This window comes from Macaca nemestrina, chromosome 14 (assembly GCF_043159975.1).
Source record: "Macaca nemestrina isolate mMacNem1 chromosome 14, mMacNem.hap1, whole genome shotgun sequence".
Classification (NCBI taxonomy): Eukaryota; Metazoa; Chordata; class Mammalia; order Primates; family Cercopithecidae; genus Macaca; species Macaca nemestrina.
In genome coordinates, this window is record NC_092138.1 from 5,350,748 (window position 1) to 5,493,997 (window position 143,250).

At 50.4% G+C, this 143,250-nt stretch overlaps 1 protein-coding gene across 4 annotated transcripts; it reads right to left on the reverse strand.

Moving 5' to 3' along the window:
* Positions 1-15,377: 15,377 nt before the first annotated feature.
* LOC105498861 (FYVE, RhoGEF and PH domain containing 3) lies at positions 15,378-104,173 on the reverse strand. 4 transcript variants are annotated; one of them, XM_071077550.1, is made up of 18 exons: positions 104,085-104,173; positions 74,306-74,469; positions 73,014-73,515; positions 49,606-49,695; positions 48,446-48,582; positions 46,707-46,863; positions 42,394-42,532; positions 41,586-41,644; positions 39,186-39,332; positions 37,047-37,139; positions 34,721-34,800; positions 32,759-32,789; positions 32,196-32,303; positions 30,253-30,315; positions 21,576-21,698; positions 18,644-18,784; positions 16,926-17,066; positions 15,378-16,272 (listed from the first exon to the last, which is right to left on the reverse strand). In XM_071077550.1, the coding sequence occupies exons 3-18, from the start codon at positions 73,464-73,466 to the stop codon at positions 16,021-16,023; spliced, it is 2,214 nt and encodes a 737-aa protein (XP_070933651.1). In that variant the 5' UTR covers positions 73,467-73,515; positions 74,306-74,469; positions 104,085-104,173; the 3' UTR covers positions 15,378-16,020. The 4 variants fall into 4 exon arrangements, with proteins under 4 accessions (XP_070933651.1, XP_011769525.1, XP_011769526.1 ...); XM_011771223.3 differs by lacking the exon at positions 104,085-104,173 and adding an exon at positions 103,590-103,740; XM_011771224.3 differs by lacking the exon at positions 104,085-104,173 and adding an exon at positions 85,606-85,962 and having other exon boundaries at positions 16,926-17,063.
* Between the last annotated feature and the right edge of the window lie 39,077 nt (positions 104,174-143,250).

Sequence of the window (143,250 nt, forward strand, 5' to 3'; positions counted from 1 at the left end):
AGCTCCAGAAGCCGCTCCTCATTAGAACGCCAAGATCAGGCTCAGACCCGAAATGTACACATGATCCCATGACTTTTATTTTCTTTTTTTGCCTTTTGTTATTATTTTTTTTGAGACAGAGTCCCGCTTTGTTGCCCAGGCTGGAGTGCAGTGGTGCCATCTTGGCTCACTGCAAGCTCCGCCTCCCGGGTTCACGCCATTCTCCTGCCTCAGCCTCCCGAGTAGCTGGGACTGCAGGCGCCCACCACCATGCCCAGCTAACTTTTTGTGTTTTTAGTAGAGACGGAGTTTCATCATGTTAGCCAGGATGGTCTTGATCTCCTGACCTTGTGATCTGCCTGCCTGGGCCTCCCAAAGTGCTGGGATTACAGGTGTGAGCCACAGCGCCTGGCCCCCATTATTTTTTGATAAAACACAGACACACACATATACAGACAGATCCAAACACATGGATGGCTGGAGGGTGCTAGGTGTGTGGTGTTATTACTGGGTGGAGATACAGGTGGGGTGCTTGTTCTTAGTGCCTATCCATATTTGCTAAACTCTTTAGAGGAATGTTCGTTTCATTGGTCTGTACTTCTGAGCTATAAGGACGCTGTCTGTGGGGGCAGGCAGGTGCACCCCATTACCAGAGACAAGACCATATTTCGTAGCCAGTCATGAGCGCATATAAATCCGATGATGGCAGTTTGTTTTTTCCCTGAGGCCTGGCTTAGCCCAGGTGGGTCCAAGCTCACAGCGCCATCCAGGGTCTCCCTGCACTCTTTTCTTTTTTATTTTTTTGAGACAGAATCTTACTCTGTTGCCCAGGCTGGAGTGCAGTGGCATGATCTCAGTTCACTGCAACCTCTGCCTCCCAGGTTCAAGCGATTCTCCTGGCTCAGCCTCCCCGGTAGCTGGGATTACAGGCAAGAACCACCACACCCAGCTAATTTTTGTATTTTAGTAGAGACGGGCTTTCATCATGTCGGCCAGGCTGGTATCAAATTCCTGATCTCAAGTGATCCGCCTGCCTCAGCTTCCCAAAGTGCTGGGAGTACAGGAGTGAGCCACCACTCCCAGCCCCCTGTGCTCTTTTCTTTCTTGTCTCCTTCAACCCCTATGATCCTGAGCCCTCCCGGAAACCACCTCATTCTCAGCTCCTCAGAGAGCATTGCAGAGGGCAAGGAGAGGGCCAAAGCTAGCCCATTTGGTGACTTTGTACACATTTGGAGAAGGCCACATCCCTGAGGGTGGTACATGGGCTGCATCTCAATGTATGTACACATTCCTCAGTGCCTCTGTGTAGCGGATGACCTGCTCAACGGAACATGGCGATCCTTGGTGGGGATCGTGTCACTGCAGCCTTCAGGGGGTAAGAGCGTACTGGTCCTGCGCTACAGACCACCTGTAGTGCAAACGGCCACTGCCTCTGGAAGTCAGACTTCAAGAAATGGTTCTGTGAACAGGCCCCTGCCCGGCTCTTCCGTGGAGTCAAAAGTCCTTCCCCTTGCTTCCCGATTTTTTTTTTTTTTTTTTTTTTTTTGAGACGGAGTCTTGCTCTGTCGCCAGGCTGGAGTACAGTGGCATGATCTCGGCTCACTGCAACCACTGCCTCTTGGGTTCAAGCAATTCTCCTGCCTCAGCCTCCCGAGTAGCTGGGACTACAGGTGTGTGCCACCATGCCCAGCTAATTTTCGTATTTTTAGTAGAGACCATGCTGGCGAGGATGGTCTGGATCTCTTGACCTTATGATCCGCCCACCTCAGCCTCCCAAAGTGCTGGGATTACAGGCATGAGCCACCGCACCTGGCTGCTTCCCAATTTTATTCCATACACTCATTAACACTGACGGGCTCTGCCTGTCTCTGTGCTCCATGCTGCTGGCCCTGGAGGTCTCCCAAATCCACAGGGCCCAGGAGCAAAGTCCTCACTCCCCAGTGAAGCAGGAGACCCCCTCCCCCAGCCTGTCCCTGCAGTGTTCCAGCTGCAGTGAACTTCCTGCCCCAGCCCTGTCCCCACAGTGTTCCAGCTGCAGTGACTTTCCTGCCCGCTCTGCTCAGCTCTGTGGCCCTGCTAGTGCTTCAGCGCTCAGCTCGGGCACCACGTTCTCCAGCAAGGATTCCCTAGCCATCCAGGCTGGGTGGGGCTGGACCACAGGTTTGCTCCCTTCTCAAATCCCCTGCAGACAAATCATACCTCAAGGGCAGGAACCATGCCTGACTCATCTCTGTGGCCCCAGAGCCCAGCGTGGGGCCGGGCACAGAGCAGGCACTGGTGAGGGTCTGAGGAACATGCAAATGAGACAGTCCGAATAGGTAATGCGGGCGATGACACTGGAAAACACCTGTTGTTCTTTTCTCTCCGCTCACCAAATTGAGCTCTAGTTCATAATATGGAATTTGGCTTCAGGCCATCCTGAGCTCAAACCCTGGTCCCGAGCCAGCTGACTTTGGGGTGGTCACCTGTAGCAGATGCCGTCTGTGCCTGCCATGTCGCCTCAGCCATGCCCACTCGGGGGGCCCTCAGCCCAACTTCCAGCTGCTGGAGACTCCCTCTGGGGGCCTGTATTAATCATACTTTTTATTTTCTGTATTCTGATGCTTTGACATCTTGGGGACTTGCTGACCCTGGAGTGACGGCCCCTCCCAGGGATAGCCCGTCCCTAGAGAGAGTAAAGGACTTGGCTGTGATCACGCCTTTCAAATGCAAACCAACCCAGAGCCCACATGCTACACCGCCTATCTGGGGCTCCCACACTCCGGGCCACCATCCCCCTGCACTCCTCACCCCGAGGCAGGTGCCAGACAATCAGCAAGAGCCTCCGTGCCCCAGAGCCCACGGAAATGATTCGCACCTGCCAGTACTCAGCTGGCTTACCCTGCCTTGCCCACACCTTCCTGCAAAACCACAGTAAAGGCTCCGGCCCACCGTCCCTCCATTCCCTCTGCCTGCTGACCAACCCTGGGGCTTCCCTGTGTGGCCCTGCGAGGCTGGAGGCCTCTTCCACTTTGGATCTGTGATAGCAAGCTATCTTCTCAATGGTAGTTGTCTACTGGTCTGCTGGCCTCACCATACCTGAATAATAACAAAACCAGAATCATCTTCAAACAGGTCCAAAGTCCCTCTGCTCAGGCAGGGCAGGCCGGAAACATGGGAGAATGATGAATGGTCCCTAGAGAAGCCCTCAACCAGTGTCTCCAAGTGTCTCCGAGGTATTGGAGGGTAAATGCCCAGCTGGATGGTACCGGGGTGACTGTCTACCCTGTGAGAAGCCAGAACTGAATTGGCATTCACCGCTCCTGTTGAACATAAACAGTCTCCCAGGGCATCAGTATCAGACAAGATCACTTCAACATCTTGTCTTGGCACAGAAAAAACAAAGTCAAAGTCACAGGCCAAGTGTGGTGGCTCACGCCTGTAATCCCACCACTTTGGGAGGCTGATGCAGGTGGATAACCTTGAGCCCAGGAGTTCAGCCAAGACCAGCCTGGCTAACATGGCAAAACCCTGTCTCTACTAAAAAATACAAAAATTAGCTGGGCATGGTGGTAGGTACCTGTAATCCCAGCTACTTGAAAGGCTGAGGCAGCAGAATTGTTTGAACCCGGGAGGCAGAGGTTGCAGTGAGCTGAGATTGTGCCATTGCACTCCACCTGGGTGACAGAGCGAGACTTCGTCTCAAAAAAAAAAAAAAAAAAAAAAAGGAAAAGTCACTGGAAAGACAATACCAACATCCTGGGTGATACAAGTGGCTGCTGTTTCATACCAATTGCAGTTTGAGCCTCATTTCATTCCTCTGCTTTCTGATGGAATGTATTAAGATACCCAAGGATAGCATTGCTCCTAATAGCATCCAATGCAGACTGGCTTCTGAACCCCCCTCAAAACCACCTAACACAGCCCAAATCCTACTCCACATCCTCCCTAACAGCATCCCACTGCAATGCCCTAAGCTTTCCCAACGCATGTGCTCCCGCTCATTGCCGCAAGTCTGCAAACCGAACTTTGTTCATCAGCAGATGTGTTCTGGGGCTATTAACTGGAGGGATGGAGTAGTAGCTACCAGACTCCCCTGCAGACTAAGTTCCAGTTGCCTCCAGACCTAGTTGCTTAGCTACCCACCCTGTGTGTTAGTGTTCCAGGGTCCCTGCAACAAAGTACCACAAATCGGGGTCTCAAAACAAAGGCATTCTTGGTACTCCTTGGCTTGTAGCTGCACCACTTCAATCCCTACCTCCACCACCACATCTCTGCGTCTTCTCTTCTTATCGGGACACTAATTATCGGATTTATGGCCCATCCTAATTCAGTATGACTTCTATATCTAACTATACCTGCAAAGATCTTATTTCCAAATAAAATCACATTCTGATGTTCCAGGCAGACATAAATTTGTGGGTACACTATTCAACTCACTACAGTGGGAACCCCTAAAGGTCGCTGTGGTCCCTTGTTCAAAATGCATTCACCTCATCCCAATATCCTCCAAAATCTGAGCACATTCCAAAAGGGAGAAAAGGAGCCGGGCGCGGTGGTTCACACCTGTAATCCCAGCACTTTGGGAGGCCGAGGCGGGTGGATCACGAGGTCAGGAGATCGAGACCATCCTGGCTAACACAGTGAAACTCCATCTCTACTAAAAATACAAAAAATTAGCCGGGCGTGGTGGCGGCGCCTGTAGTCCCAGCTACTCGGGAGGCTGAGGCAGGAGAATGGCAGGAACCCGGGAGGTGGAGTTTGCAGTGAGCCAAGATTGCGCCACTGCACTCCAGCCTGGGCGACAGAGCAAGACTCCATCTCAAAAAACAAACAAACAACAACAACAACAACAACAACAAATAAATAAAAAGGGAGAAAGGGAAGAAACAAAAGGGTCTCTTGGTCCTGAGTAAGTCTGAGACCCAGCAGGCAAGTTCCATTAGGTTTCACGATCTGAAAATAATCCTCAGTGGCTCAGCGTTCTGTCCTCTGGGACTGTGTTGTTGGCCCTGCACTCTGGGGCCTTGGCAGCAGCAGCAGCCACCCTCCTGCCACCTGCCCCCCGCAGGCCCACCCCTAGCCTGTCTCTGCATCCATGCCTGCTGTCCTCCAAGGCATTCTTCCTTCATTTCATCCCATCTCCATGCCTTTCTTTTTTCTTTTCTTTTCTTTTTTTTTTTTTTTTTTTTTTGAGACGGAATCTGGCTCTGTCGCCCAGGCTGGAGTGCAGTGGCGCGATCTCAGCTCACTGCAAGCTCCGCCTCCCGGGTTCACGCCATTCTCCTGCCTCAGCCTCCCGAGTAGCTGGGACTACAGGCGCCCACCAACTCACCCGGCTAGCTTTTTGTATTTTTTAGTAGAGACGGGGTTTCACCGTGTTAGCCAGGATGGTCTCAATCTCCTGACCTCGTGATCCACCCGTCTCGGCCTCCCAAAGTGCTGGGATTACAGACGTGAGCCACCGTGCCCGGCCTCTTTTTTTTTTTTTTTTAAAGACGGAGTCCCACTCTGTCGCCCAGGCTGGAGTGCACTGGTATGATCTCGGCTCACTGCAAGCTCCGCCTCCTGGGTTCACGCCATTCTCCTGCCTCAGCCTCCCGAGTAGCTGGGACTATAGGCACCCACCATCAGGCCTGGCTAAATTTTTGTATTTTTTTTTAGTAGAGACGGGGTTTTCACCATGTTAGCCAGGATGGTCTTGATCTCCTGACCTCATGATCTGCCTGCCTCAGCCTCCCAAAGTGCTGAGATTACAGGCATGAGCCACCGCACCTGGCCCCCCGCCTTTCAATTCAGGCTGGCAGTGTTTCTGCTGGTGCAACATTCTCAGAAATCTTGTTGATCTCCTGTGTAGTTTACAGGGACCCATGCCATCAGACAAGAGGCTCTATCCACAGATCATTCCTGGATAACCTCATCTCTATTCCTCAGTTCCACTGAGATGGCTGATTGGATCCACGAGTCACATTCATAATGTCTTTAACAAAATGTCCAGCAACACCCTTGGTGTTATCTTCACACTTTCTTTCCACACTTTCTCAATAGTGAATCTGCTAATTTTAGCAATCTGGACAGGCTAAGGGCTTCCCAGATTACCAAGTACAGTTCCTTTTTGCTTAACAGTTCCTTCCTCGATTTATCTCTTTTCTCTTAAAAGAGATAAATTGCTACAAGCAGCAAAAACAAACCAGGCCACACCTTCCACACCGTTTGGAAATCTCCTACTTTCTACCCAACACTAGAATGTAGTTCAGCCAACTTCTCTACCACTCTATAACACAGATCACTTTTCCTCCTCTTTCCAATAGCATGTTCCTTACTCTCTTCTAAGGCCTCACCAGAAGCACCTGTGATGTTCATATTTCTACGAACATTCTGTTCTTTTTTTTTTTTTTTTTTGAGATGAAGTTCGCTCTGTTGCCCAGGCTAGAGTGCAGTGGTGCGATCTCAGCTCACTGCAACCTCTGCCTCCTGGGTTTAAGTGATTCTCCTGCCTCAGCCTCCCCAGTAACTGGGACTACAGGCGCATGCCACCACACCCAACTAATTTTCATATTTTTAGTAGAGACGGGGTTTCACCATATTGGTCAGGCTAGTCTTGAACTCCTGACCTCTTGATCTGCCTGCCTCGGTCCCCCAAAGTGCTGAGATTACAGGTGTGAGCCACTGCACCTGGCCTGTTCTTCATGACATATATATTATTTAAGATGATAGATTTTGATCAGGTGTGATGACTCATGCCTGTAATCCCATCACTTTGGGAGGCCAAGCCAGGTGGATCACCTGAGGTCAGTAGTTCGAGACCAGCCTGGCCAACATGGTGAAACTCTGTCTCTACTGAAAACACAAAGAATTAGCCAGGCGTGGTGGTGGGCGCCTGTAATCCCAGCTACTTGGGAGGCTGACGCAGGAGAATCGCTTGAACCTGGGAGGCAGAGGCTGCAGTGAGCCGAGATCATACCATTTGCACTCCAGCCTGGGCAACAAGAGTGTGACTCTTTTCTCAAAAAAAAAAAAAGACGATAGATTTCTCTATATTTTTTCTTTGATTTCTAATCCTCATGAGGAGTACCTTAAATAAATGTCCACTTTTCTACCAACAAGCACTTGAAGGCCATCTGGGCTTTTTCTATCAAGCACCTCAAAACTCTTCCAGCTTCTACCCATTACTCAACTCCAAAGCTACTTTTGCATTTTCAAAAATTTGTCACAACAGCACCTCACTTCCTGGTGCAAAATCTGTATTAGTTTTCTAGGGCTACCATACAAATTAATTCTCTCACAGTTCTGGAGGCCAGGAGTCTAAAATCTAGGTGTTGGCAGGGCCAAGACCCCTTTGAAAGCTCTAGGGGAGGAGGATCCTTCCTTGCCTCTTCCTAGTTTCTGGTGACTCCCAGAAATCCTTGATATTCTTTGGCTTGTAGAGGCATCACTCCAATCTCTGCCTCTGCTCTCCCATGGCCTTCTTCCCTGTGTGTATCTCTCCTCTTTTTTTTCGAGACGGAGTCTTCCTCTGTCGCCCAGGCTAGAGTGTAGTGGCGTGATCTTGGCTCACTGCAACCTCCACTTCCTGGATTCAAGTGATTCTCCTGCCTCAGCCTCCCCAGTAGCTGGGACTACAGCCGTGCGCCACCACATCGGATACTTCTTGTATTTTTAGTAGAGACGGGGTTTCACCATGTTGGGCAGGCTGGTCTCGATCTCCTGACCTCATGATCCACCCACCTTGGCCTTCCAACGTGCTGGGATTACAGGTGTGAGCCACCGCACCTGGCCCTTTTCTTTTCTTACAGGGGCAAAAATCATTGGATTTAGGTGCTATCCTAATCTAATGTGGCTGTTACAACTCTCATTCATATTAATGCTGCCTCAACATCCATCTTGTCCTGTCGCTGGCTTGTCACACCTGAGCTATATATTTGGACACAGTCTCCACGCAGTTCCTGTTTTTGCATTTTGGATATAAGGTCTCATACTCTGAACAGCAGGATCACCTTACTTCTGCTTTAAGTCTGGTGAACTTGACAATGTAGCCAAGTTCCGGTGCTTACCCTCCTGCTTCCTTTAAATCAACCAATGAGCCCCTGACTTGGGAAACCCACGTAGATAACACCCTGGACCCCAGTAAAGGCTTTGGCCCCCAGATCCCCCTCTCTTTCTCCTTACCTGCTGCTGAGCACGTGTCCCAGACGTCCCCTCCCTTTCCCATGGGCCTTGTGAAGCATGCTGCCCTCTGCTTCCTGGGCTTTGTGAATTAGAAACTCAATCCTTTTGCCATTTTGGTCTGAGGTCCCCCACTGACTAAACCAAACCTGACCTAAATGCCTCACTTAAGTCACAAACAGTGACCTCATCTTAACTTAACAAATTACATCCCAGTTCCAAATCAGGCCACGTGCTGAGGTTCTGGATGGACATGGAATTTGGAGGTGACATTATTCAACACACTGTACCTTGTATTGACTTTCAGCCTTTCTCTGCCTCAATCTCCACTCCCCTACTCGGTTTCCTAGATCACCTCCCAAATAAACTCCTTACATTGAAATCTACATAGCAGGGCCTGCTATGGAAGAACACGCCTCAGGCATGGCCTCCCCATGCTGAGCCGCAGAGTACTTCTCTCCGTGCAGGTGAGGGCAGTAGCCCTTTCCTCTGAGGTTTTGTTGAGGGCAGAGGAGAGAATACTCTTGTCTCACAGAGCAAAATATTCACTTCATGACTGCGGGAAGAGGAGTGCTTTGAGACTATACCCCAATATAATTTTTATTTTCCTTTTCTTTTTTTTTTTTTTGAGATGGAGTCTCGCTTTGTCACCAGGCTGCAGTGCAGTGGCGCGATCTCGGCTCACTGCAACCTCTGCCTCCCAGGTTCAAGCGATTCTCCTGCCTCAGCCTCCCGAGTAGGTGGGACTATAGGCACGCACCACCATGCCCAGTTGATTTTCATATTTTTAGTAGAGATAAGGTTTCACGGCCGGGCGCGGTGGCTCAAGCCTGTAATCCCAGCACTTTGGGAGGCCGAGACGGGCGGATCACGAGGTCAGGAGTTCGAGACCATCCTGGCTAACACGGTGAAACCCCGTCTCTACTAAAAACTACAAAAAACTAGCCGGGCGAGGTGGCGGGCGCCTGTAGTCCCAGCTACTCGGGAGGCTGAGGCAGGAGAATGGCGTGAACCCGGGAGGCGGATCTTGCAGTGAGCTGAGATCCGGCCACTGCACTCCAGCCCGGGCGACAGAGCGAGACTCCGTCTCAAAAAAAAAAAAAAAAAAAAAAGAGATAAGGTTTCACCATGTTGGCCAGGATGGTCTCGATCTCTTGACCTCGTGATCCGCCTGCCTCGGCCTCCCAAAATGCTTTACTGGCATGAGCCATCGCGCCAGCCATGATTTTTCTTAAATGTGAATGGGCTGTTCAGGTGTCTGCAGTTTTTCAATGTCTCTTCGGAACAGATGTTGTTGGAAGGGGTGGATCTTTTTTTTTTGAGATGGAGTCTTGCTTTATTGCCCAGACTGGAGTTCAGTGGTGCAATCACGGCTCACTGCAACCTCCGCCTCAAGCAATTCTCCTGCCTCAGTCTCCTGAGTAGCTGGGATTACAGGCATCCACCACCATGCCTGGATGATGTTTTTGTATTTTTAGTAGAGATGGGATTTCACCACGTTGGCCAAGCTGGTCTCAAACTCCTGACCTCAGGTGATCCGCCTGCCTTGGCCTCCCAAAGTGCTGGGATTACAGTGTGAGCCACCGCGCCTAGCCAGGGGTGGATAATTTACGTGAGTTTTGATAAGGTGAAGGGAAAGCCAAGCTTCCTTTCTGAAACAGAGATTCATGAGGAAGTTGTGTGTAGAATTTACAGTGGGCAGCACTGGGGCACTGAAGACTAACTAAGCTTTCCGAGGGGGCCAGGCCTGGCCCGGGCAGAAAAGAGGAAGAGATGCTATGAGCCTGGATGCTGGGTGGGGGAAATATGGCCCAGGCAGGACATTTTGGAGAGCAGAGGCTGATCCATGCAAAACAGTGGCTGCTGGGTGGAGAAGGACAGCAGTTAGCAGAAAATCTGACTCCACGTGACATTTATTGACTCATGACTAACTACTCCAGATGAAACCAGAGATCTGACTTCCTCCCACCTCTGTTTGGGTCTCACTGGGAGGCTCTTCCGGTTCCAAGATGGCCGTCCAAGCTCAGCAGCCAGGCTCCCTCCTGCCATGGGGGGTGGGGGGGTGGGGAGGCCATATTGGGCCATGTGACCTTGCAAACCAATCACTGTGGCCAAGGGAATGGGGATGCTGATTGGCTCGGGTCGAGTCACAGGCCCCCGAAGTGGAGTCTTCCTGAAACACCTTCACTTTCCAGAAATTCGGGGCTCAGCTGACACACACCCAGTCTCCAGCTCTTTCTCTCTTAGGTGATGATACCCATTGCTGTCCCCAAGCCTCCAGGGCACAGCCTTGTGTTTGCCCCGCCCTGGCTAGACAGGAAGGGCTGAGTCCAGCCTGGGGCCAGTGCTGGGCATCCCTCAACAGGGTGGGAGGAAGCCCAAGGGAGCAAGGACAGAAGCGTGGAAGTGGGCAGGCTGCTGCCGTCAGGGACCCCGGGAACACTCATGTCCAAGGCAACACTAAGGCCTGCACCTCCTGTGGCCCAGCTGGAAGGGGCCTTAGCGCACGAGGGATTCAGGGGCCATGGAGCCTGACAGCTGGGAGATGGCATGTGGCTGCTGTCCGACCACACCGTTGTCATCCTGGCTAAGCTGCAGCCTTCCGGAGGCTTGCAGGAGCCTCTGTCAGAGCTTCCCACCTAGGCGCAGGGCACTGAGCCCATAAATCCACCAAGGCAGTGTGAGGACAGTGGGGTAGGCCCTGAGGCCGGGCGGCCCAGGCGGCTGCTTTCCAGGATAGAATGTGCAGAATGTGGGGTGCCTGCCTGGTTGCTCCCCGATGGCCTGCCCTGCCTCCCTTATTGGCCCACCCAGACCTTCAGCTTTATGTAACACCCCTGGAACTGCAGGAGGAGCCCTGGAGGTAGACGGAGCCTGTGGCTCCAGCGGGTGCCTTTCCTCAACCTCAGTTTTCTCCCCAGTATATGGAGAGGAATCCTCCATCCAGAGTAACGATGTGAATGATGTTGTGGGCAGGGAGCAGCCTGGCCTCTTGTTGCAGCCAGCTGCTGCAGAGACCAACAGGTGCCCCTCAGGAACCATAACTGCTTCAACCTGGGGCGAGAGGGAGGTCCTGAGGGGAAGGTGGAGGGGCCTGGACCATACCTGCCCAGTGCCAGGCGCTGCCTGCATGGACATAGTATTTCAGCTTCAGAGCCAACCACCACTGGCCCTGCCTACTGGGGCCCAGAAAGTAGGGTGTCTTGGGATGGGTGCCTGAAGGAATGGGCTGTGGGGTCATGATGCAGCCGCCCCCAGGAACCACTGGGCCCAAAGCTCCCCCTGGATGGCCCTGGAGGGATCATCCAGAGGGAGTTTGTGGGCAGAAACACAGCATGCAGCCCCAAGGGAAGGTGAGCCCACCGTTCTTCCTGCATGCTCAGTGCCAGAACTGGCTGCTCAGAGGGGCTTGGATTCTGGAAAGTGGGAGATGTTCCTGGGGCAGCTGGTGGTAAGACAGAGTTCTGGAGGCCTCCATGGCTGCAGGGAGGGCAGGGCTGGGACTACCCAAAGGCCTGGGCTCTGGCCTCTGGGGTAAGCCGCCCTCTTAGGCTGGGGCTTGTGGGGGCCAGTGGCTTTTCAGAGGTGCTGTCCTGCTGCGGATCCTGCTGCCTCCGTGGGATGGTGGGAGGCAGGCACAGCGGGAATTGGACTGACCTGCATCCCAGTCTCCCTCTGCCCATGTCCTGGGGACATGGACGCTTGTTTGGGTCTTAGTGTGCCCGTGTTTACAACAGGACCAACCATCTGAGAAGGAGCTGACTCTGATGTCCCCGAGACCCAGGACGGTGAGTGAGGCAGACGAGCACTGGGCTTTATGACCTCAGACAGGCTCTACTTTCCCATCTATAAAATGAGGATCCCAGACCCAAAGTGCTCAGGGCCCCTATGGCAAGGCAGGAGTTACTGAGCCTTTCCAAGGCTATGGACAGGTATTCACTGAGCACCTGCTGTGGGCCAGGCACTGCTAGAGGGGCTGCTTTCTGCCCTCTCAGAGCTTCTAATCTACGTGGGAAAAGAGAGGTTAAACCAGAGAGCAAATGGCTAAACAAACAAGTGGAGAGGCTGGAGGGCTGTCTGCGGAGGCGGCGTCTGAGCACAGTGAGTGTTGAGGAGGAGCCCCCAGGCCCAGGGAACAGCATGTGTGCCAAGGCCCCAGGAGGAAAGGAGGCTGGTAGTTCTGAAGGCCAGGTAGCTGCAGCCTGGTGATGGGGCTGAAAGTGTAACTGTGCCTGGGGCTACAGGTGGTGTTTGGTCCCCTATCCCAGAAGTCCAAATGATGCTCAGTGCACTTCCCTATGGGACAGGGCACTCAGGAGGCCCGCCTCCTCTGTGTGGTGGCCCAGGCTGAGCCCCCAAAGAGTCTGCTAGCAGTACCTGGTGCATGAGCAAATGGAAGAAAAGTAAATTAGGGGCCGGATGCAGTGGCTCATGCCTGTAATCCCAGCAATTTGGGAGGCCGAGGCGGGTAGATCCCCTGAGGTCAGGAATTCCAGACCAGCCTGGCCAACATGGTGAAACCCCATCCCTACTAAGAATACAAAAATTAGCTAAGTGTGGTGGTGTGCACCTGTAATCCCAATTACTGGGGAGGCTGAGGCGGAGGGTGCAGTGAGCTGAGATCGCACCACTGCACTCCAAGCCTGGGCGACAGAGCGAGACTCCATCTGAAAAAAAAAAAAAGAATGAGGGAATCCTAGATAGCCCCTAACTCACTGCGTGACCTTGGGAACGTGCACTTCCCTCTCTGGGTCTCAGTTTCACTGCTGCGAAAACGCCTTCTCAGTCATCATTCTCCTCTCAGGCAGCTGGGGAGCACTGGGCTTGCAGCAGGCCCTCCTGGAAGCTCATTCATCTTCCCCAGGACTGCCAGGCTGCAGCCAGCACCCTGCTCTGGGCCTAGTAAGGTGGGGTGTGCCGGGTGGGGAACCTGCCCATGGCAGAAGCACACTCCTTCCCCTGTCCTGGTTTCCTCTCACCGCCCACCACCGCTTGCACCTGTGAAAGCCTTTCAGCTCTGGTGTCCACTGTGCTCCAACCTTAGCCCTTGGGCTGGTACCAGGAGCCCCCATCCTGCAGGCTAGCGTGCAGGGGAGCCTCAGAAGGGCCCCCAGCCCAGTCCCTCCCTGACTCCTGTGGTGATGGACTCTCCAGACTCTGTGCTGCCCCGTTCCACGTTCTTCAGGCCCGAGACACCAGGAGCTACCTCCCACTCAGCCACAGGCATCCCTTCCCCCAACCCAGGGAGTGGTCTCCTATGCCTCTGGAGGCGGTGGCCTTGGGGAGAAAGGGCAGAGAAGATGGTAAAGAGGCCAAAAGCCAGCGTGCGTCCAGCGTGCATCCAGGCTCCGCCACTCCATTAATGGGCAGTGGAGTGTGCCCAAGCCCTGGACTGTGGGGTGGGAGGGCCGGAACGGGGGGTGGGGCAGTGTGTGGCGAGAGGCCAGGCCCAGGCAGCACCGACGCCCCGGTGTGGAGGCCCCCGTGGCAGCCAGCTCCCCAGCAGCATCTTTGGTGGGGTGTCCCACAGGAGGGGTCTCTGAGGACAGACCCTAGGAAGGCCGGATCTGTAAGGGCGCAGCACGTAGGCTCTGCATACCGGAGGCCTCTCACTGCCCCTGTCTGAGCCTCAGCTTCCTCTTTTGGAAAAAGTGGGAACAACAGCCTACAGCCACCAGTATGACAGCAAACAAGCTCCCATCAGGACTGGCCTCGCAGCAGGTGGCAGAGTCCAGGGGCACGCCCTGCCCCAGACCTGCGGTGACGCACCTTGTCCCTGCCTCCCAGTGGACTAGCCAGGCTGGTGGGTGCAAGACAGAGGGCTCGAGGCTAGGGGACTCACCATGGCGACCCCCACAGCACAGTCTTCGGCCCCAGCAGACTCCTGCCCTGCTGGAATCACCATGCCCGGCAGGCCAATTCCAGGTGCCTGCTCAGTGCCAGAGCTGTGGGGCTCTGGGGGTGTCCCCTGTCTGACTCAGTTTCCTCAGCTGTCAAGTGGGGATTTCCTGGGGCTGTGGTGAGATGGCAGAAATGGAACTACTGGAGCAGGCAGAGGACGGAGTCCTGACCCTTCAAAGAAGGGCCTCATGAGGGCTGCCGCGGATGCTCAGTAGATGTGTGTGAGGGAGTGGCTCCGCCACTGCTCCGTAGGGGATGAATGTGGGTCAGAGCTCAGATCTGCAGGGCAGAAGGCAGGGCCAGCAGCTGGGGTCCCCTTGAGGCCTCCTCCACCCCTGTCCCTAGCGGGGTGAGGGGCTTTACTGCTTCCTTGAGCAGCAGCTGGAGCCGGTCGGGGCACCTCTGTGCCGCTAGGAGGGTCTGATCCCATCTCCCCCAGCGGGCACTGTCCAGTGTGGAAGCATGCACGTTGTTTAGCATGCCTGAGCCTCAGTTTCCTCTGTGTGAAGTGGGACGAGAACATCCAGCACAGTGTGGGAAGCAGTGGCAGAGGCCCGGGTAGCCAGCAGGGGCTCCGTGTGCAGTGGCTGCAGCATCCAAGCACGGCCCAGCTAGAGCTCGTGGGAGCTCACCCTCGCCCTCACCTGTGCCCCCATCTCAGCCGTCCCCCACTCACCTGTGCCCCCATCTCAGCCGTCCCCCACTCACCTGTGCCCCCATCTCAGCCGTCCCCCACTCACCTGTGCCCCCATCTCAGCTGTCCCCCACTCACCTGTGCCCCCATCTCAGCTGTCCCCCACTCACCTGTGCCCCCATCTCAGCTGTCCCCCACTCACCTGTGCCCCCATCTCAGCTGTCCCCCCAACCCGTGTTTCCCAGCTCACCTGCCCCCCACCTGGGATCAGTCTCCCATTTCTGGCTCCTCCCCCTGCCCTCTCAGCCCCCGTAGGTGCCCTGCATGTCTTCCTAGGTGTCTCCCCATGGTGCTATATGGATATTAGAGGAGTGGGGGTCCTGACCAGTGAGCATCCCCCATCACTGGTCCCTAAATTCCCCCACGCTCTCCCAGAGGCCTTTGGGGCTCTGGTGCAAAGAGCACCCGCACCCCAGTGGCCTCTGCAAGGTCCCCACTGGCACCATCTTGAGTGCCCTGCACCCCACCCTCCCCATCTCTGAGCCTGGCCATCTTCACCTGCCATCTGCCCACCCCGGGCAGGACAACAGATGCAGAACTGCTCTCCAGGCGGTGTGCGGTTCCATCACCCTTATCCCTCAACCTTTTATCAGTCAGCCCACCTTGTGGGGGGACCCCGCTGAGGGGCTCAGGAGAGAGCACTGAGGCTGCGCCACTGCCGGTGGCCAGTGTTTATTTATGCAGATAAGCACTGTGTGCCACCAGCATCAGGAACAGCCACAAATCGCATGCGTCTGCCACTCAGTGGCTGGGGTAAGTCCCAGCAGAGCTTCCGAGTGCAGTTATTTAGGAACCGTGAGTCCAGCTAGGGCGCGGCAGGTCCACCTCCTGGGGGCTGGAGGCAGGACTTCAGGAGAGGACAGAGAAGGGAGGTGGGAAGCGAGTCATGATTCAGCTCACACGGTGTAGACAGGCTGGGCAGAGGCGGGGGTGGACCACACTGCAGACCGGCCGGATGTGGCTGTCCCTGGCAGTGCCCATGCTGCCTCCTTCTGCATTCTGGGCCAGCATCACCACACGACCCGTATGGATGATGGTTACTGTGGCAGTCGGCCCCTGCTCTGGGCCACACTGCTGGGGCTGGAGGCCAGGCTCTTAGCCAAGACTTGCTGGGTGACCCTTGGCCAGTGGCTGCCCCTCTCTGGGCCTCAGTTTCCTTCCCTCCAAAGCCAAGTATCCTGAGCTCTGGGCTGTTGGCCCACCCTCAGCAGTCCAGGGCGCTCTTCATCTGGCCTCTGACGCCACCTCCCAGGAGACCACAGGCCCGATGTGGTGGAGTGCAGGGCAGTGGGAGACTCAGCTCACGGAGCAGCTGTGCCCATAGGGACCTGAGGCTGCAGGGTCCCCGGGCTGTCCTGGGCCGTGTCCCCACGGGCAGCAGTGTTCAGGGTCTCCAGCCATCGCTGCTGCAGCTCTGCGGAGGGGGCGCTCAGGTACCAGGATTGCTTGGCCCACTGCAGCTTCCACACATGCCCGGAGTCCAGCCTCTCCTCAGGGTCCGGCACACTCAGTTTGCAGCCGGGGAGAGGGATGGTGCGGGGCAGCCGGCCGTCCTGCAGCAGAGGAGCAGATGGTCAGCGGTGCCTCAGCTTCCCGGCCTCGGGCTCACCTCAGTGACAGGGGCCTCTCCCAGGAAGCCACTCCCAGACCCTTGTAATACAAGGCAGGTGCTGAGCCCGAGGGGCCTGGTGGCTGTGCCTGCACTGCCTTTGTCAACAGGAGGACAGTTGGGGGGACCCACTGGTTCTCCCCGAGGGAGGATATAGGGGAGGGGATGCCTTGCCCCTCTCACCAGACCCCCAGACTCCATGGCCTCCTTTGGGCTCTCTGGCCCCTGGGGAGGCGAGGCAGGACAGGCCAGTCCCTGTGACAGAGCAGCAACTGGGGCTCCAAGGGGCCAGGCCAGGGCTGTGTGGGTTCCTGAGTCTCACCTGACAGGTTCTGTGGCTCCTGGCCACCCTTTGTGCCCCCTTGGCCCACCCCTCCTTGCACCCTGGCTGGCTCTGGGGTCCACCCAGGTGCCAGTAGGTTCTGTCTCCTGTGACTGGGGAGCAGAGGGAATCCTGCGCTGCTGGGGAAACTGAGGCCCCAGGTGACACTGCTCAAGCAGGTGGGCCCCAGCTGGTGGCACAGGCCTGCTGTGGGAGCCTCAGGCCTGAGGCTCTGGGCTGCTGGCCCAAGGGCCTGGGGGCGTGGGGACACGTACCTGGCTGCCTCCCTGCAGGTGCAGCACCTGGGGATCCGACGTGGGGATGGCGGCCCACACCTCGCTCCAGGTCTCACCGCTGTCTGACAGCTGCAGGGGGCCGCAGAGCAGGCTGGGCTGGGGGTCTGCAGCGGGTGTCTTCTGGGGATACAAAGACACAGGTTAGGGGCAGTCTCGCCTGCAGCGGTCACGCCCTGTTCTGAGGAGGCTGGGGCAGGGCCAGGGCCACTGCTTGGGAGGAGCTGGCTGTGGAGACCTGGCCAAGGCCTGCACAGAGACTGGGACCAGCCTCACCCGGCTTCCAAGGGTCACTAGAAGCCTGCAGGACGTAGGCGTGTGTGGTATCAGGCGGGGTTTGCAGGCAGGGCTCTCTAAGGGGAGGGTGTCCATATGCTGGGTCAGGACACATCAAAATCACAGGAAAACCCAACAGCAAGTACCTGAGGGTGGGTCACGGGACAGGGACTTCACGCGTGTCAGTTCTACACACACCGTATACATGCGTGTGCATGCACACATAGCACACACACACACCACACGTGCCACACACAGGCCCTCCCTCTGTCGTGTCACTGTTGGAGCTACTGTCCACCATTTGGACATGGCTTAGACACCCCCTGCCAGAGCTGGACCCCTCAGACCTGGGCCCCCCTTCGAGGCCAGAGTCCACCTTACAGGACCCTGGAGGCCCGTGCCCCAAGGACCTGGTGCTCTCAGAACACACCTCGGTATTTAAATTGCAGGCATGAGGGAGCTCAGTGGGCAGAGCAAGGTCCTTCTTCACCATCGAGACCATTCAACGCTCAGTCCTAATAGACTTACATCCTTGACTTCTGAGACCGAGGACCTAGGTCAGGGCTCCAACCACAGCTGTAAGTCAGAGCAGCTGGGACCCTGAAAACACACTGACCCCCCGATCACCTCACTGAGCCTCCACGAGGGAAATCAACACTAGAAGCTTCCCAGGAGACCACAGCGTGCAGCCGGCACTGCGAACCGCAGGCTGTGTCGAGTGCAGAGAAAGGGCAATGCGCTTTTCTGGAAGCTCACGTTTTCTTTTTCAGCTTTCCTGCAACACCCCAGAATAGACTGTGTTCTTGAGGAAAGAATGCAGGGAAAGCAGCAGCCACTCTCAGAAAGAGGAGTGGAGGAGGAACAGAGGAAGAGAAGGAGAGGAGTGTGGGGGAGAAGAAGATGGGGAGGAGGAGAGGGAGCAGGAGGAGGAGGGAGAGGAGAAGGAGAAAGACAGGGACGCAGAGGGAGAGGAAGGAGGGGGAAGAGGAGGAGGAGAAGGGGAGCGGGAGGAGGAGGAGGGGGTGCCTGCCTCCAGGGCCCTGCTCACCCTCTGACAGCTGGAGGTGAGGCAGGCCGAGACAAGGGCAGTGTCTCCCCTCAGATGGGCCTCAAGGCCTGGACTTGAGGGCAGCTTCAATCCATGCCCTCCAACCAGGTGACCAGGAGTGACACTTGTTCCCATCTAACTCCTAGATGCAAATGGTTCCCAAGCCTTGGCCGTGGCTGGTCCTGAGAAGCCAGTGTGCACACACGGGATCTTCCGAGTGTGTTCCCAGCCTGGGGGCCCCACTGAGACACACCCACATCTGTCCTGGCCCCAGGACGCCCGAAAGCAGAGGCAGCTGGAGCTGCTGGGCACAGAAGCAGGTGTCTGGAGGCTCTGCCACACTGCCAGGAGGGGAGCAGGAGCTGGGAGCACCCACCTCTGTGCTCTGCTTGAGCTCGGCCGGAGCCTCGGGGCTGGGGCTCTCGGGGGCCACTGGCTGTGTCAGGAAGCACTCTCTGCAGACGCGGCTCTGCCGGCTGTTCTCGGCCTTGAACTCGGAGCACTTCCCACAGATGACCTGCCAAACAGAGGGCACCTGTGACCCCAGCACCCTGGGGCAGAGGATTATCCAGGAAGAGGCCAGAGGAGAGGTGGAGTGGGCGGGAGGAGACTTAACACAGTGTGGGGAGGCGTAAGGGCTTCTCCTTGACGTGAAGGGGGGAATCCTGTCTGAGGGCAGAGAGCAAGGCTGACCCTGCTGGGCATCTGGTATCCACCCTCCTGTCCTGGAGGGTCCAGAGTCCAGGAGTCTGTGTGCATGGGAGGAAGAGTGGGAAGAGCCGCCAAGCACACGGGAAGACACCCCATCACTGGCCATCAGGGAAATGCAAATCAAATTCACAACCAGAAACCACCTCTCACCCCTCAGCACGGCTATCTTCCAGACCAACAATGACAACAGCAACGAAAAGAAAATAGTGTTGGCACGATGTGGAGAGATCGGAATCCTTGCACTATTGGTGGGAAGCAAGCTGGCGCAGCCTCTGTGGGAAGTAGTAGGGTGGCTCCTCTGCTTCCCACAGAGTTAAACACAGAGTTACCATACGAGGCAACAGTTCCACTCGGGGCATGTACCCAAAAGAACTGAAAGGAGGATCTGAAGGGATGTTTGTACATTCATGTCCATAGCAGCGTTATTCACAATAGCCAACAGCTGGAAGCAGCCTGTGTCCACTGGCGGATGGATGGATGAAGTCGTCATGGTCTGTGTGTACAGTGGCATGTGACTCAGATGCATGGGTGGAGCGTGGGGATGTAGCCAAGGAGTGCTCCTCAGTGACTTTTCGAGCTTTTCCTACCCTGGACACTCCTGGCAGGCCCCCTTGTCCCCCCTCCTCTGGCCCCTCCAGCTGCGTCCCGTCGGTGGTCCTGTCTCTCTCTGCCTCGGTCTCCCTCCCTCTGCTGGATCCTTTTCCCAGCACACAGAGGCTCCTGCTGCCTCAGGGCCACCCACACCCACTTCTGCATCTGCTTCTCCTGTTCCATCCTGCCCCGTGTACCGAATATTGCAGAGGACTTGGAGATCCTTGTTCAAACCTTGGGAAATTCTAGTTTGAACCTAAACCTGCGGGCACCGGCTGCTAAGGGACCACGGCACTCAAACACTGAGCTCATATCGAAGGTCTCAGGAGCCACAGCAGCGGGGAGATTGCGCTTTTTAAGTAGATGGAAGGCACCCTGTTCTGGAGTCCTACTTTTACGAGGATTTTATTTATTTTTGGAATTTATCTTTTCTCTATCACTTCTTGTGTGAGGAAGCAGGAATACTGGGCAAACCAAGGCAATGAAAGCTAAGCCCCAGCAGGCTGACATGGAGATGCAGTGACGTCAGTGAGGGCACCGAGCCACCTCTGCTGTGCGGGGAAGTCCAGGTTGGCCATGAGGACGCCCACTCCAAAGAAGATTAACAGAGGCTGCAGCTTCTGATCCTGAGTGGTCACAAAGCCTGAGGCCTAGAGCTGAGCAGGGGCCTGGGCACATATTCTGAGGATGGCTCTTAAAGCAACAGATTCCCCTCAGGTCTGATGGGGAAACCAGGTTTAAGTTAAATCCCCCAATTCTGGAGTATAAACTGGGCCCCAAACTGAGAGTTCTTTAAGAGGTACAGATCACATTTCGCACTTACCTGCCCATCCATCCTCTACCATCCATTCATCCATCCATCATCCATCCATCCATCATCCCTTCATCCACCCATCCATCCCTCCACCCACCCATTCATTATCCACTCATCCATTCATCCATCCATCCAACCATTCATCTATCCATCCTCTACCATCTATCCTTCATCCATCCATCCATACTTCTGTATGCCATCCAACTATTTGTATATTCATCCATCCATCCATCAATTCTCTAGTCATCCATTTATACTTCCTATATATCCACTTCCATTCACACTTCCATATGCCATTTATCTAACTACCCACCTATCCATCCATCCCTCCATCCATCTCCCCATCCATCCATCCATCCATCCATCCATCCATCCATCCATCCATCCATCCATCTACCTATCCATTCACCCACCTCTCCATCCACTCATCCATTCATCCATCCTTCTACCCACCTATCCATCCATCATCCATCCTTCCAAGGACTCATCCACTTATTCCCCTCCCCCTGCTGCCTCCCGCCATGTGGCAAAGGTATGACAAGTAACACCAACTGCTTCAGGCACAAGTTGCTGGCGCCCTTTGGAAAAACACCAAAGAATTCTGTGTTGAGATCCAGTTGCTGACATAGATTCAACTTTAACCTCTTAACCTAAAGATACTTAAATCATCAGTTCCTTCCTCAGCGATACTTTTACATTCAACATTAAGCACTGAATTTTCTCCACTCTCAGGAGAAAGGGCTTTGGAGTGAGGGGAATGGAGATGGTGTGCAGCTGGGGTGCCAGTTGGAGGCACTGCCTCATCACATGGGCCCACCAGGCCTTCAGCACCACTGGAGCGCTGGGGCAAAGCTCCTAGCACAGCCACACCCTTCACCCATCTCCAATACACCCTGCAAGGAATGAGGACTATCATCTCCTTGTTCTCAAGGTCACCCAGCTAGGGGTTCTGTGGTTCCCAATCCAGCACTTTTCCAACCACAAGGAGTGTTTGTTGAACACCAGAGCTGACCAGAGAAAAGTGATCAGATTCTACTTTGGACAGGACAGTTTTGCACTCAAGGGCATCTATATCCATGAGCCAGGATCAGGAAGCTCTTCTGTGCAGGGCTGGTGTGCTGCTGGTGAGGACTCAGCTGCTCTGTCAGAGCAGGGTGGCCTCCTGTCCCTGTCCCCCTCTCCTGGGACTCACCGCCCCGCATAGCTTGCAGTGATGCCTCCTCTTCGTGATGGAGTTGAAGGTCTCGCCACAGCTCTTACAGCTCTGCTTCTCCTTGTCACGTCTGGTCTTAGAGGATAGTTTTCTGGGCTCGAGCTACAAGGAGGCAAATAGCTGCCATCAGCTTCCGAGTCATGTGTGCACCCTACCCCACACGGCAGTGGAGTGGCAGCTCTCGTGACTGTAAAAGCCACACAGGCTCAAGGCAAAAAGTGGAACATGCAGAAGGGAATGAAGTGAAGAGCCAAGTCGGCCCCGTCTCTCTTCCCTCCCTCACCCCCCAAGCGGCTGCCTGTGCCCATTGCACCGAGTAAAGATTGTAAGTGGGTCAAGATCTTCATGTTTGGAACAACCTGGCCAATGACTTTATCTGGTGCATCTGAGAAACTATTGAAAGGAGCCACAGCTGGAGGAACACAGCGCTTACTAGGGTGGGCAGTGGGCAGCACAGCCACGGCCTGCAGCCTTGGGGACAGAGGCACCCCTGCCCGCAACCCGAGCCATGTGGCCACATGCCTGCTCTATACTGGGCACCGGGGGGCCACACCCTCCAGGCACGCCACATGGATGAATATAGGTGTACACCCACATGCCTGAGTGTGCAGACAAGCATGGCAACATTTTAGGGGGAGGCTGGAGGCAGTGGCTCACACCTGTAATCCCAGCACTTTGGGAGGCTGAGGCGGGCAGATCACTTGAGGTCAGGAGTTTGAGACCAGCCTGGCCAACATGGTAAAACCCCGTCTCTACTAAAAAAAAATACAAAAATATAGCGGGGTGTGGTAGTGGCAGTGGTAGTGGGTGCCTGTAATCCCAGCTACTCGGGAGGCTGAGGCAGGAGAATCGCTTCAACCCAGGAGGCGGAGGTTGCAGTGATGCAGTGAGTCAAGATCGCACCATTGCTCTCCAGCCTGGGCAACAGAGCGAGACTCAAAAAAACATCTGGGAGGACATGTGAGGAAGCCATGAAGAGCTGTACCTCCCTCTGTCTCCTGTTGCCTGAACTGCCTATAGAGGAAGGTGGTGTGGAGGCTGCAGCAGGTGTATCCTGGGGCTGCCCAGCCCAGCCTTGGTTTCCCTGTCTGATTATGAACCGTGCAAGGTGGAGAGACCCCAGGCTCCTGCCTCCTGTCAGCCATGAGACCCTGGATGACTCACCTCTCCTTTCTAAGCCTCAGTTTCCTCACCTGTAAAATGGGATGAGTGACTGGTCCCTGGGCCCTAAGCCTCATCACAGTACATAAAACCGCCACTTTGGCAAGTGGCTAATTACCCTTTTTTTTTTTTTTTCAACTTGTGAATTTTTTTTTTATATATTTTTTAAGTTCTAGGGTACATGTGCACAATGTGCAGGTGCAGGTTTGTTACATATGTATACATGTGCCATGTTGGTGTGCTGCACCCATTAACTCATCATTTACATTAGGTATATCTCCTAATGCTATCCCTCCCCGCTCCCCCCACCCCACAATAGGCCCCGGTGAAGCTAATTACCCTTTCATGTTATAGCCTGCAGCCCTGGAAAGGCCTTATCATTTGATGAAATAACTTCCTGGGCTTTTGAAGCTTGGTCCACACCCAGCATTTCCTCTCTGGGGAGGAGGCGCCTCCCTTGAGATACTTTGTTATGGGCACAGAAAACACCCTTAAGAAGACTTTAGGAAAAGGCAAAGCTGTGTCTCCCGTTCCCCAGGATGTCAGAGCTGGAGCTGCCCCTAGAAATGTTTATCTCAGCCTCTCCAGTCAGGGAAACTGAAGCCCGCAGGTGTTGTTTTTCTTTCTTTTCTTTTTTTTTTTTTTCTGTTTAAAAGAAAATTACCTAAAATAAGCTAACCATTAGTATAGCTGCACAGAATAAAAACAGGTCTGGGATAGGCTTTAAAATATTACAGTAAACAGAAGGCCGGGCGCGGTGGCTCACGCCTGTAATCCCAGCACTTTGGGAGGCCGAGACGGGCGGATCACGAGGTCAGGAGATCGAGAACATCCTGGCTAACACGGTGAAACCCCGTCTCTACTAAAAAGTACAAAAAACTAGCCGGGCGTGGTGGCGGGCGCCTGTAGTTCCAGCTACTCGGGAGGCTGAGGCAGGAGAATAGTGTGAACCCGGGGGGCAGAACTTGCAGTGAGCTGAGATCCAGCCACTGCACTCCAGCCTGGGCGACAGAGTGAGACTCCGTCTCAAAAAAAAAAAAAAAAAAAAAAAAATTACAGTAAACAGAAGTAAGTGTGTGTGTGTGTGTGTGTGTGTGTGTGTGTGTGTGTGTGTGTGTGTGTGTGTGGCGGGGCTGGGGGCCGAGGGGCCGTAAGAACAGCACCAGACTGAGGTGTCTGGAGCTGGGGAGGGACGCTCACTGCAGTTATCCCCACTTGTGTGGGTCCAAAACTGCCATAGGAAAACGCTGAACAACATACACTTAAAAAAAATTTAACAGAAACTCTTCAGGTTCAAGGAGAAAGGGCCAGGCGCCGTGGCTTGCGCACGTAATTCCAGCACTTTGGGAGGCGGGAGGGTTGCTTGAGGCCAGAAGTTCGAGACCAATCTGGGCAACATAGTGAGACCCTGTGTCTCAACAAAAATTCAAAAAATTAGCGCCGTGGTGGCATGTGCCTGCAGTCCCAGATATGTGGGGGGCTTAGGTGGGAGGATCACTTGAGCCCGGGAGGTTGAGGCTACAGTGAGTTGTGATCACACCACCACACTCCAGCCTGGAGGACATGACATCCCAACTCAAAAAATAAAAAAAAAAAAAAAAGAAAGAAAGAAAAAGATGAACTGAACTGGTTGAGGGTGAAGAAGCAAGAAAGGGGTGGCTCAGATTGGGCATAAGCATTGGAGGCTGGGATGGGCTGAACTGTGTCCCCCCGGATTCATATGTTGAAAATTTAATTCCCAGTATCTCTGAAAATGTGACTATATTTGGAGACAGGGTGTTTAAAGAGACATTAAGTTAAAATGAGGTCTTCGGTTGGGCACTGATTCAATCTTACTGGTGTCTTTATAAGAAGAGATGAGGACACAGAGACGCAGAGAGAAGACCGTGTGTGGACACAGGGAGGAAACTGACATCTCCAAGCCAAGGAGAGGCCTCAGGAGAAACCAGCCCTGCCCACACCTTGATCTCAGACTTCAGCCTCAGGTAGTATTTTGTTCTGGCAGCCAAAACACATGGACACCAGTGCCTCCGGGCACATTCTGGCCGGGCACTTCCAGCTGTGTGGCCTGGTCTGTGGTCCCCCTTCACTGGCCCACCTGCAGGTCCCCCAAGCACCCGGCCGGTTTGGCACAGGAACCCAAGGGCAGGGCTGGCTCCTTTGAGGGTGACAGGGACGCGCACTCACTGTGCTGCAGCCCCCAGCACCTCTGATGAATGGGCCTTGTGCCAAAGACACAGGTGAGGCGGCCTCAGCTCCTTCTGCAGTTTTTCTTATGCTCAAGACCCCAGTGGGGGCTCCAAGCACACTAGGCGGGGAATGGGCATCACTGACCTGGTAGTGAAAACCTGTTCTCCAGGTGGGCACCCAGAGAGGCTGGGATTGGTGGAAGGGCGGCCCCGATGTGCACCTCAGCCCAGAACTGCCTGCTCGTGAGGACCCCAGAAGGGGGACCCCTGCCACGGCACCCAGGGGCAGCACTGCATAGCAGCTGAGAATAGCACACGGCATGCCCATGGGGCAGGGGGCAGCAGGGGCTGGAGGAGCGAAGAACAGCCATGTAGGAGGACAGGTACCTGCGGGGCTGGGTGCACAGCAAGAGCTTGGCCTCTGAAGACCAGCGGGGACCAGGTCCCAGTGAAGGGACAGATGACAATTCTGGAAGCAGCGAGTGTGGCTCAGGGCTGGGGCAGTGCCGGGAGTCCCACTGGCTTCCTTTATCTGGCAATTCTTCTCAGCTATGGAGCTCAGCTGAGCACTCGGGGTGGGTCCTGGCCCTGCACCAGCTCCCATGGAGCTGAGGCCCACAGCCCACCGAGGCCAACCCTCCAGCTCCCGTCATCAAGGTGTGGCAGAATCTGTAGGCATGACCCAGTGGCTGAGGGGCAAGAGGCCCACCTGAGTAGCCAGGGATGGTCTCTCGGCCGTGCACATGCCCCTTTGTGGATGAAGTTACCATGCAGGTTGACCCAAAGAAGGGAGCTCAGGTTTTCGTTGTGGATGTCAGGATATCAGAAAAGCTGGGCCCAAGTCTCTCCAGGAAGATGGAGAACTGTGGCTTCCTCAGTATCTGACCGAGTGACTTCACCCCCAAAGCGCCCAAAACACACCAGCGTTAACCCAGAAAGTGGTCTCCACCAAGGGTCAACAGGGCTGCCCCCTCCAGCAATTTTTCTTGAGCAAATTGAGCTGCACATCCAGGAATGGGGGGCACAGCTGAGTTACATAGAATTGGAGCTCAGTAAGTGGCCCTGATGAAAACAAGTCAGTTTCATCAGATACTAGAAATGACCCAGCAGGGGACATGGGCTGTGGGGCACAGGTACTGCCTGGGGCTGTTCCGACAGGAGGGTGGCTGGGCTGAGGCCTGAGGCCATGCCCCTCGTGACAGCCTTGCCCTGGAGCCCCGAGGGTAGACACAGGGTGCGGCCTTGTCCCAGGAGGGGCAGTGCCTGAGAAGGAGCAGTGCCTGAGAAGAGGCCCTGGCACTGCCCTGTCGAGGGTGCCCTCTGATGCCTCGCTGGCACCTTGGAGGGGTTCATGTGTCACCCACGGTGGGTCTGAGACCCTAAGAGACCTTCCGGATTCTGACATTTTGTGTTTCTGTTTTTTTTTTTTTTTTTTTTGAGACGGAGTCTCGCTGTGTCTCCCAGGCTGGAGTGCAGTGGCGTGAACTCGGCTCACTGCAAGCTCCGCCTCCCGGGTTCACGCCATTCTCCCGCCTCAGCCTCCCAAGTAGCTGAGACTACAGGCGCCCGCCACCACGCCCGGCTAGTTTTTTGTATTTTTAGTAGAGACGGGGTTTCACCATGTTAGCCAGGATAGTCTCGATCTCCTGACCTCGTGATCCACCCGCCTCGGCCTCCCAAAGTGCTGGGATTACAGGCTTGAGCCACCACGCCCGGCCTGTGTTTCTGTTAAGAGCAACTCGATGCTTGCCCATCAGGGAAGCCTTTGAATTCTGCAAGGCCCCTTGCAAAACTTCCTGGCTTGGGCGTAGCTTCTCTTAGGAAAGGGGCTTACAGGGACTATACCACTGAAGAAATCGGGCTCAGGAAGTAAGTTTAAGTTTGGTATACTGTAGCAAAAATCACTGTTGTGGATAAGAGGATGAACTTGCTTTTGAGTGCTTTGTAAAATGCACACTGAGCTCACCTCCATCACACCACATTCACCCTGTGCAGCTCGACGCCGACACTGAGCTGTCCCAGCTCCCACCACAGTCTCAACTCTGCTGTTTTTGCTCACAGGAAGCCACCAGTGAGGAACACACGGCCAGGTCAGGCCACATCCACTGGGGGTAGGGACGCCGTGGGGCCCTGGGCTGGAGCCGAGGTCTGTTGTTCAGTGGTCTGTCGTGGGCCCAGCCCTGGCTTGGTGTGGGTAAGGGACAGAGACAAGAGACTGGAACTGGAATTGTGGCCCTGAGCACCTGGCTCCCTGGGCTGCTGCAGAACCTGAGGCAGCTGGGCCCTGAGCCAGGGGAAGTACAGGGAGTGGGGCAGGCGGCACTGTCCACCCAGCTGGGCGCACCCATGGAGGCACAGCGGGTCTGCTGGCCACAGCCTGGTCCAGCAGATGCCCGGACACTGACTGAGGCCCCGAGCTCCAGTTGCCTTCTCGCCTGTGATGGAAGCAGGGGACCAATAGGGGCATTGCCTGTGTGGCCAGCAGCGCCTCAAAGCCCTGCTCCAAGGCCATCTCCAAGCTGTGTCTTCCCACAAGTGAAAACATTTTAAACCATGGCCTTGCAGGTTCTTCCAGCTAGAACATTCTCCTGTCCAGGCACCAACCCGGGGTTCGACTCCCCAGGACCACACTCAGACACCCTGTGTGGATCCCCTCAGCCAGGCCCGGGCTCCTGCTGTTTCTACAGCCCACCCAGGTCCTGCCCACCCAGGGCCTCCCTCAGCACGTGGCCTCCACCCACTTCTGCTTCCTTGCCTCCCCAAGACACTGAAGGTGCCTCTCCAGGGCCTGTGGGCTCACACACAGGACAGACGCACTCACAAAGGACAGGTGGCTCTCACTGAGTCTTGATGCCTCTGCGGCGGGACTGTGACCACGGATGCCTCCATAAGCCTGGCCCAGGGCCTGGGGCTGGACATGGAGGGTCATCGAGCGGAGGCCAGCCTAGCTCACTCCTTACGTGAGCTGTATGTGTGGGAGGCAGTGCTCTGTGCCAGGACGTCACCATGGAAACTGTCAGGGATGCCTGCCCTGGCTGTGGGATGCCAGGCAGTGGGGCTGATCAGGCAGTGCCTCATACACACGGGTGTGGGCTGTCACGTCCCCACTGTGACCCTGAGATTGTGTGTCCACTGTGGGCAGCTCACGCTTCTGTGGCTGCACTCACACCATGAGGACACATTGCTTTTCATAACTTTCCTTACTGCTCCAGAAAAGGGACTGAAGAGCTCTGTGAGTCTGGGGCACAGCCAGCCTCTCACTTACTGCTGGCGATACGAAAAGTTGCTGATGGGCGGATTCCCGTCATAGGCCGGGCATGGTGGCTCTCGCCTGTAATCCCAGCTGAGGTGGGCAGATCATGAGGTCAAGAGATTGAGACCATCCTGGCCAACATGGTGAAACCCCGTCTCTACTAAAAATATAAAAAATTAGCTGGGTGTGGTGGCGGCGCCTGTAGTCCCAGCTACTCGGGAGCTGAGGCAGGAGGATTGCTTGGACCTGGGAAGTGGAGGTTGCAGTGAGCCGAGATTGTGCCACTGCACTCCAGCCTGGGTGACACAGCGACACTTCGTCTCAAAAAAAAAAAAAAAAGGCTGGGTGCAGTGGCTCACACCTGTAATCCCAGCACTTTGGGAGGCCAAGGAGGGCAGATTACAAGGTCAGGAGATCGAGACCAGCCTGGCTAACACGGTGAAACCCCATCTCTACTGAAAAAAAAATATATATATATACAAAAAATTAGCCGGGCGTGGTGGCAGGCGCCTGTAGTCCCAGCTACTACAGGAGGCTGAGGCAGGAGAATGGTGTGTAAAGCCGGGAGGCAGAGCTTGAAGTGAGCTGAGATCACGCCACTGCACTCCAGCCTGGGCAACAGAATGAGACGCCGTCTCAAAAAAAAACAAGTTGCTGATGGGCAGACTCCTGTCACTGAGACATTTTTATCAGGGACCGCTGGGGCAGGCTACGGGGCTTCATAGACTTGGACAGAGCAAACAGCAGATGTCAAATCCCTGGGGCCTGGCAGGGCAAGGGGAGCCCAGGGCATCTCCAGGGAGGGTGGCCAGGAAGCAGGGTGAGGCCAGACAGAAGGAGAGACAAGTGAGAGGAGATTTTCTCCTAGGAGGCCAGGGGACCACTTCCCCGCAGGCTGTCAGACTTCCTCGTTTCAGTGTTAATGAGATGTCCCTGCAGGGTGCCCGTCTGCTCTGCAGAGGTCAGGTGGCTGTGCTTTGTCAATCTGGGGGTCTCTCCTCTTGCCTGTTGGGATGTATTTGGAAGTCCCCCCACGCCTGCGCACTCCATTGTGCCTCTGAAGCACTACATCCTTCCCGAGGCCTCCTAAGTTTCTTCATGGTTTCCCAACGCCGGGCCAGCCCAGATCACGATGGGTGGGGCCTGGTAAAGTTCAGGTCATGGGAGGCGGCAGCCAGCGGCCAGCCCACTTGGACAGACCCCTGTCTGGGGTGGGGCTAGGGCAGCCATCTGGGGCCACGTCATTTCTGAGCCTGCACAGCATAGGGGGAGGCGAAGCGCCCAGAGAATCGCCCTCCCGCATCTGGGTGCAGCAGCCACATGGGGCGCTCCAGGGTGATGTTGCTGTCGGCATTGGTGAGTGCCAGGCCTGGGCGCCAATGATGATGGCTCCAGGTACAGATGCTCTTGGCCCTCATCCTCTTTAACTTCCCGGATTAAATGGAGGAGGCAGGCCTCATCCCAGTTCCTACAGCACATCCCCTAGCAGGCGGGTGCGTGGACACAGCCTGCCTGGCCGGAGCAGCACCCTTGTGGGCTGGCTGCCATAAGGCACAAGAGAACACAGACGGGGAGAGGCTGGGAGGCTCAGGCCTCCCTGGCCGCAGCTTGGGGTGAAGGACTAAGCAGTCCTCTGTGTTACTGAGCCTCCTGAGGACCTTGCACTGTCAACACACGCTTTATGGGACGATTCACACATGTTAAGAGCAGAAATGTTCACCTGGAGCTCAGAGGATTCTCACATGTGTGCCCAGCTGTGTGACCACCTCCAACTAGGTAATGGACATCCCCACATTGACAGGCCTCCGCGTGCCTGCCTCACAGAGTCCTCTGCAGTGACCACACAAGTCATCAGAGCCTGGACTCAGACATGGCTTTACCTCCACACACCCAGGCCCCCAGGCACAGTGAGCAGGACAGGCTGGCCCCTCAGTCCTCAGCCTCCAGGAGGCCCCGGTCTGACCCTCCCTCTCCATCTTCCCTACAGGTCATCCTGGTCTGACCCCCTGCTCCGCCTCTCACCCCTGCTGACCGCTGAGCATATGGCACTTACCCCTGCTGCACCTGAACCGCCTTCGGTGGTCACCACAGACTCCAGAGGGCTGGTGCTCGTGATCTGGAAGGGACACAGAGGCCGAGTGAGAGGAGATTCCAGGGCCACGCAGCCCCTGTGCAGCGGGGACAGCTCCTGAGGCCCCCAGCACCCCCGTGCATTGAGGGCAGGCTCAGGAGCAGGAATTCCCAGGCCTAGGATTTGCTGTGCCTTTGGGGAAGCTGCTTCCTCCCTGGGCCTGGCCTGAGCTGGAGGCCTCTCCTAGGAGCATCTGCCAGTGTGGTGGGTGGCTGGTGGGTGACGCCTCCCTTTGGGCCACCCTGATCAGGGGCTCTAATTCACACCAAGTCACCAAGTGAGGAGGGTCCCTTTGGGTTCTCTCTCATCCTCCAGGGCTCTTTGTGGAGAGTCTCTGCAGCCCCCACTTTCTCAGCAGAGTGAGGCTCTGGGCTCAGCCTCTGGATAGAAAGGGCTTGGCCAGCTTTAAGGACAGCCAGGCTCAGTGTCTCACATTCCCAGGTCACCTCCACTCAAGGCAGTCCCAGGACTCTTCCTTTCTGGATGATGCAAAGTTCTTACAAAGTGAATGCAGAAAGCAGAAAAAACCTAGTGGACTTGATACAAATATGAAGTGGATATGGGGGAGGTGGGCTGTGCCAGGCAGACCCATGGAGGTGGTACAGAGGGCAGAGCCAGCCTGGAGTTGGGATTCGGGCCTGTGGGGTCTGGGTCAGGCGGCGAGAGTTGGGGCACCCTAACTCTGAGTCATGCCCGGTACCCCCGTGAAGGCTGGAGCAGAGGGCCTGGCATAGGACTCAGGGCAGCGTCTCTCCTGGGTGCCTCCCCGCATGTGTCCTTGCTACAGTTCCAACCCCTATGCCTTGTCCAGGGCCAGTGGCTCCAGGGCCTTCCTTGCAGTGGGCAGACATCAGCCTCCTCACCCAATCCTCTCTCCCTGACTCCAGGGAAGCCCTGCGGGGAGAAATGGCCGAGGCTTGGTCCTGGGGCTGCAGCCCTGACTCCCTGGCCAGGCTTCTGGGCAAGGACCCTGTAGCCCTGCCTCTTTCCCAGCCTAAGTCTCCACATGAAATCCCCCTGGGCCCTTGGGGCAGCTCCACATGAGGATGGGGAGTGAGATGCTCCTACTGCTTCCCCCAAGGGGCTCTGAGCCACCATCTCCCAGGGCATGGGGGCACTGGGGGGAAAATACAGTCACAGAAAGGTGTCTGCAGTCATGGGCCGTCCTGGGCCAGAGTGGTATGTGGGCAGTGCACCACAGCCCTGTGACGCCGGGTCCACAACCCATGTCACCGAGCTTCTCTGAGACTCAGTTTCCACGGGGATGATGTAACATTCCTTGGTGCATAGGATGCTGTGCAGAAGGCACCAGACAACCAAACAGGTCACGCGGGAGCACTTCCTCCACGGCCACATCCTGCTTTCCCGCCCACCTGGGCACTGACCACGGGCCTGGGGCCCAGCAGGCTGCAGCGGGCACTTAGTGGAGGGTGGGTAGGGGTGAAATTAAGTTCAGTCTAAAGCTGCCATGGAAAGGTGGCCGACGCTTCAAACCACGTCAAACACGGCAAACGCGGAGCTGTAACCAACCCAGCTGCTTCTGGGCTTCACTTTTCCTTTTCTGTCCATACATCCTCTCCGACCACACAGCAGCAGAGGAGGCTCTCTGGACCTATTCTGGTCTCAAGGGTTGTAGGGGGCAGGTGCTGTCCCATCCACGAATAGTTGTTTGCTCAATTAAATTGTTACATTTAATTTGTCTGAAGTTTTTCTTTTAACGCAAGGGAGCGCCCGCTGTCCTGGTCCCTGGTACAGCAGGAGGAAAGCCTGGAGGTTGGGCTGTCCACCCAGACGCCAGCGCCTTCTGCTCTCCGCAGGCAGCCTGTCCCCTGGAGGCCCCTCTGCACCCCGGGCCACTGACTCACAGGCACGTCTGGAGAGAGGCTGGGGTCCTCATCCTGGCTGAAGGCGCCACCGAAAGCCTTGAAGGTCTCACTGTTCTGCTTGTGCTTCTCAATGGTGGCCTGGATGATCTGGACACAGCAACACAACAGGGAGGACCATCAAGGGGTGTGGGAGGACGCTACCCGCAGGAAGGATACGCCTGCCTCTGTCCCGAGGATGGGCCCTGGCGTTCCCGGAACAATGCCCAGGCCACTGGCCATCTCCTTTCCCTGCTACCAATGATGTGGTCTCCCCTTCGAGCTGTCCAGATTGAGGAGATCCACCCTGAGCGGGGAACCTGGCCTGTGACTCCACCAGGCCTGTTCATGTTTATTTGGGGGCTCTCAAACAAATGAATGGGTTGAAAGGCCTGTGACATCTGAAGGTGCTTATGAAGGCACAGTGTGGTCACTGCATCCCTGCAGGGTGCAGCACAGGGCCAGCAGTCCCGGAGGCCAGGGCCCCCACCCTCTGTCCCAACATAAATGGCCTTACTGCTCAATCACTTGGTCGTTTGGTTACTTTACAAGTTTAGAAGCTTCACCTGAATCCATTCTTTCTTCTCTTCCTCTGTCCTATAAAACCAAAACAGTCTTGTATTAATCCAGTCTTGGATACTGACTCTAAATGACCAGCCCTCTCTCAGCCCTGCAGCACACCCGAGCCACGCACTGGCTTGTCAACGCAGCTCAAGGATGGGAAGATTGTCCCCAAGGGCCTCAAAACACTTGTGGCCTGGTGGGGCCAGGTGAGCCACGTGGAGCCCTCTGCAGTGGCTGTAATTCAATGCCTCCTTGGACCATAATGGGTCATTACGAAGATCCCACTGTTGGTGGGCTGTGGGAGAACAGAACTCCCATATATGGCTAGTCAGAGCACAGCCTGACATCACCTTAAAGGGTAGTGTGACAACAGCCACCAAAATTTCAAACAGATGCACTACCCTGTGACCAGCAATTCTACGTCAGCAATCTATCTGATGGCTACAACTACACATATGCAGAAACACCTAAAAACAAGGACACTGCTTGCAGCACCATTTGTGATGGCCAGGTTCAGGAGGAGCCCAGGTCCTCGTCAGTGGGAACTAGCTAATGATCATTAATGGAAAATTATGTTGCTTTAGGAATGGTGTGCAGATATGGGATGATTCTTGACAAATTAAGTGAAAAAGCAAGATGCAGGACAGGTATAAACAGCCATCTGTGATTTAAAACGTAGATACAGGTGCATGTGCATAGAAAATCCTAGAAGGGGCCAGGCGCAGTGGCTAACACCTGTAATCCCAGCACTTTGGGAGCCCAAGTCGGTGGGTGGATCACTTGAGGTCAAGAGTGCGAGACCAGCCTGGCCAACATGGTGGAACCCCGCTGGGGTTTCACTCAAACAAGAAATTAGCCAGGTGTGGTGACGGGCGCCTGTAATCCCAGCTACCCAGGAGGCTGAGGCAGGAGAATCACTTAAACCTGGGAGGCAGAGGTTGCCGTGAACTGAGATTGCGCCACTGCACTCCAGCCTGGGCAACAAGAGCGAAACTCTGTCTCAAAAAAAAAAGAAAGAAAAGAAAATCCTAGAAGAATACTCAAGAGAGGACTAAGAATGTGCTGGGCCTGCTGAACAGGAGGTGGGCAGAGGCTTAATTTTCATCGACTTCCCTTGGTACTGAAAGGGCCCTGATCATCCTATAGATAGTTTTTCCGATAAACATACAAATTGACCCTTCCAGTCTTCAAGCTTGAAAGTCGGCCGGGCGCGGTGGCTCACGCCTGTAATCCCAGCACTTTGGGAGGCCGAGGCGGGCGGATCACAAGGTCAGGAGATCGAGACCACGGTGAAACCCCGTCTCTACTAAAAATACAAAAAACTAGCCGGGCGAGGTGGCGGGCGCCTGTAGTCCCAGCTACTCGGGAGGCTGAGGCAGGATAATGGCGTGAACCCAGGAGGCGGAGCTTGCAGTGAGCCGAGATCGCGCCACTGCACTCCAGCCTGGGCGACAGAGCGAGACTCCGTCTCAAAAAAAAAAAAAAAAAAAAAAAAAGAAAGTTAACATTTGTTTTATCTGAGTTCCTTCCTCAGTAACCTTAAGGCCTCTCAAAAAAAACCATCAAGGGACTGAAACTCACCAGGTCACCACATCCAGACAATGAGATGCCCAGACCCTTTATCCATCATGATTGCTTCCTTGCCCCCCCAGTTCCTGTTTTCTTACACATTGTTACATTTCTTCCCTGCTGTATGTGTCCCTAGTTTTAGCTGGTCAGGGAGATGGATTTGAGACGGAGTTCCCATCTCCTTGGCCAATTAAAGCTTCTTCCTTGGCAATAATCATCTCAGTGATTGGCTTTCTGTGCAGCAAGCAGCAGGACCTAGACGGCACCCTGGTGTTTGGGTAAGAGTACTGTTAAATTTTAAGCCATACATAAATAAAAATATATTGCAGGTTATCCAGTTTAGAAAAAGAAGACTTGAGGTCAAAGACATTCACTAGAAACAGCCCGTTCCGTACCGCGTCTGCAGCTCCAGGGACCTTTTCCTTCCCGTTATGATAAATGTATGTGCTGTGTTCGGCTTGACGATATCCTGCACCTGAAGGGGCAAGAACAAAGAACAAAGCAAACCCCAGCTGGTCATTTTAGCGGGTCCTTAACTCCAGCCTCACGTTTTCTGACTTAGAAGTATTTCCCCGAGGAGGTAGCAGAGGTGAGCCTGCAGCCCCACAGTTCTCAGGGAGAGGGGCGCAGAGGCCCAGGTCACCGTGGCTGCTGCATGAACTGGTCCATCGGGAACAGCGGGCCTCCCACCCTGCTCAGACACAGCTGCGACCGCTCATCTTCTATGCTTGGAACTCTGCTGACCAAATCCATCCCCCGACACCCAGCCTGTCAGGTTTCCTCCCCATGTCGCCCCCATCCATCCTCCTCGAAGCCAAGCCATTCCCCACAGGCACCACTGGCACTGCCCCCCTACAGCAGCCACGTCCCCTTAGGATGGAAAGGGACCTGATGAGAAGAGCAAGGATGGCCTTAGCCACCCTGTAGAGTCTGCGCCCCTGAGCAGGTGCGCCCTGAGATGAGATGTAAATAGGACAATGCGTGCCCAGAACTAATGAAAATGGGGTCACTTCTTCACAGAACCACAGCCTCAAATTCCATCCTCTTCCATCAGGATGAGACCACAGAGACCACGGCTGGGCGCGGTAGCTCACACCTATTCCGTGTCTCATTGCAGTGGGAGTTGAGAGGGCTTTGAATGAATGGGTGCTCCAAAAACATTTGCTAAATCAAAATATGTAGTCATTTGCTTAATGCCACCAAAAATCCCTTCTTACCTTGAAATTCTCTGAATTCGGGTTAAGAAATAAAAGACTAACTAGAGAAAATACCTTTTTTTAAGGTTGTTTTATTATTTTTTTTAAGTTATTTTTGAGACAGGGTCTCGCCCTGTCAGCCAAGCTGGAGTGCAGTGAGTGGCACAATCATGCAGCCTTGACCTCCTGGGCTCAAGCAATCCTCCCACCTCAGCCTCCCAAGTAGCTGGAAATAGAGATGTGCACCACCATGCCTGGCTAATTTTTTATTTTTTATAGAGACACAGTTTTACTACATTGCCAAGGCTGGTCCTGAACTGGGTTCAAGTGATCCTCCTGCCTCAGCCTCCCAAAGTGCTAGGATTGTAGGCGTGAGCCACTAAAACTACATGCCTGGCTTTTTACAGTAGTTAGAAGAAACCACTTTTCTAGTGTTTCTCTATAAAAAATCAGTCATGGCTGGGCATGGTGGCTGACGCCTGTAATCCCAGCACTTTGGGAGGCTGAGGCGGGTGGATCATGAGGTCAAGAGTTTGAGAACAGCCTGACCAACATGGTGAAACCCTGTCTCTACTAAAAATACAAAAATTGGCTGGGCATGGTGGCATGCACCTATAATCACAACTACTCGGGAGGGTGAGGCAGGAGAATCCCTTGAACCCAGGAGGTGGAGATTGCAGTGAGCCGAGATCACGCCATTGTACTCCAGGTTAAGAACTACCATTAAAAATAATGACTAACTAGGCTGGGCGCGGTGGCTCACGCCTGTAATCCCAGCACTTTGGGAGGTTGAGGTGGGTGGATCACAAGGTCAGGGGTTCGAGACCAGCCTGGCAAACATGGCGAAATCCCGTCTCTACTAAAAATACAAAAATTAGTTGGGCATGGTGGCGTGCACCTGTAATTGGAGCTGCTCGGGAGGGTGAGGCAGGAGAATCCCTTGAACCCAGGAGGTGGAGATTGTAGTGAGCCAAGATCACGCCATTGCACTCCAGCCTAGGCGACAGAGCGAGACTCCGTCTCAAAAAAAAAAAGTCATTCTGGACCATGCTACAGATCTGCCTGGAACCCTCCCCCAGCTCCGGTGCAGGAGGACAGGAAAGAGCTCGGGACCCAGGAACCAGGGAAGGGAAGCAGGCCCTTGCCCCAGCCAGGATTTCTCCCTGCAACCCTGGGCTTCATGTTTTTGTTTGTAAATAGGGCCCCGAGTCCCAGTCTTAGAGGTGACAGGGTTCGGTCCAGGTCCTGGTGCCATCCCTACTGCCCCCTGCATCCTCCAAGGCTCTGCAGAAAGGGGAGTTGGCAGCAACGTGGCAGGTGGGCGAAGCAGAGAGGGATGGAATCCTGCCCTTCCGGCCTGGGGCACCAGGACTGAGACGATGCCTTGGTCACAGATGGGGTCTGTGGCTTGGAAAAGCAGGCAGGGGTGCCAGGCTGAGTGCCTCAGCAGCCAGAGCCCGGTGTTCCCAGCCCTGCTCAGTGCCCCTTCCAGGGGGACAGGTTTGAGATGGAGGAGCTCACCCACCTGGAGGCCTGAAATGTCCATCTTCTCCCGGACGCTGAACTTCTGGCCCATGAGCCGTAGCTTGGGCACGCAGTAAAGGATCATGCTGTTGAACTGCAAGAGGGATGGCACAGGTGAGGAACGGGAGCTGCCCGCAGGCCACCCCCAAGAGCCCCAGTGAGCTTCATGAGATCTTTTCATTTTTTTTAATGTTATAAAGTGAAAAATATTTTTAAAAGATATGTGCAGTAATTTTAACTACGGTTACATCTTTGAGTGAGGAGACTCTAGTCACTAGCTTTATTTTTGTTCATTTCTATTTTTAAATTTTTAAACCATGAATATGAGCTAATTGTATAATCAAAAAAACAAAACTTTTTTTTTTTTTTTTTTTTGAGACGGAGTCTTGCTCTTGTTGCCCAGGCTGAAGTGCAATGGCACAATCTTGGCTCACTGCAACCTCCACCTCCCGTATTTAAGAGCTTTTCCTGCCTCAGCCTTCCGAGTAGCTGGAATTATAGGCAGGTGCTACCACGCCTGGCTAATTTTTATATTTTTAGTAGAGATGGGGTTTCACTATGTTGGCCAGGCTGGTCTCGAACTCCTGACCTCAGGTGATCCGCCCACCTCAGCCTCCCAAAGTGCTGGGATTACAGGCGTGAGCCACCACATCCAGCCAAACCAAAACTTTTGAATGAGCTACTGATACATTCACCAAAACGGATGAATCTCTCAAACCCACATGGGGAGCTAAAGGAGCCAGACTCATCTCATGGCATTGATGTGACATTCAGGAAAGGCAAAATTCTAGCAACAAAGAAGAGATCCATGGTTGCCAGGGCAGGGGAGCACTTGCCCACAAAGGGGTGGGACAAGGGAATTTTGGTGGGAGGGGGCCAGTGATCAAACTGTTCTGTAACTTGGCCAGGCGCAGTGGCTCACACCTGTAATCCCAGCACTTTGGGTGGGTGGATCACCTGAGGTCAGGAGTTCGAGAGCAGCCTGGCCAACATGGTGAACCCTGTGTCTACTAAAAATACAAAAATTAGCCGGGTGTGGTGGCACGTGCCTGTAATCCCAGCTACTCGGGAGGCTGAGGCAGGACGATTGCTTAAACCCGGGAGGTGGAGGTTACAGTGAGCTGAGATTGAGCCACTGCACTCCAGCCTGGGAGACAGAGCGAGACTGTGTCTTAAAAAAAAAAAAAAACAGGCCGGGCGCGGTGGCTCAAGCCTGTAATCCCAGCACTTTGGGAGGCCGAGACGGGCGGATCACGAGGCCAGGAGATCGAGACCATCCTGGCTAACACAGTGAAACCCCGTCTCTACTAAAAAAAATACAAAAAACTAGCCGGGCGAGGTGGCGGGCGCCTATAGTCCCAGCTACTCGGGAGGCTGAGGCAGGAGAATGACGTAAAACCCGGGAGGCGGAGCTTGCAGTGAGCTGAGATCCGGCCACTGTACTCCAGCCCGGGCGACAGAGTGAGACTCCGTCTCAAAAAAAAAAAAAAAACAAAAAAAAAAACAAAAAACTGTTCTGTAACTTGATTGTGGTCACAACTGTATTAGTCAAAACTCAGAATTGTAAAGCAAAAATGAGTTTTAGTTAACATAATTTTTAAAAACTTAAAAAAAAACTTTCAAAGAAATAATTGTTTATTTAAGGAGAATTAGAAGCTAGAGGAAAATAGAGGAGGAAAGAAGAACCATATCTGTTTCTACTGCGCCACGGCACCCGGGGTGGGTCTTGAATTACACTTCCATCCCGCCTTCCCCTCCCTCCCGGCCAGGGTTTGGCTTAGGAATAGTTGAAAACATGATTTGCTGCTACAGTTCTCTGTGCTCTCCTGGTTGCTACAAGCTGGAGTCTGCTCAATTCTGGGGAGGAAAGAGGTATTGGCTGTGAGGGATTAAAAAATGAGATATTTGCAGCAAATGGGGAGAAGCCGCTGGCAAAAGTCTGGTGTCTGGATGTGGAGAAGCGAGGCTCCCTGTGGCTAGGGAAGGGATGCTGAGGGTCTGAGAGGGAGCCAGAGTCCCAGTAGGAGAGGCCACAGAAGAGCCATGTCCTTGGGCAGCCAGAGCCCTGCTGGCACTGCCCTGGGCTTGAGACAAATGGCAAGGGAGGCTCTGCGGCTGGGCTGGCAGGAGCCAGGCTCACCAGGAAGAGGTGGCGGTCCTGGGCGGTGCCGTTCTTGGCTGACAGCTTCTGGATTTGGCCCTCCTTGATCAGCTCATTGGCCGGGTTAACAATGTCCTCTTCCCCACCCAGCTGCTCGTACACCTCCAAGAGCTTGTGCATTTTCTCCTGCAAGAGACATGGGGCTCAGGCACCAAAGGTCTGTGAAAGTGGCTGGTAACCTAGAGATACGCGGAGCCCTTCCCTGCAACTGTGGCTCAGAATCCAGAGAGGACAATGAGCTACTGACAGGGGTGGGAGGGAAATCAGAGTGATGTTTGAGTTGAGTATTGAAGGATGACTAGGAGTTCGCCATGCAGAACATAGTAACAATGATAAACAGCAACAGAGCTAACCATGCTGTGAGCCAGGTGCTGTTCTACATATGATACACGTTTTAACTCACCTAGTGAGGTGAGTGCCATTGTTATCGTCATTTTACAGACAAGGAAACTGAGGCACAGAGAGGTCAGTTGAGTGTCTGAGACCCAGACTCGGACAATCCATATGTCACCTTTCCCTGGCCATGGTGACTGCTGGGGTGGTCACGTGGGTAACCAGCACCCAGAAGTGCGATGGGACGAGGTCAAAGCTCATGGCCCAGCTTTGAGCCGGATGCCAGTGCAGCGGAAGGCAGAGCTGAGCCTGCAGCAACCTCGACAACAGTCACGTGTCCGAGTCTGGACCTGCCGTGCCTCAGAAGCCCCGTCCTTGGACCTGAGTGATCTCAGCCTGTATACCCTGGAGGCAGGTGGGTTTGGCTGACCCTTCTGTCTCCGGCACCAATGCAGGTAGGTGCAAGTGGGCACAGGGTGTGGGAGGCACTAGAGGAGCCAGCAGCAGAGAGCTTAGAGGAGCAGACCAGGGTAGGGGTGAGGGTCTTTTGAGAACTGGGGGAATGGGCAGGTACCTGGTATATACACAGGGGAGCTGGCTGTGCACCTGCCCACTACTGGGGGCTGGGTGTGCAGCTGGTGTGTACCGGGGGCTGGGTGTGAACCTGGTACGTACTGGGGGGCTGCGTGTGCAGCTGGTGTCTAATAGTGGAGAACTGTATGCACCTGGCATGTACTGGGAGGGCTGGGCAAGCACCTGGTGTGCAGTAGGAGGGCTGGGTGTGCACCTGTCACGTCCTAGGGGGCTGGGTGAGCACAGAGCCAGTCCATGAAGGGACTAATGCAGCTTTAGTGAGTGAATGAATGACAGTAACACTGAGCACTGACACTTCCTGCACCAGGTCCTGTTCTGAGCATTCTATGTGGAGTGCTCCCCCACACCCAGTGGCTTACAGGTGCGCGCCACCACGCCTAATTTTTGTATTTTTAGTAGAGATGGGTTTCACCATGTTGGCCAGGCTGGTCTCGAACTCCTGACCTCAAGTGATTTGCCCGCCTCGGCCTCCCAAAGTGCTGGGAGTACAGCTGTGAGCCACCCTGCCTGGCCTTGCTGAGGCTTTTGAACACAAAAGTTGCCATGGGCTCAGGCCATCTAGGGCTGAGTTCCACGGTACCACGTGGCCGACACTGTCTGGGGCAGGCCGGAGACCGCTTTGTGGGGCAGGACTTGGGGCTGACCCTGGATATGTTGCAGCTCTCACTGTCTTTAGCGTTTTAGGGGTCATGAAACAGCCATTCTCTGAGAGGTGTGTGAGTTTTGGGAGAAAAGACCTGGATTTGGATAATTAAATGAAACTGCCTAGGGGAAGTACCTGGAACATAATGGATACTTAGAAAACAAAGGAAATTCCTTTTTTTTTTTTTTCCTGGTTTTTGTTTATTCTTTTTTTTTTTCTTTCTTTCTTTTTTTTTTTTTTGAGATGGAGTCTGGCTCTGTTGCCCAGGCTGGAGTGCAGTGGTGGGATCTCGGCTCACTGCAAGCTCCGCCTCCCGGGTTCATGCCATTCTCCTGCCTCAACCACCCGAGCAGCTGGGACTACAGGTGCCCGCCACCATGCCCAATTTTTTGTATTTTTAGGAGAGACGGGGTTTCACCATGTTAGCCAGGATGGTCTCGATCTCCTGACCTCGTGATCCGCCCGCCTCGGCCTCCCAAAGTGCTGGGATTACAGGTGTGAGCCACCGCGCCCGGCCAGAGTGATTCTTTTAGTCTCCACAGATGCCCAATGAGACAGGCTGTCAGGGCTCCCATTTTATAGATGGGGAAACTAAGGCATAGAGCGTTAAATAACTCACCACTGACACAGATCTATCATAGCAAGGGGCGGGGCTGTCCAGCTCACCCCCCTGGGGACGGGAGTAGAGGAGTAAAGGAGTCACTCGTGGAGCCCCCCGAAGGATGGGGGCGAAGGGCAGGCCCACAAGGGCCCCCGGCCCTCACTGTTGCTCACCACCCTGCTGGTCCCCGCCGGAGCCCCACACTCACCACTTTCCGAATGGCAGCATTAGAGTGGTTGGCGGCTGTGGAGATGAGCTCCAAGGACCCTGCAGGAGGAAGACTGGGTTCAGCCTGGGGCCACGGTGGCTCCATTTTTGCTTGCCTGAGGGGCTCCAGGGCAGCTGCCTCCAGAGAGAGGATCTGTCTCTGCTGTCGGCCTTTCCTATGGTGCCTGGGCTACTCTAGAGGACTGGCCCAGAGGAAGGGGGTGACCCTGCCTCTGACCCTGCAGACACATCCCTTCTGCTGGGGCCAATACCAGGCAGGGGGCTCCCACAATCCTGCAGACGCCTGCCCGGGCTACCTGCCAGCCACACCAGGCAGTGACTGGACCAGGAGCAGCCCCCACCAGCCCCATAAGGCCCATTTCTGGGGCCTAAGCTCTGAACGGGGCCAGCATTTAGTAGCACCTTCCCTAGACCAATGTTTACCCGCATACTTCAAGCAGGGGAGATTTTTCTCTGCCCTCAAAGACACTAAGTCCCTTCCTGGGCTGTTAGGGGTCTCACTTTTTCTCTCTCTCTCTCTCTCTCTCTCTCCTTCCTCTGTCTGTGTGTCTCTCTCTCCTCCCCTCTGTTTCTCCCTCCCTCTCCCTCTCTTTCCCCAATGTCTCCTTATCTCTCTCTCTGTCTCCATCTCTCTCCCTCCCCTGTATCTGTCTCTTTCCCTCTGGTCTCTCTGTTTCTCTCTCCCCTACCCCCACGACCCCACGACTCTCTCTCCCCCTCTCTCCCCACTCCCACAGTTCTTGGCAAGTGCCCCTGTGCCCTCCTGGGAGCCCTTGGCCCCAGCTTACTCTCCGCGTCCTTCCGGTCTGGGGCGTCCTCCGGGAGCCTCTTCAGATAGTCCTTGAGCAGCAGCTCGTACCGGGGGACCCTCTGCACGGGCTCCAGCATGTGGTGCTGCAGCGTCAGGTTTCCACACACCTCCTGCTTCTATGGGGACAGAGGGAGCATGGGGCACCCCAAGGACACGTGTGTGGACGCCGGCCCCGCCACAGCTTTTGGCCACCACAGCCCCAGGAGGCTGCCTGGAACTGGCTGCCCGGAACTGACTGCCCTTCAAGACATGGCTGGCACAGACCACACTTTACAATGGGGGAAACTGAGGCTCGGAGAGACTGACCAATGGAGCAAGGACTGGAACCCCAGGCTATGGCCCTTGGCCCAGAGCTGGCTCTCTTACATGCATCCTCAGTGGAGAAAATAAATGCCTGGACGGGACTGTCTCCTCTCAAGAGTGGGTTCTCCCTACTCCCCACCCACCCGTGGGCCTATGCAGGGCTCCCTTGACCCCTCTGCTGAGAAATCAGGCAGAGCTTCGCCCAACTCTCCCCACTGGGAATCGGGCCAGGGCCCGTCCTCATGCCTAGAAGCCGCTGGGGAGTCCTCCTGCAGATCGCGCTCGACATAAACGCACCAGTGTTCCAGTCGGGTGCTGAGACCCTTGCGCCCCACCCGTGCCCAGCACTGCTCACCGGCTCCCCGTGCCTGCCTCCCACCCTGCAGCACCTCCTTGCTGCCATGTCTCCGTCTGGTACCCGAACCCCAGACACGTGTGCTGAATGCTGCCACCCTGTCACCTCTGTGGTCCCCACTCGGGTCCTCCTGCCCGGGCCACTTTGCCTCTGCCTCCCCCTGACGATGCCCATTGGGCAGCCTGTGAGGGCCTGCTGCCGCTGTCATCCTGTCCACCAGCTTCCCCACCCACCTGCCAGCAACTTGAGGGTCTCAACCACCCTCACCCGGCTCAGGGCCCAGAACAGAATGGCTTCCAGCTCAGATGAGCTCAAAAATGCCTGGGATACAACAGGGTGAGATAAACCCAAATCTTCATAAAAGCGACTGTTTCCGGCAACATATTGACATAATCTCCAAGTATCTCCCTACAAGAAACTTGTTTTTATTCTTCCTTCCTCCCTTCCTTCCTTCCTTTCTTCCTCCCTCCCTCTCTCTCTCTCTCTCTCTCTCTCTTTTGACGGACTCTCGCTATTTTCCAGGCTGAAGTACAATGGCGCCATCTCAGCTCACTGCAACCTCCGCCTCCCAGGTTCAAGCGATTCTCCTGCCTCAGCCTCCTGAGTAACTGGGATTACAGGCACCCACCATCACACCTGGCTAATTTTTGTATTTTTTAGTAGAGACAGGGTTTCACCATGTCAGTCAGGCTGGTCTCGAACTCCTGACCTCGTGATCTGCCTATCTCGGCCTCCCAAAGTGTTGGGATTATAGGTGTGAGCCATCACACCTGGCTGAAACCTTTTTTTTTTTTTTTTTTTAATGGAGTCTTGCTCTATCGTCCAGGCTGGAATGTAGTGGAGTGATCTTGGCTCACTACAGCCTCTGCCTCCCTGGCTCAAGCAGTTATCCTATCTCAGCCTCCCGAGTAGCTGGGATTACAGGCGTGTGTGTGCCACCACACCCAGCTAATTCTTGTATTTTTAGTAGAGATGGGGGGGGGGGGTCTCACTATGTTGCCCAGGCTGGTCTCGAACCTCTGACCTCAGGTGATCGACCCACCTCGGCCTCCGAAAGTGCTGGGATTACAGGCGTGAGCTTCTGCGCCTGGCCAAGAAACGTATTAATTGGGGGAAAAACCCAGCTTCACCTGAGGAGTCCTGGCAGACACGCCCTTAATCAAGTCAATATCCCCAGGACACAGAGACTGAGCCACCAGGCAGAACGCAGGGAGAAGAACACAGCCTCACTCTGGGAAAAGGCACAGCCTCAGTCAAACTGGACAAACAGCAGAAAAGCCCAAGCAGGCAGTCTACAAGTAACTAGCCTGCACCCCTCAAAAAGACAAGGACCTAGGCCTGCTCCAGACCCAGGAAGCCAAACACAATCATGAGAGCAATGTGCAGCCCTGGGCTGGGTTATGGACCAGAAAACAAGAACGTTATTGGGACAATCGGTGACATCTGAGTGTGGGCTGCGGAGTAGACAGCACCAGGACGTCCGTGTAAAATCCCCGATTTTGATCACTGAGCTGGGAGTACGCAAGAGAATATCCTTGTTCACATTTAGTGACAAAGGGTTACGGTGTCTGCAACTTAGTCTCGAAACGCTCAAAAGTCATCATCATTTGTAGGAGTTTAGAGAGAATAATAAAGTAAGACTATTAACAAAATGTTAATAGTGCATAACAATTTGGCATTTTTGCAACTTTCCTGTAAAGGTTTAAAGTTATTTCAAAATAAAAGTTTAAAGTTTAAAATATGCTTCGGAATAAAGGAAGGAAACCTGCAAAAGGCCACGGGAAACTTGACTGTCACGCGATCCTGTTTTGTCCATGCCAGGGCTTCTCACCCTGGGCACTATGGACACTCGGGTCAGAGAATTCTCTGCAGTGAGCCATCCTGTCCACTGCAACGTGTTTTGCAGCATCCCTGGACCCACCAGATGCTGGGCGCACCACCAATGTCTGCAGATATGGCCTGGGATCCCCGGGGGGGCAAAGTCACCTTCAGAGAATGGCTGGACAGTACTGAGTCCCGGCGGAGAGCCCTCTCCACAGCCTGCCTGGCCCTGTGCCCAACCTGCCTACAGTGAGGGGATGTGCAGACCAGTGGCTGGCCTGCAACCGGGACCATGTCTGCCTCGAGTGTCCCCAGGCAGACGTCATCCAGGACATGGCAGTGCTGCAGTAGCTGCTGCAGACGTGTCTGCATCCCAATCCAGAAAGTGTCTAGCCTCCTAAGGGTTTGCTGGACCCAAGAACGGGGTCTGCCAGGGATGGACAGAGGACCACAGCCTGTGCCAGGAGAGTGACTGTTCGCTGCACCCTGGAAGGGCTCATTCAAGCTCGACAGTACACACGTATCATTACGCCACGTGGCCATGTGACTAATTTCACTGTCTCAGCGTCTACATAGAGTATGCCCTTCCCTTAATTCATTCTGAAGCCTAGATGGGAGTTGCCAGCTTGATTGGCAACCCGGGAAGAAAACCAAATTAATCCGAATTTTGTGTGGTTTTTTTTCTTTCTTTTTTTTTTTAACGGTGGGGGGTCTGGGGGACAGAGTCTCTCTCTGTTGTCCAGGCTGGACTGCAGTGGCACAATCTCAGCTCACTGCAACCTCTGCCTCTCGGTTCAACCCACTGTCCTGAATCAGCCTTCAGAGTAGCTGGGACTATAGGCTTGCCACGCCCAGCTAATTTTTGTATTTTTAGTAGAGATGGGGTTATACAGTCTTGGGTAGTGGGAAATGCATTTAAAAATAAGCTTTACATTTTAAGAAGTGGTGAGAGGAAGTACTTAAAAATAAAAAATTCTGGGCCGGGCGTGGTGGCTCACACCTGTAATCCCAGCACTTTGGGAGGCCGAGGCGGGTGGATCACGAGGGCAGGAGATCGAGACATCCTGGCTAACACAGTGAAACACCATCTCTACTAAAAATACAAAAAAATTAGCCGGGCATGGTGGCGGGCGCCTGTAGTCCCAGCTACTCCGGAGGCTGAGGCAGAAGAATGGTGCGAACCCAGGAGGCAGAGCTTGTAGTGAGCCGAGATCGTGCCACTGCACTCCAGCCTGGGCGACAGAGTGAGACGCTGTCTCAATAAAAGAATAAAATAAAAAATAAAAGATGGGGGAAAATAATCTGTGACATGCATGAGAGAAAGCAGTTGATGTTCTTAGCATATAAAAGCCTTGTGAATCAAGAAGAAAGAGACCAACCCTACAGGAGATAAGAGCAGCCAGGGCTATGAGGAGGCTGTTAGCAGAAAGCGAAAAAGAAAAAAGCAATGTAACATATAAACAAAAATGCCTGCACTAGATATCGAGGGACACTGTGGAATCAGACTGTCCTTTGAATTCAGGTTCCATCAGATAATAGCTTGTGATGCTGCAGCTTGCACAGCCTCTTGAGCCACAATTTTCCAATGGGAATGCTGATTCGTCTCTGGGAGTTATTGTAATGCTCAAAGCAACAACAGAGCATCTGGACACATCTCATAATTTTCCTAATTTTCTCTATGTTCCAAAATTTCCGTAATGTCATATATTACTTTTTGGAGTTTATATATATATATATTTTTTTTTAAATAAAACACCGGGCTCTGTGCGTCTTGAGAACATCCATGTCCACACTCCCGCTGCCCGCCTTACCTGGATGCTGTGGATGACGTCCTTAAACAGTGGGGAGCGCTGGGTCCACGTGCTCACCAGCCCCACGGCTCGGTCAAAGTTCTTAACGTACTCGCCGTACATCTTTAGGAATGGGGCCAGCTTCTGCAGGATGTCCCCGAGCCGTGGGTTTGTGTCCCTTCGCGGAGAAGTGAATCATCAGAGAAATAGCTGGGTGCAATGGGGGCTCCGAGGTTAGTGGACATGAACTCCACCAGGGGAGTGTGGGGTGGCGGCCAGCTCTGTGTGATGGTGAGCAAATTGGTCACCCTCTCTGAGCTTTAGTTTCCTCCCCTATGTCATGTAGAGTAGAAAATAGTTAACAGGGCAATTAAATGAAAGGTGCCTGTAAAACAGTTGAAAGCGCAAGCTGCAAGCTTAGAACCAGTGCCCCAGACACAGGAGATAGCAGTAGTAGCAGAATCACCTGAATGATGAACCACAGCTATCAAAGAGAACCAACAAAATACCATTATGCTCCTTTTAAATGGGCAAAGATTAGAAACAATGGTTCTATTCAATGCTGGCAAAGTCCTGGGGAAAGTAACTCTTTGTAGTACTGATAATGAAAAAAGCTGCTTTGGACAGGGATTTGCAAATAATTTTCAAGAAACAGAAACATATACTAATCGTCTTTGTCCTTAGGACTGTTTCAAAAAGAAAGAAAAAAGCCACCAGCACAAAGCCATCACTAAGGCGTGACTGAACTGCACTCATACATTTAATTTAAAGATCCAAAGGGCAGGGTGGCTAAGTCATCGGACCCCTGTGCTGTTATAAAAGGAGCAGAGGAGGTCACAGGTGCGCTCATGAGTTAGCAGTCTCCAGGGCCTTGCAGGAGAAAACCTGTCTCTAGCAAGCATGGATTTTGTCAGCCAGAAGGCCGCATCCAGTCCTGACTGCCTTGGGGACACAATGTAACCTGCTCGGCAGCTGGACCATGTCCTTGTACAGATTTATGAATTGACATAGTGCCTCCCTGAGCAACAGGTGAAAAGGCTCCCCCTGGCTTCCCATTCCAGCCAAGCCTCTGTGGTCTCCTGGGCTGCAGCTTGGAGAACAGGCTTGTGGGACACAGAAGGGCCTGGCTCCTGATGCAGAGGGAAGCCGGGCCTGCGAACGGGGCAGGCAGCAGAGACCCTAAGTCAAACAGCAGCGGCACCCAGAATGAGGGGAAAGGTAACACGCAACGTGGCGAACTGATGAGCCTGGGGGCCACGCCTGGGAAGTTTCATGAATTGTGACTTGCACTGAGCTGTCCCTCTGCTAATGAACAGAAGCATTAGTGGGACGGAGGGACAGGCCCCAGGGACAGCAGGAGGAGGATCTGATGTCCACTGTTGAGGGGGAAAAATAGCATTTTTAAAACAAAGGTGGAGTATAAGCTAGGAGGGAAAAGAAAACCAACTAGCATTATCCACTGTGTGGTGTTTCCAGATGTCAAACCTCATTTTAGTTTCAGAGCCCCGAGGGGGGCGTTAAAAGCCCTACATTCCGCATCATCTGCTTTCTCAGGAACTAAGCCTTGGAGACCGTAAGTGGCCGGTCAAGGTCACCAACCAGGAAGGGGTGGAGTCTGGACCGGACCCAGACCGTGCAGAGAAGGGAGGCGCCCAGCCACCATGGGACAGTCCCCCAGCGCTTGCCTGGCTCTCAGGCACATGAACCCAGGTCTAGAGACCACTTGAGGGGCCCCACGGGCATCCGCAGACGGTACTCACCACTCCTCCGTGATCCGCGTCTTCAGCTCCGGCAGCAGGAACTGCCCGTGGAAGCGGTGGATGGAAGAGATGTTAGAGAATATGCCCGTGATGACTTCTGGAGGGATCCCCGCATCCGTCAGCCTGGTGCAGAAAACCTGAGCATAGAGAAGCCCACGTGTGGCCAGTGAGCCTCTTCCGCTGAGCACAGCTGCGTCCCGCTTCGGCCACAGGTGAGGGCGCTCGGGAGGGGCCGCTGCTGCCACCTTGTGTTTTCTTAATGAACTTCAGAATTATTGTCCTCCCTTTTCATCGAACTGGTTCAGACACTCTCATGGTCTTAATGCAAGCTCACTTATGACTTAGGAATGTGGGTGCGGCAGGGACAGTCCCCTGAGGACAGGGAAGGACATCTTTCCTCAGCCACCTCTCACGCGAAATGGAAGGTTCAGACTTCCTTTTCTATCTCCTCAGATAAAAACAGCAGCAGCACCGTCTGTCAAAACCCCGGCTTCCACAGGTGCTTTATTTCCTGAGCTCATAAACCCCACATTGTCATGTGGATAGGGATGAGTGGCAACCCCTGTCCCGACTATTTATGCAGAAAAACATCCAGAAGCCATGTACATGCTCAGATCATGCAGCTGCCAGGATGAAATGTCCCACAGGTGACTTGGTAAAGCCTTTTCCTCAGAGCCATAAGCACTGAAAACAAAAAATAAGTTTCTAGGATGGGCGTGCTGGTTCACACCTGTAATCCAGCACTTTGGGAGGCCGAGGCTGGTGGATCACCTGAGGTCAGGAGTTCAAGACCAGTCTGACCAATGTGGTGAAACCCCATCTCTACTATAAATACAAAAATTAGCCAGGCATAGTGGCATGTGCCTGTAGTCTCAGCTACTCGGGAGGCTGAGACAGGAGAATCACTTGAACCCAAGAGGCGGAGGTTGCAGTGAGCCAAGATCTCACCACTGAACTCCAGCCTGGGCGACAGAATGAGACTCTGTCTCAAAAGAAAAAAAAAAAAAAAGTTTGTAGACCAGACTTAAATTTGTCTGAGTTTTAGTATTTAAGTCATTCATACTGCACCTGTAATGCCCAGCCAATGCTAAGAGATACTGAAACTGCCAACTGAAACTCTGGGAGTGGACTAAGGTGGGCCCCCAAGCCATGTGGGCTACCTGGTCCAGCAGGTGCAGCCGCCTCACATAGGTCTCCTCGGTGTGCAGGAGCTCCTGGGCAATGTGGAGAAGCTTCTGCGGGCCAGAGTGCTGTGGAGAGAAGAGATGCAGCTCACCTGGGGAAGATGAGTCTTGGGGAATCGGCACCTAACAGGCTGCCACTGTGTGCAGGAGAACCAGGGACCATGGGGGCGGCAGGAGGCCACAGGGGCAGGAGCGGGGACAGGAGGGGGCCACTGTGATGGCAATGTGGTGCTCAGTTCTCATAGATGATATTCGCATGGAAGATTTTGGGAAAAGCACAGTAGTTTCTGGCAGTCCCCCAAAAGCCTCTCTAGCCCAAAGATAACTCCACCCTCCTGGGCCTTTGACTACAGAGCAGTTGCAGCAACCACCTCAAAATATATTGGAGAGCAAAATAAAATTAGCTACAAAGAAACAGAAAAATGTAGCCCAATCAAAGGAACAAAATAAAAAACTCCAAAACTGATCCTAAGGAAACACAGATCTATGAGCTGCTTGAGAAAAAAAACATCTAAATAGTTGTCATAAAGATGCTCAATGAGGCCGGGCGCGGTGGCTCAAGCCTGTAATCCCAGCACTTTGGGAGGCTGAGGCGGGTGGATCACGAGGTCAGGAGATCGAGACTATCCTGGCTAACATGGTGAAACCCCGTCTCTACTAAAAATACAAAAAACTAGCCAGGCGTGGTGGCAGGCGCCTGTAGTCTCAGCTACTTGGGAGGCTGAGGCGGGAGAATGGCGTGAACCCGGGAGGCGGAGCTTGCAGTGAGCCGAGATCACGCCACTGCACTCCAGCCTGGGAGACACAGCGAGACTCCGTCTCAAAAAAAAAAAAAAAAAAAAAAAAAAACATGCTCAATGGCTCAATGAGATAAAAGAGAACAGATAGATGACTAAAAAACAAAATCAGGAAATGATGCATGAACAAAGTGAGAATATCAACAAAGAGACAGAAACTATTAAAAAGGACAAACCAGACATTCTGGAGCTGAAATACACTTTAACTGAACCGATAAATTTTTAAGAGGGGTTTGACAGCAGACTTGATCAGGCAGAAGAAAAAGTCAGCAAACTTGAAGAGAGGTCATTTGAAATCAGAGAGTCAGATAAGAAAAAAAAAAAAAAAAGAAGAAGAAGAGCAAGGAGAGCCTAAGGGATGTATGGGCCACTATCAAGTAGATCAATATATGCACATGTAAGTTCCAAAGGAGAAGAGAGAGAAAGGGGCAAAGAGTTTATTTACAGAAATAATGGCTGAAAATTTCCCCAATTTGAGGAAAGCAATGGACTTAAAAATTCATGAATCTCAAAGACCTCCAACTGGAGTAAATCAACAGAGAACCATATCAAGACACTATATAACTGTCTAAAGTCAAATATACAAAGAAAATCTTGAAAGCAGTGAGAGAAAAGTAATTTGTCTCACATAAGGGTCTTCCATAAGATTATCAGAGGATTTGTCAGTGGTAACTTTGCAAACCAGAAGGTAGAGGGAGGATACATTCAACGTGCTCAAAGGAAAAAAAACAACTGTCAACTAAGAATATTGTATTTGACAAAACTGTCCTTCAAAAATGGAGAAACAGGCCGGGCGCGGTGGCTCAAGCCTGTAATCCCAGCACTTTGGGAGGCCGAGACGGGCGGATCACGAGGTCAGGAGATCAAGACCATCCTGACTAACACGGTGAAACCCCGTCTCTACTAAAAAATACAAAAAACTAGCCGGGTGAGGTAGCGGGCGCCTGTAGTCCCAGCTACTCGGGAGGCTGAGGCAGGAGACTGGCATAAACCCGGGAGGCGGAGCTTGTAGTGAGCTGAGATCTGGCCACTGCACTCCAGCCTGGGTGACAGAGCGAGACTCCATCTCAAAAAAAAAAAAAAAAAAATGGAGAAATAAATACTTTTCCAGTTAAACAAAAGCTGAGGGAGTTCTTTACCATTAAATCTGCTCTAAAATAAAAAAGATTAAGGGGTCCTTTATGTTGAAACAAAAGGATGGTAAAAAGCAACATGAAACCACATGATAATATAAGGTTCTTAGTAAAGGTGAACACATGGATAAATACAATAATTTGTACTATTGTCCTTTTGGTGCATAGAATTTAAATTACAAAAACATTTAAACATTTAAATCTATACGAATAAATAAAGATGAACTCATGATATCAATAACAGTAGGGAGAGGGAAGTGAAATTGTAAAAGAGTTTTTGCATGTGATTGAAGTTGTTATTAGTTTAAAATAGAATGCTATGACTTTAAAATGTTTTAAGTAATTGCAATGGTAACCACAAATAAAATATCTACAGATAAAAAAGGAAATGAGAAGGAAATAAAACTGTATCACTACAAAAAAATCAATGAAACACAAAGAAAGGCAGTAAGAGAGTAAAGGAGGGACACAAAAAACCTATAAGACATACAGAAAACAACCAAATGGTCCTTTCCTATCAGTAACTACTTTAAATGTAAATGGGTTAAACTTCCCAATCAAAAGACATATTGGCGGCTGGGCATGGTGGTTCACGCCTGTAATCCCAGCACTTTGGGAGGCCAAGGTGGGGGGATCATGAGGTCAGGAGTTTGAGGACAGCCTGACCAACATGGTAAAACCCCATCTCTACTAAAAATACAAAAAGTAGCCGGGCATGGTGGCACACACCTGTAATCCCAGCTATTCAGGGGGCTGAGGCAGGAGAATCACTGGAACCCAAGAGGCAGAGGTTACAGTGAACTGAGATTGTGCCACTGCACTCCAGTCTGGGCAACAGAGCAAGACTCCATCTCAAAAAAAAAGAAAAAAAAGACATAGTGGCTGAATGGATTAAAAATAACAGCCTCCAACTATATACTGTTGACAAGAGACTCTCTTTAGATATAAGGACACATATAGGCTTAAAGTGACAGGATGGAAAAAGATATTTTGTGCAAATGGTAACCAAAAGAGAGCAGGAGTGGCCATACTTAGATAAAATAGACTTTACAGCAAAAATTGTTACAAGGCTGGATGCAATGGTGTACACCTATAGTCCCACCTACTCAGGAGGTTGAGGTGGGTCACTTAAGCCCAGGAGTTCGAGGCTATCCTGGGCAACATAGTGAGACCTTGTACCAAAAAAAAAGAAGGAGAGTGACAGCAGTAAGATGGCTGAGTAGAAACACCTGGCATTCCCCTCATCCCAGGAAAAGACTAAGGCACAAAAAACTAAGATTTGGCTGGTGCTGGAGTGAGTGGTGGAGTAGAGATGAACCTGTGATGACTGGGAGAGCAGTGTGGAGGCACCCAGCCTCTAGTGGTCCCATCTCCCTCCAACCAGATAGCATCTATCCAGAGTCAGGAGGGACATTCCTTTGCAGGGAAAAAGTACAACACGAGAGAATCCCACATTCCTTGCAAGCCCCAAGCCCAGTTTGGAGAGCTGTGAGAATTCGCACAGCTACATCGCCCAGATTAGGATCACAAAGTGTACATGCCCCACCCCCCCAAGCACCCACTGTGAACCAGGCTGCTGTGGCATGGCACCATCCTGAGACCAGAGCCACCTCCAGAGTGCTCCAGGCAGTAGCTACTGTACCTCTCCAGCATTGGGGCTCCATCTCCATTCCACAAAGACCACATGAGTGGTTGAATGCCACAGCCCCAGCTGCATAGAGCTTGGGCCCAGGATCAGCTGTGACTCTGTTCCTGCACAGCAGGGAAACCAACCCTCACTGCCACACTTTCAGCTAAAAGAACAGTCTGCCATTCCAACCCAGGAGGAGCTCAAGCAATCCTCCCAGCTATTCTTCAGAAAGGAAGGAGGAATAAAATCTTTAACCGACAAGCAAAAACTAAGGGAATTCATCACCACTAGACCAGTCTTATAAGAAATGCTCGGCCGGGCGTGGTGGCTCACGCCTGTAATCCCAGCACTTTGGGAGGCCGAGGCAGGCGGATCACAAGGTCAGGAGATCAAGACCATGGTGAAACCCCATCTCTACTAAAAATACAAAAAATTAGCCAGGCACAGTGGCAGGTGCCTGTAGTCCCAGCTACTCAGGAGGCTGAGGCAGGAGAATGGCGTGAACCCGGGAGGCGGAGCTTGCAGTGAGCCGAGATCGCACCACTGCACTCTAGCCAGGGGGACAGAGCGAGACTCCATCTCAAAAAAAAAAAAAAAAAAGAAATGCTCAAGACAGTCTTATATCTGGAAGTGAAAAGACAATAAACACCATCGTGAGAACATGTAAAACTATAAAACTCACTGATAAAGCTGATACACAAAGAAGGAAAGAAATGAATCAAACCTTATCACTGCAGAAAACCATCCAACTACAAAAATAAATAATGAGAGGAGGTAAGTAACAAAAGATACACAAAACAACCAGAATGCAATCAATAAAATGACAGGAGTTAAGTTCTCACCAATCAATAATAATCTTGAATGTAAATAGATTAAATTCCTCCATTTAAAAGATAAACTAGCTGAATGGATCAAAAAACCAAGACCCAACTATATGCTGTCTACAAGAAACTCCCCTTACCTGTAAAGACACACATAAACTGAAAGTCAAGGGTGAAAAGACATAGTCCATGTAAACAGAAACCCAAAACAAGCAGGAGTAGCTATACTTATATCAGATGAAGAAGACTTCAAGTCAAAAACTATACAAATAAAGAAAGGCATTACATAATAAAGGGATTAATTCAGGAGGAGAATATAATTATAAATATATATGCACTGAATACCAGAGCACCTAGATATAGAAAGTAAATATTATTAGATATAAAGGGAAAGATAGATCTCCAACACAATAATGGTTGGAGACTTCAACACCTCATTCGTGGTATTAGATAGATCATCTAGACAGCAAATCAAAGATACATCAGATTTAAACTACACCATAGAACAAATGGACCTAACAGACACTTACAGAACATTTCACCCAACAACTGCAGAATACACATTTTTCTCATGAACACATGGAACATTCTCCAGGACTGACAATATATTAGGACACAAAACAAGCCTCAAATTTTTTTTTAAATCAAAATTATATTAGGTATCTTATCTTACCACAATGGAATGAAACCAGACATCAATAACAAGAGAAACAGTCAAAGCTATATCAATATACGGAAATTAAATAACATGCTCCTGAATGACCAATGGATGAAGGAAGAAATTAAGAATGAAATTTAAGGGCCAGGCGGCCCTTACAATGGCTTACACCTGTAATCTCAGCACTGTGGGAGGCCAAGGCTGGCATACTGCTTGAGTCTAGGAGTTTGAGACCAGCCTGGGCAACATGGTGAAACCCCATCTCTACAAAAAACATATAAATTAGCTGGGTGTGGTGGTGGGTGCCTGCAGTCCCAGCTCCTCGGGAGGCTGACACAGGAGAATAGTTTGAGCTAGGGAGGCAGAGGTTGTGGTGAGCCAAGATTGCACCACTGCACTTCAGCCTGGGTGACAGGGTGAGACTCTGTCTCAAAAACAAACAAATCTCCAAACAAAAAAAGCCCAGGACCCAATGGGTTCACCAGTGAATTCTACTGAACCTATAAAGAACAATTGATACCAATTATCAAACTATTCCAAAAAATTGAAGCAGAGGAAATTCTTCCTAACTCATTTTATAAGGTCATCAAAACCTTGATATGAAAACCAGGAAAATTGGCCGGGCGCGGTGGCTCAAGCCTGTAATCCCAGCACTTTGGGAGGCTGAGGCGGGCGGATCACAAGGTCAGGAGATCGAGACCACAGTGAAACCCCGTCTCTACTAAAAATACAAAAAATTAGCCGGGCGCGGTGGCGGGCGCCTGTAGTCCTAGCTACTCAGGAGGCTGAGGCAGGAGAATGGCGTGAACCCAGGAGGCGGAGCTTGCAGTGAGCCGAGATCGCGCCACTGCACTCCAGCCTGGGCAACAGCGTGAGACTCCGTCTCAAAAAAAAAAAAAAAAAAAAAAAAAAAAAAAAAAAAAAAAAAAAGAAAACCAGGAAAAGACACAACTAAAAAGAAAACTATAGGCCAATATCCCTGATGAAAATAGATGAAAAAATCCTCAAAATACCTGCAAACCAAATCCAACAGCACATGAAAAAGATAAACTAGAATCAAGTGGGATTTATCCCAGGATGCAAGGATGGTTCAATATGCACAAATCAATAAATGTGATACATCACATTCACAGAACTAAGAACAAAAACCATATGATCATTTTAATATATGCTGAGACAGCATTTGATAAAATTCAGCATCCCTTTATTATAAAAGTCCTCAACAAACTAGGTATAGAAGAAATATACCTCAAAATAATAGAGCCCATATGTGAGAAACCCACAGCTAACATCTTACTGAATGAGAAAAGCTGAAAGCTTCTCCTCTAAGAATTGGAAAAAGACAAAGATGCCAACTTTCCCCACTATTATTCAACATACTACTGGAAGTTTTAGCCAGAACAGTTAGGCAAGAGAAAGAAATAAAAGGCATCCAAATGAGAATAGAGGAAATCAAATTGTCCCTGTTTGCAGATGATACTATCTTTTTTGTTTTTTTCATACAGGGCCTCACTTTGTTGCCTGCACCACCATGCCTAGCTAACTTTTTTATTTTTTTGTATAGACAAGGTCTCACTATGTTGCTCAAGCTGGTCTTGAATTCCTTGACTCAAGCAATCCTTCCATCTCAGCCTCCCAAAGTTCTGGGATTACAGGTGTGAGCCACTACACCTAGCTGATGTGATCTTATATATATAGGAAAACCTATACTCTATCACAAAATTCTTAGAACTGATAAATTTCATAAAGTTGCAAGGCACAAAATCAATATATGAACAACAGTAGTGTTTCTACACACAAACAACAAACCAGCTGAAAAAGAAATCAAGAGGGCAATCTCATATACAATAACTGAAAAATAAATACCTAAGAATAAATGTAATGAAGGAGATAAAAAAAAAAAAAAAAAAAAACCTCTACAAGGTGCAAAAGGAAAACAAAAACTCAGGACCCCAATTCATGATACCAAAAGAAAAAAATTAAGCTGAAAGCTGAGTCATGCAAGAAACTGCCTTTCCTTTTGTTCCTAAGCAGACAGCTATAGATGAAAGGTTAAATATCTCCACAGGTGGCTGCCCTATGTTTACCCCACCTTATGTAAAGTGCCGATTTACTGAGCACCAGATGAATACATAATTGACTATTCCCCTACCAGCTTCTTGTCTCTTGCAACATGTGGATTAACATACCCTCCCTTTCTCCCCTCCAGTCCACTTTTCCCCTTTAAATACTGAAGCCTTCAAAGTCCTCTTTGGAGAAAGGCACAGGCCACAGACTGTTTTTCTATGATTCCATGTTTATTTCTTCCAAGCATAACCTCAACCTTGGCAAAATAAACTTCTAAATTGATTGAAACCAGTCTCAGATACTTTTTGGTTTACAAAAGAAAACTAAAAAAACACTGATGAGCCGGGTGCGGTGGCTCACGCCTGTAACTTCAGCACTTTGGGAGGCCAAGGTGGGCGGATCAAGAGGTCAGGGGTTGGCTGCGTGCAGTGGCTCACACCTTTAATCTCAGCACTTTGTGAGGCTGAGGCGGGCAGATCACGAGGTCAGGAGATCGAGACCATCCTGGCTAACATGGTGAAACCCCGTTTGTACTATAAAAATACAAAAAAATTAGCTGGGCGTGGTGGTGGGCACCTGTAGTCCCAGCTACTCGGGAGGCTGAGGCAGGAGAATGGCGTGAACCCGGGAGGCAGAGCTTGCAGTGAGCTGAGACTGCACCACTGCACTCCAGCCTGGGTGACAGAAAGAGACTCAGTCTCAAAAAGAAAAAAAAAAGAGGTCAGGGGTTTGAGACCAGCCTGGCCAACATGGTGAAACCCTGTCTCTACTAAAAATACAAAAATTATCTGGGTGTGGTGGCACGCACTTGTAGTCCCAGCTACTTGGGAGGCTGAGGCAGAGAATTGCTTGAATCTGGGAGGCAGAGGTTGCAGTGAGCCTAGACTGAGCCATTGCACTCCAGCCTGGGCGACGGAGCAAGACTCCATCTCAAAAACAAAACAAAACAAAACAAAAAAACACTGATGAAAGAAATTGAAGCAGATAATGTTTCATGAAAGGGCTGTGCATGCAGAGACCCCCAAATGCTGAAGGAGTTGAGAAACCAAAGAACAAGGCAGACTAATGTAGTTTCTCAGCAGAGGGTGATTTATTGGGGACGTTACAGACAGGAGATGTGTCTTGAGTGGCCACAAAACAGGTGGATCCTCACACTATCAACCCCCAAACCCAGGACTTATATGCCATAGGGAAAGGGTATACAGTGCTTCAGAAGGAATGTGTAGGACACTGAAATCAACCCCTTGGGGAAAGTCAAGAATGTTGTATTTATCATAGCATAACAGCAGGATTTATAGTAAATATGTGTTTATGATAACATCAAAGTTGTCATGACCTAAGGGTAAGATTTACAATAAATACTTGCTCTTATACAAGGAACAGTAATAAGATAGAAATCTTAGAGGCATTCCTGGAACTATGATTAATCAGAAGTCAACATGGCAGATTAGCGTAAGGTAGGTTGCCAGGCAGACATGAGCAGGGCAGCAGGCTCCCCGCCACACCAGGAATATCGGGTGACCATCATCAGCGATGGTCTTGATAGATGCAGGAGGCAGATAAGAAAGGGTCCCTGGAGAATCTCCAATCTGCCCCGCAAGCATTTATGCCAGATTTTTTTTTTTTTTTTTTTTTGAGGCGGAGTCTTGCTCTGTTGCCCAGGCTGGACTACAGTGGTGCGATCTCGGCTCACTGCAAGCTCCGCTTCCCGGGTTCACGCCATTCTCCTGCCTCAGTCTCCCGAGTAGCTGGGGCTACAGGTGCCCACCACCACGTCTGGCTAAATTTTTTTGTGTTTTTATTAGAGATGGAGTTTCACCATATTAGCCAGGATGGTCTCCATCTCCTGACCTCGTGATCCACCCGCCTCAGCCTCCCAAAGTGCTGGGATTACAGGTGTGAGCCACCGCGCCTGGCCTATGCCAGATGATTTTGTGTAGGTAAGGGAACCTGTGCAGGGTCTTGCCTGGGCATGCCCGCAATGGACTGGAGGCCCACAGGCACTGGGGAAGTGGGGTGGAGCTACCAGGAATTCATGCCTCATGCAGGGGAGGAGCCTGGCCTCTTCAACTACTGTGTGGTGGCCTGCTATTCAATCTGTGAGGTGGTAGCCTGTTGGCAGGACCCCCTCTTTCTTTGCTGAGAGCTTTCTTTTTGCCTAATAAATCTGCCCTGCTCACCCTTCAATGTGTCCTCATGCCTAAGTTTTCCTGGTAATGAGACAAGAACCCGGATTTTAGCTGAACTAAGGAGCAAAAAATCCTGCATTGGTCAGGTGGTTGCTAAACAGCCTCTCTAAAATAATAATTGGTAGCAGCCAGCACCAGGGAAAGGCAGTCTCCAGATAGATAGAAAAACTTGAAACAGGTAATCAGCTTCCTGATAAGATCTCAGGAGTTGGATAAATGGGCTCATGCATGCGCACTAAGGGGCGAAATGGTGGAGTGTAATTGGTATATGACCTTCTAGGAACTCTTGACTGGTACAGGGAGAACGCCTCAAGTGAGCATGCTCACAACTCCAGTAAACACACTATGCATACGGCCCCTCCCAAGTGCTGGCGGGCCACTGGGCATGCAGACAGCCCACCACACAAAAGAATCAGGGGAGAAGGGATGTAACCCCCTGGAAGCGTGCCAGTGCAGAATCGCCCTAAGTCAAAGGTTAAATGGAGCACTTGAATCTCTCAAGTCAGAGAGAAGGGACCTTGGAGTCTGAACTGAGTAGAACTGAGGCACCCATGGCCCTCCCAGACAGGAGGCTCACGAGAGTGGCAGGGCTAAAGCCTAACACCATGCAATGTCTGTTGTTTCCTCTGCTTTTTCTTTTTTTTTTTTTTTTTTTTGAGACGGAGTCTCGCTATGTCACCCAGGGTGGAGTGCAGTGGCCGGATCTCAGCTCACTGCAAGCTCCGCCTCCCGGGTTTTTACGCCATTCTCCTGCCTCAGCCTCCCGAGTAGCCGGGACTACAGGCGCCCACCACCTCGCCCGGCTAGTTTTTTGTATTTTTTAGTAGAGACGGGGTTTCACCATGTTAGCCAGGATGGTCTCGAACTCCTGACCTCGTGATCCGCCCGTCTCGGCCTCCCAAAGTGCTGGGATTACAGGCTTGAGCCACCGCGCCCGGCCTTTTTTTTTTTTTTTTTTTTTTTTTTTTGAGACAGAGTCTTGCTCTGTCGTCCAGGCTGGACTACAGTGGCACTATCTCGACTCACTGCAAGCTCCGCCTCCTGGGTTCACACCATTCTTCTGCCTCAGCCTCCCGAGTAGCTGGGACTACAGGCACCCATCACCATGCTTGGCTGATTTTTTGTATTTTTAGTAGAGACGGTGTTTTACTGTGTTAGCCAGGATGGTCTCAATCTCCTGACCTCATGATCCACCCGCGCTGGTCTCCCAAAGTGCTGGGATTACAGGCATGAGCCACTGCACCTGGCCTCCTCTGCTTTTTCAACTAAAATTGGTTCTTTTCCAAAAACCCATACTGCCTATTCTCCCGTTTTCTCTGTGTGTATTCTGAAATGGCTTGTGCACTCACTGGACTGTCTGCCTTGGGGGCAAGTCTGCCACTTTGTTTTCACTTTGCATGTCACTTGACTTCTTAAACACACACTCCCTGTTATTCATGCACCCGTGGCTCTTGCTGCATTTGTGTGGCAGCAAAGACACAGGCTCCCTTGGGGATATGCCCTGAGATTTATACTTGGTTTTACCCTACCAGCTCGGATGACCTCTAACCCTTCCCCTGACTACTGGCACATGGTCGGGACAGACACTAATTGGAACCCTGGCTCTGCCAGCTCCTTATGACTTACCATATGCTTTTCATTCCTGTTATGCCCCAGGGCCAAGTTTTCCAGTGGCTTTTGAAGCAGTTTGTCTGCGGGCACAGGGCCTCACTCTGTGGCCCTTTAAGGACCCTGCCTACTTGCTTTTTTGAGTTAGCACTTTTTGGGAGGAGGGAACATTCTTCCTTTGCCATTGCAAGTTCTTACCCCAAGCACCAAGGCCTCCAGAGGTTCTTCGTTTATGTCAGGAGGGAAAATAAACATCGCCCTCTCAAATGGAAGGGCTGCTATTTTTGTGAGCATATGAAGGTTTTCCATGAGTATTCCTCTCCCCTCCTCCCACTTCCTCCTGTAGCCTCCATTTCTCTAATCACTTCCACATCCTTCTCAACATGCATCAAGACCTTCAAGGTCATATTCGCAGGGAGGGGAGTCAGCCCCCTTGTGGCAGTTAGCTGAAAAACAGGCTTCTCATCTACTTGAAGAACATGAGAAAGGGGACCTGAGAAAAGAGATCATCACTTTGTTGCCAGAATGCTCCAAGCAAGAGTCACTATAAGGTCATGGAGATAAGGATATAGGCCAGCTGAAAGCCACAGGCACAAGAGACCCATAGGACAGAGATAAAGGCTAATCGATTATCACTAAAACAGAGACGAAGGCAAGATTAGGGGTACAAGGTAAGACATTGCAGAACCCCAAGATGAGCAGGGGGCCCGCTGTTCACTCTGGTATCTCCTCTGTTCTCAAGTGGGTAATTGTGATGAAATGGGACCAAGGTTTAGGGTACACAGTAAGACCAGTTCATTCTGGAACCCTAAGGATGAATGGGGGATGCCCTATTTAGGATAATAGGAAAGTAAGAAGGGACACCTTTTACCTGTTTTCTCCTCTGTTCTGTCTTCACAGATGGGTAATCATATCTCCACACCACAGGACACACCCCTCAGATGCATTCCCAAAAAGTGGGAAAAGTTTGATCCCCCAAACCTTAAAACAGAAAAATGGTCCCGGCACCGTGGCTCATGCTTGTAATCCCAGCACTTTGGGAGGCCGAGGTGGGTGGATCACCTGAGGTGAGGAGTTTGAGACCAGCCTGACCAACATGGTGAAACCCTGTTTCTACCAAATACAAAAAATTAGCCAGGCATGGTGGCAGGCACCCGTAATCTCAGATACTTGGGAGGCTGAGGCAGGAGAATCACTTGAACTCGGGAGGTGGATTACAGTGACCTGAGATTGTGCCACTGCACTCCAGCCTGGGCAATAAGAGCAAAACTCTGTCAAAAAACAAACAAAAATAGAAAAACTAGGTTTTCTTTGTAATACTGTTTTTCCTCAAAATTGACTGGGACTAAATTACAAAAGTCAGCCTCAGAACCCAGTGTCCCTATGCAGGAAATCCTCAAAGTCACCTCCTCAGTCTTTTATAACTGGGAGTAGAATAAGGAGGACAGGGCTAAGGAAAAGGAAAAATGCAGGGACCAGAGGCAGGCTTAACTACTGGCTGCCCTGCAAGCCCACCAGCCTCTTCCAGGTTGCCCTAAGGACACTCCTCCAGGTAACTGCCATTGGAGTAGGAAGCCAGGCCACTGGAAGGCAAACTGTCCCAGTGGGACAAACGGGAGGAAACTTCACATGGTTTGCCCCCTCTGCCAAAAGCTTGGCCACTGGAAATGGGACTGCTTCAAAGGCTGAAGGGGTCCCAGGACAGAATCCCAGCCCCTGATGGCCTTGAGCTAGAGAGCTCTCTGCTCCAGCTGGCTTTCAAATCAGACATTGGCACTAACAGGGCAAAGCCAAGGGTGACTCTGGAGGCAGCAAATAAAATTATAAATTTCCCTTTTGGGTTCAAGAGATGCCTACTCTGTGCTAATCTCTTCTGAGCAATTCTTCTCCAAATGCAGTCAGGTAATGTGGGCAAATAGCACTCCCTCCTTCCAAAAAAAAAAAAAAGATTCACACCCCTTTATATTATTTAAGAGACCAATTACCACTTTCACACCAGTCCCTGCTAGTGTCTAAATACCCTACACCTCTTTGGGGCAAATATATACTTTCTTAGATGGGTGCTTGCTTAATATTTACCTGACCTCTGAATTCATCTTTCTCTCTAATAGCTCTATTTCTCCCGGGAAAGCTACCTAAATCTTTAACCAATAACCTTAACTTGGACAGTCCAACCTCAGGGATTTAGAAATAGCCCACACTTATTTGGACAAACCCTAGCAAAAATCTAACCAAGGCATCTCTCAAAGGGGGATACCTTCTACAGTATGTAGATAACCTCTTTGTCTGCTCCCTGCTTCACAGGACTGATACAGCAACATGTAGTACAAACCATAACTTCCTAACGGAAAGAAATTACTTTGTCTAATTCAAAGGTTACAAAGGTAAAGGTATTGTTGGTAAGGAAGTTTATAAAGAAAAGTGATTTTGTATGAAAAGGATTTTGTATGGTAAATTCTTGTCCCAAAGTAAAATAACTGGTTGTTTAAAAGAGAGATGTTTAGGTCAAGTCAGAAAGTCCAAGCATGCTGTAGATGGTCAGTGCAAATTGTAAAACACTTTATAAACTGTGATCATGACCCTTAACTGTACAACTTGCCTGCTTTACAGCTAGGTAAGGCCTGGGGACATACAGAGTTAACCGTATCCCCATATCCATGCTGGAAAGAGTCAAACCTTATCTGCATTTCTGTTGGGTGTCCTAGGCTCCAAACCTAGTGCATAATTAGAATTGCTTACTTACCAGGGTTTTCACCAAACGTAAAAGTTGCTAAGAGTTAACAGTGTAATGTGTACTTGACACTACTGGAAAAACAGTTTACATGTAAGGTGTGTGGGAAAAGCAGAATGTGATTTTGGTAAAAGATTATAAGAAGGCATGGAAATATGGATATTTTTGCCTAGTTTAGAGGGTTAAAGGATGGTTTTAAATTATATATGATAAAGATAAAGGTTAAAGCAAGTTGTGGAAGGTTTGTTAAAATTAATCTTGTAAAAGAAAATCTGTATGTGACCATATTGGCTAGAGTTAAAGGAGTATTCAGTTTTTCCATAAATTGAACATTGGAATAAAAGCACAACAGAGTTTTATTACAGCATTATTCTGCTCCTTATAAATGTGTTATTGGTACATGTTCCAAAATTATGCAAAACTTCTATAATTATGATATAATTTAGTATGTTATCACTAATAATAATTGTTATGTTAAAATTAGTGTGCCACAGGGATAACAAACGTCTTTTTTGATTGTGTCTTTGATTGTGGCACCATAAGATTTTTTGTCATCCACAGACAATTGTTGGCTTGTTTTAATCCTCTTTAAAAGGTGAGTTTGTTTGTTTTTTTTTTTAAAGACAGTCTCACTCTGTTGCCCAGGTTGGAGTGCAGTGGCACGATCTTGGCTCACTGCAACCTGCCTCCCAGGTTCAAGCAATTCTCCTGCCTCAGTCTCGCAAGTAGCAGGGATTATAGGCAAGCACCACCATGCCCAGCTAATTTTTGTATTTTTAGTAGAGACAGGATTTGGCCATGTCGGCCAGGCTGGTCTTGAACCCCTGACCTCAGGTGAACCATTTGCCTTACCCTCCCAAAGTGCTAGGATTACAGGCATGAGTCACTGTGCCTGGCCAAAAGGTGGTTTTTATAGTCAGCTATAGGACTCTAACAGGTGCTCCTAAATGCAGGTTTCTGATAACTTTGGAGATTATGATATTAGAATAGAGGAAAAACTTTCAGGACTCTTATGGAGAGCTGAAATGTTCGTGAATATCAAGCAGAACAGGAGCTAACTGCATGAACAGTGATCTTGCCACTGCGCTCTAGCCTGGGTGACAGAGCAAGACTCTGTCTCAAAAAAAAAAAAAAGAAAAGAAAAGGAAAAAAAGAATGAATACATTAAAAAACTAAAATTTTTTAAAAGAAAAACCATAGAACTACCATATGATCCAGCAATCGCACTATTAGACATTTATCCGAAGGAAGGGAACTCAGTATATTGAAGGGACAGCTGCACCTCCATGTTTATTTATTTCAGCACTATTCACAGCAGTCAAGATATGGAATCAACCTGGGTGCCCAACAACAGACAAGTGGATAAGGAAAATGTGGTATATATAGACAATGTCATACTACTGAGTCATAAAAATATGAAATCCTGTCATTTGTGGCAACATGAATGGAATTAGAGGACATTTAGTCAAGCAAAATAAGCCAGGAACAGAAAGTTAAACACCACGTATTCTCACTCATACGTGGAAGCTAAAAAAAAGTTGATCTCCCAGAAGTGAAAAGTACAGCAGAGCATACTAGAGACTAGGAAGGGTAGGAGAAAGAGAGGGATAGGGAGAGATTTGTTAAAGGATATAAAATCGCAGATAGATAAAAGGAGTAATTTCCAGTGTTCTATGACACTGTAGGAGGATGATAGTTAACAATCGTAGAGTATATAGTTTCAATAGCTAGAAGGAGGGTATTGAATGTTCCCAACACAAAGAAATGATAAATGTTTGAAATGATGGCTATGTTAATTGCCATGATCTAATAACTATGTATTATATGTATCAAAACATCACTATGTAACTCAGGCATATGTACAGCAAGTATCTGACACTTTAAAAAAAAGAATCACTGCTGCCAAGTGGAAAAAAAATAACTGTTACAAGAAGCAAAGAAGGACATTATATAGTGTTAAAAAGGTCAAGTCACCAAAAAGATGTAACAGTGATAAATATTCATGCACCAAACCTCAGAGCTCCTAAATATATGAAGGAAACTTTGGTAGAATTGAAGGAAGAAATAGCAGCAAAATAATATTAGGAGACTTTAATATCCCACTTTCAATAAACCAATAGAATAAACAGACAGAAGATCAATAAGGAAATAGAGAACTTGAACAACTCTACAGCCAGTTGACCTAAACAATTACAGAACACGGTGCCCCAAAACAGCACGATATACGTTCTTCTCAAGTGTACCTGAAACTTTATCCAGGATGGATCATAGTAGACATAAAACAAGTCTCAACAAACACACAAAGACTAAAATTACACAAACTATCTTTTTCTTTCTTTCCTTTTTTTTTTTTTTTTTGAGATGGAGTTTTGCTCTGTCACCCAGGCTGGAGTGCAGTGGCACAATCTCAGCCCACTGCAAGCTCCGCCTCCCAGGTTCATGCCATTCTCCTGCCTCAGCCTCCCGAGTAGCTGGGACTACAAGTGTGCGCCACCATGCCTGGCTAATTTTTTGTATTTTTAGTAGAGACGGGGTTTCACCATGTAAGCCAGGATGGTCCCGATCTCCTGACCTCATGATCTGCCCGCCTCAGCCTCCCAAAGTGCTGGGATTACAGGTGTGAGCCACCGCGCCTGGCCCAAACTATCTTTTTCAATCACAATGGAAGGAAACTAGAATTCAATAACACAATGAAAATCCACAGACATGTGCAAATTAAACAACACATTTTTTTTTCTTTTTTTCTTTTGAGATGGAGTCTTACTCTGGCACCCAGGTATGGTGGTGGGATCTAGGCTCACTACAACCTCCACTTCCCCAGTTCAAGCAATTCTCCTGCCTCCGACTCTCGGGTAACTGAGATTACAGGTGCCCACTACCACGCCTGGCTAATTTTTGTATTTTTAGTAGAGACAGGGTTTCACCATGTTGGCCAGGCTGGTCTCAAACTCCTGACCTCAGGCCCTCCACCCGCCTCAGCCTCCCAAAGTGCTGGAATTACAGGAGTGAGCCACTGCACCTGGCCTAAACAACACATTCGTAAACAACCAATGGATAAAAGAAAAAAATGAAATAATAACATACCTATGGAATGCAGTAAAAGCAGTGCTAAGAGGAAATTTTACAGTTATAAATATGTACATTTTTTAAAAAAGAAAAACCTTGAATCAACAACCTAACTCTACACATCAAGAAACTCAAAAAAGAAGAGTAAACTGAAACTGAAGATAGCAGGAGGAAGGAAGTAATAAAGATCAGACATAAAGAGATATCTATATACATACAGGTATCTGCAATAGAGAATAGAAAGACAATAGGAAAACCAACAACATGAAAAGTTGGTTTTTTGAAAAGAGCAAAAAAATTGACAAACATTTAGCCAGGTTAACTAAGAAAAAGAAGGCTGGGAATGGTGGCTCACACCTGTAATCCCAGCACTTGGGAGGCTGAGGCAGGTGGATCGCCTGAGGCCAGGAATTTGAGATAACCCTGGCCGAAATGGTGAAACTTCATCTCTACTAAAAATACAAAAATTAGCTGGGTGTGGTGGCACACACCTGTAATCTCAGCTACTCAGGAGGCTGGGGCAGGAGAATTGCTTGAACCCAGGAGGTGGAGGTTGCAGTTAGCTGAGATCGCACCACTATACTCTACCCTCGGCAGCAGAGTGAGTGAGACTCCATCTCAAAAAAAAAAAAAAAAAAATCTATTCTACTGTCTAAATGTATAGATTTTTTTCTAAATGTTGTGATTTTTAAATAGACTGCCTCAAAATAAAAGAGAGAGAAGACTAAACTAAAATGAAAGAGGGGACATTACAAGAGATGCCACAGAAATAAAAAGACTGTAAGAGAATACTGTGAACAGTAATGGGTAAATTCCTAGAAACACACAACCTAGGAAGACTGAATCATGAAGAAATAGAAAATCTGAAAGAGCAATCATGAGTATGCAGATTGGATTAGTAATAAAGAACCTCCAAACAAACGTCCAGGACCAGATGGCTTCACTGATGGATTCTATAAACATTTCAAAAGAAATAAAACCAATCCTCCTGAAATTCTTCCAAAAAAATTGAAGAGGAAGGCATACTTCCAAGCTCATTCAGTAAGGCCAGCATTATCCTGATACCAAAGCCATACAAAGACAATACAGGAAAATAAAACTACGGGCCAATATCCCTGATGAATATTGATGCAAAAGTCCTCAACAAAATACTAAGAAATGAAATTCAACAGTACATTGAAAGGATTAATTACCATGACCAAGTTTATTCCTGGAACGCAACTCTGGTTCAACATAACAAAAATCAATGAATGTAATACACCACATTAAGAGAATGAAGGACAAAAGCCACATGGTCATCTCAACTGATGCAGAAAAAGCATTTGAAAGGATTCAACATGCTCTCATGATAAAAACACTCAACAAACCAGGAACAGAATGCAACTACCTCAATATAATGAAGCCGATGTATGAGAAGCCCACAGCTAACATCATATTCAATGGTGAAAAACTAAAAGCTTTTCCTCTAAGATTAGAAATAAGACAAAGATGCCCACTCTCACCACTTCTATTCAATATAGTATGGGAAGTCCTAGCCAGAGCAATTAGGAAAGGAAAAGGAAGAAAAGTCATCCAAATTACAAAGGAAGAAGTACAATTAGTTCTGTTCACAGATGACATGATTTTATAGTAGAAAATCCTGAAGATTCCATTAAAAACTGGTAGGACTAATGGACCAATTCAGTAAGGTTACAGGATACAAAATGAACACAAAAAAATCAGCTGGTGCTGGGCATGGTGGCCTGCAGCTGTAATCCTGACATTTTGGGAAGCCAAGGCAGGAGGATCACTTGAGGCCAGGAGTTTGAGATGAGCCTGGGCAATATAATGAGATTCCATCTCAAGGAAAGGAAGGGTGAGATTCTGTCTCAAGGGAAGGGAAGGGGAGGGCAGGGGAGGGGAGAGGAGGGGAGGGGAGAGGAGGGGAGGGAAGGGGAGAGGAGGGGAGGGGAGGGGAGGGAAGGTGAGGGGAGGGGAGGGGAAGGTACGTGTAACATGCAACTCATGTTCACCTTGGGGTGGAGCCTTAACATTTAAATGTATTACAGTCAGGCTCTATATGCTAAAAGGTCTTTTCAGGACACAAATGCACGCAAGTGGGCAGCCTCTGCAAACTGGCCAGAGCTAGTCCATACATAGTCAGTGATCTTATTGAAAGAAAGTTACTGAATCAGTCTTTTGTCCAATCAAGGCTGCAGTTATGACTGCTGGAATGGGGGTGGGGTGGGGGGTGGGCGGTGGGGGGGTCAGTCAGCATCTGGTGGAGCTACAGTTGTTTTAATATTGCTTATTGCCTGTTTAGCTGCTAAAGAAAAAGAAAATACCTTGTGGCTATCAGAATATAGTTTATTCTTTTTTTTTTTTTTTTTTTTGAGACGGAGTTTCGTTCTTGTTGCCCAGGCTGGCATGAATGGCGCGATATTGGCTCACCGCAACCTCTGCCTCCTGTGTTCAAGCTATTCTCCTGCCTCAGCCTCCCAAGTAACTGAGATTACGGGCATGCACCACCATACCCGGCTAATTTTGTATTTTTAGTAGAGACGGGTTTTCTCCATGTAGGTCAGGCTGTGTCAAACTCCCAACCTCAGGTGATCCACCCGCCTCGGCCTCCCAAAGTGCTGGGATTACAGGCGTGAGCCACTGCACCCGGCCAGAATATAGTTTATTCTTTAAGTGTATGGTGTGTACACTTGCCAGGTCCTATTTACAATTTGGTATCTCATTGCCATGGAGTCTATTCTGTCAGTCTTCTGATCTCTGTTTTAAGATTAATGCTGCTCAGTTGTGTGTAAACTACAAAAGGAAGGAAGTTGAACCAGGTGTGTCTGACCTCCCATCCCATCACAGCTGGGAACTGAAGTTTTTAAGGTTTTTCTGGGGTCCCCTTGGCCATGAGGGGGTTTGTTCAGTTGGTGGGGGGCATAGGATTTTATTTTTAGTTTACAGGGTTAAATGACAATCTATCACTGAACTTCAGCCTTCCCTACAGCCTCCTGTGTTATAATTTTAGCACACCAGGCTGCTTAAGCTAAAGCATGGGGAAAGGGGAAAGGAAAGAAAAAGAAAAAGGAGTATCCCAGGGGCGCAGCCAGGGGCCCTGCTGACTGCTGGCTGCGGCCCCTCTGCAGCCTGGCCTCTGGGTGCTCCTGCCCCTTTCCCTTGGTCGCTGAGTGGCCTCCTCGCGCTTGGTCTGTCAAATGCCTTCTACAGAGAAGGCACAAGAAGTTTGCATCCTGAGGCAGCCGCTGGTCTCCAGATGGAGCCACATTCCCCTACACCCGGGGCCAGACCTCCAATAATGAACCCTGCTCAAACCTATCTGTGAAAAAATGCTTTCGTCTTGGATTTGCGTTTTTCACCTTATTCGACAATCTGGGGTTGGCTTACTCGTGTTCATTTACAGACTGGGTCCTGAGTCCTTGTGACCCACACCTCGGGGCAGAGGCCATGTGAGTCCCTTTCAGCAGCTGCAGGTTAGTGGGGAAATTGCACAAGGCAACTAGCCAGGGTGACACCCACGGGCAGGGCGATCCAGAATCCCATGGGCAGATTTCCTGCAGACCCCTGGGCAGGTGGCACAGATCTGAGTCCCTAGCAAAGAAAGAGGCCCTTTCTGCGGCTGGTGGTGGGATGAGGCTGGGGAGGCATCTGTACCAGCCTGGGGCGGCGTGTGCACCAGCCTGGGGCCTTCAAATCAGGCCTCAGTGCCCAGGCGATGGGAAGAAGAGGGGAGTTTTCTGATAGCTGCGTGGAGGTGAGGGGATGCTGCCAGGGGGTTGCCAGGTGGGATGGGGCTATGGGAATAGAGAGGAGAGCACAGTTCCTGAGGGACTGAGGGATCCAGCCTCAGAGCGGGAGGGGCGGGGGTGGGGGAACACTGCAGCAGGGCATGGAGACCTCCCAGGTTCTGGTGAGCAAAGTGGGTTGCCCAGGGGATGCCTTCACAGGGACAGGCCTAAGGGGAAACCAGGGAGAGATGAGGGCTTAGCCTGGAACATCTTGATCCCATACTCATAACTCAACCCCTCTGTGCCTCGATTTCCGTATTTGTGAAAAAAAAGCCCCCACTCTCCAGTTTCCCCATGAACAATGCTGAAAGGACAGACAAGCTAGCGGTGTCCCCAACACTCATGAGGCCTCACCCCACCATGTACCAAGGACAGGAATGCAAGATGTTAAACATTTAAGTCTAATTGAGCCTCCCTTATTTTACCTAACCTTGAAAGAAACTCCTTTTAAAAACATAAAGGCAGGCTGGGCCCAGTGGCTCAAGCCTGTAATCCAAGCACTTTGGGAGGCCAAGACGGATGGATCACGAGGTCAGGAGTTCAAGATTAACCTGGCCAAGATGGTGAAACCCTGTCTCTACTAAAAATACAAAAAATTAGCCAGGCATGGTGATGGGCGCCTGTAATCCCAGCTACTCGGGAAGCTGAGGCAGATAATTGGTTGAACCCAGGAGGCAGAGGTTGCAGTGAGCCAAGATCGTGCCACTGCACTCCAGCCTGGGCAACAGAGCAAAACTCTGTCTCAAAAACAAACAAACAAACAAACAAAAAACATGAAGGCCAGGGTGGGCTGGGTGGAGAGTCCTCCTGAAACAGTGTTACTGAGAGAGTTGGAAGGGGCCAAACCCCCCTGTTGGTTTAGGGATGCCAGCCCAGCCCTGCCTGCCCTGCTGTGTGGCTCCAGACCCAGCGCTCCTGCTGTCTCCAGGTGAGTGGCAGGTTCATGCCTGACCCAGGCAACCCCACGTTCCCCGAGAGCTGGGTGATTTCGGGAACAAGAAGTGTGCTGCTGAAGCATCCTTAACCTTTCCCCAATGCCTTTCCTGTATCACGTTCTAGGTTGCTTCTGGCTAATTCTTCACAGCACAGAGCCTGGCTCACTGGCTTGGCGTGTGTTCCCCTACATCACCCACAACATCAGACCCCTGTTCTTCCTCAGGGTGGGGTAGAGGAGACTCCGTGTCCCAAAGATCCTGTGTGGTGCCTTGCCCTGAGGACCAGCCGGAGTGTGACAGACTGCTCTCTGTCAAGGCATCCCACAAGGGAGGAGACAAACTCGTTCCCATCAGTGACAGAAGCACCGGAGCAAGCGCTGGAAACTTCCTATTGCAGACACCAGGACCTGGGCCTTCCCCGCACAAGCCTGGCCCTGTGCACACCCCAGAACCTGAGGGGCTGGGCCTGGGGTCTGCACTGTCCCCGGCACTCAGGAGACTGGACAGCCTGCTTGGGACACCCCTGGAGCTGTGGGTGGCGTGGCCAGGACTCACCAGGCCTTCTGTTGTCTGTGTTCTGATGTGCTGACATCTGGACCTTTCTGACCCTAGAGGGACTGCCCCTCCCAGGGTAGCCAATTCTAGAGAGAGTAAAGGCCCAGGCTTGCCCTGCAAACTCGCCTTTCCAATGCCCACCAACCCCCACAGAGCCCACACCCACCCCCCTTCTATGGGGCCCTCACACTCCAGGCCATATGCCCCTGCCCTCCTCACCCCAGGGTGGGTACCAGACAGCCAGGGACAGCCCCTGTGCCCCAGAACCCAGTGAAATCATTCACACCAAGCAATCCTCAGCCCGCTTACCCTGCCTTGCCCGTTCCTTCCTGCGGAAACCATATTACCGTCTCAGGCCCACAGTTTCCCCTTGAACCCTCTGCCTCCTGACTGACCCTGGGCTTCCCTGTGGCCCCACGGTGTGGTGTGATGTGCCCCTTTCTCTTGGAAACTGAGGATGACAAACCATCTTGTCAATGGCAGTGGTCTCCTGATCCTTCCTACACCTGAGTGATAATAAAGCCTCCATTGAACACAGTCCTGGCCTCGTCTCCGTGAAGCCGGCTCCCAGTGGTCCAGGCACCGGGCTTCCCTTCACCTGCCCAGCCTGCCTCCTGATGGTACCCGTGTCAGCCACCAACGTCCCCATGCAGGCGCCAGCAAGCCTGACCCGCAAAACGCTCCCATGACCTGGTCACTTGGCAGCTTACCCATGCTGTGCCCCATACCCACAGTTTCTCTTAGCCTGAGGCCATCCGCCGCCTCTCCATCTCCCCAAGACCCCAGCACCGAGCCAAGAGCCCCATAAATGCTAATGAGAACGCAAACAAACTCCCTCAATGCAGCCCCATCGTGTTGTGGGAACTGTCTGCTCTGGTCTCCACACTGCACTGCGGGCCTCACGGGTCCTGCCCCACCGTGTCCTGAAGAGCACAGAGCACCCAGCCTGTGCCACACCCCATGGATGACCCCGGCCAGGTACCATGCGCTCTGTGCCTCAGTTTCCCATTGAGGAAAACAGTTTCCCCACTCACACTGTCTCCTCCCAGGAGTTTTATAAAGTCGGCAGTGAGCACTGCGCAAAGGGCAGCTTTGGCAGCACCACCGGCAGGACTGACCATCATACCTTCCCAGGGTCGGGAGGTGCCCACTGCGCAGTTGTGGAAACTGAGGCTCAGGACTGAGGTCACTGCTCAAGGTCAGGTAGGCTTGGCCTGACCTGCATGGATTCTTCCCACAGGATTTTCTCGGGCACACTGCATCCCAGGACCTCCCCTTGCACACGGCACGAGCCTATGTGCCACATTCCTGGAAACAAGGTGTGGGGTGACGCCCACTAAAAATCTCAAAACCCTCCCAAGGAAAGGCCTGCAGCCTGCAGCGGGGACAGAGAAGGGGAAGCCTACCTGGGCCAGGCTGGCGTCCTCGTCAGCCTTCTGGGGGGTGTTCTCAGGGTCAGGTTCCTCACCCACGTCGCTGTCGGCCTCCTCCTGGGGGGTGACCTTCGGGACCTGGCTGTCCAGGGTCATCTCTGGGTGTGCCCCCAGCACAGTGGGGCTTGGGCCAGCCTCCAAGCCCTCCTCGCAGGGGAAGTTCTCTCCAGCCACACTGGAGGATGGACTGTCAATCCCGCTGTCCCGGTTGGGGATCTTTAAGCTACCACTCTGCTCTCCCGTGGGGCCCGTGTCTAGAGAGCCGTCCCCTGCTGCAGCTGGGCTGCCAGGATCCCCACAGTGGGCCCTGGGCCCGACGGGGAGCGCTTGGAGCTTCCCCAGGGAGGAACTGCCAGGTCCAGTATCTGGCACCCCTAGGGCAGCAATGGGTCCTGGAGGGGTTGAGGACCCCCTGCCTGACTCCATCCTTAAAGCTGAGGTCACTGGGCTCAGGTGGAGGCTGGCCAGGGGTTTCCTGTAGGGGAGAAACAAGACAGAGTCAGTGCTAGCCAGGCATGGACCAGCCCCCTCAGGTGCAAACCCCAAATGCAGCCCCCAGGCAGTACCCTCTACCCCCAACCCAAAGCCTCAAGCAGGTGGGCTGGGGGCTGTGTGTGAAGTGTGAATACCCTGGTCAGCTTCAGTTGGGTCTTGTACAGACAGGCTTTTAGAGAACAGAAAGTGGAAAACATTTTCTTTTAAAATTAAGTTTCTTCTGCATAAAAAAAAAAAGTAACCCTGTGGTGTGAAGCTATCTGCTGTTCAATAAATTCAAATAGATGCTCAAGGTAGTGACCATAACCAACAGAAACACAGTGGCTTCTGTTTATAGTGCATCCGTGGTGCTTTTCAATCCTCTGATACTCCCAGGATGTGAGGCCAGTGTCCTCCTCCTCCTCCTCCTCCCCACCACTGCCAGCTGGACAGGTCAGAAAACAGCCCCCAGGGGTCCACTATCTCCCTCAGGGGAGGGCTGGGGCAGGAGGTGGGTCTCACCAGAGGATGTGGACCAAGGTCTTTGCCCCAAAACTCCTCCTCCCTCCTGTGCACTGGAGCCACCTCCCACTGGCCCACCACACCTCTCATGGACCAAATTCAAGTGTCAATTCTAAGTGCACAGAGAATTCACCGGGCGCCTCTGAGGAGAAGCAAAGGTGAGATGGGCCTAGAGGGAAACTGTCATCCCTCAAAATCATCCTCTTGAACCCAAGACGCAGCTGCTGAGGAGCCTAGGGGCTGCAAGCGGCGGTCACTTATCCCCATACCTGATGCCACCAGCCTCTCCGAGGAGGGTGCTGAGGGTTGGCAGGCACAGGCGCCTGGCTCCGCGCTGGGGTCTGGGATTGGCCGGCAGGGGCTCGCACACGGTAGATGGTTTCCTTTTCTTTTCCTTGCCCAGCAGGTTCAAAGTAGAGCCATTTAGGAGGTACTGAAAAGACATTAGAAGAGAAAGAAAACCACCTTCTCCAACTGGCATTTGGAGCAGCCAGAGGCCCGGCTCTAGGGGGGTGTGGAGGAGGGAAGCTCTATGCCACCGACCAGCAGAGTGGATCCCAGGACTGGGGCATGGCAGTCTGCACAGCCATATCCTCAGCCCCCGGGCTGGCACACAACACCTCCAAAGGGTGGGGCCTGCACCAGCAGCCATTCACTGTGGGGTGGGCAGTGTCTTGCTCGGCTGGAAACTCTGGGGTCAGGGCTGAGCTTGTCCCTGGCCATGTAGCATCCTGCGGCCCAGGGGAAGGGTCACCTTGAAGGTGCAGGCACTGTCCAGTGTGAGGCGAGCCGGTGGGCATCGCCAGGCCCCTCCCCAGCCCACACCTCACACCCTCCCCCAGGCACACACAGAGAGGCTCCCTCAAACACTCACACCGATGGGCTGGTTCACACTCACTCACACACACGCACTCACACTCACACTTAGATATTCCTCTGCCAGCAGCTTTTCATGCTCCTGCCTCACTTACAAAGCAGAATAAAGACGAGGCAGTGAAGAAACAGGCTTCACACAGTGGCAGGCACACCGTGAGCCAGCCCTGGCTGCCTTGAGCAGGCAGGTGTGCCTCTGGGCAGGGTGTGACGCAGGCCTGGGCTCTGGCAGCGTCCCAGTGGCTGTGGATGCCAACCAGCTCCAGGGTGGAGCACCTCCACCCCGCACAGGCTCCTGAGTGCTCGCTCTCTTGGGGCAAAACCACTTTTGAGTGGATGTTTCTTTAAATGACTCCAGAATCACTCAGGTGGGCATTTATGATTGGCTACTGCCGCATTCCTAACGAATTCAATGGGGGGCAATATTAAGATTTCTGAACAGAAAATACATGTTTTGCCGCATTCTTCTCATAGCACGAGAGATAAACTCAGGTTCCAGAGGTCAAACGTGGCACAGCAATAAAAATACACCGGATGGAATGTGAGCTGCGCTCAGCCTCAGTGTGTTCAAAGGTAGCTGTCTGGCAAGACAGAGCCTGGTTCAACCCCATCTCAGGGGAATTAGGGTTCTGGTCAGGATGGAGTAATAGAAACCAGATTTACTCTCACCTGGAACAACAACAACAAACATGGACAAAACCTATGAAAGAGGTTTACAAGGCTCTACACAAAGCAATAAAACACCGTGGTCCCTGAGAGACGGGAATGAATGAGGTGAGCCCTCCTATTGTCCCAGCTCACTGCCCAGAGACCATTTCTGGACCATGGATCAGGGAAGGGGAGCCCTATGGGGCCCAGTGGACTCTCTGAGTTGAAAAGACAAAACTGGGAGGCCCAGAAGACTAAGGTGGCCAGAGTCCATAGCATGGCGCCCTGAAGAGGAGAGAACTGCACACAGAGAGAGAACCTGGAGATCTCAGAGGGACCCCTCAAGGACCGTTCGGCATGTGTATAGCGGGGAGAGCACATGAGGCCAGAGTAAGAACTGCCTGCAAGGACCACAGGGAGCTTTCACAGGGCAGGAACACGCCTGTGCCCACCAGCCAGCCCGAAAAACCCCACAGTTCACGGGGCATTGCATTGAATACTCAGAGGGTCTTGCTTCAGGAACGATGGATAATTAGCCCTGCAGTGATCACTGCTCTGGTCCCACCTAGCAAATATTAACAAACCTTAACAGGAAGTCCACATGTTTACACAACTGCATCCCTGAACAAAGCTAAAAAATATAGAACTACAAAAATATGTAGTGCACGGCAAGGTAAAATTCCCATAGTCTGGCATCTAATCAAAAATCACCAGGCATAGACCGGGCACAGTGGCTCACACCTGTAATCCCAGAACTTTGGGAGGCCAAGGCAGATGGATCACTTGAGGTCGGGAGTTCGAGACCAGCCTGGCCAACATGGAGAAACCCCATCTCTACTAAAAATACAAAAATCAGCCAGGCATGGTAGTGCGTGCCTATAATCCCAGCTGCTCAGGAGGCTGAGGCAGGAGAATTGCTTGAACCCAGGAGGCGGATGTTGCGGTGAGCTGAGATTGTGCAACTGTACTCTAGCCTGGGCGACAGAGCAAGACTCTGTTTCAAAAAGAAAAAAAAAAAAAAAAGAAAAAAAAATTACCAGGCATAAAAGGGACTATACATAATGAAGAGAAAAAATTCAATATAAACACATAACTAACACAGATGTTAGAATCAGCAAAAAGGGACATTCAAAACTGCTATCATGTCTGTGTCCTACTATGTTCCAAAATCCAGTAGAGATATGGAGGATGTAAGAAGGCCCACATTAAACTTCCAGAGATGAAAACTACAAAGTGTGAGACCAAAAACACACTGGAAGGAATTAACAACCAATTCAACATTGTAGAAGAAAAACTAGTGAATTTGAAGAGACAAGAACAGAAACTACCCAAAATGAAACACACACACACAGAGAAAACTGAGCAACAGCGAAATGTGGGAAAACTTCAAGTAGTGTAATACATGTGTAATTGGAGTCTCAAAAAGGGGTGGACAGAAAAAATATTTGAGGAAATAATGACAAGTTTTCTAGATTTGATGGAAGCTATAAATCTACACATCTAAGAAGCTCAGTATAAAGTAAGCACAAAAAATCCTTGTAGTTAAAACTTTTCCCACATAGAGAACTTCAGGCGCAGAGATCTTCACTGGTGAATTCTACAAACATTTCAGGAAAATAATGATGCTAATTCTAAACCTACATCTAATGATCTTTCAGACCATTTTTTTTTTTTTTTTTTTTTTGAGATGGAGTCTCACTCTGTCACCCAGGCTAGAATTCAGTGGCACAATCTATGTTCACTGCAACCTCCGCCTCCTGGGCTGGGTTCAAGTGATTCTCCCACCTCAGCCTCCTGAGTAGCTGGGATTACAGGCACCCACCACCACGCTTGGCTAATTTTTGTATTTTTTTTTAGTAGAGATAGGTTTTCACCATGTTGGCCAGGCTGGTGTCGAACTCCTGACCTCTAGTGATCCTCCCACCTCGGCCTCCCAAAGTGCTGGGATTACAGGCATGAGCCACCACGTCCAGCCAGATCTTTCAGACCAGTTTTAAAAAGAGAGTAGAACGCAGATGAATCTAGAAATAATTATGCTGAACAAAAGGAGCCAAAGAAGAGACTCACAGTGTTTTCTCATTACTACGGAATTCTAGGAAGTGCAAAGTAGCCTATGGTGCTAGGAAGCAGATCATTGGGTGCCTGGAAGGAAGGGGAGGGGCTATGGGATTGGCGTGGGGGAGGGGGGTGAATGGGGAGGGGACTGGAGGTGACTGGGGGGTGAGGGGGCTGGTGGGGTGGAGGGTGCTTACAAAAGAGCACAAGAGCTTTGAGGGATGTTGCACACATACTCATTACCTTGATTGTGGTGATAATTTCACAAGCATACCCCATGTCAAAGTTTATCCAACTGTACACTTTAAACATATGCATCAATGGTATGCCAAGTATACCTCACAGGGCTGATCAAGAAAATGTCACCCTAGCCAGGTATGGTCCGGGGCTCCTGTAATCCCAGCTACTAGAAAAGGCTGAGGCAGGAGAATCACTTGAACCCGGGAGGTGGAGGTTGCAATGAACAGAGAATCTCGCCACTGCACTCCAGCCTGGGGGACAGAGCCAGACTCTGTCTCAAAAAAAAGAAAAAAAAGGAAAAGAAAAATCCCACCCTTATCGCCTTTGAACTGTACAAACTTGGTGAATTTCAGACATTCCTGAGCATCACTTTCCTTACCACAGAAGGGAGGATGGATCTTGAGGAGAGGTGAGGAGGTGTGTGGTTGCAGCCTGGGAGGCTCAAGCAGCCCGGCCCCCGGACATCCTGTCCAGAGGAGAGAGGTGCACTGTGCTTATCGGAGGCCCTTAAATCACTCCCGTCTTGGAAGGGCTTTTGTCCAAGAGCAGAAGAACCAAAACAAATGAAGGACACTCACCTCCAGCTTTGCGTTTGCAACTCTGCATTGCCAACACCTGTGTTATGGATCCTGTCGGTCCCCCCAATTCACACACTGAAGTCCTAGCCCCCAGTAACTCAAAATGAAGACATGTTTGGAGACAGGGTCTTTACAAAGGAAATCAAATTAAAAGTGACGCTTTTAGGGTGCCCTTGGTGGGGGCAACCTGGGTTGAGGAGCCCCTAATTGTCACTTCACTTCCTTCTATTCTGTTGCAGGGACTTTTTTTTTTTTTTTTTGAGACAGAGTCTTGTTCTGTCGCTCAGGCTGGAGTGCAGTGGTGCGATCTCGGCTCACTGCAAGCTCCGCCTCCCGGGTTCATGCCAGTCTCCTGCCTCAACCTCCCGAGTAGCTGGGACTACAGGCACCTGCCACCATGCCTGGCTAATTTTTTTTTTTTTTTTTTTTTTTGTATTTTTAGTAGAGACAGGGTTTCACTGTGTTAGCCAGGATAGTCTCGATCTCCTGACCTCGTGATCCACCCGTCTCGGCCTCCCAAAGTGCTGGGATTACAGGCATGAACCACTGTACCCGGCCCAGTTGCAGGGACTTTTTACAGAGTATGTGTTGTTTTAAAATAAAAGAGGTAATGAGAACAGACAAACAAAGCTGGATAGAGGGGCAGGAGAGGGAGGAGCCACTTTGGGAAGTGTAGCTGGGCAGAGCCCCTCTGCGGCCAAAGGCTTTACCAGCAGCAACCCTCCTGGGCTGGTGTGGCCACTGCCTGGCCTTCAAAGCAAGGTGCACACATGCATATACAAGCGCACATGTGTACATACATACACATGTGTGCACATGTATGCTGAAAAATAAAAAGACCTTTATCTGAGGAATGCCAGCCCCTTTATATAATCAGGCATCGAGAGGCGCCGGAATGCAACACAGTCACGTGTCACTCCCCATCAAGCAAAATGGGTCCCTCCTGAAACCACTTGCTATGCAGGCTCTAGACTAACAGATGCCAAGTAACCCTAAAATGCCACATTCCCTGTAGTTCAACAGTGACTGGCCAATCACTAACCAGTGTTATTTCTGTGAACCAATGAGAGTTCCTGATGAACAACGGTCACCACCCCCTCTCCTGATTCATCCTTTCTTTAAACACTTGAGCCTCTCTTTTGTTCTCCAGACATTCCCTGAAGCAACTTGGAAGTGTCTCCCTGGCTGCAGTCCTCAACCTTGTGCTTGAATAAACTCTCTTTAGACTATATTGTGATTCTCTTGATTATTTTAGGTTGACAATGCATACACACATATAATACAAGTACACCCATGCACACCCATGCACAGGGTCAGTGCTGAGCCCTTTCTCACATTTGCAGGGGACATTTCAGTCCTTCATATGAGGAAGCCGAGGCTCAGACAGGCTGGCCCTGGCACACAGGTGCTGGAAGCCTGTGTGTTTGGGTCACTCTGATCCACCCAGGGCTATGCCTACGTTTCCACAGGGGCATTGAGGGAGCCGAGGTCAGTTCTCTGTACCCCACCACCTCAGCTCTCCTTTTAGGAAGCCCTGAGCCGCCTGAGGTGAGCAAGGCTGGAGCTGCTGACCCAGGTGAGCCATGCCCACTGTGGACTCAGCCAGGAAACAGGTCCCAGACACTCGGGGCTGCCACCACCTAGCACGAGGAAATCCACAAACCTGAAAAAATTAAGAATGCCCCAGAATCCAGGGCATCCTAGAACTGTTCATGTGTCTCCATCACAGCAGCCAGTGAGCAGGGGGTGAAGTGCTCTGGCCCCACCCCATGTCCCTCCACAGTGCGGCGGCCCCCCCAGATGGGCAGGGCTGGTCCCACAGATGGGCCACCAGTCTGCCTACCACCCAGCTCTACCTGCCACCAGATGTCCCTTCCTGGGGGCTGTGAGGGAGTCCCCTCCCCTCTGAAAGAAACCCACCACGGCACCTGTCCACTGGGCTGCCTGGCACCTAGCAGGCAGGGACCTCCCCTGTCCTGTCGCTGGAGTGGCCCAGTGGCCCCCGGCACACAGAAGGCTCCATAACAACGGCATATTATGTGGGGGGAGCAACAAACGTGTTAGTGGTGGTTTTTAAACTGCCATATATTCTTTGACGCCCCTTCAATATAAAAGCAGACTCTGACATCCCTCCCCTAAATACAGAGGCCCTAAGAGACTCGCTGTAACTAGAGAGGGCAGCATACGGGAGACCAGGTCAGGAAGGAAGACAGCTCCAGGCTCTTGTCCTTGGAAACCAGCGCCTCGCTGTGAGGGAGCCCGGGCCACGTAGAGAGGCATGCGGAGGCATCCCTGCCAACAGCAAGTGGCAGCCAGGCCTGAAGCCTTTGGGGGAAGCCTTTGCAATGGGTCCCAGCCCTGTGGGCGAGAGCTGCCTGCTGCACCCAGGTGGCCCAGAATCATGAGGGATGATGACAAGATCTCCCTTGAGCGTTACCCTGCAATAGAGAATCCAGGCAATACTGTAAGTGCCTCCAGGTGATACAATAAACCATGTGTACTGCCCATGTCTGCTGGTCCCCATATGGCTTCTCCCTGGCTTAACTTCAGTGCCTTGAGGTCCCAAACCCACTGAGGCCACCCACAGTGAGCAAGGCCCAGGGCACCCTGGCCATGCCCAGGTGTAATGGCTGATGGCAATCAATTAAAGCCACCAGGCTGGGTGCAGTGGCTCACACCCGCAATCCCAGCACTTTGGGAGGCCGAGGCACTTTGGGAGACCTCCACCTGAGGTCAGGAGTTCGAGACCAGATTGACCAATATGGTGAAACCTCATCTCTACTAAAAATACAAAAATTAGCTGGGCGTGATGGCTTGCACCTGTAAGCTACTCTGGAGGCTGAGACACGAGAATTGCTTGTACCCATGAGGCGGAGGTTGCAGTGAGGAGATCGCACCACTGCACTTCAGCCTGGGCCACAGAGCAAGATTCCGTGTCAAAATAAATAAACAAATAAATTAAAGCCACTTTGTGACCCAGAGGTGCCTGGAAGCACAGAGTAATTACCTTGGGGTCTCAGCCTGGGAAATGCCCTGTCTGCTGTGGGCGTGGATAGAGGGGGCGTCTCCATCATCTCTGCTGAGAACTCAGTGAGGTGCCACATGCTCCTGAATTGGGGTGGGGGTCAGAGGGACCTCAGAGAGGGCGGGAGGCGAGGGCAAGCTGAGCAGGGAGAAGAGGAGGCGGATCAATGCAGCACCTGCCCGTTTGCAGGCATGCCATGAGCAGACACTCACAAATACGGCTCACACTACCACCTTTACACGTTACCTCTACCGTTTAAGACTGTGTGACTCTTCATGAACCATAGCCCTGGCACGACGCTGTGACTGTGGAGTGGGAGGACAGGCTGGACAGCCTGGGACTGGGGGCTGGTGGGCAGGGGGTGTCTACCTCTCCCAAGGGTGTGGCAGCTTTTCTTAGGGCAGCCACATTTACTCCAACACCAGTTTCCAATGTGAGTCCATCAAGTCAAGAATGTTTTTCCCAAAAGTTTTGAAAGCAGGGTCTTAAACAGGTACTTGTACACCCACATACACAGCAGCATTCCCTACAATAGACAAAGGGTGAAAGCCGCTCAAGTGTCCATTCATAGATATCTGGATAAAGAAAAGGTGGCCTCTCCACAGAACAGAATCATGTTCGGCCTTAAACAGAAGGAGGCCGAGCGGAGCGCAGTGGCTCCCGCCTGTAATCCCAGCACCTTGGGAGGCCGAGGCGGGCAGATCACAAGGTCAAGAGATCGAGACCAGCCTGGTCAACATGGTGAAACCCTGTCTCTACTAAAAATACAAAAATTAGCCGGGCATGATGGCGGGCGCCTATAGTCCCAGCTACTTGGGAGGCTGAGGCAGGAAAATAGCTTGAACGCGGGAGGCAGAGGTAGCAGTGAGCCGAGATCGCGCCACTGCACTCCAGCCTGGCGACAGAGACTCCGTCTCATAAATAAATTCATAAATCAGGAGGAAATTCTGACCCATGACACAACAGGGGTGAACCCTGAGGACATTATGCTAAGTGAAATAAGCCAGTCACAAAGGGACAAATCCTGTGTGATTCCACCTACGTGAGGTCCTTGAGGAGTCAAATTCAGAGACAGAAACCAGAATGGCGGCTGCCAGGGCCAGGGGAGGGAATGGAGAGGGTTTAACAGGGACAGAGTTTCAGACTGGGAAGGTGAAGACACTCTGGAGATGGACGGCAGTGATGGTTGCACAGCAACATGAATGTGCTGAGGGCACTGTACTGATCACTTAAAAACAATGAAGGAGGCCAGGTGTGGTGGCTGACGCCTGTAATCCCAAAACTTTGAGAGGCCAAGGCCGGTGGATCACCTGAGGTCAGAAGTTCGAGACCAGCCTGACCAATATGGTAAAACCCCGTCTCTACTAAAAATACAAAAAATTAGCTTGGTGGCAGCCACCTGTAATCCCAGCTACTTGGGAAGCTGAGGCAGGAGAATCGCTTGAACCCGGGAGGTGGAGGCTGCACTGAGCCGAGATCGCGCCACTGCACTCCAGCCTGGGAGACAGTGAGACTCCATCTCAAAAAAAAAAAAAGAAGATGAAAGTGCTATGCTTTAGGTTACGCGTATTTTACTGCCATTTTAAAAAAGAAAACTTTTTTTAAAGGTATGGATTTCAGAAGATTTTCATGAAAAGTTTTTTGAATTCACACCAAAATGACAAGGTGCGAAGGGCAAGGCCCTGCACCAGGCCAGCCTCCTTTTCAACCTCCCTGCCCAGCTGGGGGCGTCCAGGGGGAGGTGGGATCGTTAGTGTCCCTTTCTGAGGCTGTGGAGCTCAGCCCCTGTTCACGTACTCTTGCCTTCCTTCCTTGGTCCACATGCACAGCCACCGTTGCTCCTCAGAAGACTGGCACCCTGGGCAGAGGCCTCACACAGACCCCCAGGTGGGGTGGGCCCCGGGCAGGACCCACGGGTGCAGCCTCCAGGCCTGAGTCTGCGGTGCCCCCACCTGGGAGGTGGGGCTGGGGGACAGCACACCTTGTGGCACAGAGTGGGGCGCCCCATCCTGGAGGGCTGGGATTATTGTTAGGAGTTCAATACTTGCTTTTGGGGAAATGCAGCAGCCATTTGCCTGTGGGCTACTTTCCTGAGACCAGGGACACTCACCGGCAGGCGGCAAGCTCAGAAGGAGGGAGTGGGGAAGCTCACGTGTTCATCTTACGTGTGGGGACAGAGGCACCGCAGGTGCAAGTTCGTGTCACCAGGCATCAGGCAGCTTGTCCCCAGGCCCAGACGTGGCGGCCCCCATTTCACACAGGGCCTGCCCTGCACTGTCCTTGCAGCCAGCCAGATCCAACCATGACAGTCTCATGTCCCTGTCTCCCTCCTCAGACAATGGGCCCCTTGTCACCTACCAGGACCCACAATATCTGCAGAAAAGAGAAGGCAGCACACAGGGAGAAATGTAAGGGACGAATGAAGGTCCTCGTGTCCTGCTTCCTTCCTGACTGGCTCAGTCCCCACAGCTGATGGTCGTCCTGCCCAGGGCCAGGCAGGCACCACAGTGCCCGGCGCTGCTCTTCCTCTTGTCCTCGTTCATTGTTTTCAGCACATGCTTGCCTCCGAGCCTCCTTGTTCCACAAGCCCAGTCTCATCCTTGTCTAGGTTTCACACCTGCCCAGCACTGCCCTTACTGAGAGGCCTCAGTTTCCCTATCTGTAAACAGGGCTCTGGATAGACCCATCGGGGCAGGTGCAGCAGTGACTCTTGGGTCACTCTTTCAGTCCAAGGACTAACCTGGGAGTCCTCAAGGGGCGCAGACCTGTGCAGCCAGGAAAGTCAGGCCCGTCCTTGTACAGCAGTGAGGCTTCTCAGGAAAAGGTCACTTCAGCTCTAACCTCTGCACAACACGGCTGCAGGCCTCTGTGTGCGGCGCACTCAGCCTGGTGTAGCTCCGAGGGGTCTTGCACATGGGGTAGTGCTGGTTTCTGTGTAGACGCGGACCTCAGCCCCCTGAGGAGTGGAGCCGGGGCCTCCTCCGGCCTCCTGTAATAGCCCAGCTGGGGACAAACCACTTCCTCCGTTTCACACGCAGCTGGCTAGCCCCACCCGGCTCTGGGGCCACGGAGCAAGTTGTGAAGATTTGTACTGGGGCTCAGTCAGACATTTTGCAGGCTGGGGGGCCCAGGGCAAGTCAGCTCTGTGCCTCGGTTTTCTCCCTGCAAGAATGGCTGACCAGCATCCGCCCTGGGCATTGGCAAGCACTGATCTGAATGGCAGCGGCACCTGCTGAGCGCGTCCAGTCCCGAACTACAGTGAGCCTGGCACAACTCAGTCCCCACTTTACAGATGAGTGTGGCCATGCTGTGCAACCCGAACATGCCCCTGCCCCTTGGGCCCCCTCTGCACAGTGGGCACAATCACGGTGGCGTCGGGTTGTGCCGCCACTGTCGCTGGGACCCTGCCATCAGTCCACGCACCTCTTGAGGTGGCCCCGCCACTGTCCCACACTGCCAGGCACTGCACGGGGTGTGAGGAGGCTTTGGTGGGCGCGGCACTCCTTCCTCATAGCCCCATACTACACAGGCCCACATCTGCTAATATCTAAACTGCAGGGTGCAGGGGAAGCTTCTGGAGCCACACTGTGTGGGAAAGCCTAGCCCCAGGACAGGTCTGGGACCACCCTCCTCTGCTCAGGCAGAGGAAGGCTCACACTGCCCCCGGCCCCCGGCCCCCAAGGCCTGGGTGACATGAGAGGGTCTGGCCGTGGTCTCGATGCCCTGGCTGGTGCACCGCCAGCTGATGGAAAAAGGCTCCCTGTATCTGGTCAGCCTTGGACTTGGGCCCCTGCCAGACTTTGATGGGGACACAGGCAGGCACCGTTCATCTTGTGAGAGCCTGAGCCACCCCCAGATGATAGGCAACACTGTCCCAGCACTGTCCCAGGCAGTTTACAAAGGCTTTTCACACTTGCCATTTGAGGCCCATAATAACTCTGCATTTTTACACATCACGCTCCAGGAACCCAGAGAAAGACGACAGAACAAAAACAAGACACCATTCCGTGCCACCACAGCCACTTCCTGCCTTGAAAACATCCGTCTCCCTCAAATGGCTCCTGCCCTGAATGCTCCCACCACCCCAAAGTTCCACAAAACCAGTCAGATCTCAGGGCTCCGCCAAGACCTCAGGGCCAGCCCCACTCACCTGTCTTCCGAAGGCGAGCGAGTTTCTCCTCCGGGCTGAACTTCGTGCAATAGCGAAACACAACTTCCTTCCTTCTAATTTTCGCAATATGGGTCACAACATGATGGTGTATTTGCATTTCCGCATCATTCTGCTGGGGTGAGAGGAGCTTGGCTTGCTGGTTCTAGAAGGTGCAACTTGCAGGGTGGCGGGGGCAACAGCAAACAAGCATGCAATCCACAGCTCTCCACTGACCAGGCGCTCGGCTCACAGCCGCAGCAGCCGTGCTGGTTTAAAGGTTAACAGGGCTGCGCACAGAGGACCCACAACCACCACCCTCCTGCTTCTGCTGGGTGGACTATTGTGAGTAGATCTGCTGTGTAGATCTTCAGGGAGGAGGGGCCCAGCAGGGAGTGAGGGGGCCGGCCCTAGACCAGACAAGCCCAGAGTGAGCCCAGAAACACCATCAGAGGCTTCCTCAGACCCTCTTGGTTGGGAACAATGAAATGGTCACAAGTTAGAAAGTGAAGAGACCTCCAGCAAACAGATATTTCAAGATGTTTCCTGGGAGACCTGACCCGCGAGTGCTGCTCCAGCAGGCCCAGCACCTGCCCTGCTAAGCAGCCCCACCAGGAGGACACCCTCATTGTTTTAGGGAAAGAATCAATAAATAATAACACCAGGTCCTGAAAGACTTAGAGTGCAAAGTCTGACTCAATTTTAATAAAGCTTGTTAATCCAGCCTTAAATTCATTTTTTTTTTTAAAGCAATTTCTCAGCTGGGCATGTGGCTCATGCCTGAAATCCCAGCACTTTGGGAGGCCGAGGAGGGAGGATCACTTGAGGTCAGGGGTTTGAGACCAGTCCGGCCAACTTGGTGAAACCCCATCTCTACTAAAAATACAAAAATCAGCTGGGCGTTGTGGCGCATGCTTGTAATCCCAGCTACTAGGGAGGCTGAGGCAGGAGGACCGCTCAAACCCCAGAGGTGGAGGTTGCAGTGAACTGAGATTGTGCCACTGCACTCCAGCCTGGGGGACAGAAAGAGACTCCATCTCAATAAAAATAAAAATAAAATAATAAATAAATAAATAAAAGCAGCCGGGCGCGGTGGCTCCAGCCTGTAATCCCAGCACTTTGGGAGGCCGAGACGGGCGGATCACGAGGTCAGGAGATCGAGACCATCCTGGCTAACACGGTGAAACCCCGTCTCTACTAAAAAATACAAAAAACTAGCCGGGCGAGGTGGCAGGTGCCTCTGGTCCCAGCTACTCGGGAGGCTGAGGCAGGAGAATGGCGTAAACCCAGGAGGCGGAGCTTGCAGTGAGCTGAGATCCGGCCACTGCACTCCAGCCTGGGTGACAGAGCGAGACTCCGTCTCAAAACTTTAAAAATAAAAATAAAATAAAAAAAATAATAAATAAATAAATAAAAGCAATTTCTCTGAGCCTCAGTTTCCCTGTGCCAGGCACTGCCACAGGTGCCCTGTGGGTGGTTGCTCATGAGGCCCCTTCATGCCCCTATGAGGGGCTGTATGGTTATCCCCGTCTGACAACAGGGAAACTGAGGCTCGGGACACAGTGGTGTGCCCCCCTCTCCCAAAAGCTAAAGGCCAAGGTGATGTGGAGTTTGTCCCCTAGTTCCCTGCCTATGTAAGGATGCAGAGCTACACCCAGCTGTGACAATGATGGGGTGGACAGTGTCACCTGAGCTCAGATGCATGGGTGCTGTGGCCTCAGTCACATAGCTGAACTTCTTCTTTTTTATGTTTTATTTTATTTTATTTTATTTTATTTTTTTGAGACAGAGCCTCACTCTATTGGAGTGCAGTGGCGCAATCTCAGCTCACTTCAACCTCCACCTTCCGGTTTCAAAGATTCTCCTGCCTCATCCTTCCGAGTAGCTGGGATTATAGGCACCCACCACAATGCCCAACTAATTTTTTGTATTTTTAATAGAGACTGTTAGCCAGGCTGGTCTCAATTCCTGACCTCAGGTGATCTGTCTGCCTCGGCCTCCTAAAGTGCTGGGATTACAGGCATGAACCACCACGCCCAGCCATTGATGAACTTCTTGAAGCCTCCATTCTTCCTCCACGAAATGGAGAAAATGTGGGATGCACGTGGTGGAGTTTTTGTAAGAAATGAGGGCTTTGCCCACGGCAGGTACTCAAGGGATCCCAGCCACCAACATCTGAATCACCGTGGCTGTGCCGTCAATGCCCGGACCCTGGAGTCTTGACTCCTGCCCCTTGAGGAGACAGCCCTGGACCATCCAGATGCTACCAGCCCAGGCCAGGAAGGACAGCAGTGCCTGCCACCACCACCTGGTTCAGCCTTCTCCTTTACAGACGTCCCCTGTACCAGAAGGCCAGCAGTGGGGTCCCATTAGTGCCAGGGATACAAACCCAGGTCCACCAGGAATACACAACTGTCGTCCTAAGAAGGTCAAGATAAATTCTGGCAGCACAGCAGCAGGCTGGCTGTGATGACCTGAAAAGTGAGGAGTTGTGGTAGGTGAAGGACAAAAAGAGGATGGGGAGGGGTTTGTGGCTTGAAAGTAGAACTGAGGCCAAGTGTCCTGTCGTCCCTGGTGGGGGTGAGTGGGAGGAAGAGGTGCCTCCACCTGGGAGTGACATCATTCAAAAAGAAACATGTTTGTGGCAGCCAGCCCCACAATGGCCCAGTCATCATCAACTGCTGGTCATCTGCCTCTCCCACTGTGAATAGAGCTGACCTATGAACACTACTATACAATAGGACATTACAGAAATGATGAAGGTGACTTCCAAGGCCAGGCCATACATAACACTGCAGCTTTTGCCTTTCCTTCCTGAATCACTCACTCTGGGGGAGCCGGCTGCCATGTTGTGAGGATGCTCAAGCAGCCCTGCAGAGAGGCCCATGTGGAGAGGAACTGAGGTCCCCAGCCAGCAGCCAGCAACAACTTGCGATGAGTGAATGAGTCACCTTGGAAATGATCCTCAGTTTCAGTCAGGCCTTCAGATGACACTGCAGCCCCAGCCACCATCTGCAGCTTCATGAGAGATCCCCAAGCCATAGCCAAGCCACACCCCAATTCCTGACCCATCAAAACTAGAGTTAAGTGTTTACTGTTGTTTTACAGTGATGTAGTATTTTCATTAGGAAAAAGGGCAAGGGGTGACCTGAAGTTGGGGGATGGTGGGATCAGCCTGGTGGGGAGAAGTGGCCACCAGGAAATAGTAACACATATTCCAATTTCTTTAACCAATTATTTCACTCATGTTCCAATGGCTCAAATGAGTCCTCTACCCTGGAGGGCTCCTGCAGGCACCTGCCTCAGGGCCTTCCTATTTGCTACTCCCTCAGCCTGGACCACTGTCCCCTGGGTCACTCAGGCCCCTCAGCTCTCTGCCTCAATGCCCTCTCCTTGAAGAGGCTTTCCTGGCCACACTACCCAACCCATGGAGGGCTCCTGGGGGCCACAGTGATAATCCATGGGTGCCATTCAATCTCAAAGCCCCTGAATAACTTTATGGAGTCAGAGGTTCTGCAGAGAAGGCCCTGTGCCTCCAGTGTCCCTCAGCCTGTCCCTCAGGGGTACTGCTCATCCTCCCCCAGGCGGCTCACTTCATGAGGGGTGGGTGCCTCTGATGAGAAAGGGGGTTTCCCCGGGACTCCTGCTTTGTCCCAGGGACCCCCAGCCCTGTCTTCCAGGAAAGCTGACAATGGCCAGGTAGAGGAGCTCTGAAGTCCAGGACCCAGAGGGACCTGTGTGGGACCACAGAGGCCAGGATGGAGAGAGCCTACAAGCAGGGAACTCTCAACCAGGGGGAGTGCCCGCCCACCAGAAGAGAGTCCCAGGGGGAGCACCCACTAGGAGAGAGGCCTGGAGGAGCACCCACTCACCAGAAGAGAGTCCCAGGGGGAGCATCCAATAGGAGAGAATCCTGGAGGAGCACCCACTCACCAGGAGAGAGCCCCAGGGGAGCATCCACTCACCAGGAGAGAGTCCTGGAGGAGCACCCACTCACCAGGAGGGAGGCCCAGGGGAGCACCCACTCACCAGGAGAGAGTCCTGGAGGAGCACCCACTCACCAGGAGGGAGCCCCAGGGGGAGCACCCACTCACCAGGAGAGAGTCCTGGAGGAGCACCCACTCACCAGGAGGGAGGCCCAGGGGGAGCATCCACTCACCAGGAGAGAGGCCTGGGTGGAGGGTCCACCCACCAGGAGAGAGATCTGGGGAGAGGGTCCACCCACCAGGAGAGAGGCCTGGGAGGATAACCCACTAGGAGAGAGGTCAAGGGGGAACACCCACTCACCAGGAGGGAGGCCCAGGGGCTCTACCCTGTTTAGCATCCCCTGGCCTAATTTCTCTCACCTGGCCTAGGGGCTCTCCCCGGTGGGTGAGTGCTCTCCCTGGGCCCCTCTCCTGGTGGGCAAGTGCTCCCCATCTGACTGCATGGAACAGAGCCCCCACAACTCTCCCATTGCAAGCACTGGACTATGACTAAGCCTGGGACTGTTACAGCAGCCAGCTGGCCCTGACTGTTACACCCCATTCCTTCCCAGAGTTGCCACCAGTTTATTCGCTGTGGGGGAAAGTGTCCACCTGACGTCTAGTAGTGACACTTGGGGTGCATTTTTTCAGGGAAGCCATCTTACACATGTTGATTCTGCGGCCTTTAAATGGAAGGTTTAAGGAGGAAGGCAGCTCATGTTTACCAAGCACACAGCATAAGGCAAACCCTGCTCTGGGCTGGTTTATGGGAGACATGAGGACGTGGGGATAGGAGGAGTCTTCATGGGGGAATGAGGACGTGGGGATGGGGGACTTGGGGACACGAGGGATATGGAGACATGCAGACATGGCGACACGACAGGACATAGAGGACATGAGGATATGGGCATTTGGGGACACGAGAGCATGGGGAGTGGAGGTCATGGAGACATGGGGACGTGAGGACAAGTGGACATGGGAACCTGAAGACATAGGGACATGAGGACATGAGGACACGGGGACATGACATGGGAAAATGGGGATATGGGACATGGAGACATGAGGAATATGGAGATATGGGGCATGAGGACATGGAGACATGGGAATATGGAGACACGGGAACACAGGGACTCGGGGACGTGAGGGACATGGGGACATGAAGAATATCGAGATGTGGAGGTTATGGGGACGTGAGGAATGAGAAAATGCAGACATGAGGAATGTGGAGCCACATGGACTTAGAGAAATGAGGACATGGGGTACAGGGGACATGGGGACGTGTGGTCTTGGACTTGTGATGGGGACTTGGGGGCATGGGGACACAAGGACATAGGACATGCAGACATAAGGGACACTCGCTTCAGCTGTCAACTTTCCAAAACACCCACACAAATGAGCAAGGACATTTTGTACAGTCTTATTAGGGCTGTTTTTTTGTTTGTTTTTGTTTTTGTTTTTGTTTTGAGACAGAGTTTCCCTCTGTTGCCCAGGCTGAAATGCACTGGACCTATCACGACTCACTGTAGCCTCGACCTCCTGTGCTCAAGGGATCCTCCCATCTCAGCCTCCTGAGTATCTGGGACCACAGGTGTGCCACTATGCCTGGCTAAGTTTTTATCATTTGCAGAGACGGACTCTGGCTATGTTTCCCAGGCTGACCTTGAACTCTCGGGCTCAAGCTATCCACCTACCTCAGCCCTGCAAAGCGCTGGGATTTACAGGCATGAGCCACCGAGCCTTGCCCAATGTCAGAGATGTGCTGAAGGTCCAACAACAGAGAACTAGTTCAACCAATTACCCTATTTCAAGACTTACTATAGTAATTATATTTTGTTAACTAAAATAATATTATTATAGTAATTATTTTCATTAATAAAATAATTATTATAATAAAATAAATTTCGGCCAGGCGCAGTGGCTCCCACCTGTAATCCCAGCACTTTGGAAGGCCAAGGTGGGTGGATTGCCTGAGCTCAGCAGTTCGTGACCAGCCTGGGCAACACGGTGAAACCCCGTTTCTACTAAAAATACAAAAAAATTAGCCGGACATGGCGGTAGGCACCTGTAGTCCCAGCTACTCGAGAGGCTGAGGCAGGAGAATTTCTTTTTTTTTTTTTTTTTTTTTTTGAGACGGAGTCTCGCTCTGTCTCCCAGGCTGGAGTGCAGTGGCCGGATCTCAGCTCACTGCAAGCTCCGCCTCTCGGGTCCACACCATTCTCCTGCCTCAGCCTCCCGAGTAGCTGGGACTACAGGCGCCCGCCACCTCACCCGGCTAGTTTTTTTTGTATTTTTTAGTAGAGACGGGGTTTCACCGTGTTAGCCAGGATGGTCTCGATCTCCTGACCTCATGATCCACCCATCTCGGCCTCCCAAAGTGCTGGGATTACAGGCTTGAGCCACCGTGCCCGGCCCAGGAGAATTTCTTGAACCCGGGAGGTGGAGGCTGCAGTGAGCCAAGATCGCGCCACTGCACTCCAGCCTGGGCGACAGAGTGAGACTCCGTCTCAAAAATAAATAAATAATAAAATAAATTTCAAAAGCAAGACAATGTGGTATCAACATAAGGATAAATCAATGGAAATCAATGAACTAATAGATTTTCATTCATTTGTTCAACTGATTTTCAATGACGGTGCCAGCACACATCAATAGGGAAAGATAAGTCCTTTCAACAAACAGTGATGGAACATTTAGATAGTCCTACCAAAAAATGAACCTTGACTGCTTACTCACACTATACACAGAAAATAGCTAGAAATGAACCAAAACCTTCCTTGCGAATGCTAAAACTATAAAGCTTCTAAAAACACATAGCTGAAAATATTCATGAATTTGACATTGGTAATGATTTCTTGGGGTACAAAAGGCACTAAGCCACACACACAAAAGACTTGGTAAACAACTTCTTCAACACGAAAATATGTTTCATCAACATAGAAAACTTCTGCTTATGTAAAGGCACCATTAGGAACATGAAAAGGCCGGCCACATATGGACTCTGAGTGACAATGATATGTCAAGGCAGGTTCATCAGTTACAACAAACGTCTCCTCTGGGGAGGATGCTGATAAAGGGAGTGTCTATGAATGTGTGGGGTCAGGGAATATATAGGAAATCTCTGTACCTTCCTCTCAATTTTACTGTGAATGTAAAACTGCCATTAAAAAAATTAAGTCTTTAAGGCCAGGCATGGTGGCTCACGCCTGTAATTCCAACATTTTGGAAGGCCACCTGAGGTCAGGAGTTGGAGACCAGCCTGGCCAACATAGAGAAACCCTGTCTCTACCAAAAATACAAAAATTAGCTGGGCGTGGTGGTACACACCTGTAATCCCAGCTACTTGGGAGGCTGAGGCAGGAGAATCACTCGAACCTGGGAGGCGGAGGTTGCAGTGAGCTGAAATCATGCCACTGCACTCCAGCCTGGGTGACAGAATGAGACCCTATCTCAAAAAAAAAAAAAAAAAAAAATTAAATATTAAAAAAAAAATTCAAAGGCAGTGGGGTGCTGTGGCTTATGCCTGTAATCCCACCACTTTGGGAGGCTTAGGTGGGCAGATCACCTGAGGTCAGGAGTTCAAGACCAGCCTGGCCCACATGGTGAAACTTCATCTCCACAAAAATACAACAATTAGCCGGGCATAGTGGTACACACCTGTAATCCCAGCTACTCTGGAGGCTGAGGCAGGAGAATCACTTGAACCTGGTAAGTGGAGGCTGCAGTGAGCAGAGATCATGCTACTGCATCCAGCCTGGGCAACAGAGCGAGACTCTGTCTCAAAAAAAAAAAAAGAAAAGAAAAGAAAATTTCAAAGGCAAATCACAGATTTGGAGAAAACATTTGCAATACATATATCTGATAAAAGATTTGTGTTCAGAATACATAAAGATTCCTACAAGTCAATAATTAAAAAAAGGACAAACGATTCCATTTTTAAAATGAGAAACAAAAAACTGGAACAAGCATTTGACTTAAGTTACCTAAATAGACAGTAAGTACACGAGCTGGTGGGCAACACTGCGGCCACCAGGGAAACTAGAAACCGCACTGAGGAATGATTCCAGTCCCAGCAGAATGGCTACAGTGAAAAAGACTGACAATGCCACGTGCTGGCAAGGATGTGGCGCAAACGTAACCCTCAGTGCGAAACTCTCATGCTGGTGGGAGCAGAAAACTGCACAACCACTTTGGAAAACTGTTTGGCATTTTCTCACAGTTAAATATACACCTTCCCTATGACCCAGCAATTGCACTTCTAGGTACCTACCCAAGAGAAAAGAAAACATCTGTTCACACAAAGACCTGTACCCAAATGTGCAGAGCAGCTGTATTCATAACTCGAAGCTGGAAACGACCCAAGTGTCTGACAACCGGAGAATGCGTTATAAGCAAAGTATGGTGCAGCCATAATATAGATAGAACAGGATTCAGCAATAAAAAGGAGTAAGCCATTGACATAACAGTGATGTAGAGCTGGGGGTGGTGGCATGTGCCTGTAGTCCCAACTACTCAGAGGCTGTGGCAGGAGATTGCTTGAGCCCCGGAGGTCAAGGTTGCAGTGAGCTGTGATTGCACCACTGCACTCCAGCCTGGGAGACACAGTAAGACTCTGCCTCAAAAAAAAAAAAAAAAAAAAAAAGCAATTATATGGATGGATCTCGAAGCCAGACACAAAAGACTGTTAGATGAAGTTCAAAGTCAGGCGGAACTAGTTTCTGAAGTCAGAACAGAGGTGCCCTGTGGCGCTCTGGAGGGCAGTGTCTTAGTTTACCGTGGGTTGCTATAACAAAGTCCCACTGGCTAGGTGGCCGAAAGGTCGAAAATTTACTTTCTCATGTTCCTGGAGGCTGGAACTCTGAGATCAAGGTGTTGGCAGGGTCGGTTTCTCCTGAGGCCTCTCTCCCTGGCTTACAAGCAGCCATCGTCTCCCTGTGTCCTCACGTGGTTGTCCCTCTGTGAGTCCTCAGCTCTTTCTATTGGACACCAGTCATGACAGATCAGCACCCACTCTCAGCACCTCATTTTAACTTCATTACCTCTCTAAAGGCCCTGTCTCCAACACAGTTACATTCGGAGGTCCTGGGGATTAGGGCTTCAACATGTATTTTGCAGGGACATAGTCAGGCCCATAATAGTCCCCCAAAGTGAGAAGAAGGCAAAGACGCCTGCTCTCACCACTCTTATTCAACATAGTGGAGAAGGTTCTAGACAGCGCAATAAAACAAGAACAGAAAAGAAAATGCACGCTGAGCAGAAAGGAAGAAATAAAATTGTCCACATTTGCAGATGACATGATTGTCTACAAAGAAAATGCCAAGAAACAGAAAAAAAAAAAACACCTCCCAGAACTAGTATGTGAATTTAGCAAGGTCAGGGATACAAAATCAAGTCGCAAAAATCACTTGAATTTGTATATACTGGCAATGAACATGCAGACACGGAGATGAAAACTGTGTTGCCATTTACACATGAACTATGGTACATCCATGCCACACAGCAGCACTCAGCAATAACAAGGAAACACTACTGACACACACAGCAGCCGAGATGTGTGATGATTCCCCTGGATGAATTCCCTTAGACAAATCCCAAGGGATTATGCTGGTGGAAAAAGGCTAATTTCAAAAGGTTACATGCTATATGATTCCATTTATAAAACATTCTCAAAATGACAAAATTGTAGAAACAGAACAGATTGGCTGCTGTCCGGGGCAGGCAGGGAGCAGGTGTGGACATCAAAGGGCTGCAGGAGGCTCCCTGTGCTGGTGCTGCTCTGTGTCTTGACTGTACCAGTGTCAATGTCCGAGCTATATCGTTTTGCAAGCTGTCACCACTGGGAACTCCTGGGTAAAGACCCATAGTGTCTCTGCATTATCTGTTATGTGTCTATACAGTCATTTCAAAATAAAAAGTTTAATTAAACAACCAGCTAGTGGCATCCTTTGGCTCTTTTTTTCTTTTTTTTCTTTTTGACAGGGAGTTTTGTTCGTGTTCCCCAGGTTGCCTCAGCCTCCTGGGTAGCTGGGATTACAGGCATGCGCCACCATGCCTGGCTAATTTTGTTGGTTTTTTTTTTTTTTTTTTTTTTTTTTTTTTAGTAGAGATGGGGTTTCTCCATGTTGGTCAGGCTGGTCTCGAACTCCCGACCTCAGGTGATTACACCTCACCTCAGCCTCCCAAAGTGCTGGGATTACAAACGTGAGCCACTGCGCCTGGCCATCCCTTGGCTCTTAAGAGAAGCAGTGAGCTGACAAGTGACTAACAGTAACACTGGAATCCTCAGCGTCATGTCAGAGTTGGCCCGGCTGGAACCCGGTCCTTGCAGCCTCCCAGCCTCATTCCCGGCCTCGGCAATGGTTGGGAGCACCTCTCCCCACCGTCACGGACCCTGTTCTCTCTGCTTCTTGGCCGCCCCTGGCCACACCAGCTTTAGAGTTTCCCTCTGGGTGCACCTGGCTCTTGGACACACAGACACCATATCACCATCACTCTCTAGGCAGACCATGAGTTCCATGAATGCAGGCAACGATGCTCCAAGCATCCTCTCATTTCTCCTTTTCCAGAAGACAAAGCTGTGGTTCAGAGAGGTGGAGGAACTGTTAAGGCCACGACACTCAGAGCCTAACGAGATGCAGCTGAGGCGGCTGGTCTCTAGGACACAGCCTGAGGTGCAGGACAAAGGGGAACCAGGGGACCAGGGGCTCAGGGGAGTAAAGAGCTTGGAAGTAAGAGTCCCATTCAATAACCAGGACACTGAGGTTCAGAGAGGCCAAAGTGCTGTCACTCAGTCAGTCAACAACCATTTGCTGAGCGGCTCCTAGGACACAAGAATACTCGGCAGGCTCGGGAGATGGCCCCTGAGGAAGGAGCGGCTCTAGCCTGCAGAGACACTTACGGCTGCCACTCCTCCTGTGCAAGGTGACCCCAGCCCCTGCCCTTCTGCTCACTTATTAGGGTCACAGCCAGTCACTTGGGCCACATGGGCACAGGACTCAGAGCCCAGCTGCTTCTCCAATCACCTGCCTGCTTTTGGGAACCAAGAACCACAGGTCTTAGATCCTTCCCAGAACCCTTGAGACCCAAGGTTTGGACAAAGTATCCACGTTGAGTTACTCTCATTCTTTTGACAAGACAGGGGAAAGCCACAAAAATAACACACTAGCCAGGGCCGGAAGTGGGTGGGACCAGAGGAGTCATTCCCATGTGGCTTTGGATGGGGTTGGGGGGTGGTGCACCTTTGTCAGCGTTCAGGCTCCAAGACAAATCCTACTGAACATGTGACCTAACAATAGACAAGACAGAAGGAAACGAAGGCTCCCCAGACAGAGGCTGTGTGAAACCCTCAGGGTGACCGTCTCTGGGTGGTGAGCTTCTGGGAATTTTCATTTGCTTCTTGATGCTTCTCAGTAACATACAAATTTCTACCAGGAACATTTATATTTGCAATTGGGAGGAAAGCCAACCTGTTTAAAAATACAAGAATCAAAATCGCTCATTGCTCATTGGAGATTCCCAGCTGGGAACTATTGCCCAATGAAAGCCAGCTGTCTCCATGCCTGTTTATATATGGAAAATTTAATTTCTACTTAGCTGTCCTAAATCTCTCTAAGGAAAGATGTGGTTGACAAACCAAAAAAAGAAGGGGTACTGAGTGTAATTCTGCTTTCTGAAAACACATTTTTTGCAAAACATTTTCTAGGTTACTTTAAACTGAAATTACATTTGGTCCAAAGACAGACAATATTTCCTAAACCTTGGCACTGCCCTTAACTTTGCTCAGGCAGCTGGGAGGGTGGACAAGCCCAGATCTGGAACTGCGAGGCCCGTGTGCAGGTGACATTGTGTGAGCCCCTTCACCCCAACACGAGGAAAATATCCCTGGATGCCAGGTTCCTGGGGGCTCCCTGGGAAAATGCGTGTAAAATGCTACAGTGTGAGCAGTGAGGAGCTCGCTAGTCATCACTCACCATACCTCACTTCTTAAAAGTTGCTCTAAAAATATGTGATGCTTTAGTCATCTTAGCCAAAGTGGAGAGGCAATCCCAGCTTCAAACTCTTAGACCAAGAGGCATTTTGAGAGTTTTCCACTCAGGAGACGTAATTACAGAGCGGTTCTGGCAGTTGGCTATGACAACATTAGAGCCTGAAGTGGTAGCGATTGTTTCTTATCCTTGACAAAGAGCCCTGATATGTCTATACTTACACGAAAGTGCTGCGTCTGGTGCATTTTTTTTTACCCTGTCGGAAAAAATTATCAATGTGTAAATAGAGAATGATATACATTAAAAAAAATAAGGCAATAAAGGGGTGGCCACACCCCCACTCAATCAGGCCCTGAATAAAGGATAATTCCAGCATTGTTATGGGGCAGCTGCACAGCGTCAACCAGAAACACTCATATACCCAGGGAAGTGCGGGGTCCCTTCCTATGCACTCCATGTCCAATCCAGACATCACATTCTGCCAAGTGGTATTCTCACAATCACTTGGATCCACCCTTTACTATTCAGTCCTTAGTCTAAGCTCCTGATCAACCAGAGGCTATTCAGAATGCAACAGCACATGTTCATTTAGGTTTCCTTTAAGGGCAGATGCTGAGCTGGGAGACCTGGGGGGAGAAAGTACCCAGAAAGGTTAGAATTGGAGGCACCTGAGGGTGATCACAGCAGCACTATTCTAAAGGAGAAAAAAAGGAAGGAGGGAGGGAAAAGGGGAAGGAAAGAGAAAAGGAAGGAAGGAGAGAAACAAGGAAAGGGAGAAAGAAGAGAGGGAGAGAGGAAGGAAGAGAAGGAGGAAGAGGGGGAAGGAAGGAGAGATATGAGCCACACTTGCTCAACCTTCATGTTAAGGAGGGCCTTAGGATTGGAGGGTACAGGATGGGGTGGGGGGCGCTTCGGCTTCAAAACATTTTGATTTTTGGGCCGGGCGCCGTGGCTCACGCTTGTAATCCTAGCACTTTGGGAGGCCGAGGTGGGAGGATCACGAGGTCAGGAGATCGAGACCATCCTGGCTAACAAGATGAAACCCCGTTTCTACTAAAAAATACAAAAAATTAGCTGGGCGTGGTGGTGGGCGCCTGTAGTCCCAGCTATTCAGGAGGCTGAGGCAGGAGAATGGTGGGAACCCGGGAGGCGGAGCTTGTAGTGAGCTGAGATCATGTCACTGCACTCCAGCCTGGGTGACAGAGCGAGACTCCGTCTCAAAAAAAATTTTTTTTTTTTAATTTTCAACAGTGATATGCGCATATATCCTTTGCATACTTGAAAATAAACAGAGATGTGCTCTGGTCACCCCCTGCATCGACTCCCATGAGCTGGAAACCAGGGATATTAAGAAGCCCGTGGGGAGTCAAGTGTGAAGTCTAATGGACGAATTAGGGCAACGAATTATTTCTTATGCAGCATAGTTTGTTTTGCAGACAAAATTTTTTGGAACTTGATTAAAAGCAGGATCAGGGAGAGGGTCAAAGAACCAGATGCCCCTTTTGCCACTGAAGATCTTAGCCCCTCAGATTTTGCCTGCCCTGGAACTGGGGGCCAGGGGTATCCTCTCTGCGGCTGTAAAGTCAGGGCCTTCTGACTGGGATCCCCCCAAGCCTACTTTGCACCTACTTTGCATGGGCAAAGGCCAGCAGTTTTATTCCTTCAGTTTACCACCTCCACAGCTACATGAATCCTGCAGGCACCAGCGTTTCAAGGACCAAGAACATGAGCATGCTCAGACACAACCCCACGTCTCGCCAACTCTACACAACTTTAATTAATTAATCAATTTTTTTTTGAGACAGGGTCTCACTCTGTCACCCAGGCTAGAGCACAGTGGCACAATCATGGCTCACTACAGCCTCAACCTCTGGGTTCAAGCAATCCTGCCACCTCAGTCTCCCAAGTAGCTGGTACTACATGCGTGTGCCACCACACCTGGCTTATTTTTGTATTTTTTTGCAGAGAAGGGTTTCACCATGTTGTCCAGCTGGTCTCGAACTGCGGGCTCAAGTCATCCACCCACCTCGGCCTCTCAAAGTGCTGGGATTACAGGCGTGAGCCATCCTGTTCGGCTACATAACTTTATTTTAGGAAGTTACAAGTTCCATGTAAGACACATTTCAGTGAAAAATTCTACCTTACGGGTTGTGTCTAGCTGGCATATTCTGAAAAGCAAAATAATTTACCCAGAGAAGACAAGCTAGGAATACTTAGAATTACTGGATATCAGTAACCAGAAAAATACAAGGCCTTCTTCATATATTCATCCAACAAGCACATATTAGTATGCTATACACCATTTTCCTTCTTCTTTTTTTTTTTTTTTTTTTTTTGAGACAGAGTCTCGCTCTGTCACCCAGGCTGGAGCACAGTGGCACAATCTCGGCTCACTACAAGCTCCGCCTCCCGAGTTCACTCCATTCTCCTGCCTCAGCCTCCTGAGTAGCTGGGACTACAGGCGCCTGCCATAACACCCAGCTAATTTTTTGTATTTGTAGTAGAGACAGGGTTTCACCATGTTAGCCAGGATGGTCTCAATTTCCTGACCTCCTGATCCTCCCACCTCGGCCTCCCAAAGTGCTGGGATTACAGGTGGGAGCCACCACAAACAGCCACCATTTTCCTTCTAAAAGCCCCACATTCCTAAAAGGCCTGTTGGAATTCCCTCATGAACACACTAGCCCTAGAGCGGGACCCCCAGAGCAACCTGGTGTCTCAGTAGCCCCTGCCCACAATCCTCAGCCTGCAGGGCTCCCTCCACCTCTGTGACCTTTCTCCTAGGCACCCTTGCCTCTCCTCATTCTCCTCAGGGCCCAGGCAGGCCAGGGGCAGCCAGATCTCGGGGAGAAGCAAATCTCCAGCACTGGATGGGGCCACATCTGCTGCCGGTCTCCTCGTCAGCATGCAGGGGATGTGGCAAAACAAGGATCCTGGCTCCACTTCCATCTGCCTAGGCAGAAAAGGCAGCCGTCCCCAGGTCACTTAGCGGCTGTCATCCACAGATCCCTCCTGGGTGGACTCATCAGCATCTGGATTTAATTCTTTAGAGCAAATGTCACCAGGCACTCTGGCCACAGACTACCACAGCCTCCAGTTCATGAGGGCCCTACCAGGGGTCAGAAGGGACTCGGGCTACATTTGCCAGCCTTGAATGAACCCCTCCTGAATCATGTGTGACCCCTTCTTTCCCCACCCTCAGTCAGGGGCCCAGGAGTGTTGGTCCAAGTCCAGGCCTCTGTGAGCAGGGACTGCCAAGCCGCATGGGGCCGGAGCCTGCTCAGTGTCCTCAGACTTCATCATCCCCATGACAAGTTCTGCCTGGCAAATCCAACCTGCTCTTCCTGCTCTTACTTTTCACCCATTTGCTTCTTCTTCTTTTTTTTTTTTTTTTTTTTTTGAGATGGAATCTCGCTCTGTCACTCAGGCTGGAGTGCAGTGGCACGATCTCAGCTCACTGCAACCTCTGTCTCCTGGGTTCACGCCATTCTCCTGCCTCAGCTGGGACTACAGGCACCCGCCACCACGCCCGACTAATTTTTCGTATTTTTAGTACAGGCGGGGTTTCACCATGTTAGCCAGGATGGTCTCAATCTCCTGACCTCGTGATCCACCTGCCTCGGCCTCCCAAAGTGCTGGGATTACAGGTGTGAGCCAACGTGCCCGGCCCCATCTGCTTCTTTTTATCCTTTGCACTCTATGCTGAACCAGATCGTTTCTGGAATAACAGGTGAACAGATGAAGGGAGGAGAAAAGGGGAAAAAAGAGGAAGGAAAGAAGAGAGGGGGGAAGGAAGGGAGGAAAAGAAGGGAGTAGGAGGAAAGGGAGAAAACAGAAAAGAAAGGGAGTTGATGAATTCGTTGCTTGGTTAGTTGGTTGGTTAGTTGAGCCCCTGCCGGTGGGCACAGAGCTCCTTGGCCAACAGGACAGGGAGAGCTCCTCAGAGGGTTGTGGTGGGAGGAGGGAGCCCCACCCCCACAGGCACACCCTGACAAGGGTGCTGTGGAGGAAGCCTGAGTCTCCCCTGTCCTTACTGGCACATTTCTGCACACACAAGCACCTCGCCCCTTCTTGGCCCACACAGATACACTCAGGACCAAGAGCTGCTGCCTGGTGGCCCTGGGCAACCTGAGACTGCAGAGCCATGGCTACCACCCAAACCCATCCTGTCCCTGAGGGTGGGACCCTCAAGGAGAGATGCTGGATATCCCTCCTTGGGATGTCCTGGAGAATGAGGACACCCCGAGGCTGAACTGATGCTGCAGGACTGAGTCGGCACTGGTACTCATGAGCTTGGACACGCAGGGACGATGGGGAAATGGGCCCACATCTCCCCCATAGCCAGAGTGGACGGACGCCCCACTGCAGACCGGCAGGTGCTTGTCAGACACTGTCGCGGATGAGAGGCTTCCATACAGGTCACACACAGTGCAAATGCAGTCTTCGGCTCTTTCACCCAAGAGCAGGCCACCAGGGGGTGACACATGACCCCACTTACAAATGGAGAAACTGAGGCACTGGTCCACAGGATGGGGCCAGATTTCCTTCCACATTGCTTCCCTTTCCAGGCACCAGTCCCTCAGCACATGTGCTCCATGGTGACAGGAGGATGTGTCCTGCTCTGATCTCCCCCAGATCATGTGTGACCCCCTCTCTGGGGTGTCCAGAGAAAAGCCAGTACCATGATGGGCTTGGAGAAGCCTACAGTCCCCCAGGAGCCCAACTAAAGGCCCAAGGGATGAGCTGTCATAACCCTCATTTTGCAGATAAGGAAACTGAGGCCTCCAGCCCCAGCCCAACCTCTGCCCAGTGAGTCCTGAGGTCTGAGGATGAGGAGGGGCACTTGGGACACAGCCCAACCCCAGAACAGATGGTGTGAGCCGCTGACTCTCAGTGAATGAGCTGGGACCCTGGGCACAACACAGAGAAGGCGTTGTGTCCAAAGCCAGCTGGCCTTCAGCTGACCACCCGCTGCCCCAACACAAGGGCCTGGGAAGAAGAGCCATGGGCAGTGGCCAGAAAGCAGCCAGGTTTCCCTGCTGCTGAGAAATGTGTAACTTTTCTGCACAATATGAAAGAGAGGGTCCACCTCACTGGGGCTGGGGTTTGCTGTCATCCTAATAGTTCACAACATTAAATCCTGTGCACACACATACATAGATGCAACACACACACACTCATCATTTACACCTCAAACTGATTTTAGGCAGTGATACCTGTATTTCCCAGCCATCCCAGAAAATGACAACATTCTAACTGTCCTGATTCACAGACACAGAGCACAGGAAACATGCAGTCAAAGAGCCGGGACAACCTGGATCCGCAAGGACCAGAGACACCAACCACGAAAAGGGGCACGGCCGGCCTTGCGGCCTCTTTCCACCCACGTCTATCCGAAGAACCGGAGGTCTTAATGAACCTCAAACTTTTGCCTAGCAGCGCCAAAGCACCCGCTTTCACCCTGGTTTTGTTTTCTCCCTTACAAGAGGTGACACTTAGGGGAAATGCCGAGTGGTAAGAGTAAGGTAACAAAAAGAAAAGACAATCCCAGCATCTGACATGGGGTCTCCGTTGCCATGGCAATCGCCCAGGCAATGACATGTGTTCTTTTTTTCAAGCAGACTATTTTCTTTTCCCATCCATTTGAAAAGAAATGGGAAGAATGGGCAGGGGTGAAGAAATCCAGAAATAAAACAGGTCTCATCACAGTCCAGCCTAGCACTTCTCATTCAGCAGGTATCCTAGAGAATCCTGTTCCAGAGCCAGGGGCCCCAGCACCCACCGCGAGGACTGCCCAGGTGGTCGTCTTCAGCTCAGTCTCCCCTGGGCTGTGCTCAGGAGGGGGCAGAAAGCCGATTAAAACCCCTCTTCAAACTACACACCAGGCAGTCACCTCCTCCTCCTTCAGAGGGCTCCCGCCAGCCCGCCCCCTGGAGAAGCCCTGCTCAGCCCCGGACACCCAGAAAAATTACCCCACACAGGATCTCAAAGCCACCTGAAACCAACGAAAATCTCCACCTTTTCCAATGAACCTACTCACCGCCTTCCTCTAGGGACGGAAACCATTTACAAAGCAAACAGGGAAGTCGGAGGCTCCCCCAGCTCCGCACAGGCGAACTCGGGGCTTGCAGGAGCCGCTTCCAGAGGAGCCCCGGAGCCGTCGCTCACAGTGGGCGGCAGGAGGCTGGGGTCTCCCTGGGGACCCGGAGGGCCGCGCTGCGCTTCCCGCCCCAATCAGCCCAGCACTAAGTCTCTGGGGTTCCGAGGAGCGGTCCCGCCTCCCCGGCCCGCCCCGAAGGTCCGCGGCACCCACAGGCAGCCGCCGCGTCTCCTCCTCCCCTCGCAGCTGCAGGGACGCGCTGAGCCCTGACAAAGCCGCCCGCGGAGAGTCCGCGGGAGGGCTGGGGGCGCCGGCCCGGGTGCGCAGGCCGCTCTCCATGGCAACGAGGGCTGGGGGCTGCGGGCCGAGCGGGTCCCTCAGGCCAAGGGGGAAATGCTGTTTATTTTTCCTGACACCTCTACCGGGAGCCATTACCTCTGCCAGACTTTTCTAGAGTGTCCTGGGGCAGCAGGAACTTTCTTTGCTCCTTCACCACAAGGAAACGCCTTTTTAGGCGTGAGCACTTTCCTCCAGGCTTAGAGAGGGTAGAGTGGGAAATAGGCTCTTGCTGAGAGAGGTCTTGGTGCAGAGCCTGTGCGTGCCTGTGCGTGTGTGTGACGTGTGTGTGCGCTGTGCATGCTTGTGTGTGCAGCGTGTGGCATGTATATGTGGTATGTGTATGTGTGGTAGGCTGTGCATGATGTATCTGATGTATGGTGTGTGTGATGCGCTTTGTAGTGTATGTGTGTTGTGTTGTGTGTGTGTGTTGTGTGTGGGATGTGATGTGTGTATGGTATGTTTTGTGGTTTTTGTGTGGTGTGGTATGGATGCGCTGTGTTGTGTATGTGGTATGTTGTGTGTTGTGTATGATGTGTGTGTGGTATGGGGGTGTGTGTGCAATGTGTAGTGTGTGGTATGCATGGTGCATGTATGGTTTATGTGGTGTGTGTTGTGTTGTGGTATGTGTTGGGAATAGGCCCCAAAATCTAGCCATAAACTGGCCCCCAGCCCAGAGTGCTTCAGAAATCTCTGCAGCACTGTGACATGTTCATGATGGCCATGACGTCCATGCTGAAGGTTGTGGGTTTGCCGGAATGAGGGCAAGGAACACCTGGCCCCCCCAGGGCAGAAGACCGCTTAAAGGCATTCTTAAACTACAAACAATAGCATGAGCGATCTGTGCCTTAAGGACATGCTCCTGCTGCTGATAACTATCCATCCCTTTATTTCCCATAAAGAATACTTTTAGGCCGGGCGCGGTGGCTCAAGCCTGTAATCCCAGCACTTTGGGAGGCCGAGGCGGGTGGATCACGAGGTCAGGAGATCGAGACCATCCCTGGCTAACATGGTGAAACCCCGTCTCTACTAAAAATACAAAAAAAAACTAGCCGGGCGTGGTGGCGGGCGCCTGTAGTCCCAGCTACTCGGGAGGCTGAGGCAGGAGAATGGTGTGAACCCAGGAGGCGGAGCTTGCAGTGAGCCGAGATTGCGCCACTGCACCCCAGCCTGGGCGACACAGCGAGACTCCGTCTCAAAAAAAAAAAAAAAAAAGAATACTTTTAATTAATCTGTAATCTATAGAAACAATGCTTATCACTGGCTTGCTGTCAATAAATATGTGGGTAAATCTCTATTCGAGACTTTCAGCTCTGAAGGCTGTGAGACTCCTGATTTCCCACTCCACACTCTATATTTCTGTGTGTGTGTCTTTAATTCCTCTAGCGCTGCTGAGTTAGGGTCTCCCCAGCTGAGCTGGTCTCAGCAGTATGTGTATGATGTTCAAATCGCTTGAACCCAGGAGGCGGAGGTTGCAATGAGCCGAGGTTGCACCACTGCACTCCATCCAACCTGGGTGACAGAGAGACTCTGCCTGAAAGAAAGAAAGAAAGAAAGAAAGAAAGAAAGAAAGAAAGAAAGAAAGAAAGAAAGAAAGAAAGAAAGAGAAAGAAAAAGCAATGAAGAGAAAATATTTTGAAGGAAAAGGATGTCCCTAAGTGGCAAAACCGAGGTCTAAGCCTCGGCCCACGCCTCAAGCGACATCTAACCCTCAACTGTAAAGTGGACATCTTCTACATCTTCTAGCTGAGCCTCCTTCGGCATTGCCAGAGAATTCCGTGGGACACAAATACACCCATGGCCCAACTCCCCCTTATTGCTCTATTCATGCCAGCTGGTACCATTCTACTACTCCGGTATTTACATGTGCTTTTTATTTTTTAATCAGACTCTACCATGCCTGTTGTTTTAGGTGTGTTTTTCTCACCCTGAAACATATCGCAACCTTTTTGCTTTTAATAAGTGTTCTCCTATGGCCATGGGATTCTTCCCACCCAGTCCTTCTTGGGTCCCAGCCAGTTCTTTGCTGGTGCTTCTCTACTCTCTGTCCTTGCAGTCCCTGATAGGAAGTAGACATGGGTAGAAACCAGCAATCGAGCACTTTTTCCCTTCTCCGACGGACGCCTCTCTCTCACCGAGCCCTGACCCACAGACCCCACTCTGCCCGGATGCGCTCAAGGCACCGTGAACAATGGCTCATTTTTACACTTCCACACGCCCATCTTACAGAGGGATGGAGAAATTCCTGTAAACCCAGGACGCCACACACCACCCAGAGCATGTGGACCCAAGACCCTCCAGACCCCTTGTTCTTTTTTTCTTTTTTTATTCTTGGGATGGTGTCTCACTCTGTTGCCCAGGCTGCAGTGCAGTGGCGCCATCTCGGCTCACTGCCATCTCTACCTCCCGGGTTCAAATGATTCTCCTGCCTCAGCCTCCAGAGTAGCTGGGATTACAGGTATGAGTCACCACACCCGGCCTAGACCCCTTGTTCTTACAAGGGGAGCTCAGTTCTGTCAAGCTGAGGACCTCCTGTGGGTCCGCGTTTCTGGTTTGTTCTTGGGACTTGCGTTGGGCAAGAACCAGCGGTGTGGCAGCAGCCTGTACCCCAGTCCCACAGGGTCAGCCTCACAGGGCTGCCAGTTGGTCACTATGTGCCTGCATGGTAGGTGACTTCCCACGCAGTGTCTGGACCAACAGGCCATGCCCGGGGATGGCTCTCAGGACCAGGGGAATCCTGTGCTTCTCATCCCTTCCTGTGGAGACAACTCCGGGTTCCTCACTCTAGCTGTCCTGATCTGGCCTTCGCTGTGCCGGGAAGAATCCCACAAATAAAAACATAGACTTGTGGTCTAGGAAAAATGCCTTTGTCTCACTAAATGGTCTTTTGCTCCTGAAGAGCTGATGCACAAAATGTCATGTGGCTGTTAAAATAATCAGGAGTGTTATGTGGCAACATAGGAAAACACTGCAAAGAATAAAAACAGAATCATGAAAGCTGCAATTACCACCTGGTCAAAACTATTTCTGCACGCATGGAGAGGACAGAGTGTGTTGTGGGACTCTGTGCAGATATTCTTCTTGTTTTCTTTTGTTGTGATGAGAAATGTATAATAGGCCGGGCACAGTGGCTCACGCCTGTAATCCCAGCACTTTGGGAGGCCGAGGTGGGCAGATCACACAATCAGGAGATCAAGACCATCCTGGCTAACACAGTGAAACCCCATCTCTAATAAAAATACAAAAAATTAGCCGGGTGAGGTGGCGGGTGCCTGTAGTCCCAGCTACTTGGGAGGCTGAGGCAGGAGAATGGTGTGAACCCAGGAGGGAGGCGGAGCTTCAGTGAGTCGAGATTGCGCCACTGCACTCCAGCCTGGGCAATACAGTGAGACTCTGTCTCAAAAAAAAAAAAAAAAAAGAGAGAGAGAGAGAGAAAGAAAAATATGTAATAAACAAAAAACAGGAAAAAATAAAACATAAAAATAAAAAACAAGGGATTTCCTTTGTTTTCGAAGTATCCATTATGTTCCAGGTACTTTCCCTAGGCAGTTTCATTTAATTATCAAAATCTGGGTTTTTTCACCCAAAACTCTCACACACCTCTCAGAGAATGGCTGTTTCATGACTTCTAAAACACTAAGGAGAGTAAGAGCTGCAACATGTCCAGGTCAGCCCCAAGTCCTGCCCCAGAAGGTGGTCCCTGGCCTGCCACGGAAAGTGTCGGCCACATGGTACCGTGGAACTCAGCCCTAAATAGCCTGAGCCCATGGCAACTTTTGTGTTCAAAAGCCTTAGCAAGGCCAGGCATGGTGGTTTACGACTACAATCCCAGCACTTTGGGAGGCCGAGGCAGGCGAATCACTTGAGGTCAGGAGTTCGAGACGAGCCTGGCCAACATGGTGAAACCTCGTCTCTACTAAAAATACAAGAACTAGCCAGGTGTGGTGACTCACACCTGTAATCCCAGCTACTGGGGAGGCTGAGGCAGGAGAATCACTTGAACCTGGGAGACAGAGGTTGGAGTGAGCTGAGATCACGCCATTGCACTCCAGACTGCGCAACAGAGTGAGACTCCATCTCAAAAATAAAATAAAATTAAAAAGTCTCAGCAAAGAAAAGGTGCCTTCACTTGAGGTTTGAGCAATGTGGATTTCCCCCAGAAAAATGCAGAAACACTTCAATTCCAAGCTTTATTTATCAGGTTTTTAAATATCCAAGTGGCTGCCTGCACCAATAAGAAAGTCCTCCTTTGCTGCCTAGGAGCACAAAGGTGCCAGTGCCTCATCTCAGAGGGCTGGACACGTTCCCCTTTCTTTGTAGCTTTCAGCCACAAGCTTGTGACATTTCACAGCGGAAGTATCAATTGCAGCTTCCTGTCGCCCCAGTGGACAGTCTCACACCTGCTCCTGCTAGCCCCCACCCTCCCGTCTGATTCTGGAGGAGAAGGAACAGGTAGTGGCACCAACTCTTTCCAAACTGCTGAGCCAGGAACAAGTTTCAGCATCTGGGCATGCGGCCACAGGGCACTGGCTGTGTCAGACCTGCTAGGGCCCAGCAGCCCAGGAATGGCAGCCTCCCTCCGAGATGCTGAAGAACCTACCGGGACATACAACGCACTGTGCAGCGGCCGGAGGTGAAAGCCTACCGCAAAACAGAATTTGCTTTCTGTAGCAACTGGTCAAAGGGAAGGAGTAAAGTGTTACACAACAAATTGGAATTAAATAAGAACTCTTTACAAAATAACTGCATGTCCATCTGTATGTGGAATATATGATGAATACCTAGTTCTAAATACTTTGTACATGCCAGGCCCTCACACAAGGCTATCATTTGCTCCTGGGTGGTCCATCATTAACTCTGTTCCACAGGTGAGGAAACTGAGACTCAGAGGAGGGCATGGCCCAGCCAAGGCCCCACAGCTGGCCATCAAGGGCGCCCCACAGCAGCCCCTCTATTCCCGTCATGGAGACTGCTTGATCCACTTGGCTCGTCTCCATCAGCAATGCATAAAATCCTTCGGGAACAGCGGTTCTGGGTGAGGGTGGGCAGTGAGTGTCCCTGGACATGGGAGCTCCAAGATTCTCTTTTCTGGGCTCCTGGGCTCTCTGACCTCAGTGCTAGCCCTGGTAGGCTCTGGAGCTGAATCGGTGTAGCCCCGTCAGCCCCTGGGGACACCAGGGTCCCTGAAGGAGAATGCTCTTCCCCAGGTGGCCTCAAGGAGCACCCTGCTACCTAGCCCAGGTTGCCCCCTGCCTTCTGGACTGCATCTGGAGGGGATGGCAGTTTTAATTTTCAGTGGTGATGGCTCCTGGAACACAGTAGTCAGACCTGAGGATGCTGGCAGGACAGTGCTGGTGGCCGCCACAGCCAGGTAAGGGACACCAGGGAGGGTAGACTTGCCAGACATCCAGAATGTGGGAAAGATGCTTTACTGACACCTGCATCGCTCCAGAAACTCCCTCTGGGGGACCTCACTTGCAAAATGATGAAATGATGTCTCCTTGCAACCAGGGCCCTCCCTGTTGGGGCCTCACTGCCTCCCTACTCTGTCCCTGCAGCTCCACTTTCCAGCTCCGCCCAAGGCTCCAGCACTCCGGGATGATGCATCCCAGATCCCCAATCCTATCATTACCAGCTGTGCAAACCCACGGGACCTAAACACAGGGAAACACAGTGTTTCCACCCGGCTGAGGCAGGCTCCCTGCTCACAGCTGCTGGTCTGTGTACAGGCTCATGGCAGAATGATGGTAAGGGCAGCATCGGCCTGTCAATGTTCTGGGAATATGGTGTTTAAGACCCGTGCCAACTCAGCCTTGGTAAACAGTATGTTACAAAACCTCAACTTCAGACACTTTTTCCACTTGGCATCAGGGGACCCAGAAGCCCAGTCAAGTCACCGGCCTCGTGTCCTCTTAGCTTTGACGTCGGACTTTGTGGAAAAGACTCCAGGCCCCAAGTCATGAGGGCAGCTGACAAGGTTCTCTCCTTAACCAGACTCTACTCAGGCTCCACTGAACTGTCTTTCAACCAAGTTCTGATTTGGGGATTTCTGTTTGTCTCTGCATTGACCAATTTTTTTGAGATGGAGTTTCCCTCTGTAGCCCAGACTGGAGTGCAGTGGTGCAATCTCGGCTCACTGCAACCTCCACCTCCAGGGTTCAAGCAATTCTCCTGCCTCAGCCTCCCAAGTAGCTGGGATTACAGGCACCTGCCACCATGGCCGGCTAATTTTTGTATTTTTAGTAGATAGGGGGTTTCACCATGTTGGCCAGGCTGGTCTCAAACTCCTGACCTCAGCTGATCTGCCCACCTCAGTCTCCCAAAGTGCTAGAATTACAGGCGTGAGCCAGTGAGCCTGGCCTACATTGTCCAATTTTAGCAAGGATCCTACTAAGTCCAATTTTGCCAGAATACTCCACCCTCAGTCTTCTGGTCACCCTCACTAACTGGCCAGACGCCCCATCCCCTGCCACACCCTGGGTGCTATCTGGTCACTGTGGTTGGCTTTCAGCAACAATCCTGTTAGGTGACTTAAGCCAGAATCGCCCTTCCCCCTGCTGTTTTCCCTTTGTCATTCTCCATCCAGCAACCCCCACCCTGCCCTTGGCTCTCAATCTCCAGTGGTCCATGCTGTGTTTGGAGCTGAGCCAAATATCTCTCTTCCACTACAAGACCCTGTACCTATCTCAATGGGCCTGAATAAAGTTGGCCTTATAGGATTTTAACAAGCAACGGGAATATTTTTTCTTTAATACAGCCAATCCCAACATCCTCCAGCTGTCTGCTCCACCTCTGCAGCCCAACACTGCCCTAACCCAGAGTGGATCTCCACAACCACCCCTTCTTTGACCCTGGGCACACCTGGACCTCACCCCTTCTTGTCCTAGGAGATGCTCTGATGTTCACCTTCAGGTACTGGCCAGAGTGAAGGTCCCCACCACAGTTTCCTGTGCTGTGTGAACTCCATGCTCCAACCCTCTCCCAAGAGTCTGGCGTGCATACTGGTGTCAGCCCTACAGTAGCTCTTTGAGGGGCTGCTGCCATTGCCCCTGCACCTTAGGGAGACCCCAGACCTGGCCAAGGGCCCAGTGGAGGGTGATGGTGGTGATAGTGCACTGGACCACTGAATCTGACTATGTGCTATGTCTCAGGCCTGGAAGACCTCAAGGGTCCTGCCCTCCACATTCATCTAGCACAAGCTCAAGTTCCACCCAAGAGGGAATTGGGGCCCAGAAAAGCCTCCAGGTTTCCCACACTGTGTGGTGGGTCAGGCCCAGGTCCCTCTGCTACCCTCACTGAGGGGGTGCCACTGCCACCCTTGTTTAGTGGGCTTCCTTCAACCAACCAGCCTGGTTGGGGCTTGGATGGGGCTTCCTTCATCTGCAACCCAGCAGCTTCCATTAGCAAGACACTAAATAGACATATTACTGCTGCACTGGGACCACACAGGACCCTGCAGACAGGACAGCTCAGACAACTGACAACATTTAAATGGGCTCTGCTCATCAGAGCGACCAAACAATGACACCCTATAACAATGAGCACCCCTTGTGCCCAGAGCTTGGTCCCTAAGCACCAATTTCCAGTAATAGAAATCAGAGTTCTCAGGGGAAGTGACTGACTCCAGGGCTGGGGCAGAGAACATAGAAGATGAGCCTGGAGCATCTTGTATACCAGAAAGTGAAGAGGTACTAAGAGAAAGAAGGAAAGGAGGGGAGGGAGGAAGGAAGGGAGGGAGGAAGCAAGGGAGGGAGGAAGCAAGGAAGGAGGAAAGAAGGAAGGGAGGGAGGGAGGAGAAAAGGAAGGAAGGAAGGAAGGAAGAAAGGAAGGAAGGAAGGAAGGAAGGAAGGAAGGAAGGAAGGAAGGAAGGAAGGAAGGAATTTGTCCAAACAGGACCCAACCTAAAGAAGCTCCTAATTGCCAAGGATGGAATAATTTGAGCAACAAAATAAAGGATGATATTAGATTTTTCACCCACAGAATAGAATATCCATCATGCCGATGTTAGTAATGGAAAAAAAGTCAATAAACAAATGGAGAAGAGATGATGCTTCTTCACAGAATTCCAATGAAGAAATGAAGATAGAAACATTGCTGACAGGCAAACACCAGGAATAAAGGCTGCAGACACAATGCCACAGTAGAGGCAAAAATTAGTGGGTGAAATTTTGGGGGGAATGGAATGTGCACAGTCTCCCTCAAGATACTGAACTACAAAAAGAAAGATGGTAACTATAAAGTGGAGAAATTTCGTCAAAGTGTACAGTGGAGAAATTTCATCAACTTAACCCAGTGGTCAAGGTTCACATGGCTAGTATCAGACGCACGGACATTCTGGGCCTCTCAGTAGGATGCACCAAGAAGGGCATATCATTTCCGTGGTATTCCCGCCAAAGATACAAAGCTTACTTCAGTCATGAGAAGACACAGGGCAAGCACAAACTGAGGGGCACTCTGCAAAGATAGCTGCTCAGGACTCTTTAATCCAAATCACCACTGACAAGGAAAGGCCAAGGCACCGTTACAAACTGGGGATGACCCAGGAGAAATAATGACACAACGCAGGGTGGGAGCCTAGACAGAAAAAGAACACTTAGTGGACAATTTGGTGAAATTCAAGAAAGGTCAGGAGTTAGTTAATAACTTTGTACTAATGTAAATATCCTCCTTTTGATCATTGTACTCTTTTCTGTAAGGGTTCACGCTGGGGGAAGCTGGGTGAGAAATACCCACAGGGAATCCTTGGCACTAGTTTGACAACTTTTCTGTAAGTTCTTTTTTTTTTTTTTTTTTTTTTTTTTTTGAGACGGAGTCTCGCTCTGTCGCCCAGGCTGGAGTGCAGTGGCCGGATCTCAGCTCACTGCAAGCTCCGCCTCCCGGGTTCACGCCATTCTCCTGCCTCAGCCTCCGGAGTAGCTGGGACTACAGGCGCCCGCCACCTCGCCCGGCTAGTTTTTTGTATTTTTTAGTAGAGACGGGGTTTCACCGTGTCAGCCAGGATGGTCTCGATCTCCTGACCTCGTGATCCGCCCGTCTCGGCCTCCCAAAGTGCTGGGATTACAGGCTTGAGCCACCGCGCCTGGCAACTTTTCTGTAAGTTCTAGCAACAAAGAATTCAGTTCAGCCTTTAAGACAAAAGCTATTTGACTGGTCATGGTCGCTCACCCCTTTGGGAGAACTTTGGGAGGCCGAGGCAGGCGCATCATGAGGTCAGGAGATCAAGACCATCCTGGCTAAGACAGTAAAACCCTGTATCTACTAAAAATTCAAAAATCAGCCAGGGGCAGTGGCAGTGACTGTAATCCCAGCTACTTGGGAGGCTGAGGCTGAGGCAAGAGGATCACTTGAACCTGGGAGGCAGAGGTTGCATTGAGCTGAGATCACACACTGCACTCCAGCCTGGGCAACAGAGCGAGACTCTGTCTCAAAAAAAAAAAAAAAAAAAAGATACAGGAAGGAGGGAAGGACGGAGGGAAGAGCAGGTGCTAAGGCCCTGAGGCAGGAGCCAGCCTGGTGGGAGATGAGACCAAAGAAGGGTGCTGAGACCAGCCCTGGGGTCTTCATCAGATCAGGAAGAGGCCTGGGTTCTATTCTGAGAGCTGTGGGAAGCCCCTGTAGGTTTTAAGCAGCAGGGTCCTGATAACTACAGGTTTCAAAGACTGTCTGGCTGCCAGACTGGGGGCTGGGCCAAAAGGGAGACTCAAGGGATGAGGGAGTAACCAGCAGATGTCAGGAGAGGTCAACACAGGTCACAGAGAAGAGAGCAAAGGCTGCAGGGATGGCCCAGGGCGAGAGCTGGGGGACCTCACGAGGTTCCCCACTGGAACACAAGGCAAGGCGGAGCCCAACCAAGGAGGTTGAAATTCATCCAGATAGTGGTGGGGGGCAGGAAAGGGGCTGAGTGCAGGGGGAAAAGTTCTTCCCTTCTTCTGAGATTTACCCTGCTGGAGGAGGATGGAGGGAGGGAGAGAGGGAGGAGGTGGATGGACTGAAGATGGGCAGAACTTCAGGAGGCCAGGGAAAGGAGGAGGATGAGAGCCATGTGGGCGAGGGCATAGCCACAGATCCACAGATCTCAGGGAGGCCAAGAGGTCAAAAAAGAGAGGATGTTGCAAAGAGCTTGTGGCTGGAATTTAGTATTAAGAGGATTCTGAGGCAAAGTCTAGACCCTCAGGAAGGTGTCCTGAGACTTTTGCTATCTGTGTGTTACTGGGGACTTATGTGACAGTGAATGTGGGCCGCACTTGCTTTACTTAGCAGTATCTAGCTCTACCCAAGAGAGCCCCTATAAAGGCTCGCCACTAAGTCTGAGCCCCCACCCTGCAGCAAAAACTTGGTGGCCTCACAAAAGCCTCAACTTCCCATCTGTAAAACAGATGCACCCCTCCCCTGCCTCTGGGAGTTGCTGTGAGCACTCAGGGAGAAACCACTTGGGACCAGTGAGATTGGCCAGACACACTGGGGTGTGGGCAATTTCTTCACACCAAGCCCGAGTCCTCCAGGCCAGAAATGCAACTGTGAGTCCAGAGGAGGGAGGGGACACGACTCCACAAAAGCAGCTCAGCTCTTCCTCCCTAACACTCAGGCCCCACAGAGGTGCCGGAAATAAAATTCTCCAGTTTCTGACTCTGGGTCAGGTGAAGGGGAAAAAGCCAGCTCCAAGAGCGAGTCGGGGCCCCCCAGGCTCTCCAGGAGCACTGGAGCCAGGCAGTTGGAGTTCCCAAACCCACTCTGCCCCTGGCTGTGTGACCGGGGCAGGTGAGTCCCTTTCTGGGCTATGGGGTCTTCTCTGTGTGGCCCCCCCTCTCAGGCTGCTGGGAGGCTCAGACAAGCCAGCACACGGAAGGCCCCTGTGCCCTGGCTAGTGAGCAACCCCACACAGCAGGGCCCTGCCCTCTTGCCTGGTGGACAGCATGTGTGGGCCAGTCTGTGGTGGGACCCGCCCGACCACACAGCCCCCACCTCGCCACGCTTCTGTGCTGTCCCCCTTGAAGTGAGGACCATATTCCTCCCAACCTGTCCCTATCATTGTTGAGAATTCCATGTGTGACCCCTCACTAAGCACCTAGTACACAGAAGGTGCTTAATAAACAACAAGTCCTTGGCCTTCTTAGATTTCATCACAGATAGTCTTTTATCAGGCGGAGGAGCCCCATCCCAGGGGGAAGCACAGGTTCAGCAAATACACCCTGAACCACTGTTCTGGGCCTCGCCTGGAGAGTCCACAGCCACCCCTAAACAGGAAACTCCAGGAAACTCCAGTGACACTGCTGAGTCCACCCCATGCCATGGTGCCCAGGACAGAGACTGCAGCCTGTGCGTCCCTGTGCCTGAGGCACAGAAGCTCTGCAGACAACTTAGGGAGTTTTACTCCTTAAATCAAATCTAACCTTGAAGACCCTTTAGAGTCAAAACCCCCTTCAACATTTGTGGTTGAGGTGTTTCAGACTAACCTGGTGAGATGAGTTAAAAGACAGAAGAAGACAATGAATGAATATGCAGGCTGGAAACAAGGGAGGTGACCTCCGAGGCCCTGCCTGGCAGAACCCTGGATTACTTCACACAGGTGAAACAACGATTTCTCCCGTTAATCTCTCTGATTTAGATTGCCCTACATTTTAGAAACCCCAAGAGGAAATGGTTTTAGGAAGTGTTCAATAGTCTAAACACATGCTACCTTATTAGCAAGTTGGAAACATTGATAGAAAGAAAACAGCTGATAGACATTCAAACCCTTCGGCAAGTTCCTGCTCAGAGGGAATTCCAGCACTGGAGCTGTGGTGGAGTTGGGGGCTGTGGGGAAGAAACTGGCTTGGAAATGAGGAACAAAGAGAAACCATGTGCAGTGGCTTTAAAATATATCCACAGATTCTTTGACATTCTTCTCTCCAAAAAGTGGAGCCTGGTTCACCTCCCCCTGCGTGTGTGCTGGGCTTAGTGATTCACTTGTAACCAAGCAAATGTGGTAGGTGTGATATGATACAACTATTGGGTTTGGTCATAAAAAGAATACCTTCTGCCTAGCTGCCTGTTTTCTGGGTCACTCACTCTGAGATGAACCAGTCACCGTTTTGTAAGGATGCTCAAGGGGCCCCATGGAGAGGCCCATGTGGGGAAAAACTGGGCCAACAGCCAGCACCAAGTGGCCGTGAGTGAGTCACCTTGGAAGTGTATCATCAGCCACAGTCAAGCCTTCAGATGAGTCCACAGCCCCAGCCATCATCTGACTGCAGTCTCATGAAAGACCCTGAGCTGCAGCCATCCTACTAAGTTGCATCTGAACTTTTCACCCTTAGAAACTGGGGTGGATGATAAATGTTTATTGTTGTTTCAAGCCACTAAGTTTGGGGGTAATGTGTTACACATGTCTAGATTTATTATACACCATTGGATGGTGACCTCTTCTCTGGATGGGAAAATACAAACCAAGAGGTCTTCAGGACTTGAGGTTGGGATTGTTTAAATTGGAGCCCTGCACAGATACCCTGTATCGGTCAGTGACCCCACCCCCCACCCGCCAGCTGCAGAGAGCACTGGCTGCTACCAGCTCACCCTGACCATCAGACTTCCCCTTCCTCAGACCTCAGTCAGTGACTGACAGGGCAACCTGAACCTTCAGAAAAGGGAAGGTGCTGATTTAGTCTGTTTTTGTTGTTGTTGCTTATAACAGAAAACCTGAAATTGGGTAATATATTAAAAATATATATTTCTTACAATTATAGAGGCTGATAAATCCAAGGAAAAGGGGCCAAGTCTGGTGAGGGTTTTCTTGCTGATGGGGACTCTCTGTGGAGTCCCAAGGTGGCCCAGGCCATCACATGGTGAGGGCACAAAGCATGCTGATGTACTTACTCATGGTTGTCTTCCTCTTCTTATAAAACCACCAGTCCCATTCCCACAATAACCCATTAATGGATTAACCCATTCATCTCTTAAAGGCCCCACCTCTCAATACTGTCATATTGGGGATTAAATTTCAACATGAAATGTAATGAGTTTTGGAGGAGACAAAAATATTGCAATCATAGTGCTGATGTTTCCTGTGGCATATACACACCAGGCAGGTTACACGTGTCATTTCTGTGGAGCCTCATAAAATCCTTAGATCCCCCACTTTACAGAGGAAAAAACTAAGGCTTGAATAACTCAGCCTGGCGCTGTGGCCCACGCCTGTAAGCCCAGCACTTTGGGAGGCCGAGGTGGGCGGATCACTTGGGTCCAGGAGTTCAAGACCAGCCTATGCAATATGGCAAAACCCCGTCTCTACAGAAAATGTTTAAAAATACAAAAATTAGCTGAGCATGGTGGTGCATGCCTGTAGTCCCAGTTACTCAGGGGGCTGAGGCAGGAGGATCGCTTGACCTGGGAGGCAGAGGTTGCAGTGAGCCATGATTGAGCCACTGCACTCCAGCCTGGGCGACAGAGCAAGACCCTATCAAAAAACAAACAAACAAAAAAATTCACCTGCTCTTAAATGATGAAGGCTGGATGAGATGTCTAACTCACGTGCTTTCCACTCAGCCATGCTTCTCCCCTGTAATGTGGCTTGAGGGCCATAGAGCATTTGCTGAGTAAATGGATGGTGCTCACAGGGTTGGCAGCTCTAGGCTTTAAGAAACTTCACACCCTCCTGCACCAGAGATGGGGTTGGGGTTCAGCTTCGCATATTGGACCACTCAGGGAAGCAGAAGGCACAAGCTGCACACCCTCAGAGTCCTGCCTCTGACCACCACGTGGCCTTAGGCCTCTTCACTCTGGGCCACCAGCTTTGCATCTGCAGAATGGGCATTGTAACAGAATCTTGCTCTCACAGGGCTGCCATAAGGATAGGCCCAGCCAGCAGTGGGTCCTCCCCAGACTAGGGTGACCATCGCTCCATTCCAGGAGAGCGAGAATGCCCTGAGCACAAAGCCAGCTTCCTCACTGATGCATTCTGAGGGCCGGATGGTCCCAGGCACAGCACGGGAACCCACAGTTTGTAGAATGAAAGAACAAATGAACACAAGAGGTGGCCGGGCTGGGGCCAGGACCTAGGCTCTGTGTCCTTAGACCAGCTTCTCACAGGAATGGTTCTTCGCAAGGGCGGCCACAGAGCAGGACCCTCCCACCAGGATCCTGAGGGCAGCGTAACTTCCCCTCCAGTTGGGATTCTCTGGCCTCTCCCCTAGGTGCCTCTCCAAACTGCACGGGAAGGTCAAGTTCATTCCTCCAAGGCCTCTGTCCACTGGCCATTCATCAGCAGACTAGGGGTATGTAGTGATGCTGAACACAAAACCATGAGGATGAGAGGGACAGACAGGAAGGAGGAGGTGAGCAAGATGCCAAGGAGGGCGCAGGGTCCAGCAGCCACTGAAGTTTCCTAGGCCACCAGCTCCCTTGGTGATTCTGTTCTGCTCCTCAGTTGTAAAAACACCAAGCTTTTCTGTAGTAGGAAATAGCTCTGCTGTTTCTATTCCTGAAGATGAAAGGTGGCTTCTGAAATGAAAAGTTGACTTTCCTGCACAGTGCTAAGGCATGGCACAGGCACAGACATGACCTGGCCTTTAGGTATTTCTCTTTGGAACCTGGTAATGCCACCAACGGTCCTTTCTCAGGATGACGTGGACGCTGAGAAGCCAAGAGCAGCTTCCCCCTGAAAGGCATCACTGCAAATAATTTCCTTAAAATCCTGGGAGCTTTTTCTGTTTTCACATGAAATTTTGCTTTGGAGTTTCGCTGGATACTGTGGGAATCTAAAATATTTAAAAGAAAACAAGAGGCTGGGCATGGTGGCTCACGCCTGTAATCTCAACACTCTGGGAGGCCGAGGCAGGTGGATTACTTGAGGTCAGGAGTTTGAGACCAGCCTGGCCAACATGGTGAAACCTTGTCTCTACTAAAAATACAAAAATTAGCTGGGCGTGGTGGCACACACCTGTAGTCCCAGCTATTCAGGAGGCTGAGGTAGGAGAATCACTTGAACCCAGGAGGCGGAGGTTGTGGTGAGCCGAGACTGCACCACTGCACTCCTCCTGGGCAACAGAGAAAGACTCCTGTCTCTCAAAAAGAAAAAGAAAAAGAAAAAGAAAAGAAAACAAGAGACCAGAGAGATGCAACAACGGAAGAGGCAGGAGAGATTGGAGGCCTATTATCTATTTCCTCTCTGTTCACAAACTTGTTGGCAGAAAGATATTTTCAATAGCTTCTTGCTATTTTTAATTTTTGGGAAATGTTTGTGGTGTTAGTATCTCTTGTAAAGAGCAGGAAAATAGCAGGAACAGCCAGCACTCTCTCACAAGGCCACCAGCACAAGAATATTCACGGAAACAGTGTCTTTAATCGTGAAAGGTCAGACGTCCATAATCTAGAGGAGAAATTAATACTTCATGGTGTATTAGTAAAATGGAATACAATATAACACAGTAAAAATGAATAAAGTAAATCTACACATCTCAGTAGGGATGAATTAACTAACATAACATTGGGGAGTGAAGCAAGTTCAAAACATTAACTACGGTGCGAATGCATTCCTGTGAATTTGGAAATGAACACATTGGGAACACATGCTGGAGAAGGAAGGCAGTGTGGACTGCAGAGAAGGCAAATTCAGGCCGGGCGCGGTGGCTCAAGCCTGTAATCCCAGCACTTTGGGAGGCCGAGGCGGGCGGATCACAAGGTCAGGAGATCGAGACCACAGTGAAACCCCGTCTCTACTAAAAATACAAAAAATTAGCCGGGCGCGGTGGCGGGCGCCTGTAGTCCTAGCTACTCAGGAGGCTGAGGCAGGAGAATGGCGTGAACCCAGGAGGCGGAGCTTGCAGTGAGCCGAGATCGCGCCACAGCACTCCAGCCTGGGCAACAGCGTGAGACTCCGTCTCAAAAAAAAAAAAAAAAAAGAAGGCAAATTCATAACACTGGTTTTCTCTGGGGAAAGACGGGGCATGGAGAGGGTGGGATTTGGGCTCAAGAGTGAATTGTAGGAACTGCAGCTTTGTAACCACTTAATGCTTAAAAGAAAACCTAGTCAGTCAGGCTTGGGGGCTCACACCTGTATTCTCAGCGCTTTAGGAGGCTGAGGTGGGAGGATTGTTTGAACCCAGGAGTTCGAGGCTGCAGTGAACTATGATAGCACCACTGCCCTCCAGCCTGGGTGACAGAGTAAGACCCTGACTCAAAAAAACCGAAACCAAACCAAACAAAAAAACCCTAAAGTAAATATGACTCCGTGTTGAGAGACAGAACGAAATATCAGTAAATAATCATTTATGTGAACAAATGATTCCCATTAAGGAACAGTATTACATCCTACAGACTTTTTTTTTTTAATCCTGAAGCCTTCTACCTGTAATAGGAACTGATCTGTTGTTTAAAAAAAAAAAAAAAAAATTCTGGCTAGAAATAGACCTTTCTGCAGAGCTTGGGCAGAACAGAGCTACAGGGCATCAGCACCCACAGCCTGCAGGCCTGGATTTCTGACTTTTGGCAAGGGTTGCCATGGAGGTGATGCCATCCTCCTAGAATCTCACCCTCTTCCAGGTCAATCCCCAGGGAAGGCGGCCTCCCTGCATCTCGGATGTCTTTGCTCATTGCAAATACTGTCACAGTTGAGTTCCCAGAGAGGCGTCCCTGAGAGCCTCCACCCTTCTCTGCACAGTGCAGCGGCAGCCTGGGGCCAGGACAGCGGCATCGCACACAGGCCCCTGAGGTGTCCATTTCCGGGCCACGGGCAGAGTGGGCTTGGCTAAAGTAATACGTGTGTCCAAGTTCATTCAACAGTCTCCAGAATCTGCTCTCCACCTGGCACTGAGGGCAGCGGGAGAGCCGATTATAAGATTTGTGGACCCCAGTGAAAAATGAAAACTCCAGCCACGCCCAATGTTTAAAAAGTAGAAGAGTGCCATATAAAGCCTTCTTCTCCTGCTATGGTCTCTCTCTTGACTTTTCACAGTGTTTATGTTTGCTATTTAACTTCATCTGAAATAAAGAAAACTTAGAATTCTAAATAATTAGCACGGTTTTTCCTGTGAATCTTTACGTTGCACAGTGCTGGTTTTAGATGCAAACATAAGGCACTTTACTCGCATGCAGAATCACCAAAGTTCTACAATTTGTATTTTGTAGCACCTTCTGCATGTAGAATGCCTGAAGCCAGACAGAAGAGACAAATGCAAGCTGAATTCTAGAAGGTTGGAAAGAGAAGAGGGCACCCCAGCTCCTGGGCATGGGGAACTCGAAGGGAATCTATCCTCATGGCCAGGTCACCCAGCCGCCCTCTGACTCGGGTTCCATGGCTGCTGGGCACCCCCCTGGCAGCCCGGTGGGCTCTGAGGAAGTCAAGGTGGCCTTTCCCCTTCCCACAGCCATCACCCCAACCCCTGGCACACAGGCAACCCCCAAAACTCAGAGTCTAGATAGCTGCAGTGTTGCCTGTCCCTGTCCCCAGATGTCGCAGAGCGTACATACCTGACTCGACCCTCTGGCACCTGCACCCAACCTTCTTGGCTCAACAGGACCCTGTTGCTGCCCCGGGCAGACGTAGGCAGGGTTTCCAGGCTAGAAGGGGAGGATGGGCAGGACCTGGCACCAAGAAGAAGAGGATGGAGCCACCAAGAAATTGTCCTAGGGAGGCAGGAAGGCAGTTGGTGACCAGTGCATGACCAACACCCCATTGGACTTGACCTCTAAAGCACAGGCTCAAAGATAAAAGTATTAAGAATCATGAGGCCGGGCGCGGTGGCTCAAGCCTGTAATCCCAGCACTTTGGGAGGCCGAGGCGGGCGGATCACAAGGTCAGGAGATCGAGACCACAGTGAAACCCCGTCTCTACTAAAAATACAAAAAATTAGCCGGGCGCGGTGGCGGGCGCCTGTAGTCCCAGCTACTCAGGAGGCTGAGGCAGGAGAATGGCGGGAACCCGGGAGGCGGAGCTTGCAGTGAGCCGAGATCGCGCCACTGCACTCCAGCCTGGGCAACAGCGTGAGGCTCCATCTCAAAAAAAAAAAAAAAAAAAAAAAAAAAAGAATCATGAGATGGTGACAGCAGAGCATTAAGCCAAGTGCAGGGCCTTCCTAAGCCTGAGGCCCTGGGACTGCACAGGTCACAGGCCCATGAAGCCACCCTGACTAAGGAATGGGGAGAAGGAAGGGGTCCCAGCCCCCCAGCACCTCGGTCTAACAGAGCAGGTGATAATGTGGCCTAACCACTGTAAAACAGTGGGAAGAGGGTCTCAGGGGAAGTGAGTGTGAGCACTACAGTTGAGCAAGCACTGGATCTGGATGGGGCAGCAAAGGCTTCCTAGAGGGAGGCTCTTGAGTCTTAAAGGATGAGGATGAATACCAATCAGCTAGAGGGAGGCTGGGACAAGCATTTCAGACGTCGGAACAGAATGTGCAAAGACAGGAAGTTCAGGTGGACACCGTCATGAGCCAGATTGCAGGTGGGGATCATTTAGAAGACGAGCTTGACCAGCACTGGCTGCCCTGATGGCTGCATGAAGGACTCTGCAGCTTTCTCTGCAGCCTGCGCAGGGATCAATTAGCAATGTCTGTTGTAGCAACAGGAGTAGGAAGTGGTAGCGAGAGCACTTCCTGAGAATGAATCTGGGGCCAGAGCAGGGACCTGGGCAACAGCAGGGTGTGAGAATGGAGGTGGCAGCTCCAGGACCATGATGCACAGTGAGTACCAGCTGTCCCACAGGGTTCTGATGTTGTTTCTTTTTTTTTTTTTTTTGAGATGTAAATCTCGCTCTGTTGCCCAAGCTGGAGTATAGTGGTGTGATCTCAGCTCACTGCAATCTCTGCCTCCCAGGTTCAAGCAATTCTCCTGCTTCAGCCTCCCGGGTAGCTGGGATTACAGGCTTGCACCACCACGCCTGGCTAATTTTTTTGTATTTTCAGTAGAGACGGGGTTTCACCATGTTGGCCAGGCTGGTCTCAAACGCCTGACATTATGATCCTCCTGCCTCGGTCTCCCAAAGTGCTGGGATTACAGGCGTGAGCCACCGCGACTGGCCAAAAGTATACTCTTAATGAAAAATGTTCTTCCTGGCCTTTTCATTTTTTTCTCTTACTGAAAAGTAAGTTGGCTGGGCCCGGTGGTTCACGCCTGTAATCCCAGCACTTCAGGAAGCCGAGGTGGGTGGATCACCTGAGGTCAGGAGTTCGAGACCAGCCTGGCCAAAATGGTGAAACCCCATCTCTACTAAAAATACAAAAATCAGGCCTGGCACGGTGGCTCACGCCTGTAATCCCAGCACTTTGGGAGGCCAAGGTGGGCGGATCACAAGGTCAGGAGTTCAAGACCAGCCTGGCCAACATGGTGAAAACCCATCTCTACTGAAAATACAACAACAAAAAAAATTTAGCTGGGCATGGTGGTGTGTGCCTGTAATCCCAGCTACTCAGGAGGCTGAGGCAGGAGAATTGCTTGAACCCGGGAGGTAGAAGTTGCAGTGAGCCGAGATTGTGCCACTGCACTCCAGCCTGGGGGACAGAACAAGACTCCATCTCAAAAAAAAAAAAAACCAAAAACCAAAAATCAGCTGGGCATAGTGGCGAATGCCTGCAATCCCAGCTACTTGGGGCTGAGGCGGGAGAATTGCTTGAACCTAAGAGCCGGAGGTTGCAGTGAGCCAAGATCGTGCCATTGCACTCCGGCCTGGGCGACCGAGGGAGACTCCGTCTCAAGGTGTTGGGGGGAAAGAAAGAAAAGTAAGCTTATCAACTATTAGATTACTTTTCTTAAACTTTACTTCTAAATAACTCTAATAACTCTAGTTTTAATCTCCACCCCTATCCATTTGCCCAGTTCCTATCCCTCCATCAAGAAGCAGAGTTATCACTTTATTTTTCCAGAGACCTTTTTTCAGGGAATACATAAGTCAGTATAAATTCATTTGTCTCCCCTTTCCTTCTTTTAAAACACAAGCAGCAGTACACCATACACTCTACTGTGTGGTTTTCCTTTTTCACTTGGCAACTAATTTGGAGAACTTTCCCTATCAGTAAACACAGAGCTTCTTTATTCTCTTTCCTTGTGTAGAAATCCATTGTATGGACTGGTCATAATTTATGACCACTTCTTGGGGGACGTTTAGTTTTTCCACATAATTGTTTTTACCAAAAAAAAAAAAAAATCCTGCCATTAATATGCTTGTAATTTGTTTTTTCACAGGTGCGTTAATTGGCTATTGCTGTGATAGTGCTGATTACCATACCACTTCTCACTCACAGGACTGAGGATCCACTGCAGTTTGGTAGACACCGTCTGTGCTCAGCCAAGTAGCTCTCCTTGGAGCTGTAAGACACCCAGGATTGACTCCTAGCCATATAACAGGTTCCAATTTGTCTCATAAACCTCTCATCCTCTTTGAACCAGTGGCTGCCTGAAGCAAATTATGGCAAATGGCAAGAGTGCAATCAGAACCAAGCCACTCAAGCTTTGAGAACATTATATCCTTTGCTCAGTTTCCTGTTGGGTATTAGTCTTGATTGATATAGAACTCTATATATTAAGCATATCGCCCCTTGATTGTAAAATGAGTTGCACATTTTCCCAGTTGGTCATTTGTCTTTTGACTTTGCCGATGAGATTTTTACTAAGTAGAGGTTTTTCATTCCAATGTAGCCAAATGCATCAAGTTTTTCTTTTTAGAGTTTCTGGGGTTTTTGTCATAGTTAGAAAAGTCTTACGTCAAGTCATGTTCCACTAATTTTTGTGGGAGTTTTACATTTGAATCTGTGGTGCTCTGTATATAGCATGAAGCACAGATTTGCTTATTTTCTTTTTATTTTATTTTATTTTATTTTGGAGACAGAGTCTTGCTCTATCCCCCAGGTTGGAGTGATCTCAGCTCACTGCAACCTCTGCCTCCCAGGTTCAAACGATTCTCCTGCCTCAGCCTCAGCCTCCTGAGTAGCTGGGATTATAGGCACCTGTCACCACACCCAGCTAATTTTTGTATTTTTAGTAAAGACGGGATTTCGCCATGTTGACCAGGCTGTTCTCGAACTCCTGACCTCAGGTGATCCACCCATGAGCCACCACGCCTGGCCTGTTTCTTTCTTTCTCTCTTTATTTCTTTCTTTGCTTTTTTCTTTCTCTTTCCTTCTTCCTTCCTTCTCTCTCTCTCTCTTTCTTTTTTTGCAAAACAGATATTCAATTTTCCCAGCAACATATATATTTGAAGTACCATCTTTGTCATATTTTAAATTCTGTATGTACTTGGGAATTTTTGGACTTTCTATTCTGTTCCAGTTGGGTGTCTATTTGCATATGAGTTTCACGTTGTTTAAAGTACTAAGCATTGCAGTAGGCTTTGATGTCTTAGGTTCCCACCTGCTGTTCCCTTTCAAAAATGTCCTGAGTATCTTACTTTCCTTCGTCAAACCCCCAATATAAATCATATAGTTAGTTACCTTAGCTAGTTTAAAAAATTCCTAGCCGGGCGCGGTGGCTCAAGCCTGTAATCCCAGCACTTTGGGAGGCTGAGACGGGCGGATCACAAGGTCAGGAGATCGAGACCATCCTGGCTGACACGGTGAAACCCCGTCTCTACTAAAAAAAAATACAAAAAACTAGCCGGGCGAGGTGGCGGGCGCCTGTGGTCCCAGCTACTCGGGAGGCTGAGGCAGGAGAATGGCGTAAACCCGGGAGGCGGAGCTTGCAGTGAGCTGAGATCCGGCCACTGCACTCCAGCCTGGGCGACAGAGCCAGACTCAGTCTCAAAAAAAAAAAAAAAAAAAAAAAAAAAAAAAAAAATTCCTAATGGCATTTTTGTTAGGATTGATTTTAATCTAGGAAATAACTCTGGGAGATTTGGAATTTTCATTATTTTGAGTCTTCCCATCAGAGAACTTGGTAGTTTTTCCATTTGTTCAAGTATTTGTTCATGTTTTCTGTTTAACAGTTTTCTTTCTTTCTTTCTTTGAAATGGAGTCTCGCTCCGTCGCCCAGGCTGGAGGGCAGTGGGGCGATCTCAGCTCACTGCAAGCTCCACCTCCCGGGTTCACACCATTCTCCTGCCTCAGCCTCCCGCGTAGCTGGGACTACAGGCGCCCGCCACCATGCCTGGCTAATTTTTTGTATTTTTAGTAGAGATGGGGTTTCACCGTGTTAGCCAGGATGGTCTCGATCTCCTGACCTCGTGATCCACCCGCCTCAGCCTCCCAAAGTGCTGGGATTACAGGCATGAGCCACTGCGCCTGGCCCAATTTTCTTTCTTTTTAAAGAAATTTTTTATTTCCATAGGTTTTGGGGAATAGGTGGTGTTTGGTTACACGAGTAAGTTCTTTAGTGGTGATTTGTGAGATTTTGGTGCACCCATCACCTGAGCAGTGCACACTGAACCCAGTTTGTAGTCTTTTATCCCTCAACCTCTTCCCACTCTTTCTCCCTTAGTCCCCAAAGTCCACTGTGTCATTCTTATGCCTTTGCACCCTCATAGCTTAGCTCCTACTTATGAGTGACAACATATGATGTTTGGTATTCCATTCCTGAGTTACTTCACTTAGGATAATAGTCTCCAATCCCATCCAGGTTGCTGTGAATGCCTTTAATGCATTCCTTTTTATGGCTGAGTAATATTCCATCATATATATACACCACAGTTTCTTTATCCACTCATTGATTGATGGGCATTTGGGTTGGTTCCACATTTTTGCAGTTGTGAACTGTGCTGCTATAAACATCTATGCACAAGTACCTTATGTATATAATGACTTCCTTTCCTCTGGGTAGATACCCAGTAGTGGGATTGCTGGATCAAATGGTAGTTCTACTTTTAGTTCTTTAAGGAATCTTCACACTGTTTTCCATCGTGGTTGTACTAGTGTACAGAGCTGGAACAAGATAAGGATGCCCACTCTCACCACTTCTATTTAACAGTTTTCTTTCTAGGTCTTTGTATCTGGAGTTTCCCCATGAGCACACTAAGGTTTAATGATTCACTAGAATGACTTGGATAATCCAGAAAAGCTGTTATACACCTGGTTACTGTTTTATTAGAGCTAAAGGATACAGACTAATATCAGCCAAGGAGCACAAAACAAATCTTAATATATTTTAAAAGTTTGGGCCGGGCGTGGTAACTCATGCCTGTAATACCAGCACTTTGGGAGACTGAGCTGGGCGGATCATTTGAGGTCAGGAGTTCGAGACTAGCCTGACCAATACGGTGAAACCCTGTCTCTACTACAAATACAAAAAAATTAGCCAGGCGTGGTGGCATATGGCTGTAGTCCCAGCTACTTGGGAGTCTGAGGCAGGAGAATTGTTTGAACCTGGGAGGCAGAGGTTGCAGTGAGCCAAGATCGCACCACTGCACTCCTCCAGCCTGAGGTATAGAGCAACTCTGTCAAAAAAAAAAAAAAAAAAGTTTGAAATCAAAGTATATTTTTCTGTTTGAAATGGAATGAAACTAAAAATCAGTAACATAAGGAAACTGAAATTTTCAGAACTATGTGAAAATTTAAACAATATACTCTTTCTTTTTTTTTTTTTTAGATGGAGTTTCACTCTTGTTGCCCAGGCTAGAGTACAATGGCATGATCTCAGCTCACTGAAACCTCTGCCTGCCAAGTTCAAGCAATTCTCCTGCCTCAACCCCCTGAGTAGCTGGGATTACAGGCGTGTGCCACCACACCCGGCTAATTTTGTATTTTTAGTAGAGACAGGGTTTCACCATGTTGTTCAGGCTGGTCTCGAACCCGTGACCTTGTGATCCACCTGCTTTGGCCTCCCAAAGTGCTGGGATTACGGATGTGAGCCACCATGCCCGGCCTAAATGATATATTCTTTTTTTGTTTGTTTTTTGAGACAGAGTCTCGCTCTGTTGCCTGGGCTGGAGTGCAGTGGCACGATCTGGGCCTACTGCAAGCTTTGCCTCCCGGGTTCATGCCATTCTCCCACCTCAGCCTCCTGAATAGCTGGGACTACAGGCACCCACCACCATGCCCGGCTAATTTTGTTTTTGTGTTTTTAGTAGAGGCGGGATTTCACCGTGTTAGCCAGGATGGTCTCAATCTCCTGACCTTGTGATCTGCCCGCTTCGGCTTCCCAAGGTGCTGGGATTACAGGTGTGAACCACCGCACCCGGCCAACAATATACTCTTAAACAACCAGTGGGTCAAAGAAGAAATCATAAGGGAAGCCAGAAAATACCTTGAGACAAATGAAAACAAAAGCCACACATATCAAGACTTATGGTATGCAGTGAAAGCAGTGCTAAGAGGGAAATGGACAGCTGTGAATGCAGACATTAACAAAGAAGGAGGACCTCAAAATTTAAAAGCGAACTGTATACCTTAAGGAACTAGAAAAACAAGGAGACCAAATCCAAAGCTAGCAGAAGATAAGAAATAATAAAGATTAGAGTGAAAACAAATAAAATAGAGAATAGAAAAACAATCGAGAAAATCAACAATATCAAAAGTTGGTTCTTTAAAAGATCAACAAAAGGAATGAAATGTTAGCTAAATGGATAAAGAAAACAAAAGACGCCTCAAATTACTAAAATCAGAAATGAAAGTGAGGATATCACTATTGATTTGACAGAAATGAAAAGGATTATAAGAGATTATAAGATAGTACTATGAACAATTTTACACCAATAAAGTTGATAACTTAGGTGAAGTGGATAAATGTCTAGAAAGACACCAACTACAAAAACCAACTCAAGAAGAAATAGGAAATCCGAACAGACCTACAACTAGTAGGGAGATTGTATCAATCCATTCTTGCATTGCTATAAAAAAAAACACCTGGCCAGGCGTGGTGGCTCACACCTGTAATCCCAGCACTTTGGGAGGCTGAGGCGGGTGGATCAGTTGAAGCCAGGAGTTCGAAACCAGCCTAGCCAACATGGTGAGACCCCATCTCTACTAAAAATTAGCTGGGCATGGTGGCACGTGCCTGTAATCCCAGCCAGTCAGGAGGCTGGGGCAGAAGAACCACTTGAACACAGGACAGGGAGGTTGCAGTGAGCTAAGATTGTGCCACTACACTCCAGTCTGGCAATAGAGCGAGACCCTGTCTCAGAAAAAAAAAAAAAAAAAAAGAAAAAAGAAAAGAAAAGAAAAAGGGGCCGGGCGCGGTGGCTCAAGCCTGTAATCCCAGCACTTTGGGAGGCCAAGGCGGGCGGATCACAAGGTCAGGAGATCGAGACCACAGTGAAACCCCGTCTCTACTAAAAATACAAAAAAAAATTAGACGGGCGCGGTGGTGGGCGCCTGTAGTCCCAGCTACTCAGGAGGCTGAGGCAGGAGAATGGCGTGAACCCGGGAGGCGGAGCTTGCAGTGAGCCGAGATCGCGCCACTGCACTCCAGCCTGGGCAACAGCGTGAGACTCCATCTCAAAAAAAAAAAAAAAAAAAAAAAAAAAGAAAAGAAAAAGGAAATACCTGAGACTGGGTAGTTTATGAAGAAAAGAGGTGAAATTGGCTCGCTGTTCTGCAGGCTGTACAAGCATGGTGCCAGCATCTGCTTGGCTTCTGGGAGGTCTCAGGGAGCTTTGACTCATGGCAGAAGGCAAAGCAGGAGCAGGCCCTTTGCATGAAGAAAGCAAGAACAAGAGGGAGAGAGGGTGGAGGTGCCACACATTAAACAACCAGATCTCACGAGAACTCACTCATTACGGTGAGGGCAGCACCAAGACATGTGGGGTCCACCCCCGTGACCCAAACACCTCCTATTAGGCCTCACTTCCAACACTGGGGATTACATCTCAACGTGAGATTTGGAGAGGACATCCAAACTATATCAGAGATTGGATCAATAATCAGAAACCTCCCAACAGCTAGGCACGGTGAGTCATGCCTGTAATCCCAGCTTTTTGGGAAGCTGAGGTGGGCAGATCACTTGAGGTCAGGAGTTTGAGCCCAGCCTGGCCAACGTGGCAAAACCCCATCTCTACTAAAAATACAAAAATTAGCCAGGCGTGGTGGTGTGCACCTGTGATCCCAGCTACACAGGAGGCTGAGGCAGGAGAATCGCTTGAATCCCGGAAGTAGAGGCTGCAGTGAGCTGAGATGGTGCCACTGCACTCCAGCCTGGGCAACAAAACAAGACTCTGTCTCAAAAACAAACAAACAAACACAAAAACAAAAAAACCTCCCAACAAAGAAAAGTGCAGCAATAAATAACTTCATACCAAATAGCTTCACTGGTGAATTCTACCAAACATTGAAAAAAGAATTGCAGCAAGAAAGCCTAGGCTAACTGTCAAAGCCAATCCTTAAACTCTTCAAAAAAACAGAAAAGAGGGGAACACTTCCTAAGTCATTCTGTCATTCTGTGAGGCCAGTATTACCCTGATGCTAAAGCCAGAAAAAAACACCACAAGAAAACTACAGATCAATATCCCTTATGAATATAGATTCAAAAATCCTCAAAAAAGCTAACAAACTAAATTCAGCAGCGTATTTAAAAGAGTAAGCACCAAGGCCGGGCGCGGTGGCTCAAGCCTGTAATCCCAGCACTTTGGGAGACCGAGACGGGCGGATCACGAGGTCAGGAGATCGAAACCATCCTGGCTAACACGGTGAGACCCCGTCTCTATTAAGAAATACAAAAAACTAGCCGGGCGAGGTGGCGGGCGCCTGTAGTCCCAGCTACTCGGGAGGCTGAGGCCGGAGAATGGCATGAACCCGGGAGGCGGAGCTTGCAGTGAGCTGAGATCCGGCCACTGCACTCCAGCCTGGGCGACAGAGCGAGACTCCGTCTCAAAAAAAAAAAAAAAAAAAAAGAGTAAGCACCATGACTGGGTGGGATTTATTCCAGGAATGCAAGAGTAGATGCACACATGAAAACCAAGAATGAAGGAGAAAACCCACACAATCGTCTCCATAGATGCAGGAAAAGCATGTAACAAAACTCAACACCTTTTCATAATAAAAACACTCAATAGGCCGGGTGCACTGGCTCACGCCTGTAACGCCAGCACTTTGGGAGGTCGAGGTGGGAAGATCATGAGGTCAGGAAGTCAAGACCATCCTGGCCAACATGGTGAAACGTCATCTCTACTAAAAAAAAAAAAAAAATAGAAAAAAATTAGCCAGACGTGGTGGCACACACCTGTAGTCCCAATTACTCGGGAGGCTGAGGCAGGAGAATTGCCTGAACCCAGGAGGCCACTGCACTCCAGCCTGGGTGACAGAGGAGACACTGTCAAAACAAAACAAAAACACTCAATAAATTAGGAATAGAGGGGAACTCCTTCAACTGATAAAAAACAATCTGTTAAACCCACAGCAAACATTCTACAGAATGACAAAAGACTAAAAGCTTTTATGCTAAGATGAGAAAACAAGGATGCCCTTTTGTCATTTCTCTTTAACACAATAGTGGAAGTTCTGCCCAGAGCAACTAGGCAAGAAAGGGAAATAAAAGACATCTAAATTGGAAAGAAAGAAGTAAAATTATGTCTTTTCATAGATGACATGATCTTATACACAGAAATCCTAAAGATTCCACAAAGAAACTTAGAACTACTACATGAATTCAGCAAAGTTGCAAGATACAAAATCAGAAGCCAGTCCAGGCCATTCCTTTCTTTGGAAGGTGAAAGTTTTTTTTGTTTGTTTGTTTTTGTTTTTGTTTTGAGACAGTTTCCCTCTTGCTGCTCATGCTGGAGTGCAGTGGTGTAATCTCGGCTCACTGCAGCCTCCACCTCCCGGGTTCAAGCAATTCTCCTGCCTCAGCCCCCTGAGTAGCTGGGATTACAGGCGTGTGCCACCACTATGCCCAGCTAATTTTTTGTATTTTTAGTGGAGACAGGGTTTCGCCATGTTGGCCAGATTGGTCTTGAACTCCTGGCCTCAGGTGATCTGCCCACCTTGGCCTCCCAAAGTGCTGGGGCTACAGGCGTGAGCCACTGCACCCAGCCTGAATATGCAAGTTTGAGCCCCACCAAGCCTACTGAATCAGCCCCCTGAGTCTGCACAGGCCACCTCCGTGATACTTAGGCTGACTCTCTTACTGCAAGACAGTTATATTTGTTTAAGCATCTACATTTAGTACAGAATTTGTGTAGCAGACAGCAATAGTATCAGTGTGAATGTGCCTGAAATGTAGTTGAGCCAGGATGGGGTAGGGCTAGATTGAAAGAAGTAAGTAATCCATCCTATAAAGCCATTACATACATTTTCAAATTTCTGTACTAATTTGATTATTCAGTTCCCCCTTGCTCTACTGCTATTTGTACCTTATGATAGCCTCCTATAGACTCTTTAGCACAGAAATTAGCTGGTGGTTAACTAAATCCAGTTCTTCCAAAAGCCAGTGATTTTCCAGTGATATTACGTCCTCAGGAGGCTTTAACTCAATCTCCCAATATCTTTGGTCATCAACATCAGATTATCATATGACTTATATATGTAGGATAGTTGAATGTTACCAACGATGCCAGTGCTGTATCACACTGCAGTATGGTCATGGCACAATTTAGCTTCACCACAGAATAAATCAGTCATAATTTCAGTGCTATTTGCTAGGCCTTTCCAACAGAATCTGCCCATGTTCAAATGCCACATATTATTATGACCAGGCATCATTACAATTGGCCATGACAGGCCAGGTGCGGTGGCTCATGCCTGTAATCCCAGCACTTTGGGAGGCCAAGGTGGGCGGATCATCAGGTCAGGAGTTCAAAACCAGCCTGGCCAATATGGTAAAACCCCATCTGTACTAAAAACACAAAAATTAGCCGGGCATGGTGGCACACGCCTGTGGTCCCAGCTACTCAGGAGGCTTGCAGAAGAATCTCTTGGACCTGGGAGGTGGAGGTTGCAGTGAGCAGAGATCGTGCCACTGCACTCCAGCCTGGGAGACAGAGCAAGACTCCGTCTCAAAAAAAAAAAAACAATTGGCCATGACTTGGTAATTCCTGGGTTTCAAAGCCAGTCACCTTGTCTTAGTTCACAGGCTTGTACTGCAAGACTGGCTTCCGTTATACAGCGGGACTCACATCCTCTCTCCTACAGAGATGTGGGTGGTATTCAGACTAGTTCTTTTTCCTGCTGATTATACTACAGGATGTGGGTTATCCAGAGCAGAGTGCATTAGTCCAAGTTGCAAGAGCTCTCAGAGAGCTTCCATAGGTTTGGAGACCCATACGATTCCCACAGGTGGGCCCCTTGAGCCTCAGCAATCAGGGCAGAGGGTCACTGCCCCATGGCCACTTTGGCCTCCATCTGTAACGGATAGTCAAGGAAGCCTGCTGGATGTAGGGAGAAGCCCTTTCCCAACACTGGGTGCTAGCTTTACCCAACATTACCCAACCCACTTCACCAAAGCCTCATCATCTTCCCAGGCTGACTCCTACCCATTGCTGCCTCTAATCTGCTTTTTTTTTTTTTTTTTCAATAAATCTTTCCCCCCGAGTGCTGCTCCTCATCAAAAGCAAATTCAGGCTGGGCGCGGTGGCTCACACCTGTAATCCCAGCACTTTGGGAGGCCAAGGCAGGCAGATCATTTGAGGTCAGGATTTTGAGACCAGCCTGGCCAATATGGTGAAACCTCATCTCTCCTAAATACAAAAATTAGCTGGGCGTGGTGGCGGGTGCCTGTAATCCCAGCTATTGGGGAGGCTGAGGCAGGAGAATCGCTTGAACCTGGGAGGCAGAGGTTACAGAGAGCCAAGGCCACGCCATTGCACTCCAGCCTGGGCAACAAGAGTGAGACTCTCTCTCAAAAAAAAAAAAAAGGCAAATTCAGCTCATCCCATGAAGCCTAAGCCTAAGCCTAAGGCCCTTTTCTGTCTGGTGGGCCAGTGTTCAGGCCACCATGCATGCTGTTGCCACTGTGTCCTCGTGGCTGAGTGCAGTTAGGATACATGTTTCATTACCCAAAAGTATTGGGTTTTCCCATACTTGCATTGTATAAGTGGTGGTCACACCTCATTGTCATTTAGTCTGAATATGTCATAGAGGTTTCCATTGTCTTCCTTGTGCATGGAGAGGATGCTCTCCTGGGGAATTTGGACCCACCAGGTGATGCCTACTCTTTAGTTCTATCAGAATCCCAGTGGTTTTTCCTGGTTTGTGCAGGAGCTTTCTGTTCACAGAACAGGGTGATTTGTGTCTGTGCACAGCACACTGTGGCATGTTGGGCAGGCCACCATTCTATGACGTTCAAGATAACCGGGGGGACCTTTGTAAGTCTCTGATCACCAGGGTTTATAGTTACACAGGAGTCAGTCAACCAGCAATCATACACCAAGCAGTGTGATGCCCCAATAGGGAGTAGTTCCCAAAAACCCCTTCCCAGATGATATCCTTTGTCATAGATGTACCTTGAAAAGTCACAGTTGAAAGATGCTAGAGTTCCACTTGCTCATCATCGTGTGACCACAGTGTTGCTGACAGTGATGTCACTAGGTTTGCAGGCTGCCATTCAACTTCATCAGATTCCTAAAGCGGGGATGGTTTTGACAAACATACAAGTTTACCCTTTCAGGCATCTGGTATAACTGTGCTAAGAAACAATATCATTCCCTTGCTCTGAGCTTACTTCAAGGCACCAATGTATTGTTGGGTTTCTCTCATTGCATAACCCATTTATTCATTCCTTTGTCTTCAGCTACTATTTCTCCTTCTCTCCATTTGTCATTGATTTTCACCCAAACTTTTACACCTTTAGAAAGGACGAAGGGATGTTAGATTCATCCACTGTGTAGGTCCAGATGACCAGCAGCAATCCTACTCCAGCAAGTGCCTCCCCCAGGGCCATTTCAGTCATGTACGGTAGGGCCTGCATAGAGACAAACTGGGAGGCTGCCCTGACCACCAGGAGACACAGCTGCACTCAGTCACCACCTCTGATTTGCCAGATGCGGTGGAGGCATAGCCATCCCATCAGACCTTCAGGATTTCTGACACAAATGTTGAAAGATACAGCAACTAACTGTTTCTCACTTAAGAATCATTCTTGCTTCTAGCCGGGTGCAGTGGCTCATGCCTGTAATCCCAGCACTTTGGGAGGCCAAGGCCAGCAGATCACAAGGTCAGGAGTTCGAGACCAGTCTGGCCATCATGGTGAAACCCTGTCTCTACTAAAAATAAAAAAAAATATCTGGGCATGGTGGTGTGAGCTTTACCTCCCCAGTAGCAGATGCTTCCAACACTGGTGGCTGACGGGCCTGATTTCAGGCTCTTTTCATCAGGTGGGAAACAAGAAAGTTGAGGTGCTGTTAGGAAGAACTGCATAGTGATAGCAGCATCCTTCCCGGCCATCTTCCCCAGATCACTCCGAGAGTGGAGGGATCTATCTAGTGGGAACCCTCCTTGACCCCCACATGTTAAGTGTGAGCACACATGCATGGAGGTGTGTAAGCCTTCATGCTTTTGTCTCTCCCCATGTAAGATAACAAATGTTTCCATTGCCCGTTTCAATTCTCTCACAAACTGCTCTGAGGATAATGTGCAGCATGATATACCCATTTGATGGGAAGTCTCCTTGCCCTGTGTGGGTTGTAAAGTGTGTTCCTTGGTCCCAAGGTATGTAACTTAGTGACACACATTGATACAGTGTCTTCTGCTTAGTACTTTTATAGTATCTTAAGCATTTGCATCTGCCACTGGGTAGGTAAAGCTCAGTCCGGAGTACGTGTCTATTCCTGCCAGAACCCATTTTTAAACTCCCTCCAGGGCTACCAGCAGGGGTCCCGTACAGTCCACCTGCCAGCTGCATGTGGGGTCATCTCCTGCTGGGGAATCCGCCCCTTAGACACCTGCAGTCTCCATCTTCTTGTCGTCAAGACAGTTCTTGTTGGCATTTGTGTCTCTGAGGGTGCAGGAGGGACATGTTTCTGAGCAGCCCATCCCTGCACTGTCGCCCACTCCTTTGTTGAACCCAGGTGGCCACCTCAAGTTTGTTCATCAGGATATCCACCTACCGGATCTGACCACACATCCTGGGAGGGGTTCTTCAGGTGGGCATTGACATGACCTACTTTAATGTGCCCCTCAAATTCCTGCAGTGCTGTGCTCCACGTGGGCATCCCTTTCACAGCCCAGTTTGCCATCACCCTCTGCCTGGTCCCGTGGCCAGGCCATTGGCCATGGCCCACGAGTCAGTAAAAACCAAAACACAGGCTCTTATGATTGTTCCATTCTTTCGTCACAGCAAGAAACGCAGCATGCAGTTCATCTCACTGGGCTGATTTGTTCTTGCCTTTTTCAACGTGAGTTTTCCCATTATTGCTCACAATGTAGTGGCCTTCAGATCTGGATGTTGTCCACCCACCTTGAAACTGCCAACCACAAACCAAATAGCTCTTTGTTGTCCATTGAGAAGTGTTCACAGGGCACCCTCTGTGACGCCACAGACCTGGTAGGTCCTCAGCTGGTTCCGAAACCAGCCCCAGGGGAAAAGCCCTCCTTGCATTCCCTCAGTATCATGCTCCTGTAGAAACCATTTCAGTTGTATTATGGAACTCTGCTAAGCACTGCCTTCTTTATTGAAGTGTATCTCTGCCATCCCACAAGATAACATGTGTATTTCAGGCTTTAAGACTAGAGTATGTCCTTCAGTCTTAGGGGCAGTTTCAATTAATGCTCAATCGCAAGCTACTACCTACCAGGTCTGGGGATTTCCTGGTCCAAAATCCCAGTGGTCACCACTGGGTGGCACTCATGCACAATGCTGTTGCACAGAGAACATAGTGCCAGGATTCCAGCCTCCAATCCAACAGGTCATTAAAGTGAAAATCTCTTTGCTCACCAAGTGTTTCATACTTTTTCAAATTAACAGCCTGTTTGGGCTCGGGCCCATGGGTTCCCCTTTAGTGTGTCCAATTAATATTGGCCGAAGGGCAAACGTCCATGCCATCTGCTTCACAATACTAGATACAGACATGTTCCCCAGTCAGACATAATATCCATCCTGTAAACACATTCAGGTAAAGGAGGTGCAACCACTTCACATAAAGTCCATTCAAATATTCCTATTTTCTTCCATCTTTTCACCTTAATTCCATCAACCCATCAACCACTGAGATCATGACAGTACGGCCTTAATGATGACATGGAGGCTCACACCTATAATCTCAGCACTTTGGGAGACAGAGGTGGGTGGATCACTTGAGGCCAGGAGTTTGAGACCAGCCTGGCCAACATGGCAAAGTCCCATCTTTACTAAAAATACAGGCTGGGTGCGGTGGCTCAAGCCTGTAATCCCAGCACTTTGGGAGGCCAAGGCGGGCGGATCATGAGGTCAGGAGATCGAGATCATCCTGGCTAACACAGTGAAACCCCGTCTCTACTAAAAATACAAAAAATTTAGCTGGGCATTGGTGGTGGGCGCCTGTAGTCCCAGCTACTCAGGAGGCTGAGGCAGGAGAATGGCGTGAACCCGGGAGGCGGAGCTTGCAGTGAGCTGAGATCGCACCACTGCACTCCAGCCTGGGCGACAGAGCAAGACTCTACCTCAGAAAACAAAAAACAAACAATAACAACAACAAAAAATTAGCTAGGTGTGGTGGTGCACACCTGTAATTCCAGCTACTTGGGAGGCTGAGGCACAAGAATTGCTTGAACCCAGGAGGCCTAGGTTGCGGTGAGCTGAGATCACGCCACTGCACTCCAGCCTGGGAGACAGAGCGAGACTCTGTCTCACTAAATCAATAAAGATTTTTTTTTTAACGATGGGATTAGTGTCCTTATAAGAAGAGTGACACACCTGAGAGCTAGCATGCAGGTGCCCGAGCTCTCTCTCAGCCCATTGTGAGGACACAGTGAGAAAGCTGCCACTACAAGCCAAGCAGAGAGCCCTCACCAGAACCCGACCTTGCCGGCACCTTGATCTTGAACTTCCATCCTCCAGAACTGCAAGGGAGTAAATTTCTTTTGTTTAAGCACAGCATGTGGTATTTTGCTATAGCAGCCTCAACTGATGACACATGTTTACACCATCTGACCTAGGTTTGGGTTGACCCCAGAAGACTAAGTTCCACTGGCTGGGACTGAGAAGGGAAGAAAGCAAAGTCCAGTATGAAACCTAAATTCAAAGATGACTTTAACTCCTAACAGTATACTTCATTACTTCATAGGAAAAACGTAAACTCCTAAAGTTGTCTTACATCTGAATTTTGGGAGATGGAATGACAGGTAGTGAAGGTGAGGGATCCTCCCGTCTCTACTTAAAACATTAAGGCCAGCCAGGCGCGGTGGCTCAAGCCTGTAATCCCAGCACTTTGGGAGGCTAAGGCGGGCAGATCACGAGGTCAGGAGCTCGAGACCATCCTGGCTAACACGGTGAAACCCCATCTCTACTAAAAAATACAAAAATCTAGCCAGGCGAGGTGGCGGGCACCTGTAGTCCCAGCTACTTGGGAGGCTGAGGCAGGAGAATAGTGTAAACCTGGGAGGCGGAGCTTGCAGTGAGCTGAGATCCGGCCACTGCACTCCAGCCTGGGTGACAGAGCGAGACTCTGTCTCAAAAAAAAAAAATAAATAAATAAATAAATAAAAATTAAGGCCATTCAGTGGTGCTGAAAAGACTAGGTAAGCTCTCAACTTAGACACTGTCTTTCTCATAAGTTCTGCTAAAATTTCCTATTAATATATTCAGTGTCTGCAATGAATTTTGTGTTAGCCTACATGGTACCTTTCCATTGTTTTCAGTACTCAGCAAGTGGCCCACTTGACAGCTCCTTTCCAGCTAGAAGCTTCACTTTCTTTCTACTTCCCAAAATCTAGACAGGAAAGTTAACTCACAAAATCTAAAAATGATTTTAAAATCTTGTCATTGGAAGAGAGAGAGAGAGAGAGAGCACTACCTACCATCCTAAAATGGTACAAAGACTGCTTCTTTTAGTTTTTCTTTGTAAATGTCTGTGGTCTTCAAAAATAGATCATATTTCAGCTACACATATTAAAACCCACACAAAAACATTACATTTTATTTTAGCTTAAAAGCGAGCATACTGTATGGAGTTTTAAAATAATACAGCCTGAAGTCTTACTTTTCCCCCACCATGATCCACTTCAGAGCCATCTGTAATGTGTCAGCTACTTCTGTGAGGTCAGCCATATATGCATTACATGAAACATGTTTATGGAAATATTAAAAATTAGAAATCATTTAAAAGTGTGCATCTCAGGAAGCAGGTGCACACTCTTACAGAAAGTATTTGTAATTCTTTTTTTTTTTTTTTTCTTGAGACAGAGTCTCGCTCTGTCTCCAGGCTGGAGTGCAGTGGCACGATTTCGGCTTACTGCAACCTCCACCTCCTGAGTTCAATCGATTCTGCTGCCTCAGCCTCCCCAGTAGCTGGGATTACAGGCATGTGACACCACACTGGCTAATTTTTGTATTTTTAGTAGAGACGGGGTTTCACCATGTTGGCCAGGATGGTCTTGATCTCTTGACCTTGTGATCTGCCTGTCTTGGCCTCACAAAATTCTGGGATTACAGGCGTGAGCCACCATGCCTGGCCTGGAATTCTTTTATAAACATTAGGTGTTGAAAATGGGACATATTAATCTGTAGAAAGATAACTGTACAACCTATGAATACTCACAATTTATTTCCTATACTAAGGTACATCAAATCCTAATTAGATAACCCCTTCTTGCTGTTTTTATGCACTTAAACAAAAAGGTTAAATCTGCCAGGTTTTTTAAACTGTAAATAATTTTTAAACTGTGCTCAGAGTTAGATCTCCACAGACTTTAAAAAATATATAGATACACACACACACACACGTGTATGTATGTATGTGTGTGTATATATATATACACACACACACAGAGTCTCACTCTGTCACCCAGGCTGGAGCTCAGTGGCACAGTCTCATCTCACTGCAACCTCCACCTCCCGGGTTCAAGTGATTCTCCTGCCTCAGCCTTCCAAGTAGCTGGGATAACAGGCATGCGCCACCACACCCAGCTAATTTTTGTATTTTTGGTAGAGATGGGGTTTCACCATGTTAGCCAGGCCAGTCTCGAACACCTGACCTCAGGTGATCTGCCCACCTCGGCCTCCCAAAGTGCTAGGATTACAGGTGTGAGCCACCATGCCCAGCCCTCTATAGACACTTTTAAAATAGAAACAGAAAACACTTTTTTTAAAAAGATATAAAAATTAAAGTTAACATGAAAATTAAGCATTTAAAGAATGGTTTAAGCTTCCAATATGGAATAACAGGGACCAGATTTGCCTTCCAGCCTGTAAAAAATAAACAAAAACAGATGAAGCCTATGAAACAGTTCTTTTCCGACACTGGTCCTTGGAGGGTGGTGAACAGTGTCCTGGGAGAGGAGAGCTCATGGCCTGGAGACAGCATCCAGGGTGCATGTCCAGGAAGAGACTCTAGGGGGAGCTGGTGGTCTGCTGGCATTGAGAACAGGGAGTTGGGAGCCTGGGCAGGCTAAGGAGAGAGAGTTCCCAGGGCAGGGTACCTAAGAGAAGAAAGCTGTGCAGATGAAGAGAAAGCTCTGAACGATTCCGGAGGGTCCCTTTTGAGGCCTCAGCTGGGTGCTAAGCAGTGTACTTAGTGCGAGGGAGATCACCTGAGGCTGGGGAAAGAGCCACCAGAAAGAAGCAGAGAGGCTGCGCGCGGTGGCCTACGCCAGTAATTCCAGCACTTTGGGATGCCAAGGTGGGCAGATCACCTGAGGTCGGAGTTCAAGACCAACCTGGCCAACATGGCAAAACCCAGTCTCTGCTAAAAATACAACAAAAAGTAGCCAGGTGTGGCGGCGGGCACCGGTAATCCCAGCTACTCGGGAAGCTGAGGTGGGAAGAGGTCTTGAGTTTGGGAGATACAGGTTGCAGTGAGCCGAGTCACACCACTGCACTCCAGCCTGGGTGAGAGAGTGAGACTCTGTCTCAAAAAAAAAAAAAAAAAAAAAGCAGCAGAGAGAACAAACCTCAGAGATCCATAGGACAGGAATAGTTCCTGCTGCTCCCACCAGCCGGAGAAGAAAACCTCTTACTTCATGGGCGTCAGATAGGGTACTTGGAAATGGTGAAATTAGTCCCTGAATAAAGGCTTCTCTAATCTCACATGACATAGCTGAAGAGCATAACAGTTGGGAAGATCAAGCTGTTTCCAAGTAACTTAACTGCATCCTTGAATACTATTCACTAATATTCATAGGAATTCAAAAGGAGCCAGCACTAGCAAGGTAAAATCCACAATGTTTGGCATGCAAAGGAATAGGAAACTAAGACTCATAATGAGAAGAAATATCTATTAATATAAATAGACCCAGAAATGACACAGATATTGGAACTAGCAGATAAAGACATTGAAATAATGATCATAACTGTTTTCCATATGTTCCACAAAAATCAAACACGTTAGCAGGAGTGTAGGAAATTTTAAAGAGACCCACATCAAACTGTTTGAGGTGAAAACACAATATCTGAGTTGAAAAATACACTGGATAGGATTAACAGAAGATTAGACAATGCAGAAGAAAAGACTGGTGAATTTGAAGAAATAGTAATAGAAACTGTCTAAAACGAAACACTAAAAAGACTTAAGAAAATTAATGGAGCATCAGTGAGTCATTGGACAAATTCAGTCATACTAATACACGTGGAGTTGGAGTTCCTGCAAGAGAGAATAGAGAAAGGGAACATTATTGAAGAAATAGCCCCAAATTTCCCAAACCTGATCTAAAAAACTCTAAACCAGTGGTTCCCAACGGAGGATTATTTTCCCCATGAGAACATTTGGCAATGTCCAGAGTCATTTTTGGTTGTCACAACTGGGGAATACCACCTGCCTTTCATAGGTAGAGACCAGGAATGCTATTAAACTTCCTAGAGTGCACCGGACAGCCTCCCCCAGGCCCCATAGGACTGAGGTTGAGAAACGCCACTTTAAACCCAGAGATCCAAGAAGCTCGATCAACTTCACGTGCAACATAAAATAGAAGAAAACAGCACCAAACACGTCATAATCAAATTGCTGCTTAAAACCTGTGATAAAGAGAAAAATCTTAAGAGCAGCCAGAGGAGGCCAGGCGTGGTGGCTGACGCCTGTAATCCCAGCACTTTGAGAGGCTGAGGCAGGCGGATCACAAGGTCAGGAGATCAAGACCATCCTGGCTAACAAGGTAACATGGTGAAACCCCGTCTCCACTAAAAATACAAAAAATTAGCCGGGCATGGTGGCGGGCGCCAGAAATTTTTTTAAAAAGTCCGTCAGGCAGAAGAAAATGATGTCAGATTGAAATCTGCAAGGAGAAATAGAAAAATCCACAATAATAATCAGAGATTCCAACATCCCTCTCTCAACAATTAAAAGAATGAATAGATAGAAAAAAATCAGCAAGGACATAGAAGACTTGAATAATATTATCAATCAACTTGATCTAATTAACATTAATGAACTACTCCACCCGACAACAGTAGGAATGCTTTTTTTTTTTTTCTTTGAGATGGAGTCTCGCACTGTCACCCAGGCTGGAGTGCAGTGGCACAATCTTGGCTCACTGCAAGCTCCGCCTCCTGGGTTCACACCATTCTCCTGCTTCAGCCTCCCGAGTAGCTGGGACTACAGGCACTCGCCACCACATCCAGCTTATTTTTTGTATTTTTAGTAGAGACGGGGTTTCACAGTGTTAGCCAGGATGGTCTCTATCTCCTGACCTCATGATCTGCCCACCTTGGCCTTCCAAAGTGCGGGGATTACAGGCATAAGCCACTGTGCCCGGCCCCTTTTCTTTTCTTTTCTTTTCTTTTCTTGAGACAGAATTATGCTCTTGTTGCCTAGGCTGGACTGGAGTGCAATAGAGTGATCTCAGCTTACTGCAACCTCTGCTTCCTGGGTTCAAGCGATTCTCCTGCCTCAGCCTCCCAAGTAACTGGGACTACAAGTGTGCACCACCACACCCGGCTAATTTTTTGTACTTTTTAGTAGATACAGGGTTTCATCATGTTGGCCAGGCCGGTCTTGAACTCCTGACCTCAAATGATCTGCCAGCCTCAGCCTCCCAAAGTGCTGGGATTACAGACATGAGCCACCGCACCAGGCCAGAATGCATTATTTTTAAGTGACCATGGAACATTTACCAAGATAGACCATATCCTGAGCCATAAAACAAGTCTTAATAAATTTAAAATAATTTAATTCATACAAAATGTATTCTCTAATCACCATGGAATTACATAAAAGTAAATTAGAAAGCCCCCTGGCTTTCCATCCGAGGCTTGCTGTTATAGTTTGTGCTTGTTAAATGGTCATAGGCCGGGCACTATGGCTCATGCCTGTAATCCCAACACTTTAAGAGGCTGAGGCAGGAGGATCACTTGAGGTTAGGAGTTCAAAACCAGCCTA

Coding starts and splice junctions, on each gene's coding strand:
- LOC105498861 (XM_071077550.1), bottom strand. CDS start 73,466: ATGGAGTCAGGCAGGGGGTCCTCAACCCCTCCAGGACCCATTGCTGCC. Junction 34,801..37,046: donor TGGACATTTCAGGCCTCCAG/GTGGGTGAGCTC, acceptor TTGCCCCTTCAG/GTGCAGGATATCGTCAAGCC. Junction 16,273..16,925: donor ACCTGCAGGGAGGCAGCCAG/GTACGTGTCCCC, acceptor CCTCTGCTGCAG/GACGGCCGGCTGCCCCGCAC.